We start from the raw sequence: 123,487 nt of genomic DNA, 5'->3' as shown, positions 1-123,487 counted from the left end.
AAAAAAGAGACGGATTTTAAAATTCAATTCTTTTGTTAGAGATAAGGCTTAAAACTGGTAAAATTCTTTAGTCTGAAATTCCTGATGCTTGCTTTTTTTTTTTCTCGCTGTGAACGTATTCGGTCATTTTTTTAAAAATTAATTTTTTGTTAGAGATAAGAGCTAAAACTCGGTAACAACTTCTTTATGTCTAGAAAATTCTATCTTGCCTTTTATTTTTTTCTCGCTGTGAAACGTATTCGGTTCACTTTTTTAAAAATTAATTTTGTTTAGAGATAAGAGCTAAAAACTGCGTAAACAACTTCTTTATGTCTAGAAAATTCTATCTTGCCTTTTATTTTTTTCTCGCTGTGAAACGATATTCGGTCATTTTTTAAAAATTAATTTTTGTTAGAGATAAGAGCTAAACTCGGTAAACATCTTCTTTATGTCTAGAAAATTCTATCTTGCCTTTTATTTTTTCTCGCTGTGAAACGTATTCGTTCATTTTTTTAAAAATTAATTTTTTTAGAGATAAGAGCTAAAACTCGGTAAACAACTTCTTTATGTCTAGAAATTTATCTTGCTTTTATTTTTTCTCGCTGTGAAACGTAATTCGGTCATTTTTTTAAAAATTAATTTTTTTAGAGATAAGAGCTAAAACTCGGTAAAACAATCTTTTTTATGTCTAGAAAAATTCTATTCTGCCTTTTATTTTTTTTCTCGCTGTGAAACGTATTCGCTCTTTTTTTAAAAATTAATTTTTTTTGTTAGAGATAAGAAGCTAAAATCGAGTAAACCAACTTCTTTATGTCTAGAAAATTCTATCTTGCCTTTTATTTTTTTCTCGCTGTGAAACGTTATTCGGTCATTTTTTTAAAAATAATTTTTTGTTAGATAGTAAGCAGCTAATCCGGTAAACAACTTCTTTATGTCTAGAAAATTCTATTCTTGCCTTTTATTTTTTTCTCGCTGTGAAACGTATTCGGTCATTTTTTTAAAAATTATTTTTTGTTAGAGATAAGAGCCTAAAACTCGGTAAACAACTTCTTTATGTCTAGAAAATTCTATCTTGCCTTTTATTTTTTTCTCGCTGTGAACGTAATTCGGTCATTTTTTTAAAAAATTAATTTTTTGTTAGAGATAAGAAGCTAAAACTCCGGTAAACAACTTCTTTATGTCTAGAAATTCTATCTGCCTTTTATTTTTTCTCGCTGTGAAACAGTATTCGGTCATTTTTTTAAAAATATTTTTTGTTAGAGATAAGAGCTAAAACTCGGGTAAACAACTTCTTTATGTCTAAAATTCTATCTTGCCTTTTATTTTTTTCTCGCTGTGAAACGTATTCGGTCATTTTTTTAAAATTAATTTTTTGTTAGAGATAAGAGCTAAAACTCGCGTAAACAATTCTTTATGTCTAGAAATTCTATCTTGCCTTTTATTTTTTTCTCGCTGTGAAACGTATTCGGTTCATTTTTTTTAAAATTAATTTTTTGTTAGAGATAAGAGCTAAAAACTCGGTAAAACAACTTCTTTATGTCTAGAAATATTCTATTTGCCTTTTATTTTTTTCTCGCTGTGAAACGTATTTCGGTCATTTTTTTAAAAATTAATTTTTTGTTAGAGATAAGACGCTAAACTCGGTAAACAACTTCTTTATGTCTAGAATTCTATCTTGCCTTTTATTTTTTTTCTCGCTGTTGAAGTATTCGGTCATTTTTTTTTAAAATTAATTTTTTGTTAGAGTAAGAGCTAAAACTCGGTAAACAACTTCTTTATGTTAGAAAATTCTATCTGCTTTTATTTTTTTCTCGCTGTAAAAGTATTCGGTCATTTTTTTAAATTTAATTTTTTGTTAAGAGATAAGAGCTAAAACTCGGTAAAACAACTTCTTTATGTCTAGAAAATTCTATCTTGCCTTTTATTTTTTTCTCGCTGTGAAACGTATTCGGTCATTTTTTTAAAAATTAATTTTTTGTAGAGATAAGAGCTCAAACTCGGTAAACAACTTTTTATGTCTAGAAAATTCTATCTTGCCTTTTATTTTTTTCTCGCTGTGAAACGTATTCGGTCATTTTTTTAAAAAAATTAATTTTTTGTTAGAGATAAGAGCTAAAACTCGGTAAACAATTCTTTATGTCTAGAAAATTCTATCTTGCCTTTATTTTTTTCTCGCTGTGAAACGTATTCGGTCATTTTTTAAAAATTAATTTTTGTTAGAGATAAGAGCTAAAACTCGGTAACTAACCTTCTTTTATGTCTAGAAAATTCTTCTTGCCTTTTATTTTTTTCTCGCTGTGTAACCGTAATTCGGTCATTTTTTTAAAAATTAATTTTTTGTTAGAGATAAGAGCTAAAACTCGGTAAACAACTTCTTTATGTCTAGAATAGAAAATTCTATCTTGCCTTTTATTTTTTTCTCGCTGTGAAACGTATTCGGTCATTTTTTTTAAAATTAATTTTTTGTTAAGAGATAAGAGCTAAAACTCGGTAACAACTTCTTTATGTCTAGAAAATTCTATCTTGCCTTTTATTTTTCTCGCTGTGAAACGTATTCGGTCTTTTTTTTAAAAATTAATTTTTTGTTAGAGATAAGAGCTAAAACTCGGTAACAACTTCTTTATGTCTAGAAAATTCTATCTTGCTTTTATTTTTTTCTCGCTGTGAAACGTATTCGGTCATTTTTTTAAAAATTAATTTTTTGTTAGAGATAAGAGCTAAACTCGGTAAACAACTTCTTTATGTCTAGAAAATTCTATCTTGCCTTTTATTTTTTTCTCGCTGTGAAACGTATTCGGTCATTTTTTTAAAAATTAATTTTTGTTAGAGATAAGAGCTAAAACTCGGTAAACAACTTCTTTATGTCTAGAAAATTCTATCTTGCCCTTTTATTTTTTTCTCGCTGTGAAACGTATTCGGTCATTTTTTTAAAAATTAATTTTTTGTTAGAGATAAGAGCTAAAACTCGTAAACAACTTCTTTTATGTCTAGAAATTCTATCTTGCCTTTTATTTTTTTCTCGCTGTGAAACGTATTCGGTCATTTTTTTTAAAAATTAATTTTTTGTTAGAGATAAGAGCTAAAACTCGGTAAACAACTTCTTTATGTCTAGAAAATTCTATCTTGCCTTTTATTTTTTTCTCGCTGTGAAACGTATTCGGTCATTTTTTTAAAAATTAATTTTTTGTTAGAGATAAGAGCTAAAACTCGGTAAACACTTCTTTATGTCTAGAAAATTCTATCTTGCCTTTTATTTTTTTCTCGCTGTGAAACGTATTCGGTCATTTTTTTTAAAAATTAATTTTTGTTAGAGATAAGAGCTAAAACTCGGTAAACAACTTCTTTATGTCTAGAAAATTCTATCTTGCTTTTATTTTTTTCTCGCTGTGAAACGTATTCGGTCATTTTTTTTAAAAATTAATTTTTTGTTAGAGATAAGAGCTAAAACTCGGTAAACAACTTCTTTATGTCTAGAAAATTCTATCTTGCCTTTTATTTTTTTCTCGCTGTGAACGTATTCGGTCATTTTTTTAAAAATTAATTTTTTGTTAGAGATAAGAGCTAAAACTCGGTAAACAACTTCTTTATGTCTAGAAAATTCTATCTTGCCTTTTATTTTTTTCTCGCTGTGAAACGTATTCGGTCATTTTTTTAAAATTAATTTTTTGTTAGAGATAAGAGCTAAAACTCGGTAAACAACTTCTTTATGTCTAGAAAATTCTATCTTGCCTTTTATTTTTTCTCGCTGTGAAACGTATTCGGTCTTTTTTTTAAAAATTAATTTTTTGTTAGAGATAAGAGCTAAAACTCGGTAAACAACTTCTTTATGTCTAGAAAATTCTATCTTGCCTTTTATTTTTTTCTCGCTGTGAAACGTATTCGGTCATTTTTTTAAAAATTAATTTTTTGTTAGAGATAAGAGCTAAAACTCGGTAAACAACTTCTTTATGTCTAGAAAATTCTATCTTGCCTTTTATTTTTTTCTCGCTGTGAAACGTATTCGGTCATTTTTTTTAAAAATTAATTTTTTGTTAGAGATAAGAGCTAAAACTCGGTAAACAACTTCTTTATGTCTAGAAAATTCTATCTTGCCTTTTATTTTTTCTCGCTGTGAAACGTATTCGGTCATTTTTTTAAAAAATTAATTTTTTGTTAGAGATAAGAGCTAAAACTCGGTAAACAACTTCTTTATGTCTAGAAAATTCTATCTTGCCTTTTATTTTTTTCTCGCTGTGAAACGTATTCGGTCATTTTTTTAAAAATTAATTTTTTGTTAGAGATAAGAGCTAAAACTCGGTAAACAACTTCTTTATGTCTAGAAAATTCTATCTTGCCTTTATTTTTTTTCTCGCTGTGAAACGTATTCGGTCATTTTTTTTAAAATTAATTTTTTGTTAGAGATAAGAGCTAAAACTCGGTAAACAACTTCTTTATGTCTAGAAAATTCTATCTTGCCTTTTATTTTTTTTCTCGCTGTGAAACGTATTCGGTCATTTTTTTAAAAATTAATTTTTTGTTAGAGATAAGAGCTAAAACTCGGTAAACAACTTCTTTATGTCTAGAAAATTCTATCTTGCCTTTTATTTTTTTCTCGCTGTGAAACGTATTCGGTCATTTTTTTTAAAAATTAATTTTTTGTTAGAGATAAGAGCTAAAACTCGGTAAACAACTTCTTTATGTCTAGAAAATTCTATCTTGCCTTTTTATTTTTCTCGCTGTGAAACGTATTCGGTCATTTTTTTAAAAATTAATTTTTTGTTAGAGATAAGAGCTAAAACTCGGTAAACAACTTCTTTATGTCTAGAAAATTCTATCTTGCCTTTTATTTTTTTCTCGCTGTGAAACGTATTCGGTCATTTTTTTAAAAATTTTTTTTGTTAGAGATAAGAGCTAAAACTCGGTAACAACTTCTTTATGTCTAGAAAATTCTATCTTGCCTTTTATTTTTTTCTCGCTGTGAAACGTATTCGGTCATTTTTTTAAAAATTAATTTTTTGTTAGAGATAAGAGCTAAAACTCGGTAAACAACTTCTTTATGTCTAGAAAATTCTATCTTGCCTTTTATTTTTTTCTCGCTGTGAAACGTATTCGGTCATTTTTTTAAAAATTAATTTTTTGTTAGAGATAAGAGCTAAAAACTCGGTAAACAACTTCTTTATGTCTAGAAAATTCTATCTTGCCTTTTATTTTTTTCTCGCTGTGAAACGTATTCGGTCATTTTTTTTAAAAATTAATTTTTTGTTAGAGATAAGAGCTAAAACTCGGTAAACAACTTCTTTATGTCTAGAAAATTCTATCTTGCCTTTTATTTTTTTCTCGCTGTGAAACGTATTCGGTCATTTTTTTAAAAATTAATTTTTTGTTAGAGATAAGAGCTAAAACTCGGTAAACAACTTCTTTATGTCTAGAAAATTCTATCTTGCCTTTTATTTTTTTCTCGCTGTGAAACGTATTCGGTCATTTTTTTAAAAATTAATTTTTTGTTAGAGATAAGAGCTAAAACTCGGTAAACAACTTCTTTATGTCTAGAAAATTCTATCTTGCCTTTTATTTTTTTCTCGCTGTGAAACGTATTCGGTCATTTTTTTAAAAATTAATTTTTGTTAGAGATAAGAGCTAAAACTCGGTAAACAACTTCTTTAATGTCTAGAAAATTCTATCTTGCCTTTTATTTTTTTCTCGCTGTGAAACGTATTCGGTCATTTTTTTAAAAAATTAATTTTTTGTTAGAGATAAGAGCTAAAACTCGGTAAACAACTTCTTTATGTCTAGAAAATTCTATCTTGCCTTTTATTTTTTTCTCGCTGTGAAACGTATTCGGTCATTTTTTTAAAAATTAATTTTTTGTTAGAGATAAGAGCTAAAACTCGGTAAACAACTTCTTTATGTCTAGAAAATTCTATCTTGCCTTTTATTTTTTTCTCGCTGTGAAACGTATTCGGTCATTTTTTTTAAAAATTAATTTTTTGTTAGAGATAAGAGCTAAAACTCGGTAAACAACTTCTTTATGTCTAGAAAATTCTATCTTGCCTTTTATTTTTTTCTCGCTGTGAAACGTATTCGGTCATTTTTTAAAAATTAATTTTTTGTTAGAGATAAGAGCTAAAACTCGGTAAACAACTTCTTTATGTCTAGAAAATTCTATCTTGCCTTTTATTTTTTTCTCGCTGTGAAACGTATTCGGTCATTTTTTTAAAAATTAATTTTTTGTTAGAGATAAGAGCTAAAACTCGGTAAACAACTTCTTTATGTCTAGAAAATTCTATCTTGCCTTTTATTTTTTTCTCGCTGTGAAACGTATTCGGTCATTTTTTTAAAAATTAATTTTTTTTAGAGATAAGAGCTAAAACTCGGTAAACAACTTCTTTATGTCTAGAAAATTCTATCTTGCCTTTTATTTTTTTTCTCGCTGTGAAACGTATTCGGTCATTTTTTTAAAATTAATTTTTTGTTAGAGATAAGAGCTAAACTCGGTAAACAACTTCTTTATGTCTAGAAAATTCTATCTTTGCCTTTTATTTTTTTCTCGCTGTGAAACGTATTCGGTCATTTTTTTAAAAATTAATTTTTTGTTAGAGATAAGAGCTAAAACTCGGTAAACAACTTCTTTATGTCTAGAAAAATTCTATCTTGCCTTTTATTTTTTTCTCGCTGTGAAACGTATTCGGTCATTTTTTTAAAAATTAATTTTTTTTAGAGATAAGAGCTAAAACTCGGTAAACAACTTCTTTATGTCTAGAAAATTCTATCTTGCCTTTTATTTTTTTCTCGCTGTGAAACGTATTCGGTCATTTTTTTAAAAAATTAATTTTTTGTTAGAGATAAGAGCTAAAACTCGGTAAACAACTTCTTTATGTCTAGAAAATTCTATCTTGCTTTTATTTTTTTCTCGCTGTGAAACGTATTCGGTCATTTTTTTAAAAATTAATTTTTTGTTAGAGATAAGAGCTAAAACTCGGTAAACAACTTCTTTATGTCTAGAAAATTCTATCTTGCCTTTTATTTTTTTCTCGCTGTGAAACGTATTCGTTCATTTTTTTAAAAATTAATTTTTTGTTAGAGATAAGAGCTAAAACTCGGTAAACAACTTCTTTATGTCTAGAAAATTCTATCTTGCCTTTTATTTTTTTCTCGCTGTGAAACGTATTCGGTCATTTTTTTAAAAATTAATTTTTTGTTAGAGATAAGAGCTAAAACTCGGTAAACAACTTCTTTATGTCTAGAAAATTCTATCTTGCCTTTTATTTTTTTTCTCGCTGTGAAACGTATTCGGTCATTTTTTTAAAAATTAATTTTTTGTTAGAGATAAGAGCTAAAACTCGGTAAACAACTTCTTTATGTCTAGAAAATTCTATCTTGCCTTTTATTTTTTTCTCGCTGTGAAACGTATTCGGTCATTTTTTTAAAAATTAATTTTTTGTTAGAGATAAGAGCTAAAACTCGTAAACAACTTCTTTATGTCTAGAAAATTCTATCTTGCCTTTTATTTTTTTCTCGCTGTGAAACGTATTCGGTCATTTTTTTAAAAATTAATTTTTTGTTAGAGATAAGAGCTAAAACTCGGTAAACAACTTCTTTATGTCTAGAAAATTCTATCTTGCCTTTTATTTTTTTTCTCGCTGTGAAACGTATTCGGTCATTTTTTTAAAAATTAATTTTTTGTTAGAGATAAGAGCTAAAACTCGGTAAACAACTTCTTTATGTCTAGAAAATTCTATCTTGCCTTTTATTTTTTTCTCGCTGTGAAACGTATTCGGTCATTTTTTTAAAAATTAATTTTTTGTTAGAGATAAGAGCTAAAACTCGGTAAACAACTTCTTTATGTCTAGAAAATTCTATCTTGCCTTTTATTTTTTTCTCGCTGTGAAACGTATTCGGTCATTTTTTTAAAAATTAATTTTTTGTTAGAGATAAGAGCTAAAACTCGGTAAACAACTTCTTTATGTCTAGAAAATTCTATCTTGCCTTTTATTTTTCTCGCTGTGAAACGTATTCGGTCATTTTTTTAAAATTAATTTTTTGTTAGAGATAAGAGCTAAAACTCGGTAAACAACTTCTTTATGTCTAGAAAATTCTATCTTGCCTTTTATTTTTTTCTCGCTGTGAAACGTATTCGGTCATTTTTTTAAAAATTAATTTTTTGTTAGAGATAAGAGCTAAAACTCGGTAACAACTTCTTTATGTCTAGAAAATTCTATCTTGCCTTTTATTTTTTTCTCGCTGTGAAACGTATTCGGTCATTTTTTTAAAAATTAATTTTTTGTTAGAGATAAGAGCTAAAACTCGGTAAACAACTTCTTTATGTCTAGAAAATTCTATCTTGCCTTTTATTTTTTTCTCGCTGTGAAACGTATTCGGTCATTTTTTAAAAATTAATTTTTTGTTAGAGATAAGAGCTAAAACTCGGTAAACAACTTCTTTATGTCTAGAAAATTCTATCTTGCTTTTATTTTTTTCTCGCTGTGAAACGTATTCGGTCATTTTTTTAAAAATTAATTTTTGTTAGAGATAAGAGCTAAAACTCGGTAAACAACTTCTTTATGTCTAGAAAATTCTATCTTGCCTTTTATTTTTTTCTCGCTGTGAAACGTATTCGGTCATTTTTTTAAAAATTAATTTTTTGTTAGAGATAAGAGCTAAAACTCGGTAAACAACTTCTTTATGTCTAGAAAATTCTATCTTGCCTTTTATTTTTTTCTCGCTGTGAAACGTATTCGGTCATTTTTTTAAAAATTAATTTTTTGTTAGAGATAAGAGCTAAAACTCGGTAAACAACTTCTTTTATGTCTAGAAAATTCTATCTTGCCTTTTATTTTTTTCTCGCTGTGAAACGTATTCGGTCATTTTTTTAAAAATTAATTTTTTGTTAGAGATAAGAGCTAAAACTCGGTAAACAACTTCTTTATGTCTAGAAAATTCTATCTTGCCTTTTATTTTTTTCTCGCTGTGAAACGTATTCGGTCTTTTTTAAAAATTAATTTTTTGTTAGAGATAAGAGCTAAACTCGGTAAACAACTTCTTTATGTCTAGAAAATTCTATCTTGCCTTTTATTTTTTTCTCGCTGTGAAACGTATTCGTTCATTTTTTTAAAAATTAATTTTTTGTTAGAGATAAGAGCTAAAACTCGGTAAACAACTTCTTTATGTCTAGAAATTCTATCTTGCCTTTTATTTTTTTCTCGCTGTGAAACGTATTCGGTCATTTTTTTAAAAATTAATTTTTTGTTAGAGATAAGAGCTAAAACTCGGTAAACAACTTCTTTATGTCTAGAAAATTCTATCTTGCCTTTTATTTTTCTCGCTGTGAAACGTATTCGGTCATTTTTTTAAAAATTAATTTTTTGTTAGAGATAAGAGCTAAAACTCGGTAAACAACTTCTTTATGTCTAGAAAATTCTATCTTGCCTTTTATTTTTTTCTCGCTGTGAAACGTATTCGGTCATTTTTTTAAAAATTAATTTTTTTGTTAGAGATAAGAGCTAAAACTCGGTAAAACAACTTCTTTATGTCTAGAAAATTCTATCTTGCCTTTTATTTTTTCTCGCTGTGAAACGTATTTTCGGTCATTTTTTAAAAATTAATTTTTTGTTAGAAAGAGCTAAAACTCGGTAAACAACTTCTTTATGTCTAGAAAATTCTATCTTGCCTTTTATTTTTTTCTCGCTGTGAAACGTATTCGGTCATTTTTTTAAAAATTAATTTTTTGTTAGAGATAAGAGCTAAAACTCGGTAAACAACTTCTTTATGTCTAGAAAATTCTATCTTGCCTTTTATTTTTTTCTCGCTGTGAAACGTATTCGGTCATTTTTTTAAAAATTAATTTTTGTTAGAGATAAGAGCTAAAACTCGGTAAACAACTTCTTTATGTCTAGAAAATTCTATCTTGCCTTTTATTTTTTTCTCGCTGTGAAACGTATTCGGTCATTTTTTTAAAAATTAATTTTTTGTTAGAGATAAGAGCTAAAACTCGGTAAACAACTTCTTTATGTCTAGAAAATTCTATCTTGCCTTTTATTTTTTTCTCGCTGTGAAACGTATTCGGTCATTTTTTTAAAAATTAATTTTTTGTTAGAGATAAGAGCTAAAACTCGGTAAACAACTTCTTTATGTCTAGAAAATTCTATCTTGCCTTTTTATTTTTTTCTCGCTGTGAAACGTATTCGGTCATTTTTTTTAAAAATTAATTTTTTGTTAGAGATAAGAGCTAAAACTCGGTAAACAACTTCTTTATGTCTAGAAAATTCTATCTTGCCTTTTATTTTTTTCTCGCTGTGAAACGTATTCGGTCATTTTTTTAAAAAATTAATTTTTTGTTAGAGATAAGAGCTAAAACTCGGTAAACAACTTCTTTATGTCTAGAAAATTCTATCTTGCCTTTTATTTTTTTCTCGCTGTGAAACGTATTCGGTCATTTTTTTAAAAATTAATTTTTTTTAGAGATAAGAGCTAAAACTCGGTAAACAACTTCTTTATGTCTAGAAAATTCTATCTTGCCTTTTATTTTTTTCTCGCTGTGAAACGTATTCGGTCATTTTTTTAAAAAATTAATTTTTTGTTAGAGATAAGAGCTAAAACTCGTAAACAACTTCTTTATGTCTAGAAAATTCTATCTTGCCTTTTATTTTTTTCTCGCTGTGAAACGTATTCGGTCATTTTTTTAAAAATTAATTTTTTGTTAGAGATAAGAGCTAAAACTCGGTAAACAACTTCTTTATGTCTAGAAAATTCTATCTTGCCTTTTATTTTTTCTCGCTGTGAAACGTATTCGGTCATTTTTTTAAAAATTAATTTTTTGTTAGAGATAAGAGCTAAAACTCGGTAAACAACTTCTTTATGTCTAGAAAATTCTATCTTGCCTTTTATTTTTTCTCGCTGTGAAACGTATTCGGTCATTTTTTTAAAAAATTAATTTTTTGTTAGAGATAAGAGCTAAAACTCGGTAAACAACTTCTTTATGTCTAGAAAATTCTATCTTGCCTTTTATTTTTTTCTCGCTGTGAAACGTATTCGGTCATTTTTTTAAAAATTAATTTTGTTAGAGATAAGAGCTAAAACTTTGCAGACAACTCCCCCATGTCTAGCAAATTTAACATTCGTCTCCCATTTTAATATATTTGGTTTAGAATGTTCGAAAATGCGTAATATGGTCATTAATATTAATTGAAAAGAACCTTGAATTAATTCAATCTGATCTCACAAAATATTTTAAATTACAAACTTTGTAGTTTGAATAGATAATTAGTATTAAACTCAAATAACTAGTTTATTTTTGAATAAAAATTATTTGAATTTATTCAATTTTGTGAATTTTCCTTCAAAAATCAAGTTTAAATATCTTATTTGCCATATAATTATAAATACAATGAAACATATTCGAAATTGAAAAGAACGACTTTTTCTGTTCTTTCAATCATTCAATTTGAATTTTGCAATATTGGATTTCTCATTAAATACATATTAAAAACAACAAGCAATTTAACTTACTTTCAAATTTAATTGTGTTATATTCAATCTTCTCAAAACTTATAATTTTCGGCTATAGCATGATTATATGCTATATAATATAATAAACCTATAATAGTATCATTCTTTCAATTATTTGAAGAGAAAACCGAAAAAATCTATTTTCGGTCTATAACACCACAAACCATTCATTGAAGCAAAGTACAAGATTCATCATAACCCAAAGTTGTAAGATGAATTCCATCTTTTTAGCTCTTTTAATCATGCAATATTTTTCGAAATATCCGACCTTTCTGAATAAATGACCCTTTCAATATTACTCTTGATTGAATTCTCCGAAATCTTTGTAAGCCTCTATGTTGCATATTCAAAATATAATTCAACCCTTTATAATTTGAGAAAAATAAGTCTACATTCGTGATTCATTGTTTTCGTATCGAAGAAAAGATTAAAATTCAAGAATTATTCTATGGCAAATATTTGTAATTTCATGGATAAATGATGATATATATTTTATTTTTTAAAAAATTCTTATAAATATTTTTCATAAATTATATAATCATGAATTGGCGATATGCAGCCTCAACAATCTCATAACATCAAGCTCAGTATTTCAAATTAAGTACTCTAAGTATAATAATATCACTCATTAAATTCATAAAATATATTGTCCTTTCTACTCTTAAATTATCTCTATAAGAATAGCATGATAATAAGTTATGTTTCCAATGGATGGATTTTTGGATCAAATTTGTATGGTCAAAAGATGATATTAGAAAATTGGACTTCAATGTTATCAGCTGTGGTGTCCAATTCAGAAGTATCAGCTTATGATCACGCATGATGATCACTTGGAGTTTTAAGAGAGATTTTGTGTGAAAATGCAAATCCTTAAAACTCTTTGTGTTTGAATTAGAACCATTAATCACTCTAATGCGGTCCTAATCTTGTAATTGATACTCCCAATGACCATGAGAAACATTACTTTATTATCAAGAAACTTGAGATAATAAAAGAGTTGAAAGGATATATAAATACGTAACACATAAATTAGACTTAGAACACAGATGCAAAAGGATCATCAAGTGAATCTAAATCTTCAAATTCAAACAAATTTTCAAATAATCTTTGGGTGATTGCTCCCGGAGGAGTAACAATCGTCTTTTGTGTTTGTTCTATCTTTGTTTCTTGAATTGGTGCAATCTGTTGTATTGGTATAGGCTTTTCGTTCTCAATCCTGCGCTTGAGAACGTTCCATCTGTTCTTTATCTGAGTATCAGTGCGGCCAGAAAAATGCTTGGCAATCTTGACCCAATGCTGGCCATATTTCTTTTCGAGTTGAACAAGTTTGTTGTCCTCCTCTTCTGTAAATGGTCCACGATTCAACTTTGGAGTAAGATAATAGAACCATCTGTCATGGCATTGGCGAGAGTTCTTTGTTCTGATGATCCTGGAGATTGTTGACCAATCGCATTCTCCGTACTTCTTAACAAGTGTTTGAAGAGCAGCATCTTCAGCAAGAGTGAATTTGTTCTTTCCACGCTTTGCCTGGGTTGCTTGTGGCATCATTGTCATGTGGTTCTCTTCAAGAGACATTTCTAACAAGGAAAATAATGATTCAAATGGTTATTTCTAGCATATTGAATCTTTCTTCTCAAAAATTGTGTATTAAAAAGTATGATATTGAAATAATTCAATAAGATTCCTTTTGATAGGAAAAAGATAAAAGTTCAGAAACATGCTTAACAGCTATTATTAATCATGTTATGTTAATTTATCAGATTCAAAAACATATAGAAAAATCGAAATTGAGATGAAAAAATCTAATCGTTTTGTATGCTTTTAACTAATTATATGGAGATACATTCATCAATAATTTAATTTTGAGAGTTGATTTTTTGTGAGTATTAGCGGTTAAGAGATGAAATTTCAATTCAGATTTTTTTTTATTTGAAGACTCGTAGAATTAGTCCATTATTTTTTTTAAATATCCTGTTTGTTTATCTATCATATAGTAAAATTCTCTAAAATTTAGTTAATTTTTGCGAAGAAATCTTTCCAAAATTAAAAAAGATAATTAAAGCATTATATTCATGTTTGCATTGATTTCTAAAAAAAAAAAAAAAAAAAAAAAAAAAAAAAAAAAAAAAAAAAAAAAAAAAGGGAAGTGGGGCTTCCAGGCGCGTTGCGCCCTCTAGCCCCTAAGATGTTAGTATAAAATGCAGTTTTTATTCGGTATATTCTGAATCTTGAATGTCTTGGATATTTTCTTCTTCTTCGCTCTCTGAGGTGAGGATTTCTTCGACTTCTTCTTCTTCGCCATTGGGAGCAACAAATCCTGCGATGAAAACTTTGTATATACCTTCTTGAGGAGTCTCTATGATGAAAGTCATATTGTTGAGGAAATGGAACTCGACATCTTGAACAAATTGGCAACTGCTGTGTGTGAATTTTGCAATTGTGAGAGGCTTTCCTTTATAGCCCCTGGGAAAGCTTGAGATAGTTACTGTTCCTCCATATGGAACTCTGGCAGGAATATCTAAAGCAACAGTTGTTATAACGTGGAAATTGTCTAAGAATTGAGGCATAGGTTCAATGCAGTATAGTCGTTTTGACTGGTTGTCTTTTGTGTAGAAATATAAATAGAATGACCTTTCACCATGTTCATTCAATTCTTCCAAATAATTGTATGAATTTGGATATAAACGGACAAATTCAGCAATTTTAACTTCTTGTAAATGCTTCTGCAAGTTCTTTGGAAACAAGTGAATGAACTGGTCAATAGCTTGCAACGCTATGAGATTGGCAGTAACGGGTAAATATGAAGCAAACATGTCAACAAGTACGCCAGGGTCTTTGATTTCGTTTTCAAGAGGCTGAATGGCATCCATGACAGCTTGAAACATCTCGTTATAATCTCGATTGTCTTCTGAACCCCACTGTTCATTTAACTTATCTAACAATTCTAACCTTTGCTTTGCGTATTTTCTACGAACTTTCTCTGAAAGAGGAGTGTCGCTATCTTGTGTGTCTTGAATTTGAGACTTAAATTGTTTGCTAAAGGCGAGATATCGTGTTTGCGACCTAGTGGTCATTGCAGAATGTGTTTCTGTATGTTCGATTGGATGTGTTTCTGTATTTTCGGGTGGTTGTGTTTCTGTATGTTCGATTGGAGTCTGATTGGTATGAACTTCTTCTGAAAATGCTTCTGTTCCGATAGTTGTTGTTGCCTGACCTGTTGGCTGAGCTGTTTCTTTGTGCAAATGCATATTGTTGGACAATTTGTCTTGAATTGTATGAGGAGGTTGCTTTGGTATTATAGGAGGTCGTAAGGGTTTTGAGAATGGTGAGACATAAGTTGTAGGAACTTTAACTGCAGAGGTAGTCGACGAATTGTTTGCGACACTTTTTCTTCCTTCCATTATGAAAAATGAACTGTTTTTTTCGGACTACTCATAGAAAAGTTTGAAATAAACCGTTTTTGTCAACGGTAACCCCCTCTATTTTTTTATTTTATTGAAAAGTCTCCGTTGGCAAACCGTTCCATCTCAAATATTGAATGAACTATAAACGTTTTTTGTTTTCTATATATACTTTTTTGTCCAACGGTAAAAACTTTTTACACAACGGTTTTTGAGAGTCGTCGCCGTTGACTTTTTTGTAGAGCACTCAAAATGGTATAACTTTGTCCGGACAAGTAAGGGTCTATCGTCGCTACAGGAAAAGTTACAGGCGTTCCAAGGAAGTATACTTTGAGAAGCCTTTTCCCTTATAGAATGAGATAGGACGGTTATTTTACAAAACTGACAACACTTTGACCGAGTAGTTTTTTGTGCTGAACAAAAAGTGTCATATAAACATCTGTCAAAAGCCGCTTTTTAACTTCACTTAAAATGCCACGTAAGCTACGTAAGAATATACGTAAGAGGAAGGGAGCATTGAAACATCCAATAGTAAGACTAACACCACAACAACAGTTGCAACAACAAATGCTGAATGACCCCACTATGTTGCAACAAATGTCAAGCAATCCTATGCTTTTAAACCGAGTCATTGGTGCACAGAGTGGAGGTTTAAGAGCGGCACTTTTAGCGAAAATGGCAGGCTATGGTGGAGCTGCAGACGGAACAGCCTATAACCTCAAAGTCAAATGAATTTGAGTTCACTCAAAAATCAAATAACAGATGTCAAAAAGTCAAACATAGACATACAGAAGCAAATAAGTGAAAACGAAAAGAAACTAGAATATGACAGACACACAAAGAAACTCAATGAGTTAAACGTAGAGAAAAAGAAGAAAGAAGAACAACTGAAAGAACTAAGTACAGAGGAATATGCGAAAAAAGTGTCAGAAAAAGCAGCAGAAGTAGCAAAAATGGAACAAGATGTCATAATTTGAAAAACCATACTACTCAATATAAAGTACTGAAAGATGAAGAGATAAAACAAAAAGCCCTGAAGACATATATGGAAAGCGATGAGTATAAAAAAGAAGTTGAAGCAAATGTAAAGGCAGAAAAACTTTTACAGTTGCAAAACCAAACCGTACAGTATGAAAACTTAGCACAAGAAAGTAAAAATAACGACGCAGCCATGCAAAAGGCAATGAAAAGCGCAGAATATATAAAAGCTAACAATGACTGGTTAGATGCCCAAGCCGACGCTAAAGCAGCCCAACTTATAGGGTCAATAAGGACAAAAATACAAGCGGATGAAGACAGTTCAAATGAAGCTTTAATGAATGCTGACTTTAAGAACGCCTTCGAAGCTCTTCATAGTAAGGTGAAACTAGTGAACGACTTCTCATCTGGAAAGAAACTGAAGTCTGAAGGTTTCGACAAAGAGTTAAGAGAAGTAGCACAAAATATGACGAAAATAACAGATGCAGCAACGAGACAGGCAGTTCAAAGTGCCTATGACGCCGTTAGAGCAACTGTTGTGGAAAGTCAAGAAAAAGAGTTACAACAGACCAAAACAGACCTAGTAAATGCTTTCTTAAGAACGAAAAGTCAGGTAGGACATTACGCTGCAGATGGAACATATGTGCCAGCTGGTGGAACTTATATACCACCAAACCCTCCAAGAGAAGCATTTGCACCAGGACTACCTAGAACATTTACATGGTCACATGGACACAGACACAGGCATGCACCAAAACCAACACAACAACCAACAGTTCAAAATCCAGCACAACAACCAACAGTTCAAAACCCTCCACAACAACCACCTCCACAACCAGCACAACAACCAACAGTTCAAAACCCTGCACAACAACAACAACCAGCACAACAACCACCTCCACAACCAGCACAACAACCACAAACAGAGCAAAGACATAAAAGAAGTAGAGAAAAAGGAAACCAAGAATTCTTAAAAATGCTTAAGGAAGATTATGGTTACCCAGATACTCTTGACTTTAGTGACAGATATAAAGAAGCTATTAGAAAGTTCAAGGATGGAAATACTGACCCGAACCTATTTAGCTTTATGGCTCAGCACCATAAAGGATATAATCTCAAACCTGGAAAATACAAGCTCACTAAGGGATATGATTTAATAGCATATCATCCAAATGACATGAACGAATTTACTCCGAGATATTTGGTGTCAGAGCTAAATGACAATACAACTCTCTTCATGAAACGCGTAAAAAATAGAGACGGAACGAAAGAAGAAAGGTTTATGAGTCCGGATGACTTAGATAGGGAAATTGTTGAAAACGGTCTCGGAATATATGAAATGCCAGCAGATGAGGTACAAGAAACTCCACAGGAAGAAGTTCAGATACAACCAGACATGGAAGAAATAGTTCAGCAACAACAGCTAGAAGAGCCTGAAGGAAACGAACAAGTCGCTCCTTTGGAAACTAACCTCACAGAACTAGATGAAGATTTGGAACAGCCGAAAAATCTTGACCCTCAACAAGAGTATGAGGTGAATATGGAATCTTTCCAAGAGTCTAAGAAAAATTCGGCTGACATAGTAGAAGAATATCGAAAAATGTTTGCCGACATACAAAAGACTCCAACACCAGATGAAAATATTCAGCAAAGAATGGAAGTACTGAAAGAAAATGTACACAAATACAACAACCCTTTTTACTTACGACCATATAACGTTCAATCTTTGGCTGAACTCGGTGAAAATAAAAGGTTAAATTTCAACAAAACATATAGAAATGAAACATTGTTTAAAGTTCATTCAGAACCTAACCAATATGGAAACAAACCTACTTTTGTTTCTGCAGACTATGGAACTACAATGAGATGGGGTCATAAAGCTAATCCGGATAGGTGGTTCATAAACTTACAACCACAATTCCAAGAAGTTGTAGACGCAATGGAAGTCAATGGTGAACAAGATATAGCTGGTATTTTAAGCGCGGCTTTAATGCCATTGAAAGATATGAAAGATGCAGATATTTTGGAACCAGTATGAAATGAACATGGCTGATGGAAATATAACACCTGACGTTCTAGAACATTTATCTCAAAGAACTACACAGAACCATAAAGATGGTATATTTGGTGAAGAGTTTAGAAAGAGAGTTAGGGACAGAGAAGGAAGAGAACCTATTGTACATGACCTTGCAAACGAAAGTTTACAAAATGTCATAAAAACTTACTTTGCAGGCGATGAACTGAGAAGGGATGAATATTTAAGAAAACTCAAATGGACAGTACCAAATGAAATGTTAGTATTGAAAAACATGTTCCTTGACAAAATAAAACCAACTACAGAAATAAATGACGCAAGACTGAAACATTGGGTAAAAGCTTTCCCATTCACAAAAGATATTATTGGTTACATGGAAAGAAAACCAGAATGGCTACAAAAACATATATTTGGAAACGAGCATATTCCATATGGACAGGCACTGTTTGAAGAGCTTGAACCGGAAACTCAGGAAAGAGTCATGCAAACAATAAGCGAAGACTCAAATACAAACTATGACAAACTCTTTCTAGGATATAGGTTACCTGAGATGGGCGACCAGAGCCCAAAGGCAAAAAGGACATGGGAAATTTGCAAAATACTAGATGAACATGAGGCAAAGATGCAACAACTTGAAGCAGAGGGCAAGTTACCAAAGCGACACCAAAGAAGAAGAGTTGGAGAAAGTAGTGAAGAAGTAACTTCATCTAGTGAAAGTAGTGGCAATGAAGGAAAAAGAAGAGTTAAACACTCAGTCAGGAAGAAAGTAAAGCATGGTCCGAGTGGGTTCTATTATGACATATAAATCCAACTATTCTATATTTTTACACATATGAAATGTACGCCGCTCAGAATATAACGCCAACAGTTTTGGATGCCATGAATGGAAATGTTTCCGAATGGTATAACGAATGCGACAATGCCATTAGAAGGTCAGAAATAGTTCCTGGAACTTACGAATATACAACTGCTGTTTCTTATGGAAACGTAGGTGAGTTTGGAGAAGGTTCTTCAACAACAGTAGATATTGCTTGCGACAGGTTTCATATTATTTCTATTGACAACTCTTTCTTATACGTGGAACAAGACATTGAAATAAAACCTTCTGCCAAGTTGTCTGACAAGAAAGGTTGCAATGGAATTTTCTATGTCGGATACCAATATGCTCCAGAAGTTTTCATGGGATATAAGATATATTCTAACTCTGACTTAGTTCAAACAGTAACATGGGCAAACTATGAATGGTTCGCTTTGAGAAACTCAGTACAACCACAAGCTAGAGAACAAACAGACCAGTATGCAACTATTGAGAAAATAAGAAGACTTGACCCTAACGTTCCAGGAGTTTATGTTAACCTTTCTGGACAAACTGCAGCAGCAGTAACCAAAGTAAAATTGAAACTTAGAGTTCCTTTGTCATCTTTCCTCATCTTCAGGTTTTTAAGATACTTGCCAAACTGGGCAGGAAAAATTTCTATCGAACTTACTCCAAGCAAAAATAACTTAGTCATTGCACCAACACAAGACCCATTCACTATTACAGACGTAAAGGGAACAAATCAAACGTCATTCGCCGACTTTTGCAAAGACAAAGTTGACTTAGACTTTGGTTTCTCAAACCTCAACACTGAAGTAAACTATTATTTCAATGCTGCTGGAACTGCTTGGGACCCAGTTAAGTTCACATGCGAAAAATTTGAATGCAAGAGAATAGAAAGCAGACTTGCAGTCTATATGTTGGACCCAGATATTTCAAATGCTTTAGCTGCCAAATATATTGCAGTTCCACTTATGTTCCCTATACACCAAATATCTGTCAAAGACTTTGCAGGTGAAGTTGGAAATCAAAATCAGGAGCCGCAGGTGCAAGAACAGATATTGCTTTAACAACTGCAATGAAAATGCAGATACTATGTTTGTTCTTTTCAGACGAACTATAAATGACTATTCTTGTTTCTACAACCTGGTATTAAATATCATATAAACATAGATGGCAAATATTATCCAAGAGAAGAATATTCTACAGTTGAGGATATGAGGTCATACAACTTGACATTAGATGCTATGAACTTTAACAACACAACTTCACAACAACCATTAACCCTGAAATGCAAAGTTCTATTATGCCATATGTGAAAGTATGGATCATACAGGAGGTCAAAAACTCAATATACAAATGGAGACCGTTCAAACTTTTGGCTTGGCATTCCATTTGCTGACTCAGAAGACTTTATGGGTGGTATTTCAACTGTTGGTACAGTTCAAATACAATATACTGGTGACAGAGACGGTCCAGATGAATTGAAAGCAAAGAAGTTTACAAAACCAATAGCACTTTTCACGGAAGATGCTCTTTTGAAGATTCGTTCATGAAACCTGCTGGGGCTCCTCAGATTGGCATAACGACAGCTTCCATCGAGCAGATTTTGGCAGCAGGTCAGTAAGTTTTTCTTGAACTGACTTCTCTCCGTCAAATATTGACAGTACGCAGTTTTGACATAGTATTGTATTATAAACTTACCTTTAGAAATATCTGTAAGTTTTGTTGTTATATTTTTGTCTGCTTCAAGAACTTTCACCATCTCGGTTATACCAACTTTCTTTGCTTTATGAAAATATTTTGGTTCAGCAAAGACTGCTATTCTATAACATTTTCCATTGTTTGTGTAAAGAACTATTCTATCAATGTATTTGTATTGTTTGTGTGTGTAAACTTTGTTCTGCTTCAATTCGAAGAGATACTCAAATACGTCCATCTTTTTATTCTAAGTAAAATGTCATTTCCGAAAAATAGAAGCGTAAGTGTTTCAAAAGGTTTAATGGCGGTGGCAGATGTGAAGTTAAATTCACCAACTCAAACAAACAGTCAAAGTGTTGTTGTCAATGTCAAAGAAAGAGATGTTGAAGTGGGGAAACCATACGAAAACGAAGATGGTATAACAATAGTTCCTGTAAAAGAACAACCAACATATCCTGAAGTTAGCAGAGACTTAAGTTCTGTTGCAGATATTCGAAATGACTACATGCAACTTAAAGACAAACTTAAAACTCAGGAGAAGATTTGTCAAGCTTTAGGTATAATGTTAAACTTGGTCGAACACAACCCTGTAAAGTGAACTCATATGTCATCGCACTCGTGAAATTTTGAAAGAACTATTGAAACTTTTGACAGAGGCAGACGATATAAACATCAAAAATAGAGCCCGACATTGCTTGCTGTGGTGTTTCATATAATATCATTGACAAAATATACGTTATGAAAGGAGGTGAAACGTTGAACTTAAAATATAGTTTCCCAGACGTTATAAAAATATTTGACGACCACAACATTTCATTAAAATTTACTTGCTAAGTAAAAATGTCAAAACTTCTTGAAAGATGTTTGAAGAAAAATAATATAGACTTTATTTCATGTAAAGGACTTTACACACTTTTGAACGATATGAAAGACCCTGTTTTGTTTGTTCGTGTAGACAAAGGAAAGTTCTATGTCTTTACAAATATTTGAACTTCTTAGACAGAGAACTTCAAGAAACACCATGTGAAAGTTTAGATGAAGTTCTTCTCCACTTTCAGAAAAACTTTTAAATATATGTAAATGGCAGAAGACATAGTGGTTTATACTATTACGACTAAAAACCCTGAGTCATATAATTCTATAACAACAAACTTACAAAGTCCTCAAGGACGGTATTGTAAACTGACCTTAAACACGATGACGACTAAAGCCTGTTTTGCTCTTTTGACACCAGAAGATTTTATTGTTGTGAATGGTAAAAAATACTTCTTTGAAGATACTTACTCAGACATACCACCAACAGGTTTTGTTGACTTATTTAATACTTTAAGGACGGATGTAACATGTGCTGCAACTAGAGCAGGTTTCATTATGTTTGGATGTCCGACTGAGTTCAGTATAAACGATATGAGCTATAATACAAAACTTATATCTGGTTTTTACTACCAACAGTTTCCTATAACAGGAAAAGGTGTCATACAAGGTCTATCGTTCCATTGACTTTAAGTACACCTATTTTATATATTGTTTCAAACTTAGGTTCAAAGTGCTATTCGAATGTCGACAGAAACTACTATGACCAAAGATACTCATGCGTATAAACAACACATTCTCTGCTGTTTGCCTATTGTTCATTCGAATGCAGAGTTTTCAGCTTTAGTAAACTCAAACACTTTAGCAAACATAAACTTAACCTTAGTCGACGCAAACTTTGTTCCTGTAAAACTTTTATGTCCTATGTATTTGTCAATGACGGCAGAAAGTTTCGAATTGGAAGATGCAACTGGTGAAAGTATTGTACTACAAGAACAACTTCAACAACAAATAGCTCAAGAACAACAAATGCAACAAATGGAACAAAGTCAAGAATAAAAAAAATATTTTTTTTATTTTTATAAAAATGTACAGAATAGATGTTTCAGATTTTTATGACTTCCAAGCCTTCAGAAATATGTGTCCATTTAGAGACTATAACAAAGCAGTCGAGAATTTGAAACGTTTAGTCATTTATGTTGACTCTGCCCCAGAATGTTATGTCATGAAAGAATGGGATGTAGTCTTTAACAAACCAAGAGCAACCATAGTTTCAGAACAAGAATGTAGACAGAAACTTAAGAAAATAAAAGTCGTACAAGTTGGTATGAAGATGTTAGATGCTTGGGATATCTTATTGTCAAAGTTAGATGATTTTTCAGTTCGTGGTATAAAGTTCTATACACCATCTCCAAACTTCTATTCTATCTTCACTGGATATAAATACGAACAAGTAGAATGGAAAGAAAATGTTATAGAAGCTTGGTTAGACCATGTCAAAGAAATTATATGCAATGGAAACGAAAGAGTCTATGAGTATGTCTTATGTTGGTTTGCAAACATCTTACAACATCCAAGTGCTAAAAATGAAACTGCTCTCATCATAATTGGAAAACAAGGAACAGGTAAGAACACATTCTTTACAGATATCTTATGCAAACTGTTAGAGGGCTATTCGAACCCGAATATGACAAACTTAGAAAACATCTGCGGTAAATTTAACTCTTCAATAGAGAATATGAAACTTATAGTATGTAACGAACTTCAAAGTATAGATACAACAAAAGTTTTGAACTCGGATGCTTTGAAGAGTCTTATAACAGACAAAGTTGGAGTTGTTGAAAGAAAATATAAAGACCAAAGAGTTTGTGAAAATGTTGCAAATTTCATCATGGTTTCAAACAATGCCGTTCCGATGAAGTTAGAAAGTTCTGACAGAAGATATGTAGTTGTCAGAACGTCAGATTCTCATATGCAAGATACAGAATATTTTGACGACTTAGCAGAAACTTTGACACCTAACTTTTACAACCACTTGTTCTCATATTTCATGACATTAGATATTTCTAAGTTCAATCCAAGACAAATTCCATATACCGAAGAGAGACAAACATTGTTAGAAGCAAACAAGAGTGTATATGAACTGTTCATAGATGAAACTGACTTTGAGTGTTTAGATGAAAGGTCATTGTACGATTCGTATAAACAATATTGTCAAGAGTATGGTTATATGACAGCGTCTAAACGAACATTCTTGGCAAATGTCAAAAGTCTTTTAGATGTTCAGAATGGTGTATATACAAAGAAAAATTTTTCTGAGTAAATTTTAAAAAAAATATTTTTTTATCCGATAGAAAAGATGACGAAATTCATCTCAGTAAACAAGTACATGTCAGGACTTAAAGAAGAACTAGACCCATTCACATATTTGAATGTTTACTTCTACCATTTTGAAAAGTCTACATTTGACAAAGTTTGGAACATCGAACCAGTTAAGTTTGCTATTGTGACTAAAAATGGTGCGAAATTTGAAGACTTAGACATAGAAGGTTTGTTAACAGTCAAAGAAAGTTTTGACAGAAGGTTTTCAAACCTTAAAGAAGGCAAAGCATACAAACTTGTTATACCTTATGAACCAAAGAAAGCAGACGACTATGAATATTATGAGTCTAAAGTTGTAGAAGTTCAAGGTAAATTGTGTAAAAAGCTATTAGAGTCTAAGCCAGTGTTTACTCCTAAAGAGGAAGAGAACATTGACATTGACCCAGAAATGTTCTAAAAATAAAATTTTATTTTTACATGTCAAATTTCTTTTTCTCTGGCTCTGGTTCTTTCTTCTCTTCTTCTACTTTCTTTTCTTTCTTTTCTTTCTTTTCTCTCTTCTTCTTTTCTGGTGGAGTTATGTCAAACTTCTCAGAACCATATTTTTGTAAAAGTGCTTTGTCATTTAATAGCTCTTCTATTCTGTTTTCTATTTCATTTTCAAGAACAGCGCATGTGTCTTCTTTGCATTCTAAGAAGTTTTGTTGGACTTCATCTCTCCAAGAGGCGTCATCTCTGTCAACAAGTCTGTCATTGACAAATTTTAAGACTGCTCTGCTTAATGTTTTATGGTTCTTGTCATATTCCAGAAACAGAACTTTAGAACAAATTCCCCTTTCTTGTTTACACTATGTAAGATTTTATGGTCGACAGATGTTTTGCTGTCGAAAAGCTTGTCTCGAATATAGATAGCGAAATCGCTAGACATTTTCTAAAAGATAAAAATTTTAATTTTTCTAAAAATATGTTAGAAAAAAAGTTTGCTGACATTGACAAGAAATTTGAGAATGTTTTAAATAAGAACAAGAGGAAGTTGGAAAATGCTCAGATAAAACCCATACATGACAAGTTCTTATTTGCTCAGAATGGTATAACAGGTCTAATCGCACCGCCTGGGTCGGGTAAGACTTTCACTTATCTTAAAATGGCTGCACAACAACAAGAACTAGATGAGAAGAACCCATTCTATGAGTTAGTAGTCATTTGTAGTACTTCTGGTCAATTTGACCAAACCGTCAATTCGTTCAAAGATATTATAAAAAAGTCTAAGTTAGTATGTATAAAAGACTCTGAGTTGTTAGATTGGATAAAGAAGTACCAAAGAAGAGTTTTGAAGTACAATGCTATAAATGAGTATGTCAATTCGAAGTTTAAAGACCCAAATGAGGAAATGCAGAGAATATTAGAGAAGAAACACTTCAGAAACAAACAGAAAGAGATAGAGTACATTTCGAGAGAAATTGCAATCTTACGATTGGAAGACTTACCCTCATAGGTGTCTTCTTATCTTAGATGACTTTGCTTCTCATCCTTTGTTAAAGAATAGAGAACAAGACATGTGTCGAATTCTTAAGAAGCTCAGACACTTTAACATCTCAGTTGTCATTTGTGTACAGACAGCCAAGAGTTTAAGTAAGGATGTAAAGAGAATACTTACTGATATCATACTTTTCCCCGGATTGTCCGAAGACGATTTCATGGAACTTATGAAAGAGTCCATGGCAGGTAAGTTTGACAGACATGAACTATGGGAGAAGTACAAAGTCATACAAGACCCTCATACTTCTTCAGAATCATATCTACGCAAACAAAGTTCAAATTGTAAAAAGTCAAGCGTAAAAATGTAAGTGTTTGAGTCTTAGTCTGCTTGTTTGAAGTTGTCAAAATACTCTGTTATTTTCCTGTCGGAAGGAAGAACTTTTCCTGTCGGAAGGAAGAACTTTTCCTGTCGGAAAGAAAAATTTTTCCTGTCGGAAGGAAAAACTTTTCCTGTTGGAAGGAAAAACTTTTTCTGAAGGTCGGCCAAAAAGTTCTCAATTTTCGAAAATTTGAATGGTTTACGGACGGACAACTGGAAAAATTTTTCCTGTAGGAAGGAAAATTTTTTCCTGTAGGAAGGAAAATTTTTTCCTGTAGGAAGGAAAATTTTTTCCTGTAGGAAGGAAAAGTTTTTCCTGTAGGAAGGAAAAGTTTTTCCTGTTGGAAGGAAATTTTTTTCCTGTCGGAAGGAAGGACTCGGAATGTTGGAAGGAAGGACTCGGAATGCCAGAAGGATTGACAAGACAATTTACCTTATAGAGCTACCTGAGCCATCTTTGGTGTCAAGCTTGAAAAATAAATGGTTCATCTACTCTGCTTGTTTGAAGTTGTCAAAATACTCTGTTATCTTTCTTTCAGTAATGGCAAATCTTCTTTGAATGTAAGTATTGTACAACCTTTCATATCATAGTGTGTTTGAGGTAACGTATCTTGAACTATCTTTTTAACATCTTCATTCGGTGTCATTGAAATCGGTAAGTTTTCGCGATAGAACCAATTTCTGTCAGATTTGTAAATCTTAGCAAGGTCGTAAAAGCTTTTGTTGTTTCTTCTGACTAAATGCAACATAACCATATCTCTGTCTTCTTCATTTTCCATCTCTTCAGTGTAAATCATATACTTATAGTTCTTTTCCTTTCCTTTTGGTACCGAACGTGGTATTCTTTTCTGAACGCTTTTGTCTTTTGCTTCAAGCTTGTTCTCTAGCTCTTCACGTTCTTGTCTATGAATTTCATCTAACATCATGAAAATATAACAAGCATAGCGAGGTGAAGCCCACATTGCAACAGCATTTACAAGAAGTCTATGTACATACCAACCTCTCAAACCATTTGGCAAATTTTTACGATTTTCGTACGGAATCTCGACCCTCGGTTTTCCGAGGGTCGCAAACATATGAGGAAATTCTTCTAAAAGTTCTTGTGCCTGTTGGTTTTCAAACCAATGGTATGCTTGCTTTGTAGAACGAAGAGTATTCAAAATACTTTGCATTTGGTACATGTCATCTTTGACCGAACGAATGAGACGTAACTGTTTGTTATACTGAACCCACTCGTATTCTTCACTTATGGCTTCATGAACGATAGCAGTTGTTGTGTTCTCTGTTGTTGACATTACTGTCTTTACATACAAAATAAAAAAATAAAAAAAAATAAAATTAGCGTTATTTTCTATCTTTCACAAAAGACCAAAAATAAACGCTTTACATGTATTTTTCAGCAACTTCGTCAAATAATTTTATAGCTTTGTCGATCTCATCTACTTCAAACGTTTCTTTACCTTTTATGGGAGCACCATACATCTTCTCAAACTTTTCAAGTAGTTCTGTTTCAGCAGCTCTCATATCGTTAACAAACGCAACCTTAACTCTATTGACTATACTGTCATATCTTTGAGTTATATTAAATGTTCTTCCTATCTTATATCTCTTTGTATTGAAGTCCTTCGGTTTCTGAACGATGTAAAGTAAGCCTTCACTGCAACGTTCAGTATCGAATGAACCATATGTTATGAAATTATATCCAACAACCGGGTCAATCCAGAACAAAACTACTGGTATAAGACTTTTGTCTATAAGATATGCTCTTGTTCCATAGAATCTTACCGATATCATAAGCTCAGGATTTTTTGTCAAAATTTTCTGAGTAGAAGCATTTCTAACCCAGTCGTGGGATGTTTTCTTTTCAGATAGTGTTAAAATGTCTGACAAAGAATATTTTTTGTATTTCTTTGAGTATCTTACGTTTAAATCACCTATTCTAACCACCTTGGTGTCATTGTCTATCTTTTTAACTGTTTCAAACTCAATGTTTAACATTTCCTGTCTTTACATACAAAATAAAAAAAAATATTTTAAAAAAACTAACGTTAATTTTATTTTTTCTATCTTGTATAAAAGATATGATTTCATAGAGTTTTTTTACGATTTTCATAGAGTTTTGGCGACTGGGGTTTTTCTCCCACTCGCTGTTCTTCACGATTTTCATGAGTTTTTTCACTGTTTTCATGTGTTTTAGGCGACCCCGGGAAAAATCGGGGTCGCAATTTTTCACGATTTTCATGAGTTTTATGCAAGGCCGGAAAAAGTCGGGGTAGCATTTTTTCCACGATTTTCATAGAATTTTTTTACGATTTTCGTACGGAATCTCGACCCGCGGTTTTCTACCGGTCGCAAACATATGAGGAAATTCATGAAATTTGGTCATTTTACTCAGAATTCAATAAAATATATTTTAGGCGACCAGGTCACTCGGTCACTCGGTTAAATGAACTTCTCTGAAAAAGTGTGACAACATGACATTTTGACAACAACACAGGAAATATACTTCATCGTATATGTTTTTTCACGATTTCTTCGTCAATGAGCGTAAATCAGACAAAAATGAGTTTGGTTTAAAATACGGTGGAGCCAAAAATGGCTCGACCTCAAAACAAGCATTTTGTGAAGAATATACCAACCCGCGGAATTCCGCGGGTTGCTTTTTATACAAAGTTCAAGAGTTTTGGTTTAAAATACGGTGGAGCCAAAAATGGCTCGACCTCAAAACAAGCATTTTGTGAAGAATATACCAACCCGCGGAATTCCGCGGGTTGCTTTTTTTATACAAAATGAACGAGTTTTGTGTGTTTTCTACGAGGGTAGAAATGAGGGTAGAAATGAGGGTAGAAATGAGGGTAGATCTAGCCATCTACCCTAAAATATATTTTTGTCGAATTCAATAAAAAAAATGGTTCATTTACTCACAATATTTTTGTACAAAACAACCCCAAGCTTTTAACTTCTCTTCTGCAGCTTCTAATGCTATCTTAGCGAGTTCATATTCTCTAAATTCTCTCTTTAAATCTTCTTGTTCCCATTGGTCTAGTTCGTATGGAGAATCTCTATAACCAGAACATATCTCACGTTCATGTTCTATTTGTTTTTCATGCATTTTTCTAACTTCTTCTTCGAACAAAGGTTTTGCATTCTCTGCTGTATCTTCAAGTTCTTCTTCATCTAATTTCTCATGAACTTTCTTGTCTATGGAGTCCATAATTTTTCCAACTGCTATACAATATTTTGGAGAAGCCCACATTGCTATATAGTTTACGAGTCTTGGGTCTACATACATTCCTCTAACCTGTTTGATTTCATCCGGAATTTCTGCATGAACTGTGTATAAAAAGCAACCCGCGGAATTCCGCGGGTTGGTATATTCTTCACAAAATGCCTTAAAATACTCTTCCCAGGACTTATTTTCCAACAACCTTCTAAAGTCTTTCCTAAACTGCTGACACATATTTGTTGCATTTACATAACCATCCCTGTCTCTACGTAAGACTTCAATACCGTTGTAAGTGCCTTTTGTGAATGTTTCGCCATTAGATTTGTTCGTGAACGTTTTTGCTTCGACTGTCATACTGTTCTTACAATAAAAATAAAAAAATATTTTTGGTGGCTTAACCGTCGGACATTCGTTTGTGGCTTAACCGTCGGACATTCGTTTATGGCTTAACCGTCGGACATTCGTTTGAGGTTGAGCCACCTCTTTTTTCAACCAAAAACTCATTTTTCAATACTTTTTCAGCACTTTTCCGTAGTTGTATATGAAAGACAATTCGAGATAAAAGTCGTAGTACAATGGTATAATATGCTGCACACCGTTTGTTGTGAACCAAACTTGAAAGTCAGAGAAACTGTTACTAGGTGGTTCATAGAATTTAGAAGCAAAGTCATAAAAGTCCTTACCCATACAAAGAAAACTGTTGTTGCTTGAACTGAAACTTGCATGACATATAACATTTTGAGGGTCAAACACGTTTCTATAAACTGTCAAATCTGTTGGTGGAAGTATAAATTTAAACGGACCGTCAGGTGGTAATGGTTCGTTCTGGTTTAGTAACCGAAGAAATTGTGCCCAAGAACGTTTGTCTACTCCCCAATATAAAAACTCTGTATCTCTTGGAGGGTTATTTTCAATCCTTTGAAATGAAACTGTGGAATTCATCTTATCATATTCTAGTTTCAGATAGTACGTTCCGTTTAGTAAAGAATGGTATTTTTCTTGAAATTCCCAGTAGTATTTGTTTATTTGAGTTTGAAAGTCATTTAGAGTTTTTTCAAGACTTTCGTCTGAGCGAATAGTAAAGATTTTCATTTCGTCAAATTTTTCTATTAGACCATCAGAGCCTTTATACTGGCCATGAAAATATACTGCAAACATAAACGCGTTAGTTCTATTTGAAAACAAAACTCTTCTAAATCCTATTGCCTTTGCATCTGAAGGACTTTGAAGCCAACGAATTGGATAATCAAACCTGTAGGAGCCGGATGAAATTTCTTCATCTGAAATATTTCTACCGGCATTTGTAAAGATATAGTCTAACGGTTTTGTATCTGCTACTTTTGTTCTTTGTTTTTCAACCTGAAGCATTTAATATATGTAAAAATATACTGTTTTAAAAACGTTTTTACTTCATGCAATGTTTTACTATTTCATGCAATGTTTTATTTCTGTCCCGTCTTCAAGTATTCCCCAGTACTTGCGTTTGGAGAGAACATGAACTTCGGAAAATACCTTATCTAGCTTAAAACAGCCCATCTTTTCACCGACTAAACCCATTTCAATGAGTTTGTTGTATCCTTCTTCGTTTGTCATGAGTGCATCGATGTTCTCATAGTATACCACAATTTTTGATTTAACATCGGAGAAGAATTTGTTGTACTCGTCAAGGACTGCTTTTGCGAACTGAGGATAAGACCAATGTTCGACAATAGGTTTTAATGTGGTTACTAAGCCACTTTGACCTTCGGTGAACTCGTACTTCAAAACAAAAGGAGAGAACCTTTCCACAAAGTTGTCGACCTTCTCATAGTGTTTACTCTTCATCGTTTGAGGTTTTTTAATGGAATACCCCCATGTTGAATTCATCAACAATTTCAGTGTCATTGCAAGTTTTGAGTTTGAAGCCTTCCTAATATCATAGAGTTGTTGCATGACTTTTCCAACTGTATAGTTCCTTCCTGGGAACTCACCGTCTTCGTTTGGAATTCCAGTTGGAATATATTGAACAAACCTCATGTACGCAGCGTTAAGGTCGACATAGTATATTTTTTCATATGAGTCAAACTTGTCGCAACCTATGGGTCCGGTTCGTGGAAATTCAAGCGAGTCTCTTATCTTCTGAGAAACCTCTCCTGTTATCTCATAGACATCGTCAAAGCAGCCTGTTTCATATAAAACCTTCTGACCTAACTCAGATGCTCTCCAATACAATTTGACGTCAATTGGATGTCTCAATGGAAGTTTGTTTATAGCATCTTGAAGTTCTTGCAACCTCATTGGAAGTTCTTCTGGTTCAGGTTGGTATCCGAACAATCCAACTCCTTTTGGAACAGTGTACTTCTCTTGTGCTATAACTTTGTCCGGAACAACCTTTGGTCTTGCTAACAACGAAAAGTTTGTTTCGTCTTTTGGTACAAAAGTTTCTGTCAGCTTGTCATCTGGAATTGGTTCCAACAAACCTTTCTCGAAAAGAATGTTAACAGCCCTGACAATGTTGCACTTACCTTTTCCGAACAATGGGTTTGTAAGACTTTCGTTCAACATGAAGTGGTTGTGGACAAGTACAATCTTCAACCATGGTAATTTGAAGTCAACAACATAGTCATCGTGTGAAGAACCTTTCTCAGTCGGTATGTTGACTCGGATATTCACATTTGCCAACGGTGCAACTTTTGACAGTTGACCTCTAAGAATATATCTTGTTTTCACACATGACTCAAGATACTTCATCTTCTCATCTGTAACAAGACCAGAGTTCCTGAGACATGTAAGAATACAAGGTTCATTGACAATTTTTTCTATTGAATTGTAAATTCCATACCGTGTCAAGTCAATGTTAGACTTAACTATGAACGGGAAGTATCCAGCATGTTGTCTGACTGCTTGAGGGTTATGTTGGTACCATTCGAACTTTACACTTGCAATTCCTTCAATTGCATTCAAGATGTCTGAGTCGGAGTCAAACATTTGTTCTCTCTTTGTAGTCTTGAAAGCGTCGAGAAGTTGTGCGGCTGTTGCGACATTGCCATGTGCATAGTATATATGACCGTCCAAATCTGTTATGGTTAGTCTGAGATTGTATCCTTTCTTATTTCCGTCTTGTATGGCAGCAAGTACTCCCATGAAGCCTTCTTTGTTCTTTCCTTCGTCAAAGTTTACTGTAAAGGTTCGACCAGATGTAATTTTAGTTCTAACCTCACGGTACTTTTCATATGCATATCTTGTTCTTTCCATGGGAGCATGTTTGTCTTCACCTTTTCCTTTTTTCCTTCTCAAAGGATGCAATTGTTCGTCATGTTTCCAGTAGAATCTGGCAAAGCCGTCGTGTCCCTCAACTTGAGGCTCACTAACATTGAAAGGCAAGTTCATAAGACGTTCTTCTTCTAACCTCTCTAGTCTGTTTGGATAATTGGCGCGCGCTGTTTCCAAGTCCATCTCGTAGCGAAGACCAGACAATTTGTCATAGACTTTTATGGGTCTTCCCTTCCTATATTTAAACTTCTTTGAAACTTTCCAACCATATCTTTGCAACTCTGCTTTTATTCTAGCAGATTTTCTATCCATTCTATATGGAGGCATTTTTATATAAAAATAAAAAAATACTGTTTTAAAAATGTTTTTCCTTTACTTTACATAACCGCCTGCTATCATAAGCCTTTGACGCCAACCCATACCAGCTAATGAAGGTTGACTTGTTTTAGTAGTTTCCAAACTAAACTTTGGTCTTGGTTTATCTTCAGTTTTTGGCTCACCTTCTTCTATTGGTTTTTCGTCACTTTTCGGTTCCTTTGACTTTACCTCACTTGCAGGTATGGTTGTGTCGTCAACATCTTCATAAATATCATATGCCATCTGTTTTTGTTTTCCTTTCAACTTTTTGTGTTTGTTGTAAAGTTTAGAATATTTCGACTCTAAGTCAATGAGATGTTCTATAATGAACTGTTGGTCAGTGAAGTATACCTTCCCATCTGTTGTCTTGAAAACTCCTTCAGACTTCAATATTTTATTTGTGAGAGTCTGTTTCTTTTTTGAGATACTTGCCGTTCCATTTTTATGAAAAGTGACTTTGTAGTTAGAGTTTGTATTTCCAGACCTGGCACTTTCTATTATTGAATTTTTCTCTTCATCTGTAAGTTCTTTGACAGGTTTTGACAATGGTTCTGAACTTTTTGTTTGTGGTGTCAAATCTACCGTTTCAACTTCTTCGGTCATTTTATCTCAGTAAAAAATTTTAGTTTGGTTTGTTTTCAACTGGTTGTTGAGGTTTTTTATGTCGGTCTAAAACTTCTTGAGGTATAGGAAAAACTTGACAAACACGTGGTGGTTTAACTGCTGGAAGTCGACAAATCCATCTTGAGCCCATTTGTCTCAATGCTGTATTGTTCATTTCATCTCAGTAAAAAATTTTAGTTTGGTTTGTTTTCAACTGGTTGTTTAGGTTTTTTAAGTCGGTCTAAAACTTCTTGAGGTATAGGGAGGACTTGACAAACACGTGGTTGTGTAACTGCTGGAAGTCGACAAATCCATCTTGAGCCCATTTGTCTCAATGCTGTATTGTTCATTTCATCTCAGTAAAAAATTTTACATTCCCCACGTTTGAGGCGGTTGAGGTTGGTTGTTGTTTACCCACTGTTGTGCATGGTTATATCCTCTGTTAAAGAATCTTTCACCTTGGTCCATATAGTGCCCTGCTTGGTTATAGTAGTCATTTGCTTTGTTATAGTAGTTTCCTGCTTGTGTTCCTACATTGTCCATCCATCCTTGAACTTTTCCTCTTGTTTCAGGATTTGGAATAAGATTTGCTGCATCTCGTGCTACCTCCCAACCTTTCTGTACAGTTTGTATAATAGGTTGTGCTTTCTCTTTAAGTATACCTAATGTACTCAAAATCTTCCTTCCAACTCCAAATACACCTCTGGCTATTGTTCCCACTGCGGGTAAAAATCTAGATGCGACTCCTGCTAATGCGCCAAATAAACCCATTTCTTATGGGTTAAAAATGACGAATTCAAACAAGGACCCGTATGTTTCTAAAGCGACAAAGAAAGCACTCATGGTAAAAATCTTTAGTTCAACACCAAATGCTTGGTTTATGGATATCTTGGAAAACATTCCAAGGTATAGAGAAGATGGACCACCATACTGGTTAATATTTGTTGGTCAAAACACAAGATACTGTGAAGCCATACCATTACAGTCCAAAAATATTTTAGATGTGAAAACTGCTTTGACAATATTCGTTGACAAATACCATCCAACAAAACTGACATCTGACTATGAAAGTTCTTTCAAATCAGACGATATTAAAAACTATCTGCGTTCAAAAAATGTAAACCAATATTTCATTGTCGACCAAAACCATTCTGCTCTTGGTGTCATTGACAGTTGTATAAAAATCTTAAGAGACTTAAATCAACCACAAGGTGGTGAGGTAGGTGAGATGTCATATGATGACAAATATAGACACTTCTCCATGGCAAAGATGAGACAAGTTTTAAATATTTACAATAGCCGTAAACAAAAAGGTTTGGGAAACCACTCCCCCGAAGAAATGAAAAACAACCCTAACTTAGAGAAAGACTATATATTTAACAATTTAGTCAAAAGAGACAAACAAGAAAGAATGCCAGGCTTCAAACTTCAGAAAGGTGACAAAGTAAAAATAGAAATACCTAAACGCGACCCATATGAAAATACTATTGACTATGACAACAATGGGAACCCGACAGGTACTCACATTCGTGTTCGTAAAAATAGAAGAAAGTATACAAGAGAATATTATGAAGTTTTAGGCAAACATGGCAAAATGTACAGACTGCAAGCAGAAGATAAAACTACTATTGTCAGACCTCGTTTCAAACTTGTCAAAGTTCAAGGTGGTATACTTTCAAAGACAGTTCCTAACAAATATAAGACAACTCCTGACGAATATGCTAAAGAAGTTGAAAATGACGACTAAGCATTTCTATACCATGCGTAAACTGTCATGTAAGGTGGCATGTAGTCTTTACTCTGCCCCGTTGTTTGCGTATACCCTGAAACGCGATGTGTATGGCTTCCTCCTACCTCAGTGTTATTCCAGTAACAATTTATAGCAAACTTAACGTCCTCTTTAACATCATATCCTTTACCTTTTGTCATTGTTGACCAATCCCAAAATCTATGACTATGCAAACCTGCTTCAGATGTACTTAAACTTACGTAGTGACTGTGCGCAGGTAAATTTGCACCTGAAATCGTTTTACTTCCACCTGTTTCCTTTGAAGAGTTTGCACAATACAAAAACCTGTCGACTATTTGAGTCCAAGTTCCAAAACCAAGTACTACTTCTGGTCTGGTAGAGTTCATTGACGTATAAATAGAACCTATAGGATATACTGTTTGAAGTATTTCTGTCTTTAATGTTTGAAGCTCTGTTTTGTCTGCTTTCTTCACTAACGCACTACCCACATATGCTAACTCATCGTTAACATATGTTTTGTCAGCTTTTTTATCATATAAATCTTGAGCAGTGAATTTAACATTGTTTTCATCCTCCATGACATAGACATTTCTACATCTAAGGTTTAACATCGTCGTTATGTCTTCCTCCGATGTTAAACCTTGTGGAAAGTTAGGAGGTTTCCAATTTAATACATCCCCACCAGTTCCATCAGCTCCTTCAACCGTTCCTTCAATATTTTCTATACCAACAGTTGCGAAGAAATCGTGTGTATGGTTCTTATCCGCTTTGTCATCTAACATTGCTGGTAGTTCATCTACGTCATAGATGTTATGTGTATGATGTTTTTGTGGGTATGTTCTATCTGTCCATGCGAAAATATAGTCTTTTGTTGCATCTACATACTCTTTGTCAGCTTTCTTTTCAACATCCTCTTTTGTTGCATATGTTGCATCTGCTCTGTCATGTTCTTCTTGAACTTTTTCAATGACATACTCTTTGTCAGCTTTGTTGTCAATATCTGCTTTCAAAAGAAGTTCATCTATAGGTTTCTCGTTTAAAGTTCCTTTTGTTGGATTTACACAGACAGTATGGTTCTTATTGTCTTGAAACAGAAACTCATCTGTCAATGGGTTTAATGTCAGTTTTAAGTTTCCTTCTTTCAATGACTCAGATATCTTAGAATAGTTTGAAAAGTTTGTTGTGTTCTTATTTAGAGCTTGTATAATGAGTTGTCGGTTGTGTTGTATTTCTCTCATAGACGCTGTTTCTTTCGACATTTTTATTCTAGATAAAATATGCTTTCAATAGAAAAAGAAAATTCAAGAGTTGCTACAACTAAACCATTAGATGAACTTTTTACTAATGTCGGTCAAAAGTTTGAGACAGAGACCGTCAAGCATGAAGGCTATCGTTTTGACTACCCATTGAGATGGTTAAGAGACCCATCCGTCACAAAAGCTGTTGGCTTTCGTAGAATGAAGTTCATTTCAGAAGCCATACATGGTTTCCCATTTACGGTCGGTTTTACCGTTCGATACTATAACAAAGAAAAACGTACGCATGAGAAATTTGAACAGGGAAAACTTTTACAAGTGAATTTGCTTGTAAATTTAGAAACAACTCTTCAAGCTTTTCAAGAAAAAATAAACGATATCTATCTCGAATATGCAAACCAGTATAACATTGACGAAGGAGAGTACCATCTCGATATTGTTTATGACAGGAAAAATGCAACTGTTAAAATCAATAAAATAGAAGACCTTGGAGAAAACGTTTATATTTCTACAAAATATAACAACTTGGCATGGTATAGGTTTTTGAGGATGTTAAATCAGCCTGCAGAATATCCAGTACACCCGGACTTTTATGAAGTCGAAAACCCTAATGGAACATATGAAAATGTTTTCGACCCAGATGCTATTATAGTTCATGCTTCATTTTCTGGTGCACAAAACTCTTTCTTATGTCTGATGAATGACTTTTACGAAAAACCTACAAAGCTATATGAACCGCCGAGTGGAAGTATTTCAGACTTTCAAGTATGGTTTACTACAGATGGAAGAAAGAGAATAATTCCATTATACCATGCGTTTTACTTAGAACTTAGTTTCATATACAACTACTATCGAACGGTAAAAATATAATTTTTAATACGGTTGAGGTGTTGGATTTGGTTGCCAACTAGACTGTGGTGCAGGTTCAGGCTGTTGTATAACAGGAGCTTGTTCTTCTGGTTCAGGGTCTTTAGGTATAATACCAACAAACTGACCTACTCTTTTACCAATATTTTTGACACCGTTCCAAATTCCTCTTCCGACAGATTTTATTCCATTCCATATACCTCTTCCAACATTTCGAAAGAAGTTTCCTATTCTTCCAAAGAAACCCATTTTACTATATGTAAAAATCTAATGTCCGCCTAGTCTCTTACGTTTCCTGTTGAGTTCCATTGCATTCTTTAACTGGAGCTCATACATTCTATTTCTCCTCTGGTAGAAAACATATTCTGGGTCAACTCCTGTGTTCGCGTCATCTGCATAGAGTTGTTTATATCCCACTTCAGGGTTTGTATAAAACTCTTTCCATCTCATATTTGCATACCATGGTGGCAAACCTAACGCAGCGTCATTTGACATGGCAGTTTGCATTTGTACATCTGTTGGCACTTGACCATAGTTTGCCATTGCAGTTTGTATTCTAACTTCATTTGGAATATTCTCTGGGTTTGGTTGTCCAGGTTGCTGTGCATTCGCTAAGTTCTGTGCGTCCATTTAATATTAGATAAAAATATCTCTTACGAGTACATATACTGAACATTTGCAGGTATTGGTTCATCTTCATATTCTCTATATCTTTCTGCCACGTCAAATAAGTAAATGGCACAATGGAAAAAACCTAAAACAAGTAGTCCTATTTCAAACCACATTTACTTACCAATAAAATTTCTTTGTTATGACACTTTCTCCAGTTTATAGGACCTCTCTCATATTCTATCTTGTCATATCTAAACTCATAGTCGTTTATATCTTCTAGCCATTTCATGACACTTTCTAAACCACTTTTATCGGATGTAAAGTAAAAGCATGGATGGTTATGTAAAACGTCTAAAGTTTCTAAAGAGTCTCTCAAAGTCCAGTCTACTTGGTATTGAAAATCCCATGTGTTATAGAACGGTGGGTCTACTATAAAGAAAACATTTTCCTTGTCTTTGTATTTTTCATACAACTCTGTCCAATGACATCTCACAAACTCTATACCCTCAGTATATTTTTCTATGTTCTCTTTGAAAACATTTTTATAGTTAAGATATAAAACTTTTGACATAAGTGTTTCAATGTCATGAACTCTTATAGCACCACTATATAAAAGTCTAGAAGATATACTATCCCAGTCAATATATTCTGCTTTTTTCAAAACCTCTCTGACAGTATTTTTCTTATCTAATGGTATACGTTCCATCTTACCTATAGGTATCTTTTCTTTTAACTCACTCAATATTTTGTTTGTGTCTGGTATATGTTTGAGACGGTTCATATAGTTGTCGAAGTCATTGCATATAATCTTTGAGTCTGGGAATACGGTATGGCACAAATGAGATATATAGAAACTTCCACCGAACAAATCTACAAATGTTAGACCATTCGGTAGTTTCTTAAGTTCTCTCAATAGAATATCTTTACATCTACTCTTATTTCCAAAGAAGGGTAACGGTGGTTTTGTAAAATTCATTTATATATAATAATAAAAATGTTTTTTCCTGAAAAGTGACAGAAAAGTGACGACTCTCAAAAATTTCTTCGGGGCTAGAGGGCACGAAGTGCCTGGAAGCCCCATTACCTTTTTTTTTTTTTTTTTTTTTTTCTAATATTTGATTAAATCGTTTCTCAGAAAAAATACTACAATTTGTGTTGAAATCAGAAAAATCAAACATTTTACATTTACTATCTGATTCTATATAATATTATTAAAATTACAATTCAATTATTTGAAAAATTAATATTTCCTAAAATTAGTTTGATAAATATAATAGATAGTAATATCCTAGACGAATTTACCAAAAAACAGCAAATTCTTATGTCCGATAATTTCCACGTATCTTTATGTCCTTCATATAGCACTTTATATATAATCGTTAGACGATGTTAAGTTCAATATTCCATGAAATAAGCTGATCTTTTGATATTTTTTTTGGAAAATTTGTAAAAAGTCTATTACTGATGATATTAATTAATATTTTACAACCTCTATCATGAAAATCATTATCTGATTATGAAATTAATATGATTGAACCATAAAATTTTAAAAAATACAATAATTTGTTATTTTGGTCATTTGATTGCGCTGTAATATTAGTTCCTGCATTTATTTTATTGTGAATTATTATTTTCGGAAATTTCTCGCCCAAAATAGAACCACATTTGATTCATAATACCAAAAAGTAATCATACAAAGATATACAGATATTGCAACGATGTTAATTTAAATTATTTCAATTGTTTAACGGTGCACCCATATGTACGTTTATTTGAGAGGAGGAGGATTACCCTCTCAATTTTGAGGGATTCGTTAGTTTATTTTCTCGATGAATATGCAATAAAATTTGATTTTTACCTTATCAATATACTTCATATAATATACACATGTTCATGTAAAAACTTTTTTCCAAAATCCTTAGGAATTAAGGGATTTTTGAATTTTAAGAATTTTTTTCGAATTTTTTCGAAAAAAAAATATTTTCAGAACACCCTTAACGGCTAAGATTTAGGAACAATGTTAAGTATCAAAAAGAAAGGAGGTCTGATATAGACAACATATATCGTTGAAGGTTGAAAAAATCTCTAATATTTGAGCCCAAAATTTCAAATTTTAATTTTTTGAAAAAAGAGGCCACCCGTATGTACGTTTATTTGAGAGGAGGAGGATTATATTTTTGAAAGGGTGAAACATTATGAATATGTTAATTATATAATAATATGTATTATTATAAAAAAGAAAAAATAAAGCACGTTAAAATTTTTCTTGATTTTTTACAAAATCTACTTAGAATTATGCAAAATATGACTAAATAATTATAAATTTCAAGTTAAATTTTAATTTTGATAAATAATTTAAATTTCAAAATATCAAGTTCAGTTCGACTATGTATGTAGTAATTCCTCAATAAAGTGCCAAAACCCTATTAAAATATATGAACATTTTCAACATTTTAATGTTTTTATTTAAAAATTTGTTGGAATATGAGCTTCAAACAATTATTATGTAAATAAAAATAATTAAATATATGTATTTATTCGTATTACAACCGTAGTAAGTCGATTCTTCCTTTCTTCTACTGAGGTTTGAATTTGATTTCGAATTGTAAAGAGATTCAAAGGGAAAATACTAGCGGATAAAAACTACTTCCATGAAAGGGTCATAATGGAGTCAAGTTGTATTTTTTGATATTTTTTGCTTTTCGAGCCTAAATAGGTAGCCAAGATAATGCCTAAAAATAAGGTTCTAAATTCTGAAGTTTACATGATCCTCTCGTGTGCACCCTTAAAAAAATGCAGCTCATAGAAAAAATGTATTGAATTTATCGCTCAGTAATTGCAACATTATCAAAGTTAATATCAAGCTAATAAAATTTTTTGTAGAAGTGTGAAGCGCCGTTGGCCCAATTGGATAAGGCGACTGCCTACGGAGCAGTAGAGTGCAGGTTCAAGTCCTGGACTGCGCGATTTTTTTCCTATTTGACTATCTGAAGTTGCCCTCAATTAGAACTAATCCATAGGTCTAAACTTCCTTCAGATATTAGATGATGCAAGCATGCGCGTCCAGATTAACATCCAAAACCGCAAACCAAAATCTCTAACTATTTGATATCATTCTACTTAGAGGAAAGGCCACACATATCTACTACAAGTATGAACTCTCCATAAGTCTGCATTATGTAGTTTGATGGGGTTCAACTCATCAGTTTTTTCCTCTCTTGGTGCTATATCATTGTCTCCCAAGATTCTTATCTCATTTAACAAAATTAAACTTTTACATATGCTGGATATCACGATTCTAAAAAAGAAAAAGAATCATAAAGTTAGTAAAATAATTTGTTTATTATAAAAATGATTTAAAAATTAGACTTGCTCGCCTGCTTTGTTTTCTTCTTGTTCTCCTCCTTCCTCCCGTTGTTTTCTCTTCTTCTTGCAAATGTAACAAGAAACAGCAAAAACAATAATAGCAACGATGCAAACTACAACACCAATAATTATACCTATTTTATTAGATTTACCTCCGGAGGGGCCTGCATCATCGCTTCCACTAACACCACCAACACCTTCGAAATCTGGATCATCAGGGAACTTCAAAGGTGTTCTTACTGGAGTTCTTTCTGGTACTGCTGTTGCAGCTGGAAGTGGAGGTTCAACTGGATCTGCTTCATTTTTATCTTCAAATGTTATATGTGGAGTAGAAGAAAATAATAAACCTGAATATTGATAAGCATATGATGGATTATATGATTGAGGTGTTCCTCTTACGCAAACACTTTGATCTCTAAATGTCATTGAACCATCTTTTTCATAAAAAACTTGGTTGGGATCGTTTATTGTATTTTCAGTAAATCTTGTGCATCCGATATTATTAAATAAACTTATCAAAGCTTGTGTATCTTTTTTAGAAACAGGGACTTGTTTGTTATTAACATGCAATTTGACATTAACGCCTTTAGTTGGGTACCAAGTCTTTAAAACTTTTATTGTGGCAGAACTATCATAAGATATTTCTATAAGTGTTGGTTTTCCTTCCCATGTCTTCCATACCCATCTTGGATCTGACATATCGCCTCTTTTATAAACTTTTGCATAGAATCCTGTTGGCTCTGCACCATCATCAGTATTTGATTGTATTAAATGTCGCAATCCATCTGTGTTAGGGAATTTTAACAAATTATTATAATTACGATTGAAACTTGTCTGGTAAAGACAGAATGATTTTGAAGGATCATTAGAACATATTGGATAAAGGTAAATTTTTGTTCCCTGATCTGATCCAAATTTGAATATTCCATTTGAGCCAGAGACAGCTTTCAATCCAGAACCTGCACTGTTGTTTAACATATTGCAGTATGAACATTTGATGGTTAAATATTTATTAGTTATTCCAAGATTACGCCAAAGTTTTGGTGTTGATGTATTTATCCATACTGGGAATTCCTTTTGTGATAAAACAAATGATGATCTATAATGATATGCTTTGTACTTATTTGCTGCAAGTGTTTGAGGAATGGCAACATAAATGAAATAACCTTCAAAAACTTGAATTTGTTTGGTATTGAAATTCAATTTGTTATCGGAAATTGTATCAACATCGTAATCATTATTATCTCTGAAGCATCCTGGGAATGCAATTGATGATGGATAAGCGTCAAATGGCATATCTTCTGCAAACATAATTGAAGCAGGAGCGACTTGGAAGATCATTGGATAAACAATAATTGGTGAATCAGTTCCAGTTCCAGAACGTCTTCTCATTGGAATCTGAATGATTATTTTACCATTATCGTTCTTAATCATCTTTTCTGATACTAAGATTGAGAAATAGTACTTGGCAAACTCATCGAATTTGTCAACAATTGGAACATAGTTCTCAAATCTCATGAGAAGAATCATATTTGGATTATACTTGTCACTTGCTGTTGCTGACAATTCATATCTGAAAACAACGAACGAATCATCAACAGGGATATCGAATTTAGCTGTAACTTCATTCTGTGGATTACTGTTTTCTACTTTAATAACTCTTCCAATGAAGGCGCTTTCGGACTTCTTTCCTTGGACTGTGGTTGATTTATCCTTTGATCCTGAGAATGGTTCAGAAAATTCATAGTACAATGGATCTCCTGTTTCATAAACATATGAGAATTCGCCATCTGTTGTTGGAGTAAATGTAAGTTCCTTGTCTGAATCCAATGAAAACAATTTGCCTTCTTGATATTTATCAGACATGAAGTGAGATGGGCCATTGAGACCCTTTGTTTGGCCTGTCAAGCATAATTTGAACTGTGGGGACTCATAAATTGGATATTCAAATTTCCATTCAGGAATAATTGTGAAACTTCCAACTTTGAATCCAGAGAATTCCAAACCAACATCAATTCCGAAATTAAGGCTGCCGAAAACATATGGAAATGCGCACTTGTTGTCATTGAATGAAAGTTCAACTGGGATCTTAGGCTTGGCATACACTTCGAGACTTGCTAATTCTTTAGTTCCGACTTCTAATGAAACGAAGATACCAACTCTTAAATATGGAGTGAATGTTAATGATAATTCCTTGTAGAAATTGATATCTTTGAGTTGTTTAAGATCTGGATCTTCTCTGATCTTCTGGAAATTGAATTCCCAATTAGATTGTTTGATACCGTTCTTTGAAAGAGTGACACTTTTTGACAATGTCATGTACATTCCTCTGTAAAACTTCAAATCATTGCCAATTTTGAATTTAATTTCTTCAATTCCAAGTCTGAAACTAATGCCTGGGAAGAAACCAAAACTAAAACCACAAAAGCTGAAACCAAAACTAGTTTGGAACTTTTGTTTTATTGGTGATATTAAGTCCAATCCTTCGTCCTTTTCACCTTCATCGTGTTCGTCCTTTTCATTTTTATCCTTTGGATCAGGGACGGTGTTTTCACTGACATATTGGAAAAGGAAACCTGTGGCTGCCTTGAATGTGAACTTGGCATCAATGAAGAACTCTTTTAACACGGAGTAATCAACAGTTGCTTCAATTTGAAGACCAACAACACCACCAACGCCAGCTTCAAGTGGAACACCTTCAAAGAGACGTTGACCCTTTGGTCGGCCATCATAGTATGGATCTTGACCTTCTTCATAATTCCACTTCTGAGAATATCCAATGTTTCCATCAATTTTGAACTTCTTGTTGTTGATATTAGTTTTACCAAATTCATGAATGAATTCTCTTGTACTAATGTCAAAGTGGAAGTTTGTAAATACGCTTAACGCTTCAACTTTTTCGGCATTGAATATCATAACTTCTTTGTCCTGATCAAGAGTCTCTTTGATATGGTATAGTTCTTGCTTCTCAGTATCAACGAAAACTGTCGAGTTCTGGAAATTAAATTCTTTAATAGATCTTCTATTGGATGGTGCGATGGCTAGGATTGATCCATCAATGGCATAGCCACGAACATCTTTTGTAGTGGGAGAAGTAAGAATGGATGAGATATGTATGTAACCATTGTTAAACTGATATGTTCCTGGTTCTTTAGAATCTTCTTTGGAATCAATATCAAGCAAAGATCTTTTGGCATATGAGAGAGCCTTTTGTGCAACAGAGTTATATTTCTCTGAAATGCCTAAAGAACAGATAATAAGGGTTGAAAGCATATTTTTTTTTCCTTTTTTTTGACTAGATTTGATTTCTGATTGTTCTGAAAAAGCATTCAATGAAAATTAGCTTTCTATATGATTATTCAATTATTATTATCACGAAATTCCTCATTCAATAAGTAGTCAATTTTGAAAACTTTGGTTTGGCAAATCATTTCAGCTTAATCTTATTGGAAAACAACGCAAATTAAAATTATATGAGTAATCACTTCCTTGACTAAAAATTGAATTATAACAGTTATGTAATTCAATGACTGAACAATCTGTAGTATGATTATAATACATAATTAATCCAATAAAATTGACTTTGATTAAATGTTTTTATTTATCATGCAATTCTTCTTGCGACCAAAGATTTGAATAAAATTTCAAAAAATAAGATAGCTTAAAAAATAATATACGGTAGTGTTTACTAATAGATGAATAGTATATAAATTCTATTAAAATGGATTTGATCCAAAAAAATATAAAACCAAAAATAATTGTTATAATTTAAATGAAGAAGTAATTTAAAACGATTTTATTTATGATCAAATTTTATATATTTTTTTGGATCAAATCCATTTTAATAGAATTTATATACTATTCATCTATTAGTAAACACTACCGTATATTATTTTTTAAGCTATCTTATTTTTTGAAATTTTATTCAAATCTTTGGTCGCAAGAAGAATTGCATGATAAATAAAAACATTTAATCAAAGTCAATTTTATTTTTCATATTCAAATGGACTGAGTGTTAACATTTAACATTTTTTGCTAATTGTCGTCAAAAATTAGGCGTAAAGCAAAAATTGATATTTCATATGGTTTTATGATAGATAAGCATTATATTCCCACTCATTATATTCGTAAATTTTGAGGTTTATCCTTAGTAGTATATATAGCGGGGTGTGTGACCTTTTTTGTAAACGTAAGAATTCATACAATATTGAACGATTTTGTATCATTTTTTTTAACATATGAAGTAAAAATGTATGATTCTTACGGTTTTTATTCTTACGTTTTTGAATAAATCAAGATTTAAAAAATTTTCAAAATTGTAAGACATTTACACTCAGCCCAAACATAATGAAATAAAAGAAGCTATATATAGATGATGTCAGATATTCCGCGATTAATTAAACATTGTTTAAATCCTGAATGGAATCAATGGAGTCATAATCAAAGACCTCATAAACGAGTAAAAGATTCACTACCATAATGAAATAAAAAATAAACTTCTTACGAAAAATTAAACGCAAGACTATCAAAAGATAGAGTTGAAAGAGTAATGGTAATGATGAAGAAGAATTTGATGAGTTCAACATAGAACTTTAAGAAACTAATGATTATTTGAATTTATGAAATCAATAATTTGATTTATTCGCTCTTCAATAATTTCTATTCTTTTTGTTAAATCATCTATTTTCATTAATGAGGTGATTCTTGATTGAGGAATAGATTTCAAACTAACCACTCCTTTTATTTTTGAAATTTTGAATCCATCAACTTTAAACATTTTATTCAATTTACACGTTGTCAATTCTTCAAATAATTTTTTATTGTTAGCATAATAGTCATTAAATTCTTCAACAGATGAAAAGTTTTTTATTTCAGTAATTGGTTTAACAACGTTTATTTTTTGTTGAACATTTTCACTTTCATTTATTTCTTCCTCCTCTGTTTCATTTATTTTTAAAATCGGTTTCATTTATCATTAAATAAAAATTAGAATATAAGTGATGAAATATATTTTTTAATTAATATTAAATCAGAAATGGCTGCAGGATTCTTTAAAAAATTATGGGATGGAATTAAGAAAGCTGCGGGTTGGGTTCATCAAAAGATTATTAAACCCATTGCAAACTTTTTGGCACCAGTAGCGAAAACGGCAGGAACTATCATAGGTGGAGTATTAGGTGCTAAAGCAGGTAATCCGGCGATGGGAGCACAAGCAGGTAACGCAGTTGGTGGAATTGCTGAAGGAATACTTAATAAAATAGGAGGTAGATAGTGGAAAAATAAATAAATATTATTTTTATCTTAGTATCGGTTGAAGTCTTTGATAAACTTTTTCTCCTTTATTTAATATTTCTCTTATTGGGGCAGCTTTTGGTGTTATTGATTCAGCAACGTCACTAATTGCTTCTTTATTCTTAAATATCCAATTTGCTCCTTTCTTCATTGTTTCCCAAACTTTACTCGCTCCTCTTTTTACTTTATCCCATAATTTTTTAAAGAATCCTGCAGCCATAGTTGATTATTTCATTAAAATTAAAAATTCATTTTCATCTTTTAATTTTGATTTTTTATTTATTAATAAATGACGACTAACTATTTGGTGCCAAACACCAAACCAATTAATGGAAATGTATTTCATTCATTCGAAAAGATAAATGAAATATTTGCAAAGAATGACGGTAGAAGATATTATAGAGAACTTGAAAGTTCATGCTATGACTCTGATACTCCATATTTTGATGATAAACAAACTCATTTAAGAATTACAAATCCAGCTCATGATGTGAACCAATTAGGTGACACATATATTAAACGCAAAGTTAAAGCAACTCTAGTTTCAAATAAAGCTTTCACATGTGATGTCGCTTTTAAATGCATGCGTTTATTCGTTGGTTACAAATCATCAAATCAAAGCTTTAAACAATTAGAAGTAGAAACCGAAAGAGGTGATGCCGGTTATCTTCAGATGGATTGCGCCCGTGAATCTTTCGCATTTGCAACATATAAACCGAAATCAGAAAGGAAAGTTAAAAAGTTTGTTCATTCGTTATATAATAATGTTCAAAAATATGATAACTCAGTATGTGGAAAATATATTGACCCTTCAGAAGTTTTCAAGAAAGCAAATGAAGAAGTTGATGTCACTTTTGATATGATTATTCCGGTAAATGATTTGTTAGCATTTCAGGCGTTCGATGATTATCCTAAATCATTTGGTGATATCATTCTTAAATATTATGTTTTCAGGGATACTTTAGTATTTTGTCAGGTTGACCCGTTAAGAGTTGCTGATTTACAAAATTACGTTTATGAAAAGATAACTGATGAAAATTATGAAAAGATTATGAATCATGTTTATAAATATGATCGCAAATTCCAACAAATCGGACTTCCTACCAAATTAATTACAAGCTTAGCCGCTACATCTGCTGACGCAACAGTTGAGGACGTTATTATTTCATGCACAAAGATGGAAGTTTTAGAGGATAAATGTATTACACCAGGATACGGTTTAATTGAAGAATCAGTTAAAGCAATACCACGTTTATTTAGTAAGGAAGATCCATTCATGATTCCAGCTCAACATATTGACGTTCGTTCACTAAATGGAGGTTGCATCACTCCTGAAGGTATTAACTCAGATTTCTCATACGCTCTTCATAATGTTACAGATGTTGTTGTTAACATTTCCGAAGAATGCAATGCAAAGAACGGTTTTAGAAAATCCAATGCTTCGAGGTCTTCAGGTCACTATAGATTCCAGAAACTTCCCCGATCAAGCGATGACCACAGTGGGTGACATATTCTTTACACGTATGCTTCAAGCTTCTGATTTAGATGGAGTGAATGAATGCACAGAAGAATACGAGGACTCATTAACTAGACCACTGAATGCAGATGATGGCACGCCATTAGCTAGAACATGGAAAGACCAAACTTCATTCTTATGCACTATTCCAGTTCAACGTGATGGAGCGGGTATATTCTTTGATGGATTAGAAACTTTCAACTCACAAGTTACAGTACAAGTGAAAGCTTATCCAATCATTCAGGGTGAAAATGACACTTACTGTTCAAAGGTGACAAATCCTCCTCAGGTTTGGTTTACTAGGACTACATATTGGACATGGACACCGGATGAAGGTTTGAAATATCATCCAACAGGTACACCACCACAGTATAGAAGTTCATATGATGAAATATTGATGAATAGAAATGTTTAAAATTATAAATTTATTTTTGATTAAATGGATTTAAATTCATCCACCCCTTATGAAAGAATTAGCAGGAGTATATAATACATACGTAGATGATATGATTAATGAAGCATTGAGTGATAATAGAAATGCTCTATCTAAGGAAAAATTAATGAAAATTCCATATTCTGAATGTTACTTAAATTCAATCACTGCAGCAATTGGTAAACAAAATAAAGGTAAAACATTAACGATATTAAAACAAATTATCATTATTGCTAACACTTCCCCCTATTCACATGTGTTAATTTATATCAACCGTTCAGGTTCACCTTCAGATGATACATTTGAATCTTTAAAGCATTTAATCAAAATTCCAATTATTTATTTATCACAAGAAGAAGCAGAAGATTATTTAAAAAACTTTTTAATGTATAAAGAATTATATAATACAATCAAGAAGCAAGGATTAGAGGATAAAATTATTGATAAACAACGGGATGAATTATTTGAAACACTTTCTATTTCAAATTTTGATAAAGAATTTTTGCATTCACTAATTTTTCTAGATGATGCCGTGAAATCAAAACTAATAACTAATGAGAAATCATATTTTAATCAATTATTAACTCAATGTCGACATATTCAATGTTCATTCTTTATGGCTGTTCAATACTTTAAAGCATTAAGCACAAACATTAAATCAAACCTGTCCACCCTTTTCATTTTCAGTGGTTTTAGTCGTCAACAGTTGAACGTTATGCTTTATCAAGTGAATTTACCAATGAGCATTAATGAACTTTACACACAATATCAACAATTAGGAGAACATGGAAAAATAATAGTTGATTTAAATAAAGGTTCCATTAAATTCGAATAACTTTTTTATAATTAATTTTTATTTTTTATTTATAATTAAACATGACAGAAATTGCAAATCTTCTACAGGTTCCATTAAAACAAGGAACAAACAAAAAGGGTGCATATAATAGAACTATGAAAGTTCCAGACGGAATGAAAGAATTAGTCCACATTGTACGATTTATTGATATCAACATCTATAATCGTTAAATTCGAAATTTTATTTACTAATAAAGCCATACCAGTTTTCCTTCCTCTTCCTCCATCATATTTGAGGTAGTTATGTAAATCAATCTTGTTTTCACCAATTCTTTCGTTGAGGGTTTTAGTTTCTGCCATAACTAATTCCTCAACTAATTCCTCAACTAATGAATCAACTTTTTCATCAGAAACGATATAGTTGCTGTTGTTGTTTGTTGCTGTCATTTATATAGGAATAAAAAATAAAAAATAATTTTAAAACTAACTTTATTTTTGGACTACATCAAATTTCATCCCTGTTGTCAAAATGTCATGTTGTCACATTTTTTCAGAAAAGTTAAATTACCTGGTGACCTGGTGACCTGGTGACCCTATCAGTTCTTCAAAAATAATGAATAAATGCCATCCTCCTATGTTGTTGTCAAAATGTCATGTTGTCACATTTTTTCAGAAAAGTTAAATTACCTGGTGACCTGGTGACCTGGTGACCTTATCAGTTCTTCAAAAATAATGAATAAATGCCATCCTCCTATGTTGTTGTCAAAATGTCATGTTGTCACATTTTTTCAGAAAAGTTAAATTACCTGGTGACCTGGTGACCTGGTGACCCTATCAGTTCTTCAAAAATAATGAATAAATGCCATCCTCCTATGTTGTTGTCAAAATGTCATGTTGTCACATTTTTTCAGAAAAGTTAAATTACCTGGTGACCTGGTGACCTGGTGACCCTATCAGTTCTTCAAAAATAATGAATAAATGCCATCCCCTATGTTGTTGTCAAAATGTCATGTTGTCACATTTTTTCAGAAAAGTTAAATTACCTGGTGACCTGGTGACCTGGTGACCCTATCAGTTCTTCAAAAATAATGAATAAATGCCATCCTCCTATGTTGTTGTCAAAATGTCATGTTGTCACATTTTTTCAGAAAAGTTAAATTACCTGGTGACCTGGTGACCTGGTGACCCTATCAGTTCTTCAAAAATAATGAATAAATGCCATCCTCCTATGTTGTTGTCAAAAATGTCATGTTGTCACATTTTTTCAGAAAAGTTAAATTACCTGGTGACCTGGTGACCTGGTGACCCTATCAGTTCTTCAAAAATAATGAATAAATGCCATCCTCCTATGTTGTTGTCAAAATGTCATGTTGTCACATTTTTTCAGAAAAGTTAAATTACCTGGTGACCTGGTGACCTGGTGACCCTATCAGTTCTTCAAAAATAATGAATAAATGCCATCCTCCTATGTTGTTGTCAAAATGTCATGTTGTCACATTTTTTCAGAAAAGTTAAATTACCTGGTGACCTGGTGACCTGGTGACCCTATCAGTTCTTCAAAAATAATGAATAAATGCCATCCTCCTATGTTGTTGTCAAAATGTCATGTTGTCACATTTTTTCAGAAAAGTTAAATTACCTGGTGACCTGGTGACCTGGTGACCCTATCAGTTCTTCAAAAATAATGAATAAATGCCATCCTCCTATGTTGTTGTCAAAATGTCATGTTGTCACATTTTTTCAGAAAAGTTAAATTACCTGGTGACCTGGTGACCTGGTGACCCTATCAGTTCTTCAAAAATAATGAATAAATGCCATCCTCCTATGTTGTTGTCAAAATGTCATGTTGTCACATTTTTCAGAAAAGTTAAATTACCTGGTGACCTGGTGACCTGGTGACCCTATCAGTTCTTCAAAAATAATGAATAAATGCCATCCTCCTATGTTGTTGTCAAAATGTCATGTTGTCACATTTTTTCAGAAAAGTTAAATTACCTGGTGACCTGGTGACCCTATCAGTTCTTCAAAAATAATGAATAAATGCCATCCTCCTATGTTGTTGTCAAAATGTCATGTTGTCACATTTTTTCAGAAAAGTTAAATTACCTGGTGACCTGGTGACCTGGTGACCCTATCAGTTCTTCAAAAATAATGAATAAATGCCATCCTCCTATGTTGTTGTCAAAATGTCATGTTGTCACATTTTTTCAGAAAAGTTAAATTACCTGGTGACCTGGTGACCTGGTGACCCTATCAGTTCTTCAAAAATAATGAATAAATGCCATCCTCCTATGTTGTTGTCAAAATGTCATGTTGTCACATTTTTTCAGAAAAGTTAAATTACCTGGTGACCTGGTGACCTGGTGACCCTATCAGTTCTTCAAAAATAATGAATAAATGCCATCCTCCTATGTTGTTGTCAAAATGTCATGTTGTCACATTTTTTCAGAAAAGTTAAATTACCTGGTGACCTGGTGACCTGGTGACCTTATCAGTTCTTCAAAAATAATGAATAAATGCCATCCTCCTATGTTGTTGTCAAAATGTCATGTTGTCACATTTTTTCAGAAAAGTTAAATTACCTGGTGACCTGGTGACCTGGTGACCTTATCAGTTCTTCAAAAATAATGAATAAATGCCATCCTCCTATGTTGTTGTCAAAATGTCATGTTGTCACATTTTTTCAGAAAAGTTAAATTACCTGGTGACCTGGTGACCTGGTGACCCTATCAGTTCTTCAAAAATAATGAATAAATGCCATCCTCCTATGTTGTTGTCAAAATGTCATGTTGTCACATTTTTTCAGAAAAGTTAAATTACCTGGTGACCTGACCTGGTGACCTTATCAGTTCTTCAAAAATAATTCATTAGTTAGAAAAATAACGCTAATTTTATTTTTATATCTTTTTTATCTTGTATGTAAAGACAGTAATGACAAACATTGAGTTTGAAACAGTTAGAAAGATAGACGATGACACCAAAGTGGTTAGAATAGGTGATTTAAACGTAAGATACTCAAAGAAATACAACAAATATTCTTTGTCAGACATTATATCTCCATCTGAAAAGAAAACAAAGGACTGGGTTAGAATTGCTTCTACTCAGAAAATTTTGACAAGAAATCCTGAGCTTATGATATCAGTAACATTTCATGGAACAAGAGCATATCTTATAGACAAAAGTCTTATACCAATAGTTTTGTTATGGTTAGACCCAGTTGTTGGATATAACTTCATAACATATGGTTCATTCGATATGGAACGTTGCAGTGAAGGCTTACTTTACATCGTTCAGAAACCGAAGGACTTCAACACAAAAAGATATAAGATAGGAAGGACATATAATATAACTCAAAGATATGACAGTACAGTCAATAGAGTCAAGGTTGTGTTTGTTAATGATATGAGAGCTGCTGAAACAGAACTGCTTGAAGTTTTTGAGAAAATGTATGGTGCTCCCACGAAAGGTAAAGAAACGTTTGAAGTAGATGAGATAGATAAAGCTATAAAATTATTTGACGAAGTTGCTGAAAAATACATGTAAAGCGTTTATTTTTGTCTTTTGTGAAAGTCAGAAAATAAAGTTAGTTTTATTTATTTTGTATGTAAAGACAGTAATGTCAACATCAGAGAACACAACAACTAATATCGTTCATGAAGCCATAAATGAAGAATACGAATACATACAATATAACAAACAGTTACGTCTCATTCGTTCGGTCAAAGATGACATGTACCAAATGCAAAGTATAATGAATGCTCTTCGTTCTACAAAGCAAGAGGTGAGATCTCACTTCTTCACCTAAACATTATTTTTGGGTCATTTACACTCATTACGATGAAGTCATGACAAATCATTTTCCATGTTGTTGTCAAAATGTCATGTTGTCTCATTTTTTCAGAGAAGTTGAATGACCTGGGAGCACATGGTAACATGGTGTTATGATTTGAATTAATTATTGAATAACCTGAAAACCATTAACGATAAAATAACTGATAACAAAATTTTATTTTTATATAAATGAATACCCCGCAAGCTCAAAATTTACCACGAATCATAACAAGGGAGGAAACGATAAAAATGCTGCGAGAACTTGCTAAAAATAACAAACCACTAAAACTGAGAAAATGTGGTTATGCAGTAATGATGGAAAGAGAGATGTTGTCAAAGAAAAATAAAAATTAATTTTGGATTGAGTTTAAAAATTCATCTTTATTAAATTCATCTCTTCCAATCAATTTATTTATTCTATTAAATTCTTTTATTTTTGCTTCACTCAGTTTAAGGATTGAACGTAAGTTTCTAATTTTTCGATTATTTCTTTATCGTTTTCAACCCACCACATTGCGGCTTCTTTTTGTAATAGCATATTTTTGATTTAATTCTGTTTAGTTTCTTTTTATATTCATCGTCTGGACTCTTGCTGCTTCGTTGTCACTCATTTCTTACGAAATAAAAAAAATTAAATATTATTTAAATATAATGGAGTAATAAAATAAATCGGAATTTCTATTAATTTATTGTCAACTTCAACTAATACATTACCGTTAATATATCTAACAAATTCAGCTATTGTGTCAAATCTTCGTCTTCTTTTTGTCATTGATTTATCAGTTTTTCCATAATCGAGATGAATCAAAACTTTATCCCCTTGTTTAAAATTCATGAGCCCCGAATTAATTTGTTCACGTTTAACATCATTCAACCTTTCCATTTGCTTTCTAATATATTCCCATTCTTTTGAAATATCATTTTTCATTTCCACCGGTTTCATGTTTATAGTTCTATGCCATGTATTATTATTATAATAATATACTAACTGCTGTATGATGGAGTCATGATTTCCATCCCAGTATATCTGACCGTTAACCCCTAACGCATCTCTAAGAGTTCTCATTACCGCATCAACTATTTTATTATGAAACGTATATGGAGAGGATGAAAAGTAAAAATTAATTTGTGGGAAATAATGAGCCATAGCTGCCTGAAATCCTTTATCACTATCACCCCTGATATTATCTACTCTTTCATGATCTAGTAAGTATTGAATAGCTCTTCTTGTTTCCTGTTCTGTTTTCCCTTTCACCGGAATGCAATATAAATATCTGTGTTAATGTTAATGGCAAATAAATAAGTAACGTTTCCTTTTGAATATTCTAAATGATCGATTTCGTATGAATATGGATATGGTGCAAATGAAGGGCGACCAAATTTTTCCTTTAACGGTTGAATTTTCGGGTCAGTTGGTTTATTTAATATCTTGAAACCCTTTTTAAAATCTTTTTGTTTCTTTAATGTTTGAAATGGATATAATAAAGTGAATGATGAAGGATTAACTGAAGGAGGAGGTACTACTGCTGGAGGAGGTACTACTGCTGGAGGTTTTGGTGTTGCAAGTGGTTTAATTTTATCTGCTTTGATTTTGGATGATGAAGTTTTGGAATTCATTCCCTCCTTCATTAATTCCGGATGTATTCTATTCATTTGTTTTAAATATACTGTATATAAAGGTTTGATATACTTTCCTGCTTCGAGTTTATGTTGAAGGATGAATTCCAAAAGTTGATCTTCATTTAAAAGTTGGGCTGAATGTGGTTTAACTAATGAATCATAAATTAAAGCTTGTGCATCATTTTTGGTCTGAAGGACCCGGGCGTTTTGTTTCTTTGTTTTTTGTGGCTCAGGATTATATAATTTATATAATTCATCAATATCTTCTTCTGTTAATACTTCATTTTTGAAATCTTTCAAATGTTTAAGTTGTGATTTAGTTTTTTCCTTTGTATATTCATTATTTTTAATTTTATCTTTAATTTTAGAAATTATTTCATCATGATATTTCAAAAATTCATTATCATAATATGAATAATAATAATCCATATCATCATCCGTTATATTTTCATCATATTTTTGGAGATATGCTTTTAAATCATAATAACTAAGAAAATTTTGATCACGTACTAAATCATCAATTAAATTTTCTAAATCTACGTTATCCATTTATATAAAAATAAAATAAATGTTTTAAGGGTGCCCACCTCTTTGATCAAGAATCAAAACCATCATTCAACGGTTCCTTTTGTCTCTTCTGTGGCATTTCATTAAATAAACGGCATACAACATCCATTTTCACAACATACAGCCTTAGTGTGTGCTCCTGTTAATGCAGTCTTACCGATTGTTAAGCGAGTCATTGACCCGTTTTTAAGTTGTAAATTAATATTCTGACCATCAAATATCACTTTATCATTTATTATATCCAAATAATTTTTAGGTGTTAATTGTTTATTTTGTCGTAAACTAACTCCTTTCATTTTTTGTGCAATCTTTTTAAAATCACTTCCATCAATTGAACCGTTGAATGATGTATAACACTTGGGGCATAAAGCAACCATGTTATCACCTTGTTTCTCAATTGCTAAACCCAATAACTTCTTCTCATGTGCTTTTTCTTCAGCTTTATTCTTTAATTTAGGTTTAAATTTCTCATCAAAACAAAAGAAATCAAAAGGTGCGAATTTGTAAATGTTTTTATCATAAAATTGTTTATCAGTAACAATTGCTTGAAATGCTTGAGTGTTAGAAAGATTTGGATCACCAGCGATTGCCCAATAAGATGAATCAGTATCACCTTCAATGAAATGAAAACGATTAACATTCATGCATTTATACATAAAATCATAAATGAAAACCAAATACCAGTATTTAGCATTATCTAAAGTGAAGAATGCCTCTTGTAAACATGTTTCACATCTATAAAATCTATCTTTGAGCATCACTTGATACGTATCTTCACCTATTTCCCTTATGTTTTTAAACTTATTTGGCATACATGCAACGCGTGCCTTCTGTGCATTCATTATTTTAGTCTTTGCGTAATTTTGTGTATTCATTGCATCGTAACCATATGATCCATTAAGTGAAATCTTGCAAAATAAACTTTTTCCTTTATTTCCTTCTAATTCAGCCTTTTGTCTTTCGTTCATAAATTTGTTCGCAAATTCATTAAAACAAGTGTTTTTTGTAAATGTTAAAATTGATTGAATGTCATCGATGATAAAATGAAATTTGTCTATTAGATACCAAAGATAATAAGAAGAAAATGGTTGATATTGGTTGTGTGTTGATGCTAACTGAGTTAATTTTCTCTGTTTCTGGTCAACCGGTAAATTGTTTGATTTCATGTAATTATACATAAAACTGCCAATTGTTTTTTCATCTGTGATAATATCTAAGTTTCTTATTATCGGTAAAAAGTTTATGTAATCATTAATGTATTTTTCATCAATGTGACCCTTTACTTCAGCCACGAATAAAGTATTTTTCTTTTAATATTCCCAGTGCTTTTGCTTTCTTTGTTGCTGTATCACAAATGATAACACCATTCAATCTTCCCGGCATATACATTTTATGGTCAGTATATTGAATGAAATCATGAGGATTAGATGAAAATGATGAAGGATATAATGAATTAAAGTCAACTCCAACGAAATGAGTCATAATGTTGGTGGTGTCCTCATTTGATACAGTTTTAGTTTCTGGATTATATGAAAGTTTATTAATGTGCGTGATTCCTTTAAGATTTACTCTATGTTGAACATTTGATAAACCACCAGTAATTCCATTACGGAGAATGTGATAAGCTTCAACTGAATCTAAAGTCATTGGTAAATTATTTTTTAATGCATAATTTCTTAAATTGATTCTTAAACGTTGAACATCTTCATCTTTATTTGATTTTACGACATTGCAATAACAACACATTAACTGACAATTTTCTTTGGTATGTGGTTTTTCATTATCGATTCTATCCAATGTTGGTTTATTTACATATGTAAACGCTTTACCACACATTTTGCATTTAGATGAAAGGATTAAATCGTGATAGTATTGAAAATCATCCGTTGAAACATTATTTTTAGTATCTCTTTTCGCCTTTTCATCTTGTTTCTTATATGAATCAATTTTATATTTCCAATACTTTTTTGTTAATTCAAAACTTGATTCTATCTTTCCTCAGGATATTTTTCATTAGGATTAAAGTCTTTATATGCTAAAGCGTAACGAATCATTGAAGCATTCGATGATAAAGAAAGATTATGAAGCATGTCAATTTTATAAACAAATGTTTCTTCGATAATTTTATCAATTGGGTCAATCATAATTTCAACGTCTTTATTGCAATAATGAATAAAATATTCTAATCTATTCTCAAAATTTTTAGCATCATTGAGATATATTTGATAATCACTATCTGATATAGTTTCTTGAGTTAATGCTGAATAAAATGAATCTTTCGTGAATGGTTCCTTTTTATATAATTCATCTTCGTAATTCTCACATGTGATGAATTGATAAGGGAAAAAGGATTTAACACGTGTTTTATTGTTTCCGAAATCTTGAGTGAATTGGTCTAATGTCCCACCCGCTATATAATTTCTGATGTCAATAAATCTCAATTCATATGGAACGTTTGTTTTCTTTACAATGATTTGCTTAAATTGTGAAGATGAACCCAGCATTGATTTTATTTTCCATTTTGCAGTGTTTAAATCACGAAGAATTAAATTTAAATCAAACTTTCCCGAATTAAAACCTATGATATTCACTTTATTGAATTCCTCATCTAGAAGTTCTTTAAATGCTTCCTTCTGTTTTTCATTTAATGTTTGTGACTTCATTAATTCTTCATATTGTTCAATATTTGATTTAGCAACTAATGAACAGGTTGAAAATAAAAATTCAATCCATTCAGAGATGAACGAATCACTTGATGTTAAGCAAAAATTCCTCGTAAATGTTTTATCACGGTCTACGACCTCGCCGCTTTGCGGCTTTATTTTGACAGTTGATGATACCATAAATGGTTTTAAGTAAGCGTTCAAAGTTGCACATTCAGAAAGTTGAAGTTCTTCTTTAGTCTCTAATGTTTCGAAGTCAAAAGTAATATAATATCTTGTTGGTTTATAATATTCCTGCAAATTATGTGCTAATAGCCATTGATATATCTTCTGTTTCGTGATATGTGGTGCATATGGTTGTTGTGTGTTTTGCAATTGAACGTCTTGAATTAATCTTCCATTATTTTCTTTACATTTCTCACAATGCTTTAAAAATCTTCTTTGGTTTTTCCTTTCTGGATCATCACGGATAGAATATACTTCTTCTTTACAAAATGGCAAACTTTATACCTGTGAGTGCTTCAACGTCTGTAATTCTGTCAGCGTGAAGTTTTCCACATGGACTCTGTGTTAATAAAATATTTACTGTTTCAAATTCTGGATCTATCATTATTGATTCCACTAATGGAAAGTCTACCTTGTTAATGTCTACGTCTTCTGGTTGAGGGTCACAATAATAAAAATCAATATTAACGTTTAACATTCTTGCTAACCTCTCACTTTCTGATGAAATGTCAAATCCTTCATATGCATCTATGGCTTCATTTAAATAACTTCTCCGAGTTTTCGGATTAACACCATCAGGAATGTTATAGAAGCGTTTAAATAACCTTCTACCTTCGGCTCTTATTTGATTATCATTCATTTTAGCTGTTCCATTTTTGTTCATTTATGTAAGAATAAAAATAAATAAAAATAAAGTTTATTTTTTTTAAAGTCCGAGACTCAGAGAGTCCAGGGCTAAAGTCCATAAAATGAATTAAGAACACATAAATTTTTATCATCTGCGACGTGACGAATACATTTTAATTTACTCAAGAATGCGTACCCTGATACATTAAATCTAATTCCTGTCTTATTTAATTTCACAACTTTGAAAAGGAATGTATGAATAGCTATAAAATGATGAGAAGATGTTTTATGGGTTGCTTCCATTTTTTCTGAAATAAATGAATAAATATAATGCTTATACGTTTTCATATCTTTTATATTCTTAATAACGAATGGTATAGACCTTTCAACTTCGTCTTCCTTCGGTGCTGTTCTTTCATATGAAACATTATTGGTATCTTCAATAATGAAACCACAATCGCATAAAATTTTATAGGTTCCAATGGTTCTTTTGATATTTTATCTAATAAATCAAAAACTTTATCAACACCCGTGCATTTATTTAAATAATAATTTGTGTAAATATCATGGTCTTCTTTCTTAATCGTATTTGTTGCATATGTTACATTTTTCAGTGCTTTTTTGAATTTTTCAGAATCAAGAGGAGGTGAAAGTAATATACATGGATAATCTCCATCGTCAATAAACTGAAGCTTATGTTTACGAATAAATTTAGTACCTTCTTCTGAAAGTGTTTCGTCTATTTCACCATCTAATAAATTTTGTGTTGATTCTGAGACATAATTTTTATATCTTTCTTCATGAGATTTCTGAACTGCTGATTCTGAAGCTGGGATATTCATTAAACCCTCTACTTCATTTTCATTATATTTTTCAACTTCTCTTAATTCCTTAATTTTTTCATCTATTTCATCTCTTATTTTTTCCAGTCTTTCAATTTCATCGTATTCATCATCTTTAATTCGTTCTTCATAATATTCAGGGAAAACATCAGGTTCTTTAGGTTTTTCTTTTTTAGATGCGGGATATAAGAAATTTATAACATCATCTTTATTCATTTTTCCATCATAATCAAACTCATTTAAAAACTCCGCGAATTTTTGACAATTTCTTAAATAATATTTATCAACCTCATAACCTACCTCCTCTAATATATCCTTTATTTCCCTGTTTGTGAATCCTAATTTTTTAACGTCGTTAGTCTTGACACTCATTTCATACAAAATAAAAATAAATTTTCATAAATGTAAGACATGAATTTTTAAAGTTTATTTTTTATTTCATTATGGTAGTGAATCTTTTACTCGTTTATGAGGTCTTTGATTATGACTCCATTGATTCCATTCAGGATTTAAACAATGTTTAATTAATCGCGGAATATCTGACATCATCTATATATAGCTTCTTTTATTTCATTATGTTTGGGCTGAGTGTAAATGTCTTACAATTTTGAAAATTTTTTAAATCTTGATTTATTCAAAAACGTAAGAATAAAAACCGTAAGAATCATACATTTTTACTTCATATGTTAAAAAAAATGATACAAAATCGTTCAATATTGTATGAATTCTTACGTTTACAAAAAAGGTCACACACCCCGCTATATATACTACTATCCTTCGCTTTTAAGATCATTGAATTTGATTTTTATATAAAATAGTTATATATTAGAAAATAATATGAGTTTATGTGATATTATTTTTCAGAAGATTTCATTCTATATGCCTATGAAAAGTACTCTCAAAACTAACTTTTTCCTAATTATAATTAAATCTAGAATATTGTATTATGCTTAGTATTATTTCATTTTTCTCATTCAATTTAGAATTTACAAATGTCAAAAAATTGAGAGCTGTCACTTTTGATGAATTTCTGTTTATTACAGTTATAAAAAATGCATTTATTTTTATTATTAATCGTTTGATTTCATTCTTTTTATATGATCTCTAATTGCAAATGCGGCGCTTTTATTACCTGCATTAAAAGCCAATTTTTGTGGATCTCCTAAAAAAGGATCACATCCAGGGATTCTCAGCACAGCTTTTGTCATTTGTTGTGTTAATTGAGCAGCTCTTTGTAGAGCCGTCATGTTTGTTTTTGGAGATATAATATTCGGATCAACACCATTTTTGGCAAGCATATTAACTAAGCTAATATTCTTTGTTTCGACTGCATGATAGAGAATTGTTTCGCAGTCAAAAATTTCATTCAAATTTTTTTGATCAAAGTGAAGTAATTTTTCAATAATTTGCCAATCCATATTATCAATTGCGATGAAGAAAGCTTCAGTATATCCATGAGTAGGGGCCAAATCAATAGCAAACAAGCATTTTGCTCTAACAATCTCAGACAATGAGATTTGATCAAATGGAATTTCCAAAGTTTTCAGCAAATAAAAATTCCAATTTTTAATAGCCGAAATTGGAAGCAAAGTTTGAGAATAATCTATATCTGATTCCTGCAAATATCTTAATCCATAAATAAAGTTCTTTTCTGCACATTCTATTGCTACTTTGTTAATATCAATGTCTGTATAACTAGAAAGTAAAAATTCAAAAATATTATTCCTTCTAAAGCTTATAGCGAAAGAAAGAGAATTTGCTGGTTCTAAACCATTCTGCATACAGATTCTAACGATTTCAAGATTGCCACCTGCAACTGCGTAATCAATAACACTGTAGAATCCTATTTTCCCTTCGATTTTTATGTTATTATACAAAAATTTAAAGCAATTTATTGATCCATAGAAAGCAGCGATTTCTATTAATGAAGCTTTCTTTTCTGGGAGCGGAAAGTAGAAGAAAACAGGGAGCTGCACTTTCTGATTAAAATCAAAATCGGGTTTTACTGATGTGATGTTCTGAAAATTTTCTAAATCATCTTTCATCAAAAAATATTCTAAAGAGTCGTCGTTGCAGCCATGTGTAGCGCTGGATATGATTGTGTCCCAATCATCTTGATGGAAATCATGGAATTTGACCCATAAGCACCAGATTTCTGGATTTTCTGAAATTGTCAAATCTTCGTTAATTTGGAGTATATTATCGAGTTTATGAGAGCAATTGGTAACTATTGGAGCTAGAAAGAATCTTAGGATTGTAATAGCACCTGGAAACTCATTGAAAGTGTAGTTTTTTAAATTTGATATGATTAAATCAGAGTTAATCAGATTGCTTTTAGTTAGATATGATAGTAATCTTATAGATGGAATAATTTCGCGAAGATTAGCTTGTTTGCATGTTTTAATTTTTCTGAAAATATAATGGATTATCTTTTCTGGCAATAAATTGAATGAATTTCTTTCTGATGCCTTACTGTATAATTCCTCAATTAGATTATGAATCAAAACTATGCAAAATGGTCGAATTTGTAAAAACGACAGTAATTCGTGAATCAATAAGTCACATCCTGTATTAGTCTTCGTAAATACATCATCTGTTGAATGTGCTAGTACTAAATTATAGTCATTTTCAATACAGTCCAGATAATCTTGAAAATTTTCCATTAAAAAAATAAAATTAAAAATCTATAAAATGTATAAAATATTATTGAATTTGTATGTATAATGTAAATCAAGCATTAATTAAAAAGATCTGATTCATTCAGGATAGATGTTATAAAGAGTAGAGAAGCACATATGCTTTAACTTTTCAAGACATATAATCATGTTGCGACTTTGGAAAATACGGCAGAATTTTTTCAAGAAAATAAGTTACTATTTTGAAGATGAAACTTTACATTATCTATCATAAAACCATATGAAATATCAATTTTTGCTTTACGCCTATTCCCACTCATTATCAATTTCAGAATATGAATTTCAGAATATGAATTTCAGAATAATATTCAATTATCTGAATTTCGAGGCAAGATTAAGTGGCTAATTGGAGAAATGATTGTATGTTCGAGGTTTTTTGATAGTTTGCTTTTGTGTTTCGATCCATTTTGACTTCATTCCAACATATCGGCCACGAACTATTCAAAAAAAATATTTTTATGATGTCATCAACTGATGCTTCTAACCCAGAAGTTATTAAACAGCTAAAGGAATTATTTGACCTTGTTGATAAAGATCATAGTGGAAGCATTGATTTTGATGAAATGGGTTACTTTTTAAATGAACTCGGAATAAGGAATCCATCATTCTTCTCGGTACTCATTTGGTACGTATCAGATAAAGATGGAGATGGTATTTTAACTTTTGAAGAGTTCAAACTCCTTGTTTTAAACTTACCAAAGATATCAAAACTACCCGAATTTGTCGCAACGTTAGCATTCCTCAAGCTTGATAAGGATCATTCAAATTCAATAGATATTGACGAACTTAGATCGATGTTCAAAGACCTTGGAAACTGCATCTCTGATAAACAAATTGTCAAAATATTCAATCACTTTGATAAAGATAAAAGTGGTACACTCGAATTAAAGGAATTCAAGAGATTCATTAAAAGAATTGCCAAACCATTTAAGAAGACTTTCAATGAATCCGCTTTAGAATAAACTGTTGACATCACAATCTTATAAGTTAAATTCGACATTTTTGTTTTATTTCTTTATGGGCTTTTCTTTCCAAATTTTCAGTCATACAGCTCAATTGAATTGGAAAATTCTGTGGTGATCGATGCTATCTAAATGAACTCATTGTTTGGTAGCATAGATTCTCTTTATGGAACTGCTTTATAGATTGAAATGTTTATCTCAAGATATAGTTCAACTGATGCTCTTCATTTCATTTCTTTAGCTTGCCGAAACATTTATTTGGGGAATTATTTTCATTTTTCAATTAGTCAAAAAAATTGACTACTCCAAATTCTTGACTAATATTTTGAATACTTGAAATTATATCAAATTTGAGCCTCAAAAGAATAAAAATATTTATGCCATAATTCTGGCAATATCAGGCGCTGGATCTAAGCTTGATTTGGTCAAGCGATTGGTTCTTTTTAGTAATCTAATCAATCCTTCAAAATATACATATATTTTTGTGTAATTTTAGAGCATCCTCGCAAGCAATATATTGTTTATTGGAATTGTATGAATTCTTAATGTGAAGAATAAGCATATATATAAAAAATGGAGATATTTTGTGTTGAGACTTGGACTTTATCTTATTCCCACAATACATTTCCATAAATTGATTGAAAGATATCTATCTGCTAGTTCAAAATTCTTAAATGAGAAGATCATTCAAATTTCGATAATTTGTTCACCTTTTTTTGCATTGAGAATCATTTGATCAGATATTTTGATTATGTACACTCCAAGCAATTAGTTAGTATCAGTTGTTCTATGATTACAAAATCCGTTAGAAAAAAAAATTCATCAATATGAAAACTTTCGATCTTCGGGGACATTCTCCACAAGAAATTTTAAATGCGAGTATCCCCGAAGATACAGAAAATGTTATTCTAGCGAATAATTCACTTGAAGATCTCCCAGAAACATATTTTCTACGGAAAAAACAAGTATATGAATTAGATTTATCTAGAAATAAACTTCACTCTACTCAGTTCTTGCAATGTTTTAGATGTCTAAATACCCTCGATCTTAGATTTAATAATTTACAGATATCAGATTTATATTTTCTAAGATTTTCAACGATATTTCATTTAAAATTATATGGTAATCCTTTTCAATCCGACCCCAATTACAATCCTCTCATTATCCCTGCCATTATTTCAAGGTCCTGGGTAATTGATGGAACTTTTGTTTCGGATTATATTAGAAAGATGGCAACTGATCTTAGGAACTCCAAGAATTTCTTCGAATCAGTAAGGCCAGTAAAATATAGCGAAAGATCTCTTGAAATGACTGTTGCAGAAAAATCAATTTTTGATAAAGTTTCTACAATTGATTTTAAAACACCACCACAGATTCAGTTCATGTGTAAGAACATGTCTACATTATATCAAGCTACAGATTTCAATCAAAACGAAAGATTAAGATTTTTATGCGAAAAATACGATGTAAACGTTAAACCAGGAAGATTCATTGCCCACTTTGGAATTTTGCTTGGTTTATTATGCGCCCAATGGCTAGGAGAAGCAATAGAAATAATTCCTCGATGTTTTTGCAGTGATTACTGGTTTGATGTTAGTCAGACCATACAAGAATACGAAAACTGGCAGCACATTCTTGTTATTATCAAATTAATTAATAATATCAAAATTGAAACTCCACAGCAACAAGATTTATTCGATTCTCTACAATTAAAGCGATATTTAGCTAGTGGTAGACCCCCTTTTCCAGGATCAACTCCTCGTCTTATTCTTACAGCTTTTCTTGCAAGAGCTGTTTCAAGTAGTCCTGTCCAATTAAGCCAATGCGATGACTTAAAGATATACTTTAAGTTTAGAAAGAATTGTGGCTTCACAACTCATGAAAATACAATTGAATCAATTCATCACGAATTCTTTTGCACTTTTTCAATTCCTAATGGACCAATTCCTGAAGAAGGTGATAAGGTTAGTATCGCACATCCACTGAGCGGAGAATGGACTGAAGGAACCACAATCTCTGTAAATAATGGAAGAATTTTTGTTCAATTGGGCGATTTGATATCTCAAATGCCCATTTTGGCTTTGTTCTGGGATGGAAGAGGCTTATGGAAAGAAGGAACTATCACAAAACGTATTGATGAGAATATTAATAAACAAATTGAAGTCCAACACAACACTTTTGAGGTTCCTGACATGAATGACTCGAAAGTAGCTCCATCAAGTCGCACAACATATCTAGATATCGGTAGGGAAGCCTTGAGAAAATCAAAATTTATTGACAGAAGTTTCAAAAAAAATGTAACTTTTCGAGGAATCGTTGACCCTCCGTTTAAGAGGCCAAACACAGCAAGGAGGAGAAAAGATCCTGCAATAACTTCGCCTCACCAGATAGTTGATGATGTAGTAAATGTTGTTAAAGGAACAGAAATTTCGGAAGGAAGATATCTCAGAAAATTTCTCGTTAAATTTGTTAATGAGCTCACTAAAAAATCCAGTTATGTCTGGGTCAGTGAAGCTGATATTCCTAAATGCGATGTTGATCGTCTAATCCAAATTTATATGAAGCATTTAGGTAATTAAACTTTGTTTTATTTTGTTTGTTGTTATCTTATAGAAATAAATATTATTGTATGATTATTGGAATTGACTAACTATTCTGAAAGTTTAAATTTCAAAATTTATGGGCAAAAGTAATTATTATCTATCTTTTACATACATTTTATTTAATTTAAGCATTCTTTAGTATTTCAAGTAATTAAAATAAATGATTTAATGAGATGAAGTGAAAGTAGTAGAATATGATGGGTTGTGTGACTTTTTTTGTAAACGTAAGAATTCACACAATATTGACCGATTTTGTAAGTAATTTTCATACAATCGATAAAATAAATGTATGATTCTGACGCTTTTTATTCTTACGTTTTGAAATAAATCATGATTTAAAAATTTTCAGAATCGTAAGAAATTTTCACAAACCCTTTACATAATGAAGTAAAAAATAAAAAATTTAAAAAATAAACTTTAAAAATTCATGTCTTACATTTTTGAATAATTTATTTTTATTTTGTATGAAATGAGCGTCAAGACTAACGACGTTAAAAAATTAGGATTCACAAATGAGGAAATAAAGGATATATTAGATGAGATGTGTTATGAAGTTAGTAAATATTATTTAAGAAATTGTCAAAAATTTGCCGAGTTATTAAATGATTTAGATTATGATGGAAAAATGAATAAAGATGATGTTATAAATTTCTTATATCCCACATCTGAAGAAGAAAAACCTAAAGAACCTGATGTTTTCCCTGAATATTATGAAGAACGGATTAAAGATGATGATGAATACAATGAAATTGAAAACTGGAAAAAATAAGAGATGAAATAGATGAAAAAATTAAGGAATTAAGAGAAGTTGAAAAATATAATGAAAATGAAGTAGAGGGTTTAATGAATATCCCAGCTTCAGAATCAGCAGTTCAGAAATCTCATGAAGAAAGATATAAAAATTATGTCTCAGAATCAACACAAAATTTATTAGATGATGAAATAGACGAAACACTTTCAGAAGAAGGTACTAAATTTATTCGTAAACATAAGTTACAATTTATTGATAATGAAGAATACCCCTGTATCCTACTTTCACCCCTCTCGATTCTGAGAAATTCAAAAAAGCTCTTAAAAACGTGACATATGCAACTAATACGATTAAGAAAGAAGATCATGATATTTACACAAATTATTATTTAAATAAATGCACAGGTGTTGATAAAGTTTTTGATTTATTAGATAAAATATCAAAAGAAACCATTGGAACATATAAAATTTTGTGTGATTGTGGTTTCATTATTGAAGATACCAATAATGTTTCATATGAAAGAACAGCACCGAAGGAAGACGAAGTTGAAAGGTCTATACCATTCGTTATTAAGAACATAAAAGATATGAAAACTTATAAACATTATATTTATTCATTTATTTCAGAAAAAATGGAAGCAACCCATAAAACATCTTCTCATCATTTTATAGCTATTCATACATTCCTTTTCAAAGTTGTGAAATTAAATAAGACAGGAATTAGATTTAATGTATCAGGGTACGCATTCTTGAGTAAATTAAAATGTATTCGTCACGTCGCAGATGATAAAAATTTATGTGTTCTTAATTCATTTTAGGACTTTAAAAATAAACTTTATTTTTATTTATTTTTTATTCTTACATAAATGAACAAAAACGGAACCGCTAAAATGAATGATAATCAAATTAGAGCAGAAGGTAGAAGGTTATTTAAACGCTTCTATAACATTCCTGATGGTGTTAATCCTAAAACTCGTAGAAGCTATTTAAATGAAGCAATAGATGCCTATGAAGGGTTTGACATTTCATCAGAAAGTGAGAGATTAGCGAGAATGTTAAATGTTAATATTGATTTCTATTATTGTGATCCTCAACCAGAAGACGTGGACATAAATAAGGTAGACTTTCCATTAGTGGAATCAATAATGATAGATCCAGAATTTGAAACAGTAAATATTTTATTAACACAGAGTCCATGTGGAAAACTTCACGCTGACAGAATAACAGACGTTGAAGCACTCACCGGCTATAAAGTTTGTCCATTTGTAAAGAAGAAGTTTATTCTATCCGTGATGATCCAGAAAGGAAAAACCAAAGAAGATTTTTAAAGCATTGTGAGAAATGTAAAGAAAATAATGGAGATTAATTCAAGACGTTCAATTGCAAAAGACCAACAACCATATGCACCACATATTACGAAACAGAAGATATATCAGTGGTTATTAGCTCATAATTTGCAGGAATATTATAAACCGACAAGATATTATATTACTTTTGACTTCGAAACATTAGAGACTAAAGAAGAATTACAACTTTCTGAGTGTGCAACTTTGAACGCTTACTTAAAACCATTCATGGTATCATCAACGGTTAAATTAAATGATAAAACATATACGAGGAATTTTTGCTTAACTTCGAGTGATTCTTTTATTTCTGATTGGATTGAGTTTTTATTTTCAACCTGTTCATTAGTTGCTAAATCAAATATTGAACAATATGAAGAATTAATGAAGTCACAAACGACAAACGGCGGGGACTTTGTCTCATACATTAAATGAAAAACAGAAGGAAGCATTTAAAGAACTTCTAGATGAGGAATTCAATAAAGTGAATATCATAGGTTTTAATTCGGGAAAGTTTGATTTAAATTTAATTCTTCGTGATTTAAACACTGCAAAATGGAAAATAAAATCAATGCTGGGTTCTCTTCTCAATTTAAGCAAATCATTGTAAAGAAAACAAACGTTCCATATGAATTGAGATTTATTGACATCAGAAATTATATAGCGGGTGGGACATTAGACCAATTCACTCAAGATTTCGGAAACAATAAATCACGTGTTAAATCCTTTTTCCCTTATCAATTTATCACATGGGAGAATTCCGAAGAAGAATTATATAAAGAGGAACCATTCACTCAAGATTCATTTTATTCAGCATTAACTCAAGAAACTATATCAGATAGTGATTATCAAATATATCTCAATGATGCTAAAAACTTTAAGAATAGATTAGAATATTTTATTCATTATTGCAATAAAGATGTTGAAATTATGATTGACCCAATTGATAAAATTATTGAAGAAACATTTGTTTATAAAATTGATATGCTTCATAATCTTTCTTTATCATCGAATGCTTCAATGATTCGTTACGCTTTAGCATATAAAGACTTTAATCCTAATGAAAAATATCCTGAGGAAGAGATAGAATCAAGTTTTGAATTAACGAAAAAGTATTGGAAATATAAAATTGAATCATATAAGAAACAAGATGAAAAAGCAGAAAGGGATAGTAAAAATAATGTTTCAATGGATGATTTTCAATACTATCACGATTTAATCCTTTCATCTAAATGCAAAATGTGTGGTAAAGCGTTTACATATGCAAATAAACCAACATTAGATAGAATCGATAATGAAAAACCACATACCAAAGAAAATTGTCAGTTAATGTGTTGTTATTGCAATGTCGTAAAATCAAATAAAGATGAAGATGTTCAACGTTTAAGAATCAATTTAAGAAATTATGCATTAAAAAATAATTTACCAATGACTTTAGATTCAGTTGAAGCTTATCACATTCTCCGTAATGGAATTACTGGTGGTTTATCAAATGTTCAACATAGAGTAAATCTTAAAGGAATCACGCACATTAATAAACTTTCATATAATCCAGAAACTAAAACTGTATCAAATGAGGACACCACCAACATTATGACTCATTTCGTTGGAGTTGACTTTAATTCATTATATCCTTCATCATTTTCATCTAATCCTCATGATTTCATTCAATATACTGACCATAAAATGTATATGCCGGGAAGATTGAATGGTGTTATCATTTGTGATACAGCAACAAAGAAAGCAAAAGCACTGGGAATAATTAAGAAGAAAAATACTTTATTCGTGGCTGAAGTAAAGGGTCACATTGATGAAAAATACATTAATGATTACATAAACTTTTTACCGATAATAAGAAACTTAGATATTATCACAGATGAAAAAACAATTGGCAGTTTTATGTATAATTACATGAAATCAAACAATCTACCAGTTGACCAGAAACAGAGAAAATTAACTCAGTTAGCATCAACACACAACCAATATCAACCATTTTCTTCTTATTATCTTTGGTATCTAATAGACAGATTTCATTTTATCATCGATGACATTCAATCAATTTTAACATTTACTAAAAACACTTGTTTTAATGAATTTGCGAACAAATTTATGAACGAAAGACAAAAGGCTGAATTAGAAGGAAATAAAGGAAAAAGTTTATTTTGCAAGATTTCACTTAATGGATCATATGGTTACGATGCAATGAATACACAAAATTACGCAAAGACTAAAATAATGAATGCACAGAAGGCACGCGTTGCATGTATGTCAAATAAGTTTAAAAACATAAGAGAAATAGGTGAAGATACATATCAAGTGATGCTCAAAGATAGATTTTATAGATGTGATACATGTTTACAAGAGGCATTCTTCACTTTAGATAATGCTAAATACTGGTATTTAGTTTTCATTTATGATTTTATGTATAAATGCATGAATGTTAATCGTTTTCATTTCATTGAAGGTGATACTGATTCATCTTATTGGGCAATCGCTGGCGACCCAAATCTTCCTAACACTCAAGCATTTCAAGCAATTGTAACCGATAAACAATTTTATGATAAAAACATTTTCAAATTCGCACCATTTGATTTCTTCTGTTTTGATGAGAAATTTAAACCTAAATTAAAGAATAAAGCTGAAGAAAAAGCACATGAGAAGAAGTTATTGGGTTTAGCAATTGAGAAACAAGGTGATAACATGGTTGCTTATGTCCTAAGTGTTATACATCATTCAACGGTTCAATTGATGGAAGTGATTTTAAAAAGATTGCACAAAAAATGAAGGTGTTAGTTTAAGACAAAATAAACAATTAACACCTAAAAATATTTGGATATAATAAATGATAAAGTGATATTTGATGGTCAGAATATTAATTTACAACTTAAAAACGGGTCAATGACTCGCTTAACAATCGGTAAGACTGCATTAACAGGAGCACACACTAAGGCTGTATGTTGTGAAAATGGATGTTGTATGCCATTTATTTAAAATTTTATTTTTAATGAAATGCCACAGAAGAGACAAAAGGAACCGTTAATAATGGTTTTGATACTATGATTCAAAGAGGTGGGCACCCTTAAAACATTTATTTTATTTTTATATAAATGGATAATGTAAATTTAAAAATTTTAATTGATGATTTAGTACTTAATCAAAATTTTCTTAGTTATTATGAATTAAAATCATATCTCCAAAAACATGATAACAATATAACGGGTGATGATATGGAATATTATTATCCATATTATAAAAATGAAATTTTGAAATATCATGATAAAATAATTTCTGAAATTAAAGACAAAATTAAAAATAATGAATATTCAAAGGGAAAAACTAAATCACAACTTAAACAGTTGAAAGATTTCAAAAATAAAGTATTAACAGAGAAGATATTGATGAATTATATAAATTATATAATCCTGAGCCGCAAAAGCCAAAGGAACAAAAACAAAAGGTGCAAAACGCCCAGGTTCTTCAGACCATAAATGAAGCACAAGCTTTAATTTATGATTCATTAGTTAAATCATATTCAGCCCGACTTTTAAATGAAGATCAACTTTTGGAATTCATCCTTCAACATAAACTCGAAGCGGGAAAGTATATCAAACCTTTATATACAGCATATTTAAAACAAATGAATAGAATACATCCAGAATTAATGAAGGAAGGAATGAAATCCAAAATCAAAGCAGATAAAATTAAACCACTTGCAACACCAAAACCTCCAACGACAGTACCGCCTCCTCCTTCAGTTAATCCTTCATCATTCACTTTATTATATCCATTTCAAACATTAAAGAAGCAAAAAGATTTTAAAAAGGGTTTCAAGATATTAAATAAACCAACTGACCCGAAAATTCAACCGTTAAAGGAAAAATTTAGTCGCCCTTCATTTGCTCCATATCCATATTCATACGAAATCGATCATCTGGAATATTCAAAAGGAAAAGTTACTTATTTATTTGCCATTAACATTAACACTAGATATTTATATTGCATTCCGGTGAAAGGGAAAACAGAACAGGAAACAAGAAGAGCTATACAATACTTACTAGATCATGAAAGAGTAGATAATATCAGGGGTGATGGTGATAAAGGATTTCAGGCAACTATGACTCATTATTTCCCACAAATTAATTTTTTCTTTTCATCCTCTCCATATACGTTTCATAATAAAATAGTTGATGCGGTAATGAGAACTCTTAGAGATGCGTTAGGGGTTAACGGTCAGATATACTGGGATGGAAATCATGACTCCATCATACAACAGTTAGTATATTATTATAATAATACATGGCATAGAACTATAAACATGAAACCAGTGGAAATGAAAAATGATATTTCAAAAGAATGGGAATATATTAGAAAGCAAATGGAAAGGTTGAATGATGTTAAACGTGAACAAATTAATTCGGGGCTCATGAATTTTAAACAAGGGGATAAAGTTTTGATTCATCTCGATTATGGAAAAACTGATAAATCAATGACAAAAAGAAGACGAAGATTTGACACAATAGCTGAATTTGTTAGATATATTAACGGCAATGCATTAGTTGAAGTTGACAATAAATTAATAGAAATTCCGATTTATTTTATTACCCCATTATATTTAAATAATATTTAATTTTTTTATTTCGTAAGAAATGAGTGACAACAAAGCAGTCAAGAGTCCAGACGATGAATAATAAAAAGAAACTAAACAGAATTAAATCAAAAATATGCTATTACAAAAAGAAGCCGCAATGTGGTGGGGTTGATGCCCATAAAACTAATGGAACTGAAAACGATGAAGAAATAATCGAAAATTAGAAACTTCGTTCAATCCTTAAACTGGTGAAGCAAAAATAAAAGAATTTAATAGAATAAATAAATTGATTGGAAGAGATGAATTTAATAAAGATGAATTTTAAACTCAATCCAAATTTAATTTTTATTCCTCTTTGACAACATCTCTCTTTCCATCATTACTGCATAACCGCATTTTCTCAGTTTTAGTGGTTTGTTATTTTTAACATGTTCTTGCATCATTTTTATCATTTCCTCCCTTGTTATGATTCGTGGTAAATTTTGAGCTTGTGGGGTATCCATTTATGATAAAAATAAAAATTTGTCATCAGTTATTTTATCGTTAATGGTTTTAGGTTATTCAATAATGAATTATTTTTGAAGAACTGAAGGTGCTACCATGTTACCATGTGCTACCAGGTCATTTAACTTCTCTGAAAAAGTGTGACAACATGACATTTTGACAACAACACAGGAGGAAGGCAGTTATGAATTATTTTTGAAGAACTGAAGGTGCTACTATGTTACCATGTGCTACCAGGTCATTTAACTTCTCTGAAAAAGTGTGACAACATGACATTTTGACAACAACACAGGAGGAAGGCAGTTATGAATTATTTTTGAAGAACTGAAGGTGCTACCATGTTACCATGTGCTACAGGTCATTTAACTTCTCTGAAAAAGTGTGACAACATGACATTTTGACAACAACACAGGAGGAAGGCAGTTATGAATTATTTTTGAAGAACTGAAGGTGCTACCATGTTACCATGTGCTACCAGGTCATTTAACTTCTCTGAAAAAGTGTGACAACATGACATTTTGACAACAACACAGGAGGAAGGCAGTTATGAATTATTTTTGAAGAACTGAAGGTGCTACCATGTTACCATGTGCTACCAGGTCATTTAACTTCTCTGAAAAAGTGTGACAACATGACATTTTGACAACAACACAGGAGGAAGGCAAAAATAAATTCAAATCATACTTTATACTGCCTCATTTACAGATATTTCATCGTCAGTAAATGAATCCTCATTATCGTTTGGTTCAACCTGTTTATATAATCCTTTCATTTCTTCTTTCAAAACATAACACCATGTTTGTTTACCGTCTATTCTTCTATGTTTCCTATCACATTTATCCTTAATACTCATTTGGAAATTCTTGTCTTTCATGTCTGATGGTTTGCAGAATAGAGCATTTTCACACGTCATACCCGCACACAATTCATCATAATGTGTATTTATCCATACATCTAAAGGATTTGTTGATAATTCAATTAAATCTTGTTTGGCTTCAGTCATCGGAATGATTCGTACATTAAATGATGAAAGGTCATATTGCATAAAATACGTCAGTAAATTATCATAAAATTCCTTTGTGCATGAATTCATCAAATTCTTGAAGTAATCAAATTGACCCTTGAATTTACCATTAACTCTTAAAACTACGTATCTTCTGTCTCCAACTTCAATTTTGACAGGGTAAACGTTATTAGTTACGAAAATGAAGTTTGCAACGTTCTGAGCAGTTCTTCTGGGTTGATTCTTTTCATTAATTCTAATCTCATTATCCGTAATAATTGATTTCAAAGCGTTGAAGTTTGCGAGTCTATCTTCACCTACATTCTTGAGTTCATTAAGTACAAGAAACATTTTATTCTCAACTACTGAATTGAAATTACCCGTTAGCTCACCTATTTCAGTAATGTTTTTACATGAATAACCGGCGAGAAGTTCAGAAATAATGTCTGTAAATCTGTTTTTACCTGTTCCCTGAAGTCCTTTCAAAATAATTGCTGTTTCATTCTTGATTCCAGGATGTTGAATCATTGATGCAATCCAGCCGAGTAGGTATTTATACACTTCATCGTTATTATCACAAATGGCTTCTTTAATGAAATTCATAAACATCTCAATTTTTGAGTAATCAAGCTTTTCGAGAACGTTGTATTTATAACCCTGAAACGTTGAGAAAACATCTGGGGAATCAGATTTAAAGCAAACACCCTTAACGGTTAATGAAGACAATTGATTTAATAGTATGTCCCATGCTGTTATGGTTTTACCTTCTTCTTTAAATAATTTAATCATTTTAAGTGACTCTTTCATGTTTGATTGAAGAACGAATGATATTTGATTCATTTTGTCGTGTATGTTGTAATCTTTCTGAATGAAGTATTTGTTTCCATAATCTACAAAACGGATTACACGTGATAAATCCTCAATTACTTCAGAACTGTTTTTATACTGATGATTTTCAGCCCTGCGTCTAATATCCGTTATCAAAAACGAGTCATCAAGTTTTATATCAAATGTTATTTTTGGCTTACGTAATAAAGGTAAAACATATTCATCATAATATTCCTTTTGGTATAGTTTTAGAATCTTCACTAAAACAAATGGAGAAGTCATTAAATGTGCATATCTACTACGTGCTTTTTCAAAATTACTTTTTGCATTTTCAGTTAAATTGCAGAAGTTATAAACGTTATCGTATGCTTCATTAATTAAATGATTAGGTAACGAATTAATTGCTTGAAACAGTGTGAATAAGGTTATTTCTTTTTCTAAATTCATGTTTCCACCGTCATTATGTACTTCAAAATCACAGATGCCATCAACTATGCTCTGGGCAAGTTTATCGTCAATGTTTACATCTTTGTTTTCATTCATGATAGTCTTTATTTCTTCGTTCTTCTGTTCAACTCTTACCTTAATATTCAAATCATTTAATATATCATTCACTGTTCTAGTTAATGTTGAATCATAACTTCCGCGAATGAATGAGTATGTATTGATTGGTTCTGTTGCATTCTTGCGAACTCTTGAATCAGCCATAACCACTAAAGAACGCTTTGAATCATCCATAGAAGTCATGATATCGATATCATAATCATTGCAGGAATAACATTTAATCATTCTGTTCGAAACTGCATAGAAGAAATTAGTGTTGCAATAAATGTGAAGACCTCCTGAAGCGGTTTTAACGATAACATCTTTATCCGAAAGTTTTGATAAAATATCTTTTCTAACTGTTTCTTTAAGTTCATCATTGTATGATTTATTGATATCAACATCTATAATCGTTAAATTTGAAATTTTATTTACTAATAAAGCCATACCAGTTTTCCTTCCTCTTCCTCCATCGTATTTGAGGTAGTTATGTAAATCAATCTTATTTTCACCAATTCTTTCGTTGAGGGTTTTAGTTTCTGCCACAACTAATTCCTCAGCTAATGAATCAATAACTTTTTCATCAGAAATGATAAAGTTGCTGTTGTTGTTTATTGCTGTCATTTATATAGGAATAAAAAAATAAAAATAATTTTAAAACTAACTTTATTTTTGGGTCATTTACACTCATTACGATGAAGAAGTCATGACAAAACATTTCCTGTGTTGTTGTCAAAATGTCATGTTGTCACACTTTTTCAGAGAAGTTAAATGACCTGGTAGCACATGGTAACATGGTAGCACCTTCAGTTCTTCAAAAATAATTCATAACTGCCTTCCTCCTGTGTTGTTGTCAAAATGTCATGTTGTCACACTTTTTCAGAGAAGTTAAATGACCTGGTAGCACATGGTAACATGGTAGCACCTTCAGTTCTTCAAAATAATTCATAACTGCCTTCCTCCTGTGTTGTTGTCAAAATGTCATGTTGTCACACTTTTTCAGAGAAGTTAAATGACCTGGTAGCACATGGTAACATGGTAGCACCTTCAGTTCTTCAAAAATAATTCATAACTGCCTTCCCCTGCTGTGTTGTCAAAATGTCATGTTGTCACACTTTTTCAGAGAAGTTAAATGACCTGGTAGCACATGGTAACATGGTAGCACCTTCAGTTCTTCAAAAATAATTCATAACTGCCTTCCCCTGCTGTGTTGTCAAAATGTCATGTTGTCACACTTTTTCAGAGAAGTTAAATGACCTGGTAGCACATGGTAACATGGTAGCACCTTCAGTTCTTCAAAAATAATTCATAACTGCCTTCCTCCTGTGTTGTTGTCAAAATGTCATGTTGTCACACTTTTTCAGAGAAGTTAAATGACCTGGTAGCACATGGTAACATGGTAGCACCTTCAGTTCTTCAAAAATAATTCATAACTGCCTTCCTCCTGTGTTGTTGTCAAAATGTCATGTTGTCACACTTTTTCAGAGAAGTTAAATGACCTGGTAGCACATGGTAACATGGTAGCACCTTCAGTTCTTCAAAAATAATTCATAACTGCCTTCCTCCTGTGTTGTTGTCAAAATGTCATGTTGTCACACTTTTTCAGAGAAGTTAAATGACCTGGTAGCACATGGTAACATGGTAGCACCTTCAGTTCTTCAAAAATAATTCATTATTGAATAACCTAAAACCATTAACGATAAAATAACTGATGACAAATTTTTATTTTTATCATAAATGGATACCCCACAAGCTCAAAATTTACCACGAATCATAACAAGGGAGGAAATGATAAAAATGATGCAAGAACATGTTAAAAATAACAAACCACTAAAACTGAGAAAATGCGGTTATGCAGTAATGATGGAAAGAGAGATGTTGTCAAAGAGGAATAAAAATTAAATTTGGATTGAGTTTAAAAATTCATCTTTATTAAATTCATCTCTTCCAATCAATTTATTTATTCTATTAAATTCTTTTATTTTTGCTTCACCCAGTTTAAGGATTGAACGATAAGTTTCTAATTTTTCGATTATTTCTTCATCGTTTTCAGTTCCATTAGTTTTATGGGCATCAACCCCACCACATTGCGGCTTCTTTTTGTAATAGCATATTTTTGATTTAATTCTGTTTAGTTTCTTTTTATATTCATCGTCTGGACTCTTGACTGCTTTGTTGTCACTCATTTCTTACGAAATAAAAAAATTAAATATTATTTAAATATAATGGGGTAATAAAATAAATCGGAATTTCTATTAATTTATTGTCAACTTCAACTAATGCATTGCCGTTAATATATCTAACAAATTCAGCTATTGTGTCAAATCTTCGTCTTCTTTTTGTCATTGATTTATCAGTTTTTCCATAATCGAGATGAATCAAAACTTTATCCCCTTGTTTAAAATTCATGAGCCCCGAATTAATTTGTTCACGTTTAACATCATTCAACCTTTCCATTTGCTTTCTAATATATTCCCATTCTTTTGAAATATCATTTTTCATTTCCACTGGTTTCATGTTTATAGTTCTATGCCATGTATTATTATAATAATATACTAACTGTTGTATGATGGAGTCATGATTTCCATCCCAGTATATCTGACCGTTAACCCCTAACGCATCTCTAAGAGTTCTCATTACCGCATCAACTATTTTATTATGAAACGTATATGGAGAGGATGAAAAGAAAAAATTAATTTGTGGGAAATAATGAGTCATAGTTGCCTGAAATCCTTTATCACCATCACCCCTGATATTATCTACTCTTTCATGATCTAGTAAGTATTGTATAGCTCTTCTTGTTTCCTGTTCTGTTTTCCCTTTCACCGGAATGCAATATAAATATCTAGTGTTAATGTTAATGGCAAATAAATAAGTAACTTTTCCTTTTGAATATTCCAGATGATCGATTTCGTATGAATATGGATATGGAGCAAATGAAGGGCGACTAAATTTTTCCTTTAACGGTTGAATTTTCGGGTCAGTTGGTTTATTTAATATCTTGAAACCCTTTTTAAAATCTTTTTGCTTCTTTAATGTTTGAAATGGATATAATAAAGTGAATGATGAAGGATTAACTGAAGGAGGAGGCGGTACTGTCGTTGGAGGTTTTGGTGTTGCAAGTGGTTTAATTTTATCTGCTTTGATTTTGGATTTCATTCCTTCCTTCATTAATTCTGGATGTATTCTATTCATTTGTTTTAAATATGCTGTATATAAAGGTTTGATATACTTTCCCGCTTCGAGTTTATGTTGAAGGATGAATTCCAAAAGTTGATCTTCATTTAAAAGTCGGGCTGAATATGATTTAACTAATGAATCATAAATTAAAGCTTGTGCTTCATTTATGGTCTGAAGAACCTGGGCGTTTTGCACCTTTTGTTTTTGTTCCTTTGGCTTTTGCGGCTCAGGATTATATAATTTATATAATTCATCAATATCTTCTCCTGTTAATACTTTATTTTTGAAATCTTTCAACTGTTTAAGTTGTGATTTAGTTTTTCCCTTTGAATATTCATTATTTTTAATTTTGTCTTTAATTTCAGAAATTATTTTATCATGATATTTCAAAATTTCATTTTTATAATATGGATAATAATATTCCATATCATCACCCGTTATATTGTTATCATGTTTTTGGAGATATGATTTTAATTCATAATAACTAAGAAAATTTTGATTAAGTACTAAATCATCAATTAAAATTTTTAAATTTACATTATCCATTTATATAAAAATAAAATAAATGTTTTAAGGGTGCCCACCTCTTTGAATCATAGTATCAAAACCATTATTAACGGTTCCTTTTGTCTCTTCTGTGGCATTTCATTAAAAATAAAAAATAAATTCTTTTAAATAAATGGCATACAACATCCATTTTCACAACATACAGCCTTAGTGTGTGCTCCTGTTAATGCAGTCTTACCGATTGTTAAGCGAGTCATTGACCCGTTTTTAAGTTGTAAATTAATATTCTGACCATCAAATATCACTTTATCATTTATTATATCCAAATATTTTTTAGGTGTTAATTGCTTATTTTGTCTTAAACTAACACCCTTCATTTTTTGTGCAATCTTTTTAAAATCACTTCCATCAATTGAACCGTTGAATGATGTATAACACTTAGGACATAACGCCACCATGTTATCACCTTGTTTCTCAATTGCTAAACCCAATAACTTCTTCTCATGTGCTTTTTCTTCAGCTTTATTCTTTAATTTAGGTTTAAATTTCTCATCAAAACAGAAGAAATCAAATGGTGCGAATTTGAAAATGTTTTTATCATAAAATTGTTTATCGGTTACAATTGCTTGAAATGCTTGAGTGTTAGGAAGATTTGGGTCGCCAGCGATTGCCCAATAAGATGAATCAGTATCACCTTCAATGAAATGAAAACGATTAACATTCATGCATTTATACATAAAATCATAAATGAAAACTAAATACCAGTATTTAGCATTATCTAAAGTGAAGAATGCCTCTTGTAAACATGTATCACATCTATAAAATCTATCTTTGAGCATCACTTGATATGTATCTTCACCTATTTCTCTTATGTTTTTAAACTTATTTGACATACATGCAACGCGTGCCTTCTGTGCATTCATTATTTTAGTCTTTGCGTAATTTTGTGTATTCATTGCATCGTAACCATATGATCCATTAAGTGAAATCTTGCAAAATAAACTTTTTTCTTTATTTCCTTCTAATTCAGCCTTTTGTCTTTCGTTCATAAATTTGTTCGCAAATTCATTAAAACAAGTGTTTTTAGTAAATGTTAAAATTGATTGAATGTCATCGATGATAAAATGAAATCTGTCTATTAGATACCAAAGATAATAAGAAGAAAATGGTTGATATTGGTTGTGTGTTGATGCTAACTGAGTTAATTTTCTCTGTTTCTGGTCAACTGGTAGATTGTTTGATTTCATGTAATTATACATAAAACTGCCAATTGTTTTTTCATCTGTGATAATATCTAAGTTTCTTATTATCGGTAAAAAGTTTATGTAATCATTAATGTATTTTTCATCAATGTGACCCTTTACTTCAGCCACGAATAAAGTATTTTTCTTCTTAATTATTCCCAGTGCTTTTGCTTTCTTTGTTGCTGTATCACAAATGATAACACCATTCAATCTTCCCGGCATATACATTTTATGGTCAGTATATTGAATGAAATCATGAGGATTAGATGAAAATGATGAAGGATATAATGAATTAAAGTCAACTCCAACGAAATGAGTCATAATGTTGGTGGTGTCCTCATTTGATACAGTTTTAGTTTTGGATTATATGAAAGTTTTATTAATGTGCGTGATTCTTTAAGATTTACTCTATGTTGAACATTTGATAAACCACCAGTAATTCCATTACGGAGAATGTGATAAGCTTCAACTGAATCTAAAGTCATTGGTAAATTATTTTTTAATGCATAATTTCTTAAATTGATTCTTAAACGTTGAACATCTTCATCTTTATTTGATTTTACGACATTGCAATAACAACACATTAACTGACAATTTTCTTTGGTATGTGGTTTTTCATTATCGATTCTATCTAATGTTGGTTTATTTGCATATGTAAACGCTTTACCACACATTTTGCATTTAGATGAAAGGATTAAATCGTGATAGTATTGAAAATCATCCATTGAAACATTATTTTTACTATCCCTTTCTGCTTTTTTCATCTTGTTTCTTATATGATTCAATTTTACATTTCCAATACTTTTTCGTTAATTCAAAACTTGATTCTATCTCTTCCTCAGGATATTTTTCATTAGGATTAAAGTCTTTATATGCTAAAGCGTAACGAATCATTGAAGCATTCGATGATAAAGAAAGATTATGAAGCATATCAATTTTATAAACAAATGTTTCTTCAATAATTTTATCAATTGGGTCAATCATAATTTCAACATCTTTATTGCAATAATGAATAAAATATTCTAATCTATTCTTAAAGTTTTTAGCATCATTGAGATATATTTGATAATCACTATCTGATATAGTTTCTTGGGTTAATGCTGAATAAAATGAATCTTTCGTGAATGGTTCCTCTTTATATAATTCTTCTTCGTAATTCTCCCATGTGATAAATTGATAAGGGAAAAAGGATTTAACACGTGATTTATTGTTTCCGAAATCTTGAGTGAATTGGTCTAATGTCCCACCTGCTATATAATTTCTGATGTCAATAAATCTCAATTCATATGGAACGTTTGTTTTCTTTACAATGACTTGCTTAAATTGTGAAGATGAACCCAGTATTGATTTTATTTTCCATTTTGCAGTGTTTAAATCACGAAGAATTAAATTTAAATCAAACTTTCCCGAATTAAAACCTATGATATTCACTTTATTGAATTCCTCATCTAGAAGTTCTTTAAATGCTTCCTTCTGTTTTTCATTTAATGTATGAGACAAAGTCCCCGCCGTTTGGTCCGTTTGTGACTTCATTAATTCTTCATATTGTTCAATATTTGATTTAGCAACCAATGAACAGGTTGAAAATAAAAACTCAATCCAATCAGAAATAAAAGAATCACTCGAAGTTAAGCAAAAATTCCTCGTATATGTTTTATCATTTAATTTAACCGTTGATGATACCATGAATGGTTTTAAGTAAGCGTTCAAAGTTGCACACTCAGAAAGTTGTAATTCTTCTTTAGTCTCTAATGTTTCGAAGTCAAAAGTAATATAATATCTTGTCGGTTTATAATATTCCTGCAAATTATGAGCTAATAACCACTGATATATCTTCTGTTTCGTAATATGTGGTGCATATGGTTGTTGGGTCTTTTGCAATTGAACGTCTTGAATTAATCTCCCATTATTTTCTTTACATTTCTCACAATGCTTTAAAAATCTTCTTTGGTTTTTCCTTTCTGGATCATCACGGATAGAATAAACTTCTTCTTTACAAAATGGACAAACTTTATAGCCGGTGAGTGCTTCAACGTCTGTTATTCTGTCAGCGTGAAGTTTTCCACATGGACTCTGTGTTAATAAAATATTTACTGTTTCAAATTCTGGATCTATCATTATTGATTCCACTAATGGAAAGTCTACCTTATTTATGTCCACGTCTTCTGGTTGAGGATCACAATAATAGAAATCAATATTAACATTTAACATTCTCGCTAATCTCTCACTTTCTGATGAAATGTCAAACCCTTCATAGGCATCTATTGCTTCATTTAAATAGCTTCTACGAGTTTTAGGATTAACACCATCAGGAATGTTATAGAAGCGTTTAAATAACCTTCTACCTTCTGCTCTAATTTGATTATCATTCATTTTAGCGGTTCCGTTTTTGTTCATTTATGTAAGAATAAAAAAATAAATAAAAATAAAGTTTATTTTTTAAAGTCCGTAAAATGAATTAAGAACACATAAATTTTTATCATCTGCGACGTGACGAATACATTTTAATTTACTCAAGAATGCGTACCCTGATACATTAAATCTAATTCCTGTCTTATTTAATTTCACAACTTTGAAAAGGAATGTATGAATAGCTATAAAATGATGAGAAGATGTTTTATGGGTTGCTTCCATTTTTTCTGAAATAAATGAATAAATATAATGTTTATAAGTTTTCATATCTTTTATGTTCTTAATAACGAATGGTATAGACCTTTCAACTTCGTCTTCCTTCGGTGCTGTTCTTTCATATGAAACATTATTGGTATCTTCAATAATGAAACCACAATCACACAAAATTTTATATGTTCCAATGGTTTCTTTTGATATTTTATCTAATAAATCAAAAACTTTATCAACACCTGTGCATTTATTTAAATAATAATTTGTGTAAATATCATGATCTTCTTTCTTAATCGTATTAGTTGCATATGTCACGTTTTTAAGAGCTTTTTTGAATTTCTCAGAATCAAGAGGAGGTGAAAGTAGGATACAGGGGTATTCTTCATTATCAATAAATTGTAACTTATGTTTACGAATAAATTTAGTACCTTCTTCTGAAAGTGTTTCGTCTATTTCGCCATCTAATAAATTTTGTGTTGATTCTGAGACATAATTTTTATATCTTTCTTCATGAGATTTCTGAACTGCTGATTCTGAAGCTGGGATATTCATTAAACCCTCTACTTCATTTTCATTATATTTTTCAACTTCTCTTAATTCCTTAATTTTTTCATCTATTTCATCTCTTATTTTTTCCAGTTTTTCAATTTCATTGTATTCATCATCATCTTTAATCCGTTCTTCATAATATTCAGGGAAAACATCAGGTTCTTTAGGTTTTTCTTCTCAGATGTGGGATATAAGAAATTTATAACATCATCTTTATTCATTTTTCCATCATAATCTAAATCATTTAATAAACTCGGCAAATTTTTGACAATTTCTTAAATAATATTTACTAACTTCATAACACATCTCATCTAATATATCCTTTATTTCCTCATTTGTGAATCCTAATTTTTTAACGTCGTTAGTCTTGACGCTCATTTCATACAAAATAAAAATAAATTATTCAAAAATGTAAGACATGAATTTTTAAAGTTTATTTTTTAAATTTTTTATTTTTTACTTCATTATGTAAAGGGTTTGTGAAAATTTCTTACGATTCTGAAAATTTTTAAATCATGATTTATTTCAAAACGTAAGAATAAAAAGCGTCAGAATCATACATTTATTTTATTGATTGTATGAAAATTACTTACAAAATCGGTCAATATTGTGTGAATTCTTACGTTTACAAAAAAAGTCACACAACCCATCATATTCTACTACTAGTGAATTCTGTTTTATATAATGTTTGATCTAGAACATTCAATTAAACATTTGATTGTAATATTGGTCTCAATGTTAAATATTAGTAAATATGATTCTGTAAAGTTTTTATATAAAAAGCTGAAATTTAATCATGAAACATTTAAGCATATGCAATAGATGAATGTTTCTAAGCAGATTTGGCGGATTAAATAATGAAATTTAGTGGAGATTTTTGCGGCTCAGCAAGAATAAAGCTTTTTGATGAACGTTTTCATAAATTAAAATAAGATCGAAGATACAATTTGTAAAACGTAATAAAATAAAAAGGTACATTCACTATTTTTGACAAAATTTTAAATTTTCATGGGGTTGTAAATCTTATAATAACTAGATGAATAAGGAATGAATCCCAGTATAATGTGCATCATTATATTAAACACTATATGTAAGGCTAATGATTCTATTAACACTTATGAAGATCTATAGTATTTGAGCAGATAAATTTGATAATTTCCAAAACTCTTATATTTCAAAATTAAAGTGTGCGAATGCATTTAAATGAGAGCAAAAAGAGATTGATGCTGTTAAAACTAGGTGTTAATTTGCAATTATTTCGCATCACAAGAACTACCCAGTAAATTCGGCTATCTTTCTTTGCAATTATTCTCCATTATACCTATAATATAATGGTTAGGGTTTGAAGAAAAGTTACTAGAGAATTATTGACTTTTGAAATAATGCAGAATTTTACTTGAAGAAATCATTAAGTTATGAGTTCCAAATTGCTAAGCATGACGAAGGATCATTAAATTTGCTACAATTAAATACATTTATTGCAGAATTAAGATTTTTGAAATTAAAAGTTTGAAATATTGCCTTTTTGAATAAAAATTTAAATTTTATTATATAATCATGATAATATCTTATAGAAATTAAAAGAAAATATTTTAAACCATTCAAATATTTTGAATGTCTTATCAATTTAAAATATTAAAAGATAGCTTGATTTTATCATCATTAGTTGTTATCAAAGTTTTCTTCTTTTGATGAACAACAGTAAATGATTTGTTAATAGCTTGTCTTCCTTTTTTGCACCAAAATCAAAATTCTCACCCGATCAGTAATCGAAAATTTTGTAGCATACGATTATTTTCCATTGAAAAATTATCACTAAAAAACTTTAAAAAATTAACTTTTATTCTTAATTTCATGTATGAAGGAGGTAGGAAATGACTTTAAGATTGACATCCTATTCATGGCTAAAGTTTTAGGAACTTTGAAGCCTAATTTGATATTGAAATTTTGGAAGATCAATGAATATGGGGATAAAAGTTGCATATCCTTGGACATTAAGAGGACATGTTATGAGAGTGGATAGCGTTCGACGATTCACTGAAAAAGTTACTCCTCGAAAAGACTATCTCAAGCCATCAAGTTTTTTGAATATTTTCTATCGTCTTTTTATTTTTAGTAAATTAGGATGCTCATTAAACAGTATGATTAAATATAGTAAAATTTTTAATTTATTTTTCAAGGGAAAATAATCGTACGCTACAAAATTCTTTCGATTCATCATTCAATTGAGAATGATAATTTTGTAGCATTTTTCTAAAAAACGCTACAAAATTATTAAGTTATGATGATAATCTTGCACTCAATTTTGAAACTCTCTGATTTACAAATAAGCATTCCTTTGGAAAAGCAGTCCTATTATGATTCAAGATATTTTAAAGCCCCTATTTCATACAATGCGCAGATCGATTCGAAATTGCAAGAACTCTCAAGAAAAATGCAGCAGCAAAGAAGATTCCATAGTTTCTAGCATCAAAAATTTACAACCTTAATACAACAGTTAAAGAGAAGCTCGAAAAGAAAATAATTAACCATAAAGCTGGAAACCATTCGATATATACTATTAGATCTAATAAAAAGTTAATTATAACATATTTTACATGCTATTTGTTAACTCTGTTCCATTATATTACCATATATATCTTTTTGAAATCTAAAATATTTTTACGATTTTAACCATGTGTTGTTGAAACCATATATCAATCTTAGCTAAAGTATAGTTTATGAGTCTGTCACCATCTAACGTATGAATTTTCAAAAATGTCAAATATGTTCATTTTTTCTGTATATTCAGCCATAATTTCACGTAGTTATACTATTCAACTATTATTTAATATTTTTATCGATTTAAATATATGATGAGATGCTTAGTTCTCCTGGAAATCGATTTTTAATCGCAATTTTAACTTTGCAAAAAAAATTCAAAAATAAAAATCTCTCTCAATTTTCTAAGTTTTATAACTCGCCAAATCTCTAGCCAAATTTTTTGGCCCGTATAAATATTGTTAGGCACTATATAGGGATGCTATTTATCCTATTTTCATCCCATTTTACTGTTATCGCCTAGTGAATGTACCTTTGAAAACAATTCATTTTGAACCGTTAATTTTTGAACGAGTAAATCCATGAAAAAATTTTTGACACTTATGTAGTTACTTGCAACTACTATCGCCATTAATAAGAATTAATCATAATAAGGATCAGTTGACAAAATTAATCTTTGAAATTTTTGAATATTAAACTTGATTTTCGATTTTTAATTATTTGTCTGATTAGAATTGCAATCATCAATAATATGTAATAAACAGAAATTCATCAAAAGTGACAGCTCTCAATTTTTTGACATTTGTAAATTCTAAATTGAATGAGAAAAATGAAATAATACTAAGCATAATACAATATTCTAGATTTAATTATAATTAGGAAAAAGTTGGTTTTGAGAGTACTTTTCATAGGCATATAGAATGAAATCTTCTGAAAAATAATATCACATAAACTCATATTATTTTCTAATATATAACTATTTTATATAAAAATCAAATTCAATGATCTTAAAAGCGAAGGATAAACCTCAAAATTTACGAATATAATGAGTGGGAATATAATGCTTATCTATCATAAAACCATATGAAATATCAATTTTTGCGTTACGCCTAATTTTTGACGACAATTAGCAAAAAATGTTAAATGTTAACACTCAGTCCATTTGAATATGAAAAATAAAATTGACTTTGATTAAATGTTTTTATTTATCATGCAATTCTTCTTGCGACCAAAGATTTGAATAAAAGTTCAAAAAATAAGATAGCTTAAAAAATAATATACGGTAGTGTTTACTAATAGATGAATAGTATATAAATTCTATTAAAATGGATTTGATCCAAAAAAATATATAAAATTTGATCATAAATAAAATCGTTTTAAATTACTTCTTCATTTAAATTATAACAATTATTTTTGGTTTTATATTTTTTTGGATCAAATCCATTTTAATAGAATTTATATACTATTCATCTATTAGTAAACACTACCGTATATTATTTTTTAAGCTATCTTATTTTTTGAACTTTTATTCAAATCTTTGTCGCAAGAAGAATTGCATGATAAATAAAAACATTTAATCAAAGTCAATTTTATTTTTCATATTCAAATGGACTGAGTGTTAACATTTAACATTTTTTGCTAATTGTCGTCAAAAATTAGGCGTAAAGCAAAAATTGATATTTCATATGGTTTTATGATAGATAAGCATTATATTCCCACTCATTATATTCGTAAATTTTGAGGTTTATCCTTCGCTTTTAAGATCATTGAATTTGATTTTTATATAAAATAGTTATATATTAGAAAATAATATGAGTTTATGTGATATTATTTTTCAGAAGATTTTGTGTTCTTCTTCAAAATTTTATTTTTTTATTAAAAAGAATCTTTACAAAATATACATTTACTTTAATTAATATTTAAAAACGTGCTCTATCAAAAGTTCCAAAAATTCAATATTTTAGCTTTTCTGAGGTGTCACTTTTGATGAATTTCTGTTTACAACAAAATGTCTTGATTTTGAATTTCAAAATAGTCATGATTAAAAATGTGAACCAAATTGCAAATTTTTAATAAAACCAAACAATCCATGATGCATACTGTTATAAATTTATGAGAAAGACAGGACTAACAAAATTAGATATTTACATTTATTCAATATTCAAAATGTTTATTTTGAATTATCAATATAATTAAATCATATTGCATTTCATGCACGATTTTTCTCTCAAAAAATTGAATTGCTATTCAACTGCGATTTTGAGATGACTATATTTTTTCAAGAAATAAACTTTTTACAAAAGGATAAACCAAAGATAATAAGAAAACGCCTTTATTAAATTGTAATTCAAAAAGTGTGTTTTTTCTTTCAATAGAATTGAATTTTCATTCAATTATCATGGCAATTTTTTAAACTTGTACCAATATTGTAAAACTCTGGTTATTCATTAATGTTTCTGGAAAAAAATTCAACGCTTCAATCAAATAAAGCGAGGTATGTAAATGGATCCTTATTGGGATGGGAGTTGTATGGATCCATCTTACTACGACAACTGCTATAATGAAATTGAGGAAAATTCGGTCTCTAGCAATTTAGAAGATGTTGATCCAGGGCTGAAAATTATCCAAGATTTTTCAACAAATCCAACAGATATCGAAAAATTTCAAAGCCTAAAAGACGTTACAGACGAACAAACGCTATGTTCAGTCACAAACTACGTGAAATTACAAGTTTTTTTTAATATTTTAGATCAATATTCCGATGTAAAAGAAATATGCACCTTAGATGTGCAAATACTTTCAATACTCCTTAAGAATTCGGCAGCCAAAATATATGATGAAACATTTATGGAATTTTTATTATCCCATCAAAACCTTATCATCGCACCGTTACTATATTATCCGATTCACTACCTAGGTAGTAATAGAGATACGACAAAAGTTATAATAGACATTTGTAACGAAATTTTAGAATCCATAAATTTTGATGATTCATTTGATGAAACCTCAATTAATCAGATCAGATATTTATTACTAACGATGTACGATTACAGTCGCAACACTGGATCAATCAATTTCCAAAGAGATTTAGAAGAACAATTTACAAGAATTATAGACAATCCAAATGAAACTTGGAAGCCATGCATTGGACCATTTTACAAGTTACTGTCGGTTATTTCACTTCATGAAAAAAATTTTCAGAAATCTTTCGATTATATCTCGAAATATGCAGAAACAGATAATATAGATTCGATAACTCAAGACTCTATCGAAGGAGCTTTAGAATACATATATAGTTACATTCAAAACGATACTATAAACACATTAAATGAAGATGATATCATACAAATTATGGATCTGATGCTTTATATTCGATTCAAGTTAGATAGCCAAGTTGTTTTGTTGGATATTGTAGAATTTCTTGCGAATAAGAACGAAATATTTTATGAAAGCGAATCTTTGATGGAATTACTCATAGATTCGTTTAATGAAGCCGATTTGATTAGCGAAACGAGAATTTATCTGCTCATGTTAATTTTAGAAAATTATCCTAGAGATGAAAACTGGTTTTACATGGAACCTCAAATTTATGATAGGATAATACTGAATTCTGATAAACTAGAAACATTCCAAAATGGAAAAATCCTGATTCAAAGAATAAGAGCAGAATATAAAACGAATATTAGACGCTAATCCTGTTAATCATGTTATTAATCTTGTTTGTTTGTTTGTTATAAAGATAATTTCTATCACTTATACATGTTATTTTTTTAAATATATTAAAATTTAAGAACAAAATCATGATTTTTGCAGTTAAGAATAAACTATATTCGAATGAAACTTGCTGTAATTGTTTTTGTTAGCTATACTTGTGAAACAAAAATTGAAATCTGATCAATATTCAATTTTCAGCCATGCTCTTCTCAACATTCCTCAAAATATAAATAGAAATAGCAAATAATTAGATAAATTAACTCTAAAATTAGATTTATGAGAAAAGAGTTGTTTTATATTGATAAATTGTGAGAAATTTTGATCAATTGGATGGAATGTAGAGCCAAAAAATGCCTATTGAGCATTCAGAACTCCATAGAAGTTAAAAATTTAAGAATTATTCTCGAAAATACGAAATTATATATAAAATTTTTATTAAATAAACAAATTATCTATTCTTAAGCTTCAGACGGTTCTTCTTTTGTCTTTCTAGTTCAGCATAATACTCGATACGTTTTCTCTTTTCTTCTTGCTTTGCCTTGACCCAATCAACGTACCAGACGATTGTATCTGCTCGTTTGTATACAATAAAGCAGAAAAGAATGGTTGCGAAACAAAGAGGAATCTGAATTGTGTAAAATGGCATTCCTCCTCTTTCTCTCATAGAATAATAGAAGTTCACGGGCTTTACAAACGGTTTTAACCAAATTCCTGGTCCATAACCTGTCAATTGATGATTTACGATATCTTCGACGAAAGAATCGATATATTTCTCATCAAGAGGCTTATCATAGACCCAGAATGTATATGATGATCGATTAAGGAATGCTATGTATCCATAGTCCTTCGGTTTCTGATTTATATATCTACAAATCGAAGGAGAGAGAATACAGTTCGTCTGTGTAACTGCCATGTAGTTCTCGACCACTTCTGCGAATGGTTTGATGATTGGCCCGAATTCGTCAGGTCTTACGAAAACAGCAAATGGAATTTTGTATTTGAAGGAAATATCGCTTATTGCTTGAGTGTAATGTGTAAGGAATGGTATATTGCGACGAATTATGAAGGCTTCTGCGTTTTGATATGTTAATGTTTCCATCATTTTGAAAGTTTTGTTTCCTTTGTGAGATGTTAAGTAAGGAGCATGCAGTGATTTGTCTTTGAGTAGGAAAATCTGTGTGGGTAAGAATTTCATGTTTTTGGCAATTTGTTTTGCGATTTCGATTGAATCTTTGTCATTTGTCGAAATATTAAATAAGAAATACTCTCCATCATTGAGATCTGGATTTAGATTTTCTTGGATTTGTTTGGAGATGAATGGGGAGTATTTACTTTTCCTAACTTTAATAATTGGCGAAGCAGTGATGTTTCTAAGATATTGAGTAACGCTGTTAATATGGAGTCGACCATTGTAAATTTCTGGAGTTGATTGTGGAGTTTCATACCATAAAAGTCTTGGAATTTCTTTTCTGTCAAATTGATGGCATAATTCGAGATTTTTGCTGCATAAAACGTCTGCATATGTTGCAATATCTCTGTATTCGTCTGCATCTGAGAGAATATTCCATTGGCTTAGGAATTGTTGACTTTCTAAATTCGAATTATCCCAAATGTAGACAAAAACGCTTTTGGTTGATGGGGACTTGAATATTTTGTTGTACTTTTTCTTGTCCAGCTCGATGGATTTAGACATCGAAAAAGTTAGTAAAAGAGAAATAAGCATCTATAAAAAATAATGAGAATATCACTGAGCGAAATATATTTATTATGGCCAACTGATGTGATACTCCTGATTACAATTAATGAAGCATCAAATAAAATATCAAAAATTGTATTTTATTATAAATAGATGGAAAATAATAGAAATAAATTGCTCTATTTGGTAAGTTTTATTATAATAATTGCTTTAATACGCTTTTGAAACATGACATAAAAAAAAAGAAAATATTCTAAAAAAAATTAAAGAGGTTCATTGATATCTTCCTCCTTATCAACATATTCAGCTGGTTGGGAGGAGTCATGGTCTGATATATCAGGAATTGGCTGTTTAATTGGACGAGTTTCGTCAATTTCAGCAGCTCCGATCATTTCATTATCGGCATCGATTGTTTCAGCCTTTTCATACAAAGCGTTCTTCTCAGGAACTGTCTTATGGGCGTAAATAAGTGAAATTGAACAAGCAGTGAAAACTCCTGCTGGCATGAAGGCCAAAGCACTTGTTTCTGGGATAAAGAATCCTAGGACAATAGTTAGATCTAAAATAACGATGTAATGAACAGAAAATGTCAAATAATTGTAATATCTGTTTTGATCAACAGTTTTAACCTTTGCTTTCACAAGAATTGCATTGACCACATAATATATTGCGTATAAAATGAACATTACGCAATGGCAAATATTGAAACACATATTTGAACCGGAAAACATTGGGAAAAGCTCTGCGTACTGCCTGTTATTAATTGTAGATGATAAAGCAAGTAATAAAAGAACGCTAAATGAAAGGATTAAATAAGGAATTGCGATGGTAAGATGGGGATTATCAATTTGCTCTCGTCCAAAGTAAGAAAAGATCGATAATGTGTAGAATATGAAGTAAGAGAAGAACAAATCCCTTGAAAATATCTTCCTAAAAATGTTGACATAACTTGCAAAATACAAATCAAAGAGAGAGAAGAGATCTGTATAGCAGACTAAAAGGATTATCAGTCCAAGTGTAAGATGCTGCTCAAAGGTTGGGATTACCCCAAAGCTACCCACGTTTATGAAGTAATTAATGCAATAAAAAGCGGAAATAACGGAAATGAACACTTCGAAACCGATAAATATCTTGGTGAATTTACGATTTGCGCAAGTAATTTCAACTGAATCAAAGAGATTTAGTTGTTCCGAATTAAATTCAACATCAATTCTATCGAAATTAAGAACATGAGCTCTGACTGCTGGTGTCTTTGCAGTTATGGATTCTTTAATGTCAGAAACAAATGTGTTAACCATTAAATTTTTTCTGTAAAGAGAAACATTAATTTGGCCTTTAATTTTGAGTTTGCTTCCCTTTTCTGCAGGATGTAAATAGATGTCTACGTATTGATCTGTATATTTGACGTCTGTATGCGAAATTTTATATTTGCTGAAATTCGCTGATTTGTTAACTTGTATTGGGTTAATACGTGTGACAGAAGCCGTTGGGCAGTATAAACATAATAAGCATGCGATCGATAAGATGACATATGGAATTACGAGATGAATTTTCGATATTTTTGATATTTTGAAATCGCAAACTAATGGATGATCATTCACAGTATCAGTATTTGATATAGCAATTGCATTCAAACCATGAGTGGATATAAAATCCTCCATTTTTTTCAGTTTTTATCCCCTCGATTTTTTATTTTCTCACCCTCAATAAATTTCTTCAATGAACCAAAGAACAGAACTATCCATAGTTTAATATAATATGCTTCTTTAACGAGACTTTTTTAATGATTTCCTCAATGAATTTGTCCCATTAGAAGCTTGAAACTCGAAATGGTAACCACCAAATTTCAACCAAAAAAGTTAAATTAAGAAGAAAAGGCAATGATTTTATGGCCTAACAGTTTATGTTGTATATCATATTTCGAAAAGTTACGAGAAAAACCCAAAATTCGAATCCGAAAAGTAGGAAGAAAGCAGTTTCATAAGATAATCCATAACAAAAATTTCATACATCAGTTAGAAGATGATTGTTTATGAGTAAAAATCAAATTCTACTGAAGATATTAAAAATAAAAAATATTAACTCAAAAAAACAAATGTAAAATCTCTAAATCTTTCAAAACTCTCAGAAATAATAGGTAAATTACGATTAAATTTGTCAGAAAAACAAAAATCACATTCTTTATACGAATCATTTCGTTTTCGATTAGGAAAACTAATGATCAGTGTAAACAATGTGATAAGTGTATACTAAGACTCATTGGAAATAGAGAATTATTGAATAAATAAAATAAGAAAGAGAAAATTCCATAAATTGAAGAATTTCTAGTTACTTGACTTCTAAACCAATCAAATATTAAATCTAAAATTAAAAAAAAGAATCAAATGTCCGGCCATGAAATAAAAGTTTGAAATTGATTGGGTAATTAGTTGCCAAGTTGCTAGACAATCCTTCCAATGTGAGAATTGATTGCTAATTTTGTACAGATATAATATAAAATTTATTTAAGCCTCAGGGATTGGAATCTCTCCGGAAGCAATCTTCTTTTGAACTTCCTTTGGATCCATTCCGTCAACATGAGCACCCATCGCCTGCGCTGTTCCGAGGACCTCTTTGACTGTGCCTGAGAGCTTGCGAGCGCATGACTTTGACCTCATTGTGCGGGCAATGTCAATGATTGTATCAAGAGAAAGACTTCCACTGTGCTTGACAGCTTTTGTCTTCTTGCGATCGCGATGTGGCTCGTTCAGGGCGGCAATCAAAAGAGTGGAGGTAGAGTTCTCAACGTCAACCTTGAACTCACGGTTTTGGACCGTGATCTTGACTGTTGCGCGGAATCCCTTAAACTTTTCGGTGGCTTTAGCTACCTCTTGTGCAACTTTTGGAGCTGGAACACCGAGTGGACCAAGCTTTGGTGCAAGCTTGGATGTAACACCGGTTTCACCACCCCATACGCGGCACTTGATGATAACTGCTTGATCAGCCATGATAAAATGAAAAAAAAATTGAGAGGGATCGTGTCCCGACTTTGAATATGAATAGTCTTTGGAGATTTAGATTTACCATACTAAATAATATCTATTTATTATGAAATTGGTCCCTAAAACAAAATGATCATTTCGATAAAATCAATTTTAGTATTTTTAAGCTTTTTATGAATGATCGTGGAGTTACTAGTTAAATGAAACATAAAACTCATCGAAAATATTTCCAAAAAAATTTCGAAATTGATTTTTATTTTTAAGAATTTTTGTTAAAATTTCACTAATTTTTTGAATTTTGTGATTTTTTTGGAAAAATAAATCTGTGATATTAGATTATATTATACATCAAATTTAAAATTCCGTCCAAATTAGTCTAAAAAGATCAATTTTATTGATAATAATTTTTATCGCTGCCATTCAAGTCTGTTTTAAAGATAATTTGGATATGTCTACATGATTGTAATGCATGTGGTAATTAATTTTTTTTATTGGATTTTTTACCGAAATCTGCAATATAATCATCTTCTCTTTTAGGATTTCAAATGACATTGAGAATTCTGTCAAGAACGAATTGATCTTTGACAACAATATCAGATCTTTTTATGTCACTTTTCAGAATTTTGAAATTTATTTCAATTTGACTTTTATAAAATTTCAATAGTATCACGAATTGCTTTCTTTTTCGAACGTTATAAATAAACTCAAAAGTGTAAAGTTCACAATTTAAATCCCATAAGAAATTCACAGTCGGATTTTTTTTTTCTTCATAAAAAAATTTCTTATGTTTTTCCTTTTTGAAATGCATTTAACTACCGATGAACCATTCGTAATGAACAAAGAAGTACAAGCATTTCAACGTGGGGAAGGTGGCACTGATTTTAATTACACTCTTTTCCCTTATCATACAAATTTTATTTCGATCACTGAGATCAAAGAGGAGCGCTTTCTGAATTCACCTCTTACAATACCAGAAGAAGTGATATTTCCAGATGGACATACTTGTTCTATCAGTATTATTTCAACTAATGCTTTAAAATCCCTACAAACGACCAAAGTGATATTACCTGCATCAATTATCGCATTACGAGGCAATATAGCACCAGAATCTCATATTACATTCATTGATTTATCGAAAACAAAAATTACAAAATTAGATAATTCAGCATTTGAAAAATGGGTTAACTTAGTTGAGATCATTTTACCAGAGACATTAACTTCATTACCGAAATCATGCTTTTTAAACAGTCTTTCATTAACAAATCCAAAAATTCCTTTAAAAACCAATCTAGATCAAGCAGACAAAGCTTTTTCCAGCTGTATATCACTACGAGAGCTGAACTTATCACAATCAAACATTACAATCATTCCAAATTATTTCTTTTTCAATTGTATATCATTATCTAACCTAATTCTTCCAGAAATCAGGCGCATTGGAGCATATTCATTCTACAGAACATGTATAAGTCACTTCGAATTACCTAATTCTGTTAGATTGAACACAGCCAGCTTTGCACAGATAAATACAGAGCAACCAGTAGTTAAAATAGATGTTACTGATATTACTGACGCATGTTTTGCAGGATGCACGCAAATGAAATCGATAATTATTGGAGAAAATGTTAAAAAAATTCAAATTGACTCTTTTAAGAACTGTTCTTCACTTGCGAACATAGAAATACTTGGATCATTAAATAAAATCATGCATGGAGCGTTTTTTAATACTTCTTCGCTGAAATTCATCAATTTTTCAAATTGTAATTTTGGAAATTATCCTTACGCGTGCTTTGAAATGTCAGGAATAGAAAATATCATATCCCCACCAATTATAACAGCAATAGATCACCATGCGTTCTCAAAAACAGGTATTTCTGAGTTAATTTTTTCGAATTTAATGAAATCTATTAAATATGATGCTTATTCCAGCTGTCACAAGCTAAAAATAGTTAATTTGTCAGAATCTCAAGTTGAAGTGATAGAACACCATGCTTTTTTCGATTGTTTTAATTTAGAAAAAATTATATTCCCCAAAAACAGAGGAATAGCAATCGGAGAGGCAGCATTTCAGAATAACACAAAGTTAAAGTCATTGGATTTCGATGACGGAGTTTATTTTGACAAATATTCTTTTGCATATTGTATTTCTTTAGAAACAGTGAGGTTTTATTATTGCGAAGAAATACAGAGTGCAGCATTCACTGGTTGCACCAATTTATCTGTATTTTGTCCGAAAAAAAATTCAGAATATCGACTCGGATTTTATTTTGAGGAGATATACAACTTAATAGGCTCTAATGCCTTTTCCAATGCTGTTAAGCCAACTTTTTTGTATATTGGAAAGAAAATTAACATTTTATCTGATTATTGTTTTTCCAACATGGAAAACTTGAAGATTATAGACTTACATGAATCAGAAGTCACAACAATCGGTTATTCTGCGTTTTCCGGTTGTAAAAAATTAGAAACTTTATATCTTTCAGAAACAATCACGGATATTCGTGATTACGCGTTCTCATCTGTCAAGAGGATCGTTGTTATCTATTGCGGTAACCATTCTTATTACGCTAGCTATAATTCTTTCCCAAATTCGGCCGAAGTTGTATATTATTCGAAAAATTACAGTAACTTCCTTGGAAACATCGAGCCCATGTATTCCGGAATCTGTTTATTGCCTCAGGAAGGTTTGCCAACGCCAAGACCCACAGCAGAGCCAATTCCTAAGATCTACAATGCGAGAACAAACGCTACGTTAAGGTCTTTAGCCAAAGAAGTTGTTATTCCTGCTTCAACGCCGAATTATAATTTGCAAGGGGAATATTACTTCACTCCTATAGTAACGGTTGGCCGAACAAAGCAGATTTACTTCACAAGGAAGTCTGTTATGATTATTTTAGGATCCGTCGCTTTAATTCTTTTAATTGCGAAAATTATTTATTCAAGGGTATTTATGATTATCGATCACTATACACAAGATGAAAATACACTCATGGATAATAACGATTATGCCAATGAGCCCTTGTAATTGCCGGAATTTTGTTACGGCATTTTTTTTAGAATTGACATGTAATTGCTTGTTTTGTTATATTATTGTTATGTATTATATTAAATGATTATGTTTTTAATATTAAATCAGAATTCTGTTACAAATTTTTCATATTCGCATGTCATTTCATGATATAATTCATCGGAAACATTATAAACAGTTCTGTTATCATTTACATGCAATATATGTTAAGCAATCTTGCGTTCGAGGTATTACGTTGGAGGTTTTTTATGCTGATTCAAACGTTTTGAAAGAAATTTTTTATTACAAAAATTACAGCCCTACCGAATTATATACAAGTATATCAGATTTATAGTGTATTTCATTTTTTTCGCATTAAACGAGTGAACTAGACAATTGTCAACAATCTCAAAATTAATTTAATAAAAAAATCAAATTTGGATAAGAAAATTAGTTGAGCCACACTGTATAGCATACTTCTGCATATAAGTGATTCAATAAGGATGTAATTTTATTTGGTCAATAAACTGTTAAAAATCTAATACGATCTAATGCGATTGTAAATACGCCAGAATTAATAAATTGGTCATTGCAATATAATATTTCCGGCTAAGGACGCTCAAACAAAGTGTAAACGCCCTTCAATGATTTTTTTATTCAAAAGTTAATTATGTTTTTGAATAGCAATAAAAGCTATCGTATATCAGAATTGATTTTATTTCTGACAAAGAGGAATTGAATTCTGATATAAATTGTTAAAACAATTGAAAAATTGATAGGTTTACTTCAAACACATTCATAATAAATAAAATCAAATTCAGACTTTTGTCAGACGCTCGAATTCAAACTGTCTTTGTGCATAAATATCATTAATTGCTGATTTTGATGGATGATTCAATAAGTAATCGATTGAGAGCATGTGTGAACAATAGGCACCGTCTCTTGAGGCTTTGGCTTTCAAAACCATGCCGGAAACATCTAAAACAAGTTTGTATTGTCCGCTGCGTGGTTTGTGTTTGATACAGCCTATTGTTTCCAATAAACTTAATGCGAGATACATCCTTCTTTCAATTTGTTTCTTATCCGGAACACCATATGAGAATAGGGTTGAGACACTCTTTATGTTGAGCAAATTAACGTTCAAGAATGGGTACAAAATCATGAAATATTCAGCGATTTGACCGAGATGGGGAGAAGTTTCGAGCTGGAAAATATTTTGGATAGTTGCACTGTTCGATTTGGACTCCAGTTGAAGATACGTGTTCTCAATATGGTTCAATAATGAGGAGAATCCAAACCAAGATAACTTCCCTCTTCCATTATTGATCGTGACACCGAAATATGTTAAAAGATTAAAGAGTTCATAGAGCCTACGGTGGTTTCCTTGGTGCTGGACAGAGAGTGACATTATGTTTATTTGCTTGGGCTTTTGTCTTTCACACTTCTGGATAACTTCCTTGAGAACAGAAGAGACCGGTGTAACATTCTTTCGCTTCGAGAAACTCGAGAGAGTAAACTCCTCGTCGTCGTCACTATACATTTTGACAAAAATGATTGGAAATGTTAATAATCGAATTTGAAATAGATATTTATTTGAAATAGGAGATTAGTAATATTGATTTTTTTCTCTGTCAGACCAAATTGATATCGATTCTCAAAAATATTTGAGAACTAATTGGTTTTATTTCGTCAAATATTTTAATATTCTCTATGAAAACATATAACTATCTCCCGAAATTTGACTGCAGCATTCTTGTTGTTATGAAGAATTATCCAGCAATCCGAGATTTTTTTCTAGCGCATTCAAATTTTGTGGGCCGCTATATTTATATATTTGAGATAATATCTGAAATGACGAACTATGGTTTTAGATATTAGAATCCATTTTTCACTAATTATTTTTTCCTGGCAAAAAAATTGTTAGGATTTTGAATTTTACTTGGAATTTGTTTTCTTGCAGATTCATCATAGAACTTAATCATGCATTTTGTTTGAAAACTCTTCAAATTTGAATGATTCATCGATATTTTATATTTTTTATTAACGTGCATATTTATATTTTTGAAAAATAGAGATAAAAAGTGAGTGTTTTTAATGAGTTTTTTAATATGGACTCAATTTACAATTTCAAATGTATGACTCTAATCTGCGAATATGTTTTCATTTATTACCACTGGTATTAGTGGTTTCTATTTTCTAAAATTTTCTGCGAAATATCAATATTTCCTTGATTGTTGTTTTCAATATTTTTAAAGCAGTTTATTTTGAAGCACATTTATATATTAACAGCTGTAATCTTTAAATTTTATTTTTTTATTCTTTTCTTGTTGTTTATTTTTTATGGAATTTTTTATTTAATGCCAAATTCCATTTCTACTAACTTCAAACATTAAGTATCCAAATTTAATTTCATTTCTTGCAAATTATCTTCTTATTGATTGTTCGCGTATTATTCACTGCATATTGGAATAGTTCATGCATTAGTTTCACCAATAGATCAAGCAATGATAATATAATTTCTATTTTCTGCAAAATACTTCCCTTTCTCTTTTGATCTTTGAGAAATTTAATTCATTTATAAAAGAAAAATATTAATATCAATTAATTCATCTAACGCTATATCTGTGCTCGCTGTTGATTTTAAATAAATGTAATCGGGATTACATAAATTTTCAGATTACGGGATCAAATATTTCAAAAACATTAAATTAAGGCAACTATCCACATGCCATAGTAACATATTCTTTCATTTAAAATGATTAGTAAAAGCGAAATTCCAAATTTAACGTTTCATTTTATGTCATCTGATTCATTTATTAATGAATGAAGATTCTATTTTCAGTATCAAAAATATTTATTTTTTCCAAAATCATTAAATATATGAATTTCGATTAAATTTGATTTCAATCTCCGGCTCATCTTAATATTTAAGAATAATTTCAGCAGAAACAATTCAATAAATGCCTGTACAATGATAATTCCTTATTAGCTTATAATAATTATATAAATTAACCGAATTTACATCATCAGTATTAAAAAATCAATATTCAATGATGTATTCACACGGATTATAATATATAGAACTATTGAAAGCGTAACATATATTCAAACAACAAAAATTTTATATTAAAATAATGATGCCAATTATTTGTTCACTGATTCATAATAATCACCATTTTATTAATAAGTAAATTGAGTGAACTCATGGAAAATGAACATATCTATACTCGATATGAGAAAATACACTGAAGATTTTGAAAATTTAATCTTTTGCCATCTAGATTTAATCCTTTCTTTGTTTCAAGTTTCTAATCAAATCAATTCAAACAAAGTTTTTCTTTCCAAATAGAGTACGAGTTCAGAAATCGAATTCCATTAATTTAATGGAAAACTCGATATTAATCAAAAACAACCATGTTACAATCAATAATATGATGTTTCCAACCAATTTCTCTTATAAAAATGATTTTACATCTAAATTTTGAAATAAATTTTTCGACATTTTAATAAACTAAGTAAAATTAACCAATAAACCAAATGTCCAGTCAACCAGAGTTCTTTATCTGGTGTGCCAATGCTTTCAAATTCTATTTTAATACGATATTTTTTTTTTGGATATGAAATAACTTTGATGTTCTTGACAGAGGGATAAAACTTGAACATTTAAGTCCTGACAACCATGAGTTTACTTCTTTTTTTACATTGAGTATGAAATATCTTCTTCTTTTTAATAAACCAAGTCCAATTAACCAATAAACAAAACGTTCAGTCAATCAAAGTTTGTTATTTGGTGTGTCAATGCTTTCAAATTCTATTTAATAATTATGATTTTTTTTGGGTATGAAATAGCGTTGATGATCTTGACATAGAGAAAAAATTGAACGTTCGAGCCGTGTCAACCATGAATTTAGTTTTCTTTTTACATCGAATATGAAATAATCTTCTCTTTTTATTACTGAAAGAAGTATAATTAACGAATAAACCAAATGTATGGTCAATTGGAATTCTTTATTTGCTGCATCTTTGTTTTCAAATTCTTTTTTTATTTGATTTTTTAAAAATCTTCTTGTTATTACTGAAAGAAGTATAATTAACGGATAAACCAAATGTTTAGTCCATGGAAGTTCTTTATTTGGTGCATCTATGTTTTCAAATTCTTTTTTTAATTTGATTTTTTTAATATTTTCTTCTTATTTTATGAAAAAAGTAAAATTAACCAAGAATCGAAATGTTTAGTCAATTAAAGTTCTTTATTTGGTGCATCTATGTTTTCAAATTCCTTTTTAATATCTTCAATTGGTTTTTCTTGTTTTTTCTTCTTCAATGGGTCATCATCAGCATTATCCCATCCTTCTATTTCCTCACCCTGTACTTCCATCTCCTTCAATTGAGGATCATCCCTTGGAAATGCTTCATTTTCGAGTTTTATGCCTACAGGGATATCTAATTCGAGCCACATCTTGCGGAAGTACTCTGTGAGTCTGTCTGAGTCTCTTTTGTTGTATGAATACATGTATTTGACGAATCTGCCCGCTTCACTCTTAAATTCTTTTTCATCTTTGCGTGGAAGGAAGTCATCTTTGATCGGTGGCCTTGTGCAACGACAAATAAATCGTGCGATGTCGTCTGATGACCAATCATGGGCAAAAACTATAGATTCAGATTGATTTTGATGCGGATAGAATCTGAGCGATGGATACTCAAGGATATGTGGGTAATGGTATTGTCCCGTATTATTGAACGTATTAATGTAAGCGAATCTGACGTTTGTGACGTTATTTTCCTTTAATTTTTCTGCGGCCAAATTTAAGAGGTTTATGTAATAAGAGTTATCGTCTAACGTCGTTCTTAAGTAAAGGACCACTAAATCGGCCACGCGGTTCCTCAAAAAGTGTTCGTAATTATTTGCGTTTAATTTCTTGACCAAACCTGATTCATCTTCTTCCGTAAGGTTCTCGCAATGGTACTGGATCTTTAGCTTGCCGGAAACGATCTCGTCGAAGTAATTTGTAAATGATCTGTTATAATCTCCTCTTGAGAAAGGATATTGGAAGCAGTAGCTCTTGTATTTTTCGTTTGGATAGAATCCTTGGTAAACAGGGTCGAAAGCGATGAAGTTGTCTCCATCTTGGAAAGACAATAAACAAGCGCGCTCAGCAACGAATCGTAAGTCCCTGGAAAGGAATCCAAATTGTAGGGAAGGATATTTAAGAGCCATATCGTATAGGTATTCCTCTTGTTCTGTGATCAATTCGTCGGACATCATGGCTACAATGGTTTTCGGAGAGTTTACGAGGTCGTCGTAGATATATTGCTTGAAGACTGGTTCGGCCACTTCAAAGAAAGCGTTGAAATCTGGCTCAAATGGCTGTAAAGCGTGATCTTCGAGTCTGAAGAGGCAAATTTCGAGCGCTGAGACGTTTAACAAGTTCATGTTCTTCCTGGAGGTGACAATGACGTCCATAGCACCTAAGTATGGAGCAACTTTGAATCTGAGATCCAAAGTTTTTTCGAGAAGATCTGGAGATGTAATCAAACTGAATCTGTAACAGCCAAGTGTAGCATATAAGTCCTTCATTTCATCAACTGTATCGACTGTTTGTGAGAAGAATCTTTTAAGAGTAAATAAGAGTGAAACTTCGTTCATTGGATAAGGGCATGCTAACCACAATGAGTGGTTCTTGAAAAGGAATAAAGCTGGTGGTGTAACAAGATACTTTTGTGTTAATTTGAGTGGATTTGTTGCATCAACGTATAAAAATGGACCATTGTTCATGAAAAGGGAGCTTGCTCCTGAAAATGCAATGTGCTGTTGGATAATTTCGAATTTGTTTGATGGAGCAACTAAAACAGCGACAAAATCTGTTGTATTAACAATACTCCACATCTTGTGCTCAGTAACTGTTGGAACAAAAGGCTGTGAAGTGTCATTAAATGAAATGTAATGATCTTCACTTAAACAAAGACTAAAAAGAAACGAAAACATATAAAAAAATTTTTGATTGGTTGAGACGTCAATTGACACAAAAGTGACAATCAATAAAAGTGACATTCATAAAAGTGACAAATTGTAATAAAAAGTGACAATGACTTACGAAGTACCAAGAAATTTCCGTCTATTAGAGGAATTAGAGGTCGGTGAGAAAGAACAAGATTTACCAGCAGGTATTTCATTCGGTCTTGAGGATCCTTCTGATGCAACTTTGACAAATTGGATTGGCTCTATTATTGGTCATCCACAGACTGCTTTCAGCAACCGCTTAATCTCCATAAGAATCTCGTGCGGCCAAAAGTATCCAAAACAAGCTCCGTTCGTTAAATTTATCACAAAAGTAAATCTTCCTTTTGTAGATCCAAACGGTGGCATCATTCTCGAAAAATTCCCAACACTCGGACATTGGCATTCAGAAACAACAATTCTTAAAATTTTAACAGATATCGCTGTTTTAATGAAGAAATACGGTCTTACACCCCAACCACCAGAAGGTTCTACATATTAAACAAAAACAAAATTACAAACAGAGATTTTTTGAAAAAATCTCAACGAAATCCTATTTGAAATTAAAATGTTTTAAAAATAAATAAACTCCAACCATTTTTTACAACTTTTCTATACATTATTTCTACTCCCTATGAATAAATAAAGAGATTTTACTTCTAATCATCTTATTTTTCGTTAAATTATAAAAACAATATATCTTGAAAAATCAAAACTAAAGATAATTAACAACAAAAAGATGTTTAGGCTCTAAATTTATGAGTGATTCAATAGCTTTATTTTAGTTTTATGATTAATTTTTTAAAAATTAGATTATTTTTTTTATAAAAATTAAAAAACTAGACTTTTTAATCAATCACTTACTGAGTATCGACGATCTTCTTGTAGCCCTCATAACGGGACTTCATATCATTAATAAGCTGTGGGAACTTCATTTCAGCCTCCTTTGGATAGATATCCTTAAGGGCGGCGAATCTGTTTTCATCCTTGACGAGTGGGTCGAGGCTGTATGTTGGTTCCTTGGAATCGATTGTGAGTGGCTTTGGCTTGGATGGGTTGTAGCGGTAGAGTGTGAGGTAGCCCATCTTGACAAGATCCTTGCAGTGCTTTGGTGTTGAGCCAAGGCCCTTCTTGATGCCGTGGTTGATGCAAGGAGAGTAGTTGACGATAAGAGCTGGGCCCTTGAACTCCTTAGCTTCGAAAACAGCCTTGAGAGCCTGAGCTGGATCAGCGAGCAAGCAAGTGTTAGCGACGTAGATGTTCTTGTATGTCATAGCGATGGCACCGAGATCCTTCTTAGCCTTTGTGTAACCAGCAGCAGAGAAGTTAGCAACAGCACCACGGGATGTAGCCTTAGAGCACTGGCCACCAGTGTTGGAGTAAACTTCTGTATCGAAGATGATGAACTTAACGTTTTCGCCTGTAGCAAGAACGTGATCGAGACCACCGTAGCCAATATCGTAAGCCCAGCCATCACCACCGACGATCCAAACGATCTTCTTGGCGAGGACATCAGCCTGTGTCTGAAGGGCGTACATCTTCTCTGTTGGGTTCTGGACCTTGGCAAGGAGTGGCTGGATCTTCCAGACGAGTTCGGCAGAGGCCTTCTCCTCATCCCAAACCTTGAGTAATTCTTGCATCATGTCCTTAAGTTCACCCTTGAACTCGTTGTTCTCTAAGCAGTCCTGGACGAGCTTCTTAGCGATGTTACGGCGGGCTTCGACAGCCTTGAAGATACCGTAACCGAATTCAGCGTTATCTTCGAAGAGGGAGTTGCCGAAGGCTGGACCGTGGCCACGCTCGTTGACTGTGTATGGGTTCCATGGGAATGTAGCGGACCAAACGAGGGAGCAGCCTGTACCGTTAGCAAGGTAGAGCTGGTCACCGTAGAGCTGTGTAAGGAGCTTGGAGATAGCTGTTTCACCGCAGCCTGCGCAGGCACCGTTGAATTCGAGGAGTGGCTGGCGGAACTGAACGTTGCGAACGTTTGTTGGTGGAAGGAGGTGTCCACGGTTTGGAGCGCCGAAGCACTTGACCCAGTTCTTGCCTTCTTCCTCGTCAACCTTTGGATTGCGGTACTGCATTGAGAGAGCCTGTGTTGGGCAGGATGTAACGCATGTGCCGCAGCCTGTGCAGTCGAGTGGAGAGATCTGGATACGGAATCTGTAGTCCTTGATCTCCTTGCCCTTGGCCTTGAGTGTGACCATGCCCTTAGCCTCTTCATCTGTCAACAAGAATGGACGGATGACAGCGTGTGGGCAGACCATGGAGCAGGTGTTGCACTGGATGCACTTCTTCTCGTCCCACTTTGGAACATCGACAGCGATACCACGCTTCTCCCATTGGGATGTGCCGTTTAGAACTGTGCCGAGGTCGACCATCTCATCGACAGAGACGGATTCACCTTCCTGAAGGATGGCCATGTCGCAAAGATGGCGGATGCCTTCGTGCTTTGGTGGTGGTGGAACCTTGGCGGCGAGCCATTCAGCCTTGTTGTACTTGAACTCCTTGAGGCCCTTGAGAGCTTCGTCGACCATTTCCCAGTTCTTTTGGATGACTTCCTTACCCTTACGAGCGTATGTCTTGGCGATGGACTTCTTGAGGAGGGCGAGGCACTCTTCAGCTGGAAGAACGTTGGCAAGGCCGAAGAAGACTGTCTGCATAAGCATGTTGATACGACCTGGAAGCTTAAGATCGATGGCGATTTGTGTAGCATCGATTGTGTAAAGCTTGGCATCCTTCTCAGCGAGTGACTTGCGAACGGAAGCTGGGAGATCCTTGTTGAGGTCAGCGGAAGCTGGGTAGTTGATGACGAAGATACCGCCCTGCTTGAGTGGCTTGATCATGTCGAACTTTGTCAAGTAGGCTGGGCAGTGGCAAGCGATGTAGTCAGCGCTCTGGACGTAGTATGGAGCGTTGATTGGCTTTGGACCGAAACGAAGGTGAGATGTTGTGACACCTCCGGACTTGTGGGCATCGTATGCGAAGTAAGCCTGACCATAAAGCTTTGTGTTTGTAACGATGAGCTTGATGGCTTCCTTGTTGGCACCGACTGTACCATCAGAGCCAAGGCCCCAGAAGATGCACTGGCGTGTGCCATCTGGAAGGTGGTCGAATGGCTTGCCCATTGGGATGGCTGTCTCTGGGTTGTGGAGACCGACTGTGAAGTCATCTTTTGGATAGTCCTGGTTGAGGTTCTTGCAGATGGCCTCGACGTGGACTGGAGCGAAGTCGCGAGATGAGATACCGTAGCGGCCACCAACGAGCTTGACGTTGCGGCGGCCCATGAGAGCGGAAGCGACATCTTCGTAAAGTGGTTCACGAGCAGATGTTGGGTCGACAACCTTGTCCATGACGGCGACCTTCTTGACGGAAGCTGGGATCTGCTTGAGGAAGAGATCAATGCCGAATGGGCGGAAGAGGTGGACCTTGATGAGGCCTGTCTTGGCTTCTGGGTGAGCGCAGATGTATTCCTCGACGGAATCGCAGCCAGAGCCGAGCATGACGATGAGGTTCTCTGGGTCACGTGGGCCGACATACTGGTATGGCTTGTAGTAACGGCCTGTCTTGTCACCGAGCTGCTTCATGATGTTCTCGACTTCATATGGAAGCTGTTTGAATGGGCGGCGGAACTTCTCCTGGATCTGCCATACGTATTCTGGGCCACCAATTGTACCACGCTGTGTTGGGTGCTCTGGGTTGAGGGAGCGAGCGCGATATTTGGCAAGAGCCTTCTGATCGATAAGTGGCCAGAGGGCTTCGTTTGGAATTTCTTCGTATGTGTTGATTTCGTGAGATGTACGGAAGCCATCGAAGAAGTGCATGAATGGGAGACCTGTCTTGATTGCTGTAAGGTGGGCGACGGCAGCAATATCGTGAGCTTCCTGGACACCGTTGGAAGCAAGCATTGGCATGCCAGAAACACGGCAAGCGTAGACATCGGTGTGATCGTTGTAGATGGAAAGGGCAGAAACACCGACGCAACGAGAAGCGATGTGGATAACAGCTGGGCAGTTCTCACCTGTGATCTTGAACATTTCTGGGATCATAAGAAGAGCACCTTGTGAAGCTGTGAATGTTGTGCAAAGAGCACCGATAACTGTGGCACCGTGAACAGCAGCAGCAACACCACCTTCGGACTGAAGCATTGAAAGGTTGACTTGGTTGCCCCAAATGTTCTTACGGCCTTGAGCGATCCATGCATCAACTAATTCACCCATTGTTGTAGCTGGTGTGATTGGGTAGATGAAGGATGTCTCAGTAAGTTGATAAGCAACTGAGCAGGCGGCTGTATTGCCATCTCCTGCAACTCTCTTACCGAAATTGCGAAGCATTCTTGAAAAATGTGATGTGACATGGCCCTAAAAAATTGAATGATAGTGGAGCGGTTTCCTTCAAAATTTACGTTTGTCGTTTTTGGTGAAAATTTGCCTATTCAAAAAAGGAAATCTAGAACGGTAACCCGATCATCAAGATATATGAACCGTTAATTAGACCAATAGCTCTTATTATCCAAGGTTTTCATTGAAAAATCGTTTAATATAAAATTCGAAAAACTCAAAAAATCAATATCCACTGGTTTCGGATGAGTAGCATTATTACACTCTCAAGGGCCATGATTGCTACATAGATGGTTTTCGATAAAATTGTTTTTTAAACTAAATATTTCAGATTTAAACTTTTATAATTAAATTCATGTTTTTATGTTAAATATAAATGCAAAATCATATTTCAATGTTAAATATCAAGTTATTTAGGATTTTATATCTACGATATTCAATTTTATATATTACCTCACAAATTAGTCATCGTTTCTCTCAATCTAAAAATTGAGTTCATTTATCCAGTGTAAACTTCTGAATATTTTCAATGGATTCAAATAGGATACTATTCAATATCATCCAAATTATGGCCCAACATTTTTTAATATTATGATATTTGATGCTCATAAACCTGATAAAACTTACGATCAAAAATATTTTAAAACTGACATCCATCGTTTTGATTGATTGTATCGTTTTAGGATGAATGATTTCTCTTCACTTCAACTGTTCAAATCTTTTCAGTACATGGTGGCATCAACTTTAGGATAAAAACGCTACGATTTATCACATCACTTTTATCGCTTCACATTTACCTAACAATTACTAATCACATATTTTTATATTAAATTTATTAACTTATTTAATAATTATATAACCGTTCACTTTTGGATTCTTTTGAAAAAATTTCTCCTTCATAATTAATACTTCTATAATGATTTCATTATTCCAAATCCAATGAAATTTTCCATTTTGACCATCGTCATTCAAAAAATAAAATTGGTCTTTCGTTTCTCTGCATATTCATATTCTCAGATATCAATAGAGCATATTTATTTTCACAACCTCATTTTTTCTCCGACCAATCAAGAGGTAGGGCAACGATAGGTCAAAAAGGCTTCTCTGATAGATTTCCTTGCCTTTTGGATATGCTATAATATATAGCCTAGCATGATAGGATATGATGTCAAAAGTTAGAACATAACTTAGGATCTTGAGAAAAATGAAAAACAAAAATTACATAAAAAAAGGAAAATTTTATCTAATTTGTTTTTTTGGACCGAATAAGTAATTTTATTGAATTTCAATACGACACATAGATTTTATTATTAGTAATAAATATAATGGTTTACTATTAACAAGGAACCTAAACTAATGAAAATTTGATTTCAAATATTGTATATGATTATCATAGATTACCAAAATATATTGCTATTTATGAGGATATAATATTGATTATTAGTAAATCGTATAAATTTAATAAATATACCATGAATATTGAATGAATTTCTTGATTCATAGGGGTAAAACGCGCTTTTATATGATTTAGACAGAGAATTTATGAGATGTAAATAACACAATAAAGGTTTATATTGAATATTTTCTAAAAATAAATCGAAATTATAAAAAACAATACATTTATTCATTGAAACTACTTGGACAAATATGAAACAAGCATTCAGGCAATACTTTTGAGACTTCAACGCATCTGATAATTTTTATATAACTTCACCTCTTATGCTTAGAGTGGAGGTATTGAGATCGTATAAGTATAGATGAGCTCACATTCAGATATGATGTGTGAACTTCTGTTTTCACTGCAATTTTGAATCAGAATAAACTCAAAACAAGAATAAAATGATATACTCACTCTCTAAATGTGTTCGAGATTTAAAGTTGTATGAATAAAACGATTCATCTTTCGAAGCCTCCCATTTAATGAGAGACTTCGAAAGATGAATGTATTCATGTAGATGAAATACTATATATGACCATGTGTGATACTAAAGATATCAAAATGTTCATTTTTAAGTGCAATAGAAGGGTTATCTCTCGTAAAATCTCAATTTAAGGAAGATTTAGAAAGAACTCCTTTCCTAAGTAGATAGTGTGTGGTTTCTGTCTTTTGGTTGATCAGGAACTATGAAATTAAGTCGGACAGAAAGAAGTTCTTTCCAAAACAGACTCCAAATGAGTTGTTCGAAAAGAACTTCCTTCTGTATATGGATAATTGTAGTTACCGCACTGAAGTATGTGATTGTGATGATGGAGTTCTCGATAAATCTAAAATCGGATTAAGATTAAATGAAAACTCAAATAATTCTTTGAAATCTTGTGTTGTCTGGCACTATAATAACCAAAGAATGAGAATATTATGTTGAATGATGAGTACGTGTGCTCGGCATTCGCCGAGCGAATTGAGTTTAACGTACTATGAAAAGTGACAAATTTGGGCTTTTTTTCCTAGGGTTATGATCTCTTCCTTTCTGCTCAATACGACAGAAATGAAAGAATGAATTTGTACTCCCTAATTGATTACTACAATCTGTATCTATCTTTAACATAGAATTAGCTGCATTGTGATTTATACTCCAGAATTATTCAATTTAAGATCAACCTCGTAAATTTTAATCATATTGCACCAATACTCCTACGTTGAGATAAGAACATGATTATACATACCAAAGCCCCATATTAAAAATCAAAATTTAGCACCTCCATTATGCAACCACATTATTCGTCGCAAATAAGTATATTTACGCATATTATGATGCATATTCACACAACTCGTATACATGAAAGTTATTAAAATCAGACAAAATTATTGCAATAAGGAAAAAAAAACAACTTTATTATATATGTTAGTAATGAATTACAAATATTTCTACAAAGAATGCTCAATACTTCATATAATCTTCGAATATTTCTTATTACAAGTTAATACATTTTGACTCGAACATGATAAACAAAAGCCGACACGCTGATTACTACATTTATGAAAATATAGTACGTTTCCATTCATTTGTTTACTTGTTTTTGTTGGAATAAAATCATTTTTTTTTTCTTTCATGAAATAAGAATTTTGCTGCGAAAGCAATATCTCTAACAATAATTAATACATTACGTCAACTCTGGAATGAGTATTTATCAAATATGATATCAAAATCAAAAATTAGTTGTTTTTTATGAGTAAAAACGATGTAAATTGATTATTTGACTAATTATCAAATACTTTGATTTTCCAAATTTTTTTCGAAATTGATTTTTTCATGTGAAAATTTAAATTGTTTAATTGCATTTTTGAAATTTTGAATTTTTTTTGGAATTTTGAGTTGATCAATTCAGCAGAATTGATAATGCTATTGCTTTAGGGCATACCACAAGGTGATGAATAAAAGGTGAACATTAACAAATTATTTTAAATCACAAATATCATCCTCATCAACTTTAATTCTAAAAAGAACTGTACTGAATTATGAAAATGCATGATTTACATTATTAAAATCTTTGAATGAAAATAGTACAAGATAAGTTTTTATTCATTTTTAATTAGATTTAAACGAAAAACTACTCCATATTAAAATTTAAGTCGAGAAATCGTATTTTGTTCTTATTTGTTAGCATTTTGTAGACATTCTAATCTTGAATTAATTTGTTACATGATATTATTAACAAATTTAACTGAAAAAATATGTTAATATGGAATAAACCATGATTATATAAGCTATCAATGCTATATATACATATGTAAAAGATTCATATTAACTCAATTAACAAAAATGATAGATTTTCATAAAGGTTCAATCTAGGTTCGTCCGAAAATTTTGATTTTTATATAGAAGACATAGTTTCATATACATAATTAAATTTTCAAACAAATTTGATCATACCATTTATTAAGCAGGATAGTATATTAATTACTATCAGTATAAAAATATAAAAATGATTATATTTAATTATTGCATAATTTAGTCAAAGAGTTATAAGCCTCAAGTGATCGTTATCACCTTCAATGCACGTATACTTTATTGATTCATAGATATTTAATCTATGTTTGACATGTTGTTGTCGTCATTCGTTTTGTTCCCATTCTTCCTAAGTTAGAATTAGAGAATACACCATCCACATCATCTAATTTGGTCCTCAGCGATAGATTGGTTCATTTTGGAGGAGTCCCATCAGACAGTTTTCGAGCACCAAATATCAAATTTTAATGTATACAAATCTTTAGTGATTTATCTCTTTTATGATGAGTAAAAGGTTTCTGCTCATCAACATTTGATTTCCAACATATATGATTTCTAATTGCAATTATTTACTTTCTTTTTATAATCTAACTCTGTGACTCATACCATAAATTAATTATTGGAAAGTGTCAATATGTTTGGCACAACGCATGGCGGAAGATACCAAACCATGCAGGGAATATGATACGTTTAAGATCTCCGAACTTTTTTTCCACACCAATCATGACTCATTGTTTTTTTTGTGGCAACATTTTAAGATTTTATAAAATGGATACCACATTGCTCTCTCACTGATCTACCACACCGAAATTCCAAACATTTGGGACAATTGATCTTGTTTTTCATAATTTTATTTTATTCTTCTGGCTTTTTCCCTAACGGTTATCATAAAACGTGCATTCCAGATTAATAGCAAATACAAATATCTTTAAAATTCTTGTATTTTCCTTAATTTCCTCATTTCAATTATCAAATCTTCTTCAATTTCCTTTTATTGTATTTCGCCGTAATTACTTATCGAGAACTTTATACACGCTATCTATTAAAACTGGAATTTATTAATTGTTTCTATTTGGCTGGTTGTTTATTTCCTTAACTTCCTGACAACCAATTACTTTGATTAGATTTAAAGGACTTTCTTTCATTTGTCACAACTTTTATGCTGATGAATATCATTTTAATATATTTTACTTACACAATACTTGGAATATGAGATTGCTCTTTCTATTACTGAGATAATTTGTTTTAATCCAACTGACAGAGCATAATTATTTGTACTATTCATGCATTACTATAAATTTTGATGTAAATAAATGATTGATTACATTAACCCATATAGAATATTCTTACATACCAAACTATAAACCATTTCTGAAGTATTCAAGAATCTTATGAAATATCTTTAACAATTCTATTTCGATGAGCATCAGCTATTCTTAGAATGCAATTCACTTTAGCTTCACAATAATTTTTAGGAAGCTTCTATCCATTATTTAATAATATACATTATGGATTGCATTTTTCACAATTCTTATAAAATTATTTCATACAAAATAACGTATTTCCATAAATATTATAAACGGTATTAGATATAATATCATTTTCATTTACTAGTTCCAATCAATATTACATGCGATCAAATTTGATCATTAATTAGATAAAAATGTGAGATTAACTCTCTAACTCATTCGATTCATTTATTTTGGACATTTTCTCCTATTGTTTCGTTTATTCATTCAGTTTATGACCAGTTTAGCCCTTTTTCCTAGTTTAACATTTTTTCATATTCAAACACTGAATTGAGTCCAGAAGAGTACAAACATATGCTATCAAAGTTTAATTATAGTAAAATTTATTAATCATCCAGGTATTCAATTCAGGAAGCCCATAGGAGAATCATCAATCCAATCCAACAAAAGTTCTCAATTATTTTTTTATGAAAATGTTTATTATTTTTTTCAGTTTTAACAGTCCATATATGAACTGATGTTCAATCTATTTGTATGGAGAATCATGCATTTATTAATTAAGAATTTAGAGTGAACAAATAGGTTATTTTCATACATTCTCATTATCCATTTCTCTTTGCATTTCAAGCTTAAAATCCCTCCGTAAAAAATTCATTCAAAAGTTTGAGTTTCGCTACCCAAGTCTATTTTGAATATTGTTTCTTTGTACAGTGAATAATAACATTGCACCAAGAGTTCTACAATAGTATTTCAGATTATTTCGTTTCCTAACACTTTGTTAGTGAATTTTGAAACTCTTTTATTCACATATGTGTAAATTCCCAATTAATAAACAAAGATGGAGGCAAAAAATCTTATAAACCTTCATCAAAAGATATTCAAATGAAATAAACCTCTTGGCAGAAACTCTTACCGTGCTCACAAAGAATATTTCTCACACAATTGTTCAATTTTTTTTAATTTTTGCTATCATTATTTTAGGCAATTCCGCTGTATTTTTTACTTTAAAATTTCACTTTATCAATTTCACCATAATTATTATTTGTTGCAAACCAGTCTTGAACAGAAGATATAACAAGATTGGCTGATTTATTTTGAATTAATTATATTTTGTGAAAAAAAACCTTTTACACCACTCTGATTGAAAAATTTAGTGGCTAAATGTATTTTCTATCATTTCTAAAACAAAGTGTTCAGCTTATTTAGAATGATTTTGGATAAAAGTGCCACGGACTCAAATTTCAATTTATAACAATTCAACGGTTAAGAGTGCACCCGTATGTACGTTTATTTGAGAGGAGGAGGATTACCCTCTCAATTTTGAGGGATTCGTTAGTTTATTTTCTCGATGAATATGCAATAAAATTTGATTTTTACCTTATCAATATACTTCATATAATATACACATGTTCATGTAAAAACTTTTTTCCAAAATCCTCAGGAATTAAGGGATTTTTGAATTTTAAGAATTTTTTTCGAATTTTTTCGAAAAAAAAATTTTCAGAACAGCCTTAACGGCTAAGATTTAGGAACAATGTTAAGTATCAAAAAGAAAGGAGGTCTGATATAGACAACATATATCGTTGAAGGTTGAAAAAATCTCTAATATTTGAGCCCAAAATTTCAAATTTTAATTTTTTGAAAAAAGAGGCCACCCGTATGTACGTTTATTTGAGAGGAGGAGGATTATATTTTTGAAAGGGTGAAACATTATGAATATGTTAATTATATAATAATATGTATTATTATAAAAAAGAAAAAATAAAGCACGTTAAAATTTTTCTTTCTTGATTTTTTACAAAATCTACTTAGAATTATGCAAAATATGACTAAATAATTATAAATTTCAAGTTAAATTTTAATTTTGATAAATAATTTAAATTTCAAAATATCAAGTTCAGTTCGACTATGTATGTAGTAATTCCTCAATAAAGTGCTAAAACCCTATTAAAATATATGAACATTTTCAACATTTTAATGTTTTTATTTAAAAATTTGATGGAATATGAGCTTCAAACAATTATTATGTAAATAAAAATAATTAAATATATGTATTTATTCGTATTACAACCGTAGTAAGTCGATTCTTCCTTTCTTCTATTGAGTTTTGAATTTGATTTCGAATTGTAAAAAGATTCAAAGGGAAAATACTAGCGGATAAAAACTACCTCCATGAAAGGGTCATAATGGAGTCAAGTTGTATTTTTTGATATTTTTTGCTTTTCAAGCCTAAATAGGTAGCCAAGATAATGCCTAAAAATAAGGTTCTAAATTCTGAAGTTTACATGATCCTCTCGTGTGCACCCTTAATTGTTAATCACCTTTTTTGAATTCAATTTTTTTTAATTTTTGACATTTCAAAAAAAGGGTTTACGGCCAAACCATGGAAACAGAAAAGATGGAACCAATAAGAACAATTGGTAAATATTCATTGATGAAAGTTATAGGTACAGGAGGATTTGCTGAAGTTTATTTAGCTATAAATACGAAAACAAAAGAAAAAGTTGCAATCAAGATCATAAAAAGAAAAATAACAGAAGATAGCTTTTTGATCCAGTATATAGAAAACGAATTGAGGATGATAACACGATTTGATCATCCAAATATCGTTAAAGTCCAAGATATAATTTACACCCCAGAAGAAATACTAATAATCATGGAATACTTGCCAAATGGAGATTTGCAGTCATTTGTTGACACCAAAACAAGAACTGGACAGACGGATCAGATCAGAATTGCAACAGAAATTTTAGAAGGCATAAATTATTTGCACAAACGTGGAATAGCCCATAGAGATATCAAGCCGGCTAACATTATGTTTGACGAGAAAATGCATCCAAAAATAATTGATTTTGGATTTTGTAGAGAGAAATCAGCTCTACTAAATACATGCTGTGGAACACAGCCGTTGATGGCTCCTGAAATTGTTATGGGAAAAACATATGACGGATTAAAAGCAGATATTTGGTCATACGGAGTAACCATACACATCATGGCTATGTTAGCCCTTCCATTTGAATTCCAAGGCTATTCACAGTTCATTCATGATGTGAAGAATAATTCCATCAAAATGTGTATCAAAGCAACAGGAGTTATTGGATGGCTTGTGAAGAATAGTTTAGCATATAATGCTGAAGAGAGAGCATCTTGTGATGATTTGCTGAACTACATCAAAACAAAAACAGTGGCTGTTGCTCCTCAGCTTACAGTTCCTATAGTGAAGAGGGCAAACACGTACACAGTCCTACAGCCAACGTCAAGGATTATCTCCAAATCCCCAGTTGTTATCAGATCCAGAAAGATTGCAAATCCTTTATTGGTTAAACCACAAACTCCTGCACCAAGACCAGATCAAAAGATTGCGTACTAATCTTATCGTTAATTTATTTGTTTAAACTATATCATGATTTATTTTCTTGTTTGTTCATACAAGCAATTGTATTGTAAATTATAGAACAGAACATCTTAACATTAAACATTTTTACAAAACATTAGATAATTTTCCCTCTAAATTTGAGATTTTTTGATTTTGATAGTTAAATTAATTGTCCTTCCGAAAGATAATATTATCAAACCAACAATTTCATGAATCTAAAGGCCATTTGTTACAATTTAAAAGATTTCGGAGGTTATATTAAAATACTATTTCATGTTTATTGTTTTCCGAAGTACTTTGTAAGGTGTTCTTCATAACTCTTGATCCATTCATCGTACTGTGGGTTCTTGATGACATCATTGCACTGGAATGATGGGATTTGTGTCATTCCACAGAATTCATGTGATCTAATGATTGGTCCATGAACACTGTCAGCGCCTAATCAATGGAAGAATTGATCTGGTTCTGTTAATGATTCAACTGGAGCATTCCAAGTGAATGAAAGCATGAACTTCTTTCCTTGAGCGAGGCCTCCACTACCATACTTCTTGGATGGGTCCTTTCTTGTACGTCCATCGCTGGCCCAAATCTTGCCAAGAGCGTAGAAGAAGACTTCATCAAGGTATTTCTTGACGTGCCATGGTGTTCCGAACCACCATATTGGGAATTGCCAAAGAAGGACATCAGCCCAAAGGATTTTTTGGACTTCTTCCTCTCCTTTGTAGTCAGCATCAGCCTTTGTTACTTGAACTTCATGTCCTTTCTCTGTAAGAGACTTTTTAGCATACTCAACAAGTGATTCATTGAGTTTGCCTTTAGAGGCAACAAATTCCTTAGAACCATCGATGATAAGGATCTTCATCTCAGGAAAAATGAAGTGGTTAAATGTCAAACAATTTTTGTGAAGAAAATCCGATAGAAATTGAAGCTATACACACAAAAAATTGAATTAGAATGATTGCAATGTAAATAAATCAATCGTCTCATATTGCTCAGCTGTGAATACAATTAATTTTTCATGATGACATTTTGACTTTTATCGAATACGATACCTTATCATCAAGCGCCATTCATTATGCAAAAACAATTACACTGATATTTTATTGATGCGTTTAGTCAATTCATTCTATTTTTGTTGTTTTTTTTTAGCTCATTTAGCTAGAATCGTCTATTAAAAAATAATATTGGGAAATTATAGAATAAAGAAATACGCTGCCGTATCATGATGAGTTCTCTATTGGCGATAAGTATATAGTTATAGATTTAATAATTTTTCATTTCTGATTTGATTGAATTTAGGCAATTTATTCCTTACGTTGACTATAAGTTCATAAAACAACCTAACAAAGGTCCTAAATATACAATTTTTTATTATTGATTCAAAAGCATTTGATTTTTTTTCTAAAAATACATAATAAAAGCGATAAATTTAAAAGAGAGACAAAACAGTTTATTCAGTTCTTTATAATTTTTCTATATCTCGGTATATCCTTCCATATCAGATTTCGATTTCCGAATTACTTCATACAAAGGCTTAATTAACAAGATACTACCAAGGATAAATCCAAGGGAGTATGATATAGGATACACGTACATTAGTCTTACAACATTATGCTTGTTTGTTACGTATAAAATCGAAACAAAAGTTATATGAGAAACAAAATTAGAAATGACAGAAATAATCATTGCACGAATACCTTTCTGTTGGGATTGCAGCATATTCTGGATAGTCAACCTTGTGAATAATATGAATGTTACTATATTACCATTCTTCAGCATATGGGATGAGTAATAAATGTATTTTTCTCCTTTTCCAAACAATTTTGAAATTTCTTTCGGAAAAACAAAACAAAGAGTGGTTGTAATGACACACCAAACCAAGGAAAGCCAGTTCAAATGAAAGGTAAGATGAAGATATCTCTTGCACATGTCAGCGGAATAAGCATAACTTGCTGCAGGTAAATATCCTGCACATAATGCTAAAACAACCATATTAATGAAAGCTTGGTATCTGCAAAGTGTGTTAAAACCAGCCATTGCGTATTCGTATTCATCTGAATTAGCTACACTTTTGCCGATCAGCTTTCTGACCAAAATTCCTGGTAAATTCATGCAAATTTGGAGAATTAACTGGGAACTACCAACAAGAAGTCCTTGGTATGTTGCGTGTGAGAATGGTTTGAACAAACCTTTCAATGATGGCTTGATATCGAAGACTCCGCAGAAGTAAAGGATAATTAATATAATTCCGGGAATGCCATCACAGATAACAACGACAATTGAAGGACCAATAATACCTGTTTTGAATACAGCAAGGAATAATGGATTGAGAGCACCCATACCTATGCCTAATGAGACTAAATAAATGATTCCGATAAGTAATGTACGACCTTCAGCTTGAAGGAAGCCACAACAAGCAAGGAATAAGCATGTAAAGACACTACCAACACATTGTGGTAGTAAGTATCTGAAAGCGGCGTTTGTAACTATATCACTTGCTCCGAACCATTTCGAACATGGCTTATTTATGGGTAAAAGTAAAGCTGGAACGACCATTCCGCATATTAAAGCTACTCTAAGTAAATCGCAAACAACCTGTTCGGCTTCTTTGAACTCGCATTTGCCAAATAATTTGCATATTTGTGTACTAGCCGCGCACATTAAAAATAAGCCAAATCCACGGGCCATTTGTTCCCAAAGAACATCAATTCCGACAGCTGATGTACCAATATCGCCAACGTATTTTGAAATCCAAATTGAATTTAAGATTCCGAAAAACGCATTCGTAATTTGAGAGCCAAGGGGACCTACCATTAACATAAGGATTGTCTTTAGAGGTGAATGCCCTGCTAATCTCTTGACTTCTTGGTGGTCTGTATTAACTTTCAAACTCAATTTAAGGGAGTCTTCCGACCAGAAAGCTCTCTCAATTTTTTGTGATGTTTACACCAAAAGTGAGATTCGTTAAGCGTTTTTCTCGTTGAATATTGAGTTTCCCGGATTTTGAGTTATTCATAAAGCTCCTCTATATTATACCCTATCTACTGATATGATTATTTTTGAAAAATCTCTTAAATCGACCTGCACTGAATTTTTTAGGGAAAATTCGAAATTTTCTAGGCGTTTTCTGTAACGTTTTTTTACGGAATAAAATCCGAAAAATAATTTTTTGAAGAATCATTAGGTCAGGTAAGTGGGGCTTCCAGGCGCGTTGCGCCCTCTAGCCCATAAGAAATTTTGCCCAAGACCCAAGAGGAGGACCGAACCCCAGCCGACCAGCCGGTGACAAAACCAAAACCGTTGTTATTTACATCATATTAATGGTGTCACTTTTTTAAATATCACTTTTTATGTCGCTTTTCACAATTATATATGTTTTCATGTTTTGTCACTTTTCTGTCACTTTTCGGGTAAAAACATTTTTATTATTATATATAAATGAATTTTACAAAACCACCGTTACCGTTCTTTGGAAATAAGAGTAGATGTAAAGATATTATATTGAGAGAACTTAAGAAACTACCGAATGGTCTAACATTTGTAGATTTGTTCGGTGGAAGTTTCTATATATCCCATTTATGTCATACAATATTCCCTGACTCAAAGATTATATGCAATGACTTCGACAACTATATGGACCGTCTCAAACATATTCCAGACACAAATAATATATTGAAAGAGTTAAAAGAAAAAATACCTATAGGTAAGATGGAACGTATACCATTAGATAAGAAAAATATTGTGAGAGAGGTTTTGAAAAAAGCAGAATATATAGACTGGGATAGTATATCTGCTAGACTATTATATAGTGGTGCTATAAGAGTTCATGACATTGAAACACTTATGTCAAAAGTTTTATATCTTAACTATACAAATGTTTTCAAAGAGGACATAGAAAAATATATTGAGGGTATAGAGTTTGTGAGATGTCATTGGACAGAGTTGTATGAAAAATATAAAGACAAGGAAAATGTTTTCTTTATAGTGGACCCGCTGTTCTATAACACATGGGATTTTCAATACCAAGTAGACTGGACTTTGAGAGACTCTTTAGAAACTTTAGACGTTATACATAACCATCCATGCTTTTACTTTACATCCGATAAAAGTGGTTTGGAAACCGTTATGAGATGGTTAGAGGACATACATGACTATGAGTTTATATATGACAAGATAGAATATGAGAGAGGTCCTATAAACTGGAGAAAGTGTCACAATAAAGAAATTTTATTAGTAAGTAAATGTGGTTTGAAATAGGACTACTTGTTTTAGGTTTTTTCCATTGTGTCATTTATTTATTTGACGTGGCAGAAAAGTACAGAGAATATGAAGATGAACCAATGCCTGCAAATGTTCAGCATATGTACTCGTAAGAGATATTTTTATCTAATATTAAATGGACGCACAGAACTTAGCGAATGCACAGCAACCTGGACAACCAAACCCAGAGAATATTCCAAATGAAGTTAGAATACAAACTGCAATGGCAAACTATGGTCAAGTGCCAACAGATGTACAAATGCAAACTGCCATGTCAAATGACGCTGCGTTAGGTTTGCCACCATGGTATGCAAATATGAGATGGAAAGAGTTTTATACAAACCCCGAAGTGGGATATAAACAACTTTATGCAGATGACGCGAACACAGGAGTTGACCCAGAATATGTTTTCTACCAGAGGAGAAACAGAATGTATGAGCTCCAGTTAAAGAATGCTATGGAACTCAACAGGAAACGTAAGAGACTAGGCGGACATTAGATTTTTACATATAGTAAAATGAGTTTCTTCAGTAAGATAGGAAACTTCTTTCGAAATGTTGGAAGAGGTATATGGAATGGAATAAAATCTGTCGGAAGAGGAGTATGGAACGGTGTCAAAAATATTGGTAAAAGAGTAGGTCAGTTCGTTGGTATTATACCTAAAGACCCTAAACCAGAAGAGCAAGCTCCTGTTATACAACAGCCTGAACCTGTACCACAGTCTAGTTGGCAACCAAATCCAACACCTCAACCGTATTAAAAAATTATATTTTTATCGTTCGATAGTAGTTGTATATGAAACTAAGTTCTAAGTAAAACGCATGGTATAATGGAATTATTCTTTTTCTTCCATCTGTAGTAAACCATACTTGAAAGTCTGAAATACTTCCACTCGGCGGTTCATATAACTTTGTAGGTTTTTCGTAAAAGTCATTCATCAGACATAAGAAAGAGTTTTGCGCACCAGAAAATGAAGCATGAACAATAATAGCATCTGGGTCGAAAATATTTTCATATGTTCCATTAGGTTTTTCGACTTCATAATAGTCCGGGTGTACTGGATATGCTGCAGGCTGATTTAACATCCTCATAAATCTATACCATGCCAAGTTGTTATATTTTGTAGAAATATAAACGTTTTCTCCAAGGTCTTCTATTTTATTGATTTTAACAGTTGCATTTTTCCTGTCATAAATAATATCGAGATGGTATTCTCCTTCGTCAATGTTAAACTGGTTTGCATATTCAATATAGATATCGTTTATTTTTTCTTGAAAAGCTTGAAGAGTTGTTTCTAAGTTTATAAGCAAATTAACTTGTAAAAGTTTTCCTTGTTCAAATTTCTCATACATACGTTTTTCTTTGTTATAGTATCGAACTTCAAAACCGACCGTAAATGGGAAACCATGTATGGCTTCTGAAATGAACTTCATTCTACGAAAGCCAATAGCTTTTGTGACGGATGGGTCTCTTAACCATCTTAATGGGTAGTCAAAACGATAGCCTTCATGCTTTACGGTATCTGTCTCAAACTTTTGACCGACATTAGTAAAAAGTTCATCTAATGGTTTAGTTGTAGCAACTCTAGAATTTTCTTTTTCTATTGGAAGCATATTTTATCTATAATAAAAATGTCAAATGAAACAGCGTCTATGAGAGAAATACAACACAACCGACAACTCATTATGCAAGCTCTAAATAAGAACACAACAAACTTTTCAAACTATTCTAAGATATCTGAGTCATTGAAAGGGGGTGACTTAAAACTGACAATAAACCCAATGACAGATGAGTTTCTATTTCAAGACAATAAGAACAATACTGTCTGTATAAATCCAACAAAAGGAACTTTAAACGAGAAACCTATAAATGAACTTCTTTTGAAAGCAGATGTTGACAACAAAGCTGACAAAGAATATGTAGACGATGCAATAGCAAAAGAAGAAGAAAGAGCTAACAATGCTTATGCAACAAAAGAACATACTCATCCTGAACTAGCAGACAAAACATATGTTGACAATAAAATGTCAAGTGAAGTGACAAGAGCTGAAAACGAATATTCTAAAAAGACTCATATACATTATATTAACCAAATACCAAGTCTTAAGGAAACATTAGAGACAAAAGCAGATAAGACTCATACACATTCTATATCTGATATTACAAACTTACAAGAAACCTTAAACAGGAAAAGTGACGTTGGACATACACATTCTATATCTGATATTACAAACTTACAAGAAACCTTAAACAGGAAAAGTGACGTTGGACATACACATTCTATATCTGATATTACAAACTTACAAGAAACCTTAAACAGGAAAAGTGACGTTGGACATACACATTCTATATCTGATATTACAAACTTAAACGTTAGCCTTGAAAATAAAGCAGATAAAACATATGTCAATGAAATATACCAAAGTTTGATAGGAACAAAAAATATTGAAACTATTGTTGGTGACTTTTCTGTCAATAAAGAAAATAAATATTTTAGATGGCAGTTGGTACAGTCCTTAGAAAATGGTACACGGTATAAACTCATTCCGAAAAATAACAATGAAATGTATGTAAGCTATAAAAAGAATGATGGTACACAAGTTAAAGTTCCATTAGACAACAACTGCTACTTAAACTTATATGGAGACGAACAAAAGAAATATTTAAGAGTTTATGAAATGGCAGATATGACATTGCCTGACCCAGCTCCAGCACCATATTATTATGACTATGGAGATGACGACAGAACACCACATGTAGATGAACAAAAGCTAACATTATATTTAGATTATTATAGATATAAAAGATATAATGCAATAGAAAAAACGAGAATAGTATATTATTATACAGATGACAGAAATAAATATTATAGTCAAGATTTTACCTACCCTGAAAACATAAGATTATATTATAAAAAATATTCTGACACAAACCAGAAGAAACCTGAAATAGTTGCACTATATTTTAAGTTCAAAAGAGACAATCCTATAATATCTCATATGTTTGATTTAATGAACCCAGTAGGTTCTATTTATACATCTATGGATGCAAGAGGTCCTCAAGTAATGTTTGGTGTTGGTGCATGGGAACAAATAGTCGACAGGTTTTTGTATTATGCAAACTCTTCAAAGGAAACAGGTGGAAGTAAAACGATTTCAGGTGAAAATTTACCTGCACACAGTCATTACATAGATTTAAGTACATCTCAAGCAGGTTGGCATAAGCATAGATATTGGGATTGGTCAGGAATGACAAAAGGTAAAGGATATGATGTTAAAGACGACGTTAAGTTTGCTATAAATTGTTACTGGGATGACACGCAGGGAGAAGGAAACCATACACATTTCATTTCAGGATATACACAAACAAC

At 31.6% G+C, this 123,487-nt stretch overlaps 43 protein-coding genes, 1 non-coding gene and 8 pseudogenes across 52 annotated transcripts in view, besides 13 other annotated features; 22 read left to right on the top strand and 30 right to left on the bottom strand.

The window, feature by feature from the left end:
• Positions 1-10,781: 10,781 nt before the first annotated feature.
• Positions 10,782-11,617: a mobile genetic element.
• Positions 11,618-12,265: 648 nt separating this feature from the next.
• On the bottom strand, positions 12,266-13,038 carry TVAGG3_0751920 (RNA polymerase II transcription regulator recruiting protein; the record flags this gene model as incomplete). Its single annotated transcript, XM_001302752.2, has 1 exon — positions 12,499-13,038. The coding sequence occupies one exon, from the start codon at positions 13,036-13,038 to the stop codon at positions 12,499-12,501; it is 540 nt and encodes a 179-aa protein (XP_001302753.1).
• A 1,071-nt stretch (positions 13,039-14,109) lies between these two features.
• TVAGG3_0751910 (attachment subunit-related family) lies at positions 14,110-14,864 on the bottom strand (the record flags this gene model as incomplete). The annotated part of the gene is made up of 1 exon (XM_051245281.1): positions 14,110-14,864. A coding segment is annotated over one exon (755 nt), but the record flags the coding sequence as incomplete, so codon positions are not given.
• Positions 14,865-17,646: 2,782 nt separating this feature from the next.
• Positions 17,647-35,835: a mobile genetic element.
• TVAGG3_0751900 (protein of unknown function, DUF4106 family) lies at positions 18,251-18,682 on the top strand (the record flags this gene model as incomplete). The annotated part of the gene is made up of 1 exon (XM_051245280.1): positions 18,251-18,682. The coding sequence occupies one exon, from the start codon at positions 18,251-18,253 to the stop codon at positions 18,680-18,682; it is 432 nt and encodes a 143-aa protein (XP_051091867.1).
• TVAGG3_0751890 (uncharacterized protein) lies at positions 18,715-19,276 on the top strand (the record flags this gene model as incomplete). The annotated part of the gene is made up of 1 exon (XM_051245279.1): positions 18,715-19,276. A coding segment is annotated over one exon (562 nt), but the record flags the coding sequence as incomplete, so codon positions are not given.
• On the top strand, positions 19,481-20,321 carry TVAGG3_0751880 (annotated as a pseudogene). The gene has a single exon. A coding segment is annotated over exon 1 (841 nt).
• On the top strand, positions 20,697-21,229 carry TVAGG3_0751870 (annotated as a pseudogene). The gene has a single exon. A coding segment is annotated over exon 1 (533 nt).
• Positions 21,476-22,267, top strand: TVAGG3_0751860 (annotated as a pseudogene). The gene has a single exon. A coding segment is annotated over exon 1 (792 nt).
• TVAGG3_0751850 (Poxvirus D5 protein-like family) lies at positions 23,100-23,531 on the top strand (the record flags this gene model as incomplete). Its single annotated transcript, XM_001302751.1, has 1 exon — positions 23,100-23,531. One exon carries the CDS (start codon positions 23,100-23,102, stop codon positions 23,529-23,531), a length of 432 nt encoding a protein of 143 aa, XP_001302752.1.
• TVAGG3_0751840 (protein of unknown function, DUF4108 family) lies at positions 23,568-23,987 on the top strand (the record flags this gene model as incomplete). Its single annotated transcript, XM_001302750.1, has 1 exon — positions 23,568-23,987. One exon carries the CDS (start codon positions 23,568-23,570, stop codon positions 23,985-23,987), a length of 420 nt encoding a protein of 139 aa, XP_001302751.1.
• Positions 24,004-24,458, bottom strand: TVAGG3_0751830 (annotated as a pseudogene). Its single transcript has one exon. A coding segment is annotated over exon 1 (455 nt).
• TVAGG3_0751820 lies at positions 24,675-25,369 on the top strand (annotated as a pseudogene). Its single transcript has one exon. A coding segment is annotated over exon 1 (695 nt).
• TVAGG3_0751810 lies at positions 25,878-26,683 on the bottom strand (annotated as a pseudogene). Its single transcript has one exon. A coding segment is annotated over exon 1 (806 nt).
• TVAGG3_0751800 (organellar and viral DNA polymerase type B) lies at positions 26,772-27,386 on the bottom strand (the record flags this gene model as incomplete). The annotated part of the gene is made up of 1 exon (XM_001302746.1): positions 26,772-27,386. The coding sequence occupies one exon, from the start codon at positions 27,384-27,386 to the stop codon at positions 26,772-26,774; it is 615 nt and encodes a 204-aa protein (XP_001302747.1).
• TVAGG3_0751790 (uncharacterized protein) lies at positions 28,306-28,968 on the bottom strand (the record flags this gene model as incomplete). Its single annotated transcript, XM_051245278.1, has 1 exon — positions 28,306-28,968. The coding sequence occupies one exon, from the start codon at positions 28,966-28,968 to the stop codon at positions 28,306-28,308; it is 663 nt and encodes a 220-aa protein (XP_051091865.1).
• Positions 29,122-29,982, bottom strand: TVAGG3_0751780 (uncharacterized protein; the record flags this gene model as incomplete). The annotated part of the gene is made up of 1 exon (XM_051245277.1): positions 29,122-29,982. One exon carries the CDS (start codon positions 29,980-29,982, stop codon positions 29,122-29,124), a length of 861 nt encoding a protein of 286 aa, XP_051091864.1.
• On the bottom strand, positions 30,040-32,193 carry TVAGG3_0751770 (DNA/RNA polymerases family; the record flags this gene model as incomplete). Its single annotated transcript, XM_051245276.1, has 1 exon — positions 30,040-32,193. The coding sequence occupies one exon, from the start codon at positions 32,191-32,193 to the stop codon at positions 30,040-30,042; it is 2,154 nt and encodes a 717-aa protein (XP_051091863.1).
• On the bottom strand, positions 32,239-32,826 carry TVAGG3_0751760 (phage tail repeat-like family; the record flags this gene model as incomplete). The annotated part of the gene is made up of 1 exon (XM_051245275.1): positions 32,239-32,826. The coding sequence occupies one exon, from the start codon at positions 32,824-32,826 to the stop codon at positions 32,239-32,241; it is 588 nt and encodes a 195-aa protein (XP_051091862.1).
• On the bottom strand, positions 33,021-33,176 carry TVAGG3_0751750 (uncharacterized protein; the record flags this gene model as incomplete). The annotated part of the gene is made up of 1 exon (XM_051245274.1): positions 33,021-33,176. One exon carries the CDS (start codon positions 33,174-33,176, stop codon positions 33,021-33,023), a length of 156 nt encoding a protein of 51 aa, XP_051091861.1.
• On the bottom strand, positions 33,196-33,597 carry TVAGG3_0751740 (uncharacterized protein; the record flags this gene model as incomplete). The annotated part of the gene is made up of 1 exon (XM_051245273.1): positions 33,196-33,597. One exon carries the CDS (start codon positions 33,595-33,597, stop codon positions 33,196-33,198), a length of 402 nt encoding a protein of 133 aa, XP_051091860.1.
• Positions 34,570-35,835, bottom strand: TVAGG3_0751720 (phage tail repeat-like family; the record flags this gene model as incomplete). The annotated part of the gene is made up of 1 exon (XM_051245272.1): positions 34,570-35,835. One exon carries the CDS (start codon positions 35,833-35,835, stop codon positions 34,570-34,572), a length of 1,266 nt encoding a protein of 421 aa, XP_051091859.1.
• Positions 35,836-35,853: 18 nt separating this feature from the next.
• On the top strand, positions 35,854-36,205 carry TVAGG3_0751700 (uncharacterized protein; the record flags this gene model as incomplete). Its single annotated transcript, XM_051245271.1, has 1 exon — positions 35,854-36,205. A coding segment is annotated over one exon (352 nt), but the record flags the coding sequence as incomplete, so codon positions are not given.
• Positions 36,206-36,997: 792 nt separating this feature from the next.
• On the bottom strand, positions 36,998-37,329 carry TVAGG3_0751690 (uncharacterized protein; the record flags this gene model as incomplete). The annotated part of the gene is made up of 1 exon (XM_051245270.1): positions 36,998-37,329. A coding segment is annotated over one exon (332 nt), but the record flags the coding sequence as incomplete, so codon positions are not given.
• A 139-nt stretch (positions 37,330-37,468) lies between these two features.
• TVAGG3_0751680 (phage tail repeat-like family) lies at positions 37,469-38,287 on the bottom strand (the record flags this gene model as incomplete). The annotated part of the gene is made up of 1 exon (XM_051245269.1): positions 37,469-38,287. One exon carries the CDS (start codon positions 38,285-38,287, stop codon positions 37,469-37,471), a length of 819 nt encoding a protein of 272 aa, XP_051091856.1.
• Positions 38,288-39,060: 773 nt separating this feature from the next.
• Positions 39,061-40,096: a mobile genetic element.
• A 107-nt stretch (positions 40,097-40,203) lies between these two features.
• TVAGG3_0751660 lies at positions 40,204-40,277 on the top strand. The gene has a single exon. It is a non-coding gene; the product is annotated as a tRNA-Arg (tRNA).
• A 379-nt stretch (positions 40,278-40,656) lies between these two features.
• Positions 40,657-43,950, bottom strand: TVAGG3_0751650 (uncharacterized protein; the record flags this gene model as incomplete). Its single annotated transcript, XM_001302744.2, has 1 exon — positions 40,675-43,950. The coding sequence occupies one exon, from the start codon at positions 43,948-43,950 to the stop codon at positions 40,675-40,677; it is 3,276 nt and encodes a 1,091-aa protein (XP_001302745.1).
• Positions 43,951-45,712: 1,762 nt separating this feature from the next.
• Positions 45,713-45,949, top strand: TVAGG3_0751640 (N-acetylmuramoyl-l-alanine amidase family; the record flags this gene model as incomplete). The annotated part of the gene is made up of 1 exon (XM_051245268.1): positions 45,713-45,949. The coding sequence occupies one exon, from the start codon at positions 45,713-45,715 to the stop codon at positions 45,947-45,949; it is 237 nt and encodes a 78-aa protein (XP_051091855.1).
• A 24-nt stretch (positions 45,950-45,973) lies between these two features.
• On the bottom strand, positions 45,974-46,189 carry TVAGG3_0751630 (uncharacterized protein; the record flags this gene model as incomplete). Its single annotated transcript, XM_051245267.1, has 1 exon — positions 45,974-46,189. One exon carries the CDS (start codon positions 46,187-46,189, stop codon positions 45,974-45,976), a length of 216 nt encoding a protein of 71 aa, XP_051091854.1.
• A 69-nt stretch (positions 46,190-46,258) lies between these two features.
• On the top strand, positions 46,259-47,693 carry TVAGG3_0751620 (annotated as a pseudogene). Its single transcript has one exon. A coding segment is annotated over exon 1 (1,435 nt).
• Positions 47,694-48,051: 358 nt separating this feature from the next.
• Positions 48,052-59,421: a mobile genetic element.
• On the bottom strand, positions 54,815-55,371 carry TVAGG3_0751600 (annotated as a pseudogene). The gene has a single exon. A coding segment is annotated over exon 1 (557 nt).
• Positions 59,422-60,091: 670 nt separating the features above from the next.
• Positions 60,092-60,128: a mobile genetic element.
• Positions 60,129-60,158: 30 nt separating this feature from the next.
• TVAGG3_0751570 (Ankyrin repeat family) lies at positions 60,159-61,751 on the bottom strand (the record flags this gene model as incomplete). Its single annotated transcript, XM_001314765.1, has 1 exon — positions 60,159-61,751. The coding sequence occupies one exon, from the start codon at positions 61,749-61,751 to the stop codon at positions 60,159-60,161; it is 1,593 nt and encodes a 530-aa protein (XP_001314800.1).
• A 276-nt stretch (positions 61,752-62,027) lies between these two features.
• Positions 62,028-63,101, top strand: TVAGG3_0751560 (calcium ion binding; the record flags this gene model as incomplete). The annotated part of the gene is made up of 1 exon (XM_001314766.2): positions 62,246-62,746. The coding sequence occupies one exon, from the start codon at positions 62,246-62,248 to the stop codon at positions 62,744-62,746; it is 501 nt and encodes a 166-aa protein (XP_001314801.1).
• Positions 63,102-63,483: 382 nt separating this feature from the next.
• TVAGG3_0751550 (uncharacterized protein) lies at positions 63,484-65,388 on the top strand (the record flags this gene model as incomplete). Its single annotated transcript, XM_001314767.2, has 1 exon — positions 63,976-65,325. One exon carries the CDS (start codon positions 63,976-63,978, stop codon positions 65,323-65,325), a length of 1,350 nt encoding a protein of 449 aa, XP_001314802.1.
• A 344-nt stretch (positions 65,389-65,732) lies between these two features.
• Positions 65,733-83,157: a mobile genetic element.
• TVAGG3_0751530 (DNA/RNA polymerases family) lies at positions 69,036-69,826 on the top strand (the record flags this gene model as incomplete). Its single annotated transcript, XM_051245266.1, has 1 exon — positions 69,036-69,826. A coding segment is annotated over one exon (791 nt), but the record flags the coding sequence as incomplete, so codon positions are not given.
• TVAGG3_0751520 (uncharacterized protein) lies at positions 76,807-77,094 on the bottom strand (the record flags this gene model as incomplete). The annotated part of the gene is made up of 1 exon (XM_051245265.1): positions 76,807-77,094. The coding sequence occupies one exon, from the start codon at positions 77,092-77,094 to the stop codon at positions 76,807-76,809; it is 288 nt and encodes a 95-aa protein (XP_051091852.1).
• On the bottom strand, positions 78,114-78,634 carry TVAGG3_0751510 (uncharacterized protein; the record flags this gene model as incomplete). The annotated part of the gene is made up of 1 exon (XM_051245264.1): positions 78,114-78,634. A coding segment is annotated over one exon (521 nt), but the record flags the coding sequence as incomplete, so codon positions are not given.
• TVAGG3_0751500 (DNA/RNA polymerases family) lies at positions 78,760-79,644 on the bottom strand (the record flags this gene model as incomplete). The annotated part of the gene is made up of 1 exon (XM_051245263.1): positions 78,760-79,644. The coding sequence occupies one exon, from the start codon at positions 79,642-79,644 to the stop codon at positions 78,760-78,762; it is 885 nt and encodes a 294-aa protein (XP_051091850.1).
• An 819-nt stretch (positions 83,158-83,976) lies between the features above and the next one.
• Positions 83,977-84,761: a mobile genetic element.
• Positions 84,762-85,286: 525 nt separating this feature from the next.
• Positions 85,287-86,088: a mobile genetic element.
• Positions 86,089-86,305: 217 nt separating this feature from the next.
• Positions 86,306-86,342: a mobile genetic element.
• Positions 86,343-87,519: 1,177 nt separating this feature from the next.
• Positions 87,520-87,557: a mobile genetic element.
• Positions 87,558-88,002: 445 nt separating this feature from the next.
• Positions 88,003-89,297, top strand: TVAGG3_0751440 (uncharacterized protein; the record flags this gene model as incomplete). The annotated part of the gene is made up of 1 exon (XM_001314768.2): positions 88,054-89,244. The coding sequence occupies one exon, from the start codon at positions 88,054-88,056 to the stop codon at positions 89,242-89,244; it is 1,191 nt and encodes a 396-aa protein (XP_001314803.1).
• A 370-nt stretch (positions 89,298-89,667) lies between these two features.
• Positions 89,668-91,015, bottom strand: TVAGG3_0751430 (glutaredoxin domain-containing protein; the record flags this gene model as incomplete). Its single annotated transcript, XM_001314769.1, has 1 exon — positions 89,714-90,958. One exon carries the CDS (start codon positions 90,956-90,958, stop codon positions 89,714-89,716), a length of 1,245 nt encoding a protein of 414 aa, XP_001314804.1.
• A 122-nt stretch (positions 91,016-91,137) lies between these two features.
• TVAGG3_0751420 (transmembrane protein 181 family) lies at positions 91,138-92,767 on the bottom strand (the record flags this gene model as incomplete). The annotated part of the gene is made up of 1 exon (XM_001314770.1): positions 91,225-92,622. One exon carries the CDS (start codon positions 92,620-92,622, stop codon positions 91,225-91,227), a length of 1,398 nt encoding a protein of 465 aa, XP_001314805.1.
• Positions 92,768-93,342: 575 nt separating this feature from the next.
• Positions 93,343-93,948, bottom strand: TVAGG3_0751410 (ribosomal large subunit assembly; the record flags this gene model as incomplete). Its single annotated transcript, XM_001314771.2, has 1 exon — positions 93,466-93,948. One exon carries the CDS (start codon positions 93,946-93,948, stop codon positions 93,466-93,468), a length of 483 nt encoding a protein of 160 aa, XP_001314806.1.
• A 777-nt stretch (positions 93,949-94,725) lies between these two features.
• On the top strand, positions 94,726-97,077 carry TVAGG3_0751400 (antigen BSP-related family; the record flags this gene model as incomplete). The annotated part of the gene is made up of 1 exon (XM_001314772.1): positions 94,745-96,964. One exon carries the CDS (start codon positions 94,745-94,747, stop codon positions 96,962-96,964), a length of 2,220 nt encoding a protein of 739 aa, XP_001314807.1.
• Positions 97,078-97,725: 648 nt separating this feature from the next.
• Positions 97,726-98,497, bottom strand: TVAGG3_0751390 (uncharacterized protein; the record flags this gene model as incomplete). The annotated part of the gene is made up of 1 exon (XM_001314773.2): positions 97,764-98,486. One exon carries the CDS (start codon positions 98,484-98,486, stop codon positions 97,764-97,766), a length of 723 nt encoding a protein of 240 aa, XP_001314808.1.
• A 2,689-nt stretch (positions 98,498-101,186) lies between these two features.
• TVAGG3_0751380 (intramolecular oxidoreductase activity, transposing S-S bonds) lies at positions 101,187-102,932 on the bottom strand (the record flags this gene model as incomplete). Its single annotated transcript, XM_001314774.2, has 1 exon — positions 101,187-102,932. The coding sequence occupies one exon, from the start codon at positions 102,930-102,932 to the stop codon at positions 101,187-101,189; it is 1,746 nt and encodes a 581-aa protein (XP_001314809.1).
• A 100-nt stretch (positions 102,933-103,032) lies between these two features.
• Positions 103,033-103,446, top strand: TVAGG3_0751370 (K63-linked ubiquitination; the record flags this gene model as incomplete). Its single annotated transcript, XM_001314775.1, has 1 exon — positions 103,033-103,446. The coding sequence occupies one exon, from the start codon at positions 103,033-103,035 to the stop codon at positions 103,444-103,446; it is 414 nt and encodes a 137-aa protein (XP_001314810.1).
• A 319-nt stretch (positions 103,447-103,765) lies between these two features.
• On the bottom strand, positions 103,766-107,278 carry TVAGG3_0751360 (pyruvate-flavodoxin oxidoreductase family; the record flags this gene model as incomplete). The annotated part of the gene is made up of 1 exon (XM_001314776.2): positions 103,805-107,278. One exon carries the CDS (start codon positions 107,276-107,278, stop codon positions 103,805-103,807), a length of 3,474 nt encoding a protein of 1,157 aa, XP_001314811.1.
• A 2,372-nt stretch (positions 107,279-109,650) lies between these two features.
• Positions 109,651-109,698: a mobile genetic element.
• Positions 109,699-113,750: 4,052 nt separating this feature from the next.
• Positions 113,751-114,787: a mobile genetic element.
• A 52-nt stretch (positions 114,788-114,839) lies between these two features.
• Positions 114,840-115,947, top strand: TVAGG3_0751330 (protein serine/threonine kinase protein; the record flags this gene model as incomplete). Its single annotated transcript, XM_001314777.1, has 1 exon — positions 114,865-115,851. The coding sequence occupies one exon, from the start codon at positions 114,865-114,867 to the stop codon at positions 115,849-115,851; it is 987 nt and encodes a 328-aa protein (XP_001314812.1).
• A 17-nt stretch (positions 115,948-115,964) lies between these two features.
• On the bottom strand, positions 115,965-116,725 carry TVAGG3_0751320 (flavodoxin-like fold; the record flags this gene model as incomplete). Its single annotated transcript, XM_001314778.2, has 1 exon — positions 116,300-116,719. One exon carries the CDS (start codon positions 116,717-116,719, stop codon positions 116,300-116,302), a length of 420 nt encoding a protein of 139 aa, XP_001314813.1.
• A 560-nt stretch (positions 116,726-117,285) lies between these two features.
• On the bottom strand, positions 117,286-119,115 carry TVAGG3_0751310 (multidrug resistance protein YPNP-related family; the record flags this gene model as incomplete). Its single annotated transcript, XM_001314779.1, has 1 exon — positions 117,331-118,671. The coding sequence occupies one exon, from the start codon at positions 118,669-118,671 to the stop codon at positions 117,331-117,333; it is 1,341 nt and encodes a 446-aa protein (XP_001314814.1).
• A 1,138-nt stretch (positions 119,116-120,253) lies between these two features.
• Positions 120,254-120,616, top strand: TVAGG3_0751300 (uncharacterized protein; the record flags this gene model as incomplete). Its single annotated transcript, XM_051245262.1, has 1 exon — positions 120,254-120,616. One exon carries the CDS (start codon positions 120,254-120,256, stop codon positions 120,614-120,616), a length of 363 nt encoding a protein of 120 aa, XP_051091849.1.
• An 18-nt stretch (positions 120,617-120,634) lies between these two features.
• TVAGG3_0751290 (serine threonine-protein phosphatase family) lies at positions 120,635-120,877 on the top strand (the record flags this gene model as incomplete). Its single annotated transcript, XM_051245261.1, has 1 exon — positions 120,635-120,877. One exon carries the CDS (start codon positions 120,635-120,637, stop codon positions 120,875-120,877), a length of 243 nt encoding a protein of 80 aa, XP_051091848.1.
• A 4-nt stretch (positions 120,878-120,881) lies between these two features.
• On the bottom strand, positions 120,882-121,711 carry TVAGG3_0751280 (uncharacterized protein; the record flags this gene model as incomplete). The annotated part of the gene is made up of 1 exon (XM_051245260.1): positions 120,882-121,709. A coding segment is annotated over one exon (828 nt), but the record flags the coding sequence as incomplete, so codon positions are not given.
• Positions 121,712-122,249: 538 nt separating this feature from the next.
• Positions 122,250-123,487: part of a mobile genetic element that runs on past the window's edge.
• TVAGG3_0751270 (phage tail repeat-like family) overlaps positions 122,796-123,487 on the top strand; it is a gene marked incomplete at both ends in the record, with an annotated part of 756 nt that continues 64 nt past the window's right edge. The window contains one exon of the mRNA XM_051245259.1: positions 122,796-123,487. This exon is cut by the window's right edge and continues 64 nt beyond it. Coding sequence (XP_051091846.1) covers positions 122,796-123,487 — 692 coding nt within the window.

This window comes from Trichomonas vaginalis, chromosome III (genome assembly GCF_026262505.1).
Source record: "Trichomonas vaginalis G3 chromosome III, whole genome shotgun sequence".
Classification (NCBI taxonomy): domain Eukaryota; phylum Parabasalia; order Trichomonadida; family Trichomonadidae; genus Trichomonas; species Trichomonas vaginalis.
The sequence above is the reverse complement of the archived record's forward strand: the minus strand, read 5'-3'. Positions and strand labels throughout refer to the sequence as shown.